The sequence below is a fragment of the Oncorhynchus kisutch genome, linkage group LG27 (assembly GCF_002021735.2).
Source record: "Oncorhynchus kisutch isolate 150728-3 linkage group LG27, Okis_V2, whole genome shotgun sequence".
NCBI lineage: Eukaryota > Metazoa > Chordata > Actinopteri > Salmoniformes > Salmonidae > Oncorhynchus > Oncorhynchus kisutch.
In genome coordinates, this window is record NC_034200.2 from 42,604,345 (window position 1) to 42,748,523 (window position 144,179).

At 45.3% G+C, this 144,179-nt stretch overlaps 5 protein-coding genes and 2 long non-coding RNA genes across 14 annotated transcripts in view; 3 read left to right on the plus strand and 4 right to left on the minus strand.

Annotated features, from left to right (window-relative positions):
* The first annotated feature begins 781 nt into the window (after positions 1–781).
* Positions 782–39,517, plus strand: LOC109879699 (zinc finger FYVE domain-containing protein 9). Its single transcript, XM_031806766.1, has 20 exons — positions 782–1,473; positions 16,628–16,729; positions 17,340–17,447; positions 19,180–20,126; positions 20,187–20,888; positions 25,666–25,765; positions 26,611–26,718; positions 27,074–27,246; positions 27,816–27,927; positions 28,928–29,050; positions 29,335–29,490; positions 32,311–32,535; positions 33,971–34,053; positions 34,656–34,760; positions 35,695–35,845; positions 35,937–36,017; positions 38,217–38,382; positions 38,537–38,642; positions 38,825–39,001; positions 39,216–39,517. The coding sequence occupies exons 3-20, from the start codon at positions 17,378–17,380 to the stop codon at positions 39,375–39,377; spliced, it is 3,747 nt and encodes a 1,248-aa protein (XP_031662626.1). The 5' UTR covers positions 782–1,473; positions 16,628–16,729; positions 17,340–17,377; the 3' UTR covers positions 39,378–39,517.
* A 1,579-nt stretch (positions 39,518–41,096) lies between these two features.
* On the minus strand, positions 41,097–43,698 carry LOC116357795 (loricrin-like). The gene is made up of 2 exons (XM_031806767.1): positions 43,682–43,698; positions 41,097–42,834 (listed from the first exon to the last, which is right to left on the minus strand). The coding sequence occupies exons 1-2, from the start codon at positions 43,696–43,698 to the stop codon at positions 41,097–41,099; spliced, it is 1,755 nt and encodes a 584-aa protein (XP_031662627.1).
* An 88-nt stretch (positions 43,699–43,786) lies between these two features.
* Positions 43,787–71,197, minus strand: cc2d1b (coiled-coil and C2 domain containing 1B). 7 transcript variants are annotated; one of them, XM_031806554.1, is made up of 26 exons: positions 71,043–71,175; positions 70,493–70,595; positions 70,233–70,371; positions 67,235–67,338; positions 67,012–67,101; positions 64,800–64,934; positions 64,132–64,462; positions 63,530–63,648; positions 60,658–60,736; positions 60,253–60,479; positions 58,798–58,870; positions 57,669–57,802; positions 57,117–57,246; positions 55,310–55,482; positions 53,963–54,088; positions 52,566–52,624; positions 52,310–52,426; positions 52,062–52,135; positions 51,403–51,461; positions 51,114–51,165; positions 50,990–51,034; positions 50,842–50,896; positions 50,550–50,640; positions 46,111–46,233; positions 45,974–46,025; positions 43,787–45,898 (listed from the first exon to the last, which is right to left on the minus strand). In XM_031806554.1, the coding sequence occupies exons 2-25, from the start codon at positions 70,553–70,555 to the stop codon at positions 46,014–46,016; spliced, it is 2,610 nt and encodes an 869-aa protein (XP_031662414.1). In that variant the 5' UTR covers positions 70,556–70,595; positions 71,043–71,175; the 3' UTR covers positions 43,787–45,898; positions 45,974–46,013. The 7 variants fall into 7 exon arrangements, with proteins under 7 accessions (XP_031662414.1, XP_031662416.1, XP_031662412.1 ...); XM_031806556.1 differs by lacking the exon at positions 50,842–50,896 and having other exon boundaries at positions 50,935–51,034; positions 63,530–63,645; positions 71,071–71,197; XM_031806552.1 differs by lacking the exon at positions 50,842–50,896 and having other exon boundaries at positions 50,935–51,034; positions 71,071–71,197.
* Positions 71,198–75,004: 3,807 nt separating this feature from the next.
* On the minus strand, positions 75,005–127,127 carry LOC109879705 (serine/threonine-protein kinase MAK). 2 transcript variants are annotated; one of them, XM_020471870.2, is made up of 14 exons: positions 126,998–127,126; positions 116,532–116,671; positions 108,758–108,812; positions 105,793–105,914; positions 105,345–105,424; positions 98,731–98,863; positions 95,811–95,982; positions 94,715–94,882; positions 94,246–94,590; positions 89,678–89,868; positions 89,292–89,362; positions 85,395–85,505; positions 77,032–77,157; positions 75,005–76,585 (listed from the first exon to the last, which is right to left on the minus strand). In XM_020471870.2, exons 1-14 carry the CDS (start codon positions 127,007–127,009, stop codon positions 76,422–76,424), a joined length of 1,890 nt encoding a protein of 629 aa, XP_020327459.1. In that variant the 5' UTR covers positions 127,010–127,126; the 3' UTR covers positions 75,005–76,421. The 2 variants fall into 2 exon arrangements, with proteins under 2 accessions (XP_020327459.1, XP_020327461.1); XM_020471872.2 differs by lacking the exons at positions 75,005–76,585; positions 77,032–77,157 and having other exon boundaries at positions 89,267–89,362; positions 126,998–127,127.
* Positions 123,328–125,420, plus strand: LOC109879706 (uncharacterized). The gene is made up of 3 exons (XR_002253582.2): positions 123,328–123,877; positions 124,588–124,708; positions 125,169–125,420. It is a non-coding gene; the product is annotated as an uncharacterized LOC109879706 (long non-coding RNA).
* A 5,425-nt stretch (positions 127,128–132,552) lies between the features above and the next one.
* LOC109886088 (guanine nucleotide-binding protein G(olf) subunit alpha) overlaps positions 132,553–144,179 on the plus strand; it is a 117,698-nt gene continuing 106,071 nt past the window's right edge. The window contains exon 1 of the mRNA XM_031806507.1: positions 132,553–133,259. Within this exon, the coding sequence (XP_031662367.1) occupies positions 132,773–133,259 (487 nt within the window). The 5' untranslated portion in view covers positions 132,553–132,772. The remainder of the gene's footprint in view (positions 133,260–144,179) is intronic.
* LOC116357782 (uncharacterized) overlaps positions 142,140–144,179 on the minus strand; it is a 27,569-nt gene continuing 25,529 nt past the window's right edge. Inside the window, exon 3 of the long non-coding RNA XR_004205733.1 lies at positions 142,140–142,349. This is a non-coding gene — a long non-coding RNA (uncharacterized LOC116357782). The remainder of the gene's footprint in view (positions 142,350–144,179) is intronic.

The window sequence follows — 144,179 nt, forward strand, 5'->3', positions numbered from 1 at the left end:
TTTACTTTGAACTGGACTGTGTTTTCGTGGTCGTGAGTAGATTAGCTTGTTTTGAGATCAAAGAGAGCTGCGTGTAGCCACGTGTGAACAGTTTGTTCATATCCTTTGCTAGTCAGCAAGTTATTAGCCTAGTTATATATATATACACGTTGTAGTCAGAAATAGGGGAGTGATTGCTTCCTTCAAGAGCACAAAACGTATACATTTCTAGACATCTTTGAAAAGCCAGTCAGGTAAAGAGCTTTTTTTCTGTCTAAAAGGGGCCATGTTGTATTTTGAGATCGGCTTGAATCAACTAAATAGCCAACAGGCAGAGGGTAGCGTAATTTGTATTTTTCTCTGTCATAATGCTATGGGAATAATAATGCTTTTTATTTGGTAAATTGTTTTCTTGCATCAAACAACACCATTTTCAGCCACCTCCTTGTCTGTTGCACAAGTGGATAAACGGGTTAATGTGAAGCCCTGCATGTTTTTTCCCCATAGGCCTATATTGAAAATCACACATTGGCTGCTACTGTAGGCTGATTGATATAACAGTTATTTCCATGTTAAAATGTTATGGGATGCATTTTCTCCATTGTGTTTAATGGTAGGCGACTTTGGTAGGCGAACGTTATGATCAAATAGCCACAGTAGCCTACTTGGCCACTGTTAAAACTGTAACTTAAAGTGGGTACAGCCTCAGTGTTCACAGTAAAACTGTAACTTAAAGCGGGTACAGCCTCAGTGTTCACAGTAAAACTGTAACTTAAAGCAGGTACAGCCTCAGTGTTCACAGTAAAACTGTAACTTAAAGCAGGTACAGCCTCAGTGTTCACAGTAAAACTGTAACTTAAAGCAGGTACAGCCTCAGTGTTCACAGTAAACGCGCACTGGAAGTTTCACAACATCCAAGTTTGCGCTCAGCAGACCTTACATTTGCTCAGTGCTGAAAAAAAGAGCGAACATTGGTTCCAGGTCAAACTTTTGGGGGTTTCAGGTAGAACCCTTTGGGGTTCCATGTAAGGAAAAGGGTTCTACCTGGAACAACAACAATGTCATCTTATGGGGACAGCCGAAGAACCCCAAATTCCTTCTTGCATTTGCTTATAAACACAAAAATCGACACGGATTAAAAATGTTTTATCTTGATTTAGTTATTCACCTTGCAACGTGTTGAAATGTGGGCTTTTATTTTAAGGTTTCTTCATTATCATTGGAAAGTGACGTCATTGTTAGTGCTGCTAGCGGAATAGTAGTGAGGCGACAGAGTGATTCCTGAGTGCTGACGTACAACTACTACTTTCCGACTTCAGCTGTTCCAAGTCTGGCGAAAAACGGAACTGTATGTGGTGTGTTTACCTACACGGGGAGACTTGTAAAATACAACTGAAAGGCGATTAATATTGGACCTGTGTGTGTGTGAGAGAGAATGACAGGTACAAACGGAAGGATTTCATGGCACTACGCGTGAAGATGGGAATTCCACCAGTGAGTATAATAGTTTCTAAATAGCTAATGCGGTCAGTTAGTTTTTCCATGTCATCTTAGCTCTGATGGTAGACCCAGGCACCACGGTCATTGCGCAGGGTTCTACTGTTCTACTGGTGTAGAATATTCATGGGGTTCTGGAACTCCTCCAGATTCTAAGACGGACATTATGATGATTGTCTACATTTAATTGCGTTCCGCTCATTGGTTGGTTGGCGAAGCCATACAAACAACATTAGCCAGCAAGCTAACTGACGGGAAATAGCGGTAACTCATTTTGTCGCTGGTGGTGGACATTAGTTTCGGGTGTCAGCTTTTAACGGTCATAACCGCACCGGGTCTTTGACGATATGCCTGCAACGACACACCGGGTAGAAGTAGCTGCTAGTAGCCTCGGCGCGACCACCCGCAACACTCTGCTGCTACTTATAGCTACAATTTATCCTTTGTCCAAAACCGCTACTTGTAAACGTTCTCACTCACCGTTGCCCCTATTTTACAATATTGTAGCCTACACATGATTGACTAACGTCTGTGCAGTCTGCCATTAAGCTAGTGGCACCGCAGAAACGAATGCTCATAGTACAGTAACCCATTTATAGATGCTAACTGCTTTATCGCCCATTGACTAAGTAGTTAACGTTAGTGTCTTCTGGTCAATGGGGATATTTGTTAAGATCCCCGAAGCTCGTTTTGAACATTTAAAACGCATGCCTGCTGTACAGTTTTGTAAATATAAATGATAGTATCTTTCATATCGTCAAAAAAAAAAGGTTGAGTTACTACACACTAGGATTTAGTGTTTGTACATGGCTATACCTCCATGTTACGGAGCGTGTTTACAGAAGACCAAGCTAACAGCCGATGAATACGCTGTGTTCCTCCTGCGGAAGAACTACACTTCCTCCCTGGTCTAGCATTCTCCAACCACCTGTGTGTACGCTACCTGGGGAGGAAGTGTAGTTCAACTGGAGGCACACCTCATATGGATCTGTGCAAAACTACAGTAAAGTGCATCTTTTATTTGTAAGATAAATTTTTTGGTTCATAGGTTGATTATGCCCCTTTTCATAATGTTTCGAAAACCAATTTGAAAGCAATGATTGACTTTTCTAAAAGTTTAAACAAAGGTTTGGAATTGTAGTTGCACATGGAGCCAACCATGGGTGAATGTAGCTTCTGAAAACCCTACTTACAGAGCAGAAGGGTTTAGAGAGCTAAGCAACCCGTACTCCCTGGCCACACATGAACCAGAAACAACCAACAAACAGGTAATGAGATGTCACTACTTTATTTAATTAGGCAAGTCGGTTAAGAACACATTTTTATTTACAATGACAGCCTAGAAACAGTGGGTTAATTGCCTTGTTCAGGGGGCAGAACAACAGATTTGTACCTTGTCAGCTCTGGGATTTGACCCAGCAACCCTTCTGTTACTGGCCCAACACTCTAACCACTAGGCTACCTGCCTCCTCTAACCACTAGGCTACCTGCCTCCTCTAACCACTAGGCTACCTGCCTCCTCTAACCACTAGGCTACCTGCCTCCTCTAACCACTAGGCTACCTGCCTCCTCTAACCACTAGGCTACCTGCCTCCTCTAACCACTAGGCTACCTGCCTCCTCTAACCACTAGGCTACCTGCCTCCTCTAACCACTAGGCTACCTGCCTCCTCTAACCACTAGGCTACCTGCCTCCTCTAACCACTAGGCTACCTGCCTCCTCTAACCACTAGGCTACCTGCCTCCTCTAACCACTAGGCTACCTGCCTCCTCTAACCACTAGGCTACCTGCCTCCTCTAACCACTAGGCTACCCTGCCTCCTCTAACCACTAGGCTACCCTGCCTCCTCTAACCACTAGGCTACCCTGCCTCCTCTAACCACTAGGCTACCCTGCCTCCTCTAACCACTAGGCTACCCTGCCTCCTCTAACCACTAGGCTACCCTGCCTCCTCTAACCACTAGGCTACCCTGCCTCCTCTAACCACTAGGCTACCCTGCCTCCTCTAACCACTAGGCTACCCTGCCTCCTCTAACCACTAGGCTACCCTGCCTCCTCTAACCACTAGGCTACCCTGCCTCCTCTAACCACTAGGCTACCCTGCCTCCTCTAACCACTAGGCTACCCTGCCTCCTCTAACCACTAGGCTACCCTGCCTCCTCTAACCACTAGGCTACCCTGCCTCCTCTAACCACTAGGCTACCCTGCCTCCTCTAACCACTAGGCTACCCTGCCTCCTCTAACCACTAGGCTACCCTGCCTCCTCTAACCACTAGGCTACCTGCCTCCTCTAACCACTAGGCTACCTGCCTCCTCTAACCACTAGGCTACCCTGCCTCCTCTAACCACTAGGCTACCCTGCCTCCTCTAACCACTAGGCTACCCTGCCTCCTCTAACCACTAGGCTACCCTGCCTCCTCTAACCACTAGGCTACCCTGCCTCCTCTAACCACTAGGCTACCCTGCCTCCTCTAACCACTAGGCTACCCTGCCTCCTCTAACCACTAGGCTACCCTGCCTCCTCTAACCACTAGGCTACCCTGCCTCCTCTAACCACTAGGCTACCCTGCCTCCTCTAACCACTAGGCTACCCTGCCTCCTCTAACCACTAGGCTACCCTGCCTCCTCTAACCACTAGGCTACCCTGCCTCCTCTAACCACTAGGCTACCCTGCCTCCTCTAACCACTAGGCTACCCTGCCTCCTCTAACCACTAGGCTACCCTGCCTCCTCTAACCACTAGGCTACCCTGCCTCCTCTAACCACTAGGCTACCCTGCCTCCTCTAACCACTAGGCTACCCTGCCTCCTCTAACCACTAGGCTACCCTGCCTCCTCTAACCACTAGGCTACCCTGCCTCCTCTAACCACTAGGCTACCTGCCTCCTCTAACCACTAGGCTACCTGCCTCCTCTAACCACTAGGCTACCCTGCCTCCTCTAACCACTAGGCTACCTGCCTCCTCTAACCACTAGGCTACCTGCCTCCTCTAACCACTAGGCTACCCTGCCTCCTCTAACCACTAGGCTACCCGCCTCCTCTAACCACTAGGCGACCTGCCTCCTCTAACCACTAGGCTACCTGCCTCCTCTAACCACTAGGCTACCTGCCTCCTCTAACCACTAGGCTACCCTGCCTCCTCTAACCACTAGGCTACCCTGCCTCCTCTAACCACTAGGCTACCTGCCTCCTCTAACCACTAGGCTACCCTGCCTCCTCTAACCACTAGGCTACCCTGCCTCCTCTAACCACTAGGCTACCCTGCCTCCTCTAACCACTAGGCTACCCTGCCTCCTCTAACCACTAGGCTACCCTGCCTCCTCTAACCACTAGGCTACCTGCCTCCTCTAACCACTAGGCTACCCTGCCTCCTCTAACCACTAGGCTACCTGCCTCCTCTAACCACTAGGCTACCCTGCCTCCTCTAACCACTAGGCTACCTGCCTCCTCTAACCACTAGGCTACCTGCCTCCTCTAACCACTAGGCTACCTGCCTCCTCTAACCACTAGGCTACCCTGCCTCCTCTAACCACTAGGCTACCTGCCTCCTCTAACCACTAGGCTACCTGCCGCCCCACTTTAATGATGGCTATGTTAATATGTATTATAACCTGAATGCTGATTCAGAAGCACGGTGGCTAGGAAGAAACCTAGAGAGGAACCAGGCTAGGAAGAAACCTAGAGAGGAACCAGGCTATGTGGGGTGGCCAGTCCTCTTCTGGCTGTGCCGGGTGGAGATTATAACAGTACATGGCCAAGATGTTCAAATGTTCATAAATGACCAGCATGGTCCAATAATAATAAGGCAGAACAGTTGAAACTGGAGCAGCAGGTTGATGTGGAGCTACTGAAACACAGCTGTTGTTGATGTGGAGCTAGGTTTATGTGTTGGTGAAAAAGCCTATTGCTAGGGGATGTATTTGATGTGTTGATTTTAGGGTGTTGATTTTAGGGTCAGTTAAGCCTTTTAGCTCACAATGTATAAGATTACATGGACGGACGGACGAAGCCTGATCCTCGATCCGGACCCCTACCCTGAGAAGATTGACACACAAAGACGCAGATATTTGTTTCCTGAAAAGGCTGACTACATGACGTATATGACGTGAGACATTCAGTTTTGATGTACAAATGAATATTGCACGCACTAATCAAAAATCCAGAAAAGCCTTCCGTAGTGTCGACGTCCAGTATGATGTCATGAAAGTAGTTTCACCTTGGCAACGTCACGTCTGATCTGATCAGCTTGGACCCGCTGCGTAATCTCTGGAGATGTACAGCGCCTTAGGAAAGTAGGCGTGGTATATTGGCCATATACAACGGCTAGGGGCTGTTCTTATGCATGACACAACGTGGTTACAGCCCTTAGTCGTGGTATATTGGCCATATACCACATTCCCACACAGGTTATCCTATATGCATGTTGTCCTATGTACAGGTAGTATATACTGGTTATCCTATGTACAGGTAGTATATACAGGTTATCCTATGTACAGGTTATCATATGTACAGGTAGTTTATACAGGTTATCCTATGTGCATGTTATCCTATATGCATGTTATCCTATGTACAGGTAGTTTATACAGGTTATCCTATATGCATGTTATCCTATATGCATGTTATCCTATGTACAGGTAGTTTATACAGGTTATCCTATGTACAGGTAGTATATACAGGTTATCCTATATGCATGTTATCCGATGTACAGGTAGTATATACAGGTTATCCTATGTACAGGTAGTTTATACAGGTTATCCTATGTACAGGTAGTATATACAGGTTATCCTATGTACAGGTAGTATATACAGGTTATCCTATATACATGTTATCCTATGTACAGGTAGTATATACAGGTTATCCTATATGCATGTTGTCCTATGTACAGGTAGTATATACTGGTTATCCTATGTACAGGTAGTATATACAGGTTATCCTATGTACAGGTTATCATATGTACAGGTAGTTTATACAGGTTATCCTATGTGCATGTTATCCTATATGCATGTTATCCTATGTACAGGTAGTTTATACAGGTTATCCTATATGCATGTTATCCTATATGCATGTTATCCTATGTACAGGTAGTTTATACAGGTTATCCTATGTACAGGTAGTATATACAGGTTATCCTATATGCATGTTATCCGATGTACAGGTAGTTTATACAGGTTATCCTATGTACAGGTAGTTTATACAGGTTATCCTATGTACAGGTAGTATATACAGGTTATCCTATGTACAGGTAGTATATACAGGTTATCCTATATACATGTTATCCTATGTACAGGTAGTATATACAGGTTATTCTATATGCATGTTATCCGATGTACAGGTAGTATTTTGGCAAACTCCAAGCGGGCTGTCATGTGCCTTTTTACTGAGGAGTGGCTTCCGTCTGGCCACTCTATCATAAAGGCCTGATTGGTGAAGTGCGGCAGATGGTTGTACTTATGGAAAGTTCTCCCATCTTCAGAGGTACTCTGGAGCTCTGTCAGAGTGAACATCGGGTTCTTGGTTACCTCCCTGACCAAGGCCTTTCTCACCCAATTGCTGAATTTGGCCGGGCAGCCAGCTCTAGGAAGAGTCTTGGTGGTTCCAAACTTCTTCCATTTAAGAATGATGGAGGCCACTGTGTTCTTGGGGACCTTCAATGCTGTAGAATATTTTTGGTACCCTTCCCCAGATCTGTGCCTCGACACAATCCTGTTTCCGAGCTCTACGGACAATTCCTTTGACCTCATGGCTTGGTTTTTGCTCTGAGATGCACTGTCAACCTTGGGACCTTTTTATATAGACGGGTGTGTGCCTTTCCAAATAATGCCCAATCAATTGAATTCACCACAGGTGGACTCCAAGTTGTAGAAACATCTCAAGGATGATCAATGGAAACAGGATGCATCTGAGCTCAATTTTGTGTCTCATAGCAAAGGGTAAGTTCAGGAGTAAAAATGTGCTTAAAAAATCACATAAGTTGCGTGGACTCACTCTGTATGCAATGTTTAACATACTATTTGTTTGTGACTGCCTGATGTCTGTACCCCACACATACAAGTATCTGTAAGGTCCCTCAGTCGAGCAGTGAATTTCAAACACCGATTAAACCACAAAGACCAGGGAGGTTTTCCTTGAAAATCTATGGCAAGACTTAAAAATGGTTGTCTAACAATGATCAACAACCAATTTGACAGAGCTTGAAGAATTTAGAAAAGAATAATGGGCAAATGTTGCACAATTTAGGTGTGGAAATCTCTTAGAGACTTACCCAGAATGACTCTCGGCTGTAATCGCTGGCGAAGGTGCTTCTTTTAAGTATTACAGGTGTGAACAGTTATGTAAATGAGATATCTATATTTAATTTCCAACACATTTGCTAAACATTTCTCCAAACGTCTTTTCACTTTGTCATTATGGGGTATTGTGTGTAGATTGGTGAGATTAAAAAATATATTGAATCCTTTTTTGAATTCTGTCTGTAACACAACAAAATGTGGAATAAGTCTCGGGGTATGAATTCTTTTTGAAGGCTCTGTCCATCTACCCAGAGATTCTAGACCCTTCAGATATACAAACATCAAATGTCTAGGGCCAAGGGGTAGAGAGTTTGGAACACAGAGACTGAAGTCATGTCATTTTAATTCTCGACCAAGCCAGAGCCAGCATGCCCCAGTATGGCGTTCTAGCTATCTTGCTTAGTTTTTTTAAGGAGCCCTCACGGTACTCTTTAAATGGAAGAATGATGACATTTAACTGACTCATATCGATGCCACAGGCTGTTTTCAAACGATAGGAGGTTGCGTAATGTATTGGGTTGGGCAATGTATTGGGTTGGGCAATGTATTGGGTTGGGTATTGTGAGAGGAGAGTAGCATAAAGATATGTGGTTTGGGTTAGATGGGTCTTACTACATACTCACCTAGGTTAGGGTTAGGGTAGATGGGTTGTAGTGTCATCCTACATTTTTATTTATTTTAATTTAATTTTACCTTTTATTTAACCAGGTAGGCAAGTTGAGAACAAGTTCTCATTTACAATTGCGACCTGGCCAAGATAAAGCAAAGCAGTTCGACAGATAAAACGACACAGAGTTACACATGGAGTAAAAACAAACATACAGTCAATAATACAGTATAAACAAGTCTATATACGATGTGAGCAAATGAGGTGAGAAGGGAGGTAAAGGCAAAAAAGGCCATGATGGCAAAGTAAATACAATATAGCAAGTAAAACACTGGAATGGTAGTTTTGCAATGGAAGAATGTGCAAAGTAGAAATAAAAATAATGGGGTGCAAAGGAGCAAAATAAATAAATAAATAAAAATTAAATACAGTTGGGAAAGAGTTGTTTGGGCTAAATTATAGGTGGGCTATGTACAGGTGCAGTAATCTGTGAGCTGCTCTGACAGTTGGTGCTTAAAGCTAGTGAGGGAGATAAGTGTTTCCAGTTTCAGAGATTTTTGTAGTTCGTTCCAGTCATTGGCAGCAGAGAACTGGAAGGAGAGGCGGCCAAAGAAAGAATTGGTTTTGGGGGTGACTAGAGAGATATACCTGCTGGAGCGTGTGCTACAGGTGGGAGATGCTATGGTGACCAGCGAGCTGAGATAAGGGGGGACTTTACCTAGCAGGGTCTTGTAGACGACATGGAGCCAGTGGGTTTGGCGACGAGTATGAAGCGAGGGCCAGCCAACGAGAGCGTACAGGTCGCAATGGTGGGTAGTATATGGGGCTTTGGTGATAAAACGAATTGCACTGTGATAGACTGCATCCAATTTGTTGAGTAGGGTATTGGAGGCTATTTTGTAAATGACATCGCCAAAGTCGAGGATTGGTAGGATGGTCAGTTTTACAAGGGTATGTTTGGCAGCATGAGTGAAGGATGCTTTGTTGCGAAATAGGAAGCCAATTCTAGATTTAACTTTGGATTGGAGATGTTTGATATGGGTCTGGAAGGAGAGTTTACAGTCTAACCAGACACCTAAGTATTTGTAGTTGTCCACGTATTCTAAGTCAGAGCCGTCCAGAGTAGTGATGTTGGACAGGCGGGTAGGTGCAGGTAGCGATCGGTTGAAGAGCATGCATTTAGTTTTACTTGTATTTAAGAGCAATTGGAGGCCACGGAAGGAGAGTTGTATGGCATTGAAGCTTGCCTGGAGGGTTGTTAACACAGTGTCCAAAGAAGGGCCGGAAGTATACAGAATGGTGTCGTCTGCGTAGAGGTGGATCAGGGACTCACCAGCAGCAAGAGCGACCTCATTGATGTATACAGAGAATGCCAGAGGTCCGGACAGCAGACCCTCCGATTTGACACACTGAACTCTATCAGAGAAGTAGTTGGTGAACCAGGCGAGGCAATCATTTGAGAAACCAAGGCTGTCGAGTCTGCCGATGAGGATGTGGTGATTGACAGAGTCGAAAGCCTTGGCCAGATCAATGAATACGGCTGCACAGTAATGTTTCTTATCGATGGCGGTTAAGATATCGTTTAGGACCTTGAGCGTGGCTGAGGTGCACCCATGACCAGCTCTGAAACCGGATTGCATAGCAGAGAAGGTATGGTGAGATTCGGAATGGTCGGTAATCTGTTTGTTGACTTGGCTTTCGAAGACCTTAGAAAGGCACGGTAGGATAGATATGGGTCTGTAGCAGTTTGGGTCAAGAGTGTCCCCCCCCTTTGAAGAGGGGGGGGATGACCGCAGCTGCTTTCCAATCTTTGGGAATCTCAGACGACACGAAAGAGAGGTTGAACAGGCTAGTAATAGGGGTGGCAACAATTTCGGCAGATAATTTTAGAAAGAAAGGGTCCAGATTGTCTAGCCCGGCTGATTTGTAGGGGTCCAGATTTTGCAGCTCTTTCAGAACATCAGCTGAATGGATTTGGGAGAAGGAGAAATGGGGAAGGCTTGGGCGAGTTGCTGTTGGGGGTGCAGTGCAGTTGTCCGGGGTAGGAGTAGCCAGGTGGAAAGCATGGCCAGCCGTAGAAAAATGCTTATTGAAATTCTCAATTATGGTGGATTTATCAGTGGTGACAGTGTTTCCTATCTTCAGTGCAGTGGGCAGCTGGGAGGAGGTGTTCTTATTCTCCATGGACTTTACAGTGTCCCTGAACTTTTTTGAGTTGGTGTTGCAGGAAGCAAATTTCTGCTTGAAAAAGCTAGCCTTGGCTTTTCTAACTGCCTGTGTATAATGGTTTCTAGCTTCCCTGAACAGCTGCATATCACGGGGGCTGTTCGATGCTAATGCAGAACGCCATAGGATGTTATTGTGTTGGTTAAGGGCAGTCAGGTCTGGGGAGAACCAAGGGCTATATCTGTTCCTGGTTCTAAATTTCTTAAATGGGGCATGTTTATTTAAGATGGTTAGGAAGGCATTTAAAAAAAATATCCAGGCATCCTCTACTGACGGGATGAGATCAATATCCTTCCAGGATACCCCGGCCAGGTCGATTAGAAAGGCCTGCTCGCAGAAGTGTTTCAGGGAGCGTTTTTACAGTGATGAGTGGAGGTCGTTTGACCGCTGACCCATTACGGATGCAGGCAATGAGGCAGTGATCGCTGAGATCATACTCACCTAGGTTAGGGTAGGTGGGTTGTAGTGTCATACTACATACTCACCAAGGTTAGGGTTAGGTTAGCTGGGTTGTAGTGTCATCCTACATACTCACCAAGGTTAGGGTTAGTTTAGATGGGTTGTAGTGTCATACTACATACTCGCCAAGGTTAGGGTTAGGTTAGATGGGTTGTAGTGTCATACTACATACTCGCCAAGGTACCAACTATGTGAACAGCCTCCTGCACATCTCTGTATAAACACATCCTGCTGTGTGAGGACAGGAGCCAGCCTGATTCAGATGTAATTACCCAGAGTCTGAATAATACATAATGCAGCTGTTGTAGACCTGTGAACTCACAGTCAAGGACAACGGCACCACTTAACATTCGGGTTGTGTGAAGGTTAGTGGCGTACTACAGTTTTGGTGCCATTTTATGATTTAATGTCTGACTGTTTTAGTGATGTTTTGTCAGACTGAGATGACTAATGCAATAAATGATGGCCAGTGATTTTCAGAGAACTACAGACGGGTTAATATAGGTTTCTGATCATGTTGAAACGTCCTGCTGTGTGTTGCTATGCGTTATGGGATATGGTAGTAGGTGCCTGGTGTTTCATCATCAACAGTTTCCCGGGTGTATCAAGAACGGCCCACCACTCAAAGGACCTCCAGTCAACTTGACACAACTGTGGGCCAGCATCCCTGTGGAATGCTTTTCATACCTTTTTGTCCATGATGAATTATGGCTCAATATTAGGATGGTGTTCCTAATGTCTGGTATACTCTGTGTATATGCAGGTGCAATTGAGCCCGGGGACAGGGAGTTGGATGAGGTCAGTTGACTGTTTACACTTGGCTCAAATGGAACCCGCTTTTACTATAAATAGTGCACTACTTTAGGGTGTCATTTGGGACGAAGCCTTGATCTGGTCAAGGATTCCTGTTCATCTAAAAACAAGCATATGTTGCCTCTTAATCAGATTTAGTCTCAGTAGTGTAAGGTTGGAGCCATGCTGTGTTGAGGCTGGGTCTGTGATAATGAGAGATTGGGTTTCCTCCCCATTTGTTCCTTAAAGGTGACATGAATTATCACACACACAGTAGTCAGGTGGAAGAGGTTACTTTACATTATCACATGAGGCTGAAAAATGGCGTCAACAGAGAGGACTGCCGGGCTTCAAGCTCTTAGAAACATCTAAAAACAAGTATGTTGCCTCTTAATATTAAATGGCCCTGGAGGAGATGGCTGCCATTTTTACGGGCTCCTAACCAATTTTGTTTTTCGCATTATTTGTAAATTATTTTGTACATAATGTTTCTGCCACAGTCTTATGACTGGAAATAGCTTCTGGATATCAGGACGGCGATGACTCCACTCGAACCGGACGAAGATCTTTGTTTTAACGAGTCGGACGCGAAAGTTTTACTGCAGACACCCCCGACAAGGGGATCCACGTCATTCGTATGAAGAAAAGACGGAGACGAAAGGGACGTAGGTCTGGGTGTAAGACGTAGGTCGGGGTGTAAGAATCCGATGGCGACTGGGTAACCTGCCTCTGCCTTCCATACTATTAGCCAACGTGCAATCACTGGAGAATAAACTGGATGAGCTGCGATCAAGACTATCCTACCAACGGGACATTTAATACTTATCTTATGTTTCAACGAGTCATGGCTGAACAACGACATGGATAACGTACAGCTGGCTGGGTTTTCCGTGCATCGGCAAGATGTTCACCCATGACTGCATGGGCAAGCACGGCTCTAACACCAAGTTTGCCGACCACACAACAGTGGTAGGCCTGATCACCGACAACGATGAGACAGCATGGAGGCCCTCAACGTGATAGACACAGGAGATGATTACAGGAAAAGGAGGACCGAGCCTCTTTCTCATCGACGGGGCTGTAGTGGAGCAGGTTGAGAGCTTCAAGTTACTTGGTGTCCACATCACCAACAAACTAACATGGTCCCAAGCCATAAGACTCCTGAACATCTAGTCAAATGGCTACATGGCGACATAACTATCTCTACCGGTACCCCTGTATATAGTCTCCACATTGACTCTGTACCGGTACCCCCTGTATATAGTCTCCACATTGACTCGCTACCGGTACCCCCTGTATATAGCCTCCACATTGACTCTGTACCGGTACCCCCTGAATATAGCCTCCACATTGACTCTGTACCGGTACCCCCTGTATATAGCCTCCACATTGACTCGCTACCGGTACCCCCTGTATATAGCCTCCACATTGACTCTGTACCGGTACCCCCTGAATATAGCCTCCACATTGACTCTGTACCGGTACCCCCTGTATACAGCCTCCACATTGACTCTGTACCGGTACCCCCTGTATATAGCCTCCACAATGACTCTGTACCGGTACCCCCTGTATATAGCCTCCACATTGACTCGCTACCGGTACCCCCTGTATATAGCCTCCACATTGACTCTGTACCGGTACCCCCTGTATACAGCCTCCACATTGACTCTGTACCGGTACCCCCTGTATATAGCCTCCACAATGACTCTGTACCGGTACCCCATGTATATAGCCTCCACAATGACTCTGTACCGGTACCCCCTGAATATAGCCTCCACATTGACTCTGTACCGGTACCCCCTGTATATAGCCTCCACATTGACTCTGTACCGGTACCCCCTGTATATAGCTTCCACATTGACTCTGTACCGGTACCCCCTGTATATAGCCTCCACATTGACTCTGTACCGGTACCCCCTGTATACAGCCTCCACATTGACTCTGTACCGGTACCCCCTGTATATAGCCTCCACAATGACTCTGTACCGGTACCCCCTGTATATAGCCTCCACATTGACTCGCTACCGGTACCCCCTGTATATAGCCTCCACATTGACTCTGTACCGGTACCCCCTGTATACAGCCTCCACATTGACTCTGTACCGGTACCCCCTGTATATAGCCTCCACAATGACTCTGTACCGGTACCCCATGTATATAGCCTCCACAATGACTCTGTACATGTACCCCCTGTATTTAGCCTCCACATTGACTCTGTACTGGTACCCCCTGTATATAGCCTCCACATTGACTCTGTACCGGTGCCCCCTGTATATAGCCTCCACATTGACTCTGTACTGGTACCCCCTGTATACAGCCTCCACATTGACTCTGTACCGGTACCCCCTGTATATAGCCTCCACATTGACTCTGTACCGGTGCCCCCTGTATATAGCCTCCACATTGACTCTGTACTGGTACCCCCTGTATACAGCCTCCACATTGACTCTGTACCGGTACCCCCTGTATATAGCCTCCACATTGACTCTGTACCGGTACCCCATGTATATATCCTTGTTATTGTTATATTATTGTTGCTCTTTAATTATTTTGTTTTGTTTATTTTATGTAAATACTTAACACTTATTTTTCTTTAAACTGCTTTGTTGGTCAAGGGCTTGTCAGTAGTGTGGTATTCAGCATTTCACTGCATAGTCTACAGCTGTTGTATTCAGCGCATGTGATTTGATTTAATCAGATTTAGTCCCAGTAGTTATGTGGAAGAGGATACTTTAGACTCCCAAGCTGGTTTTCACTTTCTCTCTTTCTGATTCCAACTTGAACTGGAACTTGTTTATTGATTAAGGACCCACCACACACCGTCAGATGAACATTCAGTGTGTTGGGGACCACCTGCCGATGACACCTGATTGCTGAAACACTGGCTAAGTCTATTTGGTTTGCTAGTTAACTAACAATGCAGAGAGATGGATGCTAACCAGATAACACATTGACTCCTCAAAAGTGATTGTGTGGAACAGCATCCTAGCCATATAAAAAATATATATTTTTAAGCAAACGTTCCATGTTCTGCTGTCATTTGGGCATTTTCTTTGCGAACGCAGATCACATCTTGATGTTTTGATGAGGTGATATGCTAGCCTAGCTACATTCAATGCTGGTTTTTTTCTGTTATCTAGGATTAGTACTTATTATGGATCCCCATTAGTTCCTGTCAAGGCAGCAGCTACTCTTCCTGGGGTTTATTATGGATCTCCATTAGTTCCTGCCAAGGCAGGAGCTACTCTTCCTGTGGTTTATTATGGATCTCCATTAGTTCCTGCCAAGGCAGCAGCTACTCTTCCTGGGGTTTATTATAGATCCCCATTAGTTCCTGCCATTTCAATTAACAGGTGTGCCTTGTTAATTTGTGGAATTTCTTCCATTACTTTAAGACATGAAGGTCAATGTGGAACATTTTCAAGAACTTTGAAAGTTTCTTTCAAGTGCGGTCGCAAAAACCATCAAGCGCTATGATGAAACTGTCTCTCATAAGGACCACCACAGGAAAGGAAGACCCAGAGTTACCTCTGCTGCAGAGGATAAGTTCATTAGAGTTACCAGCCTCAGAAATTGCAGCCCAAATAAATGCTTCACAGAGTTCAAGTAACAGACACATCTCAACATCAACTCCTCAGAGGAGACTGAATCAGGCCTTCATGGTCCAATTGCTGCAAACCACTACTAAAGGACACCAATAAGAAGAGACTTGGGCCAAGAAACACAAGAAATGGACATTAGACTGGTGGAAATCTGTCCTTTTGATCTGATGAGTCCAGATTGGAGATGTTTGGTTGCAACCGTCGTGTCTTTGTGAGACGCAGAGTAGGTGAACGGATGATGTCCGCATGTGTGGTTCCCACCGTGAAGCATGGAGGAGGAGGTGTGATGTTTTGGGGGTGCTTTTCTGGTGACACGGTTTGTGATTTGCCAGGTGGCTACCACAGCATTCTGCAGTGATATGCCATCCCATCTGCTTTGCGCTTAGTGGGACTATCGTTTGTTTTTCAACAGGACATTGACCCAACACACCTCCAGGCGGTGCAAGGTCTATTTGACCAAGAAGGAGAGTGATGGAGTGCTGCATCAGATGACCTGGCCTCCACAATCACCTGACCTGGCCTCCACAATCACCTGACCTCAACCTAATTGAGATGGTTTGGAATGAGTTGGACCGCAGAATGAAGGAAAAGCAGCCAACAAGTGCTCAGCATATGTGGGAACTCCTTCAAGACAGACCAGTGAAAGGTTTGGATCATTCAAGGGTTTTTCTTTATTTTGTACTATTTTCAACATTGGAGAATAATAGTCAAGACGTCAAACTACGAAATAACACATTATGGGACTCCAAATAACGGCCGGTTGTGATACCGCCTGGAATTGAACCAGGGTCTGTAGTGGACGCCTCTAGCACTGAGATGTCTTAGACCGCTGCACCACTTGGGAGCGTAAAGCCTGGTCCTCTCCCCTCCCTTGTACTGTCCATGACCCTGAAGTTCAAACAGTACAGTTTTGACCACTGAGGTCCTGGTCAGCAAGAAGACTGGCCAGGTGTGTGTGTGTGTGTGTGTGTGTACTGTTCTACTACGATTGGCCATTGATCTTTATCCTCTATCAGACCAAGACTGCAGTCAAGTCCTCTCTAGTCATTTCCCTGAAGTGTGCATTCATTCAGTAATAGGTGATCAGAATGCGCTCAACAGGTGTGGGATGAAACGTTAACACCAAATAAAAGCCTATATTTGATGAGCCTGAGTGTGACAGGTTCCTGTCGTTGCAGATCTGGGTGCTTGGCTCTAGCCAGACTGGATGAGGAAGTGAGGCTGAGTGAGAAGGAGATCACAGCTACCCAGGACTACTGTTGGAGAGGACCTCTGGACAGGTGAGGGAGGGAGTGAGAGAGATGATTGCCCGACGAGCGAGACATGGGGAGGGAGATGAAGAGATTGAGAGGGCGTTAACCCTGTGACGATAACCCAGATAACTACTTCCAGTGCCGGTGCTAAACCGCTGCTAACTCGCTGCTAACTCGCTGCTAAACCGCCGCTAACTCGCTGCTAACCCGGTGTTAACCTGCTGCTAACCCGGTGTTAACCTGCTGCTAACCCGGTGTTAACCCGCTGCTAACCCGGTGTTAACCCGCTGCTAACCCGGTGTTAACCCGCTGCTAACCCGCTGTTAACCCGGTGTTAACCCGCTACTAACCCGGTGTTAACCCGCTGCTAACCCGGTGTTAACCCGCTGTTAACCCGCTGCTAACCCGGTGTTAACCCGCTGCTAACCCGGTGTTAACCCGCTGTTAACAGGTTCCTGCAGCGTGTGTCAGGGTGGAGGTACCGGACTCATGGAGAACTACTTCCAGTGCTGGTGCTAACCCGGTGTTAACCCTATATTAACAGGTTCCTGCAGCGTGTGTCAGGGTGGAGGTACCGGACTCATGGAGAACTACTTCCAATGCTGGTGCTAACCCGGTGTTAACCCTATATTAACAGGTTCCTGCAGCGTGTGTCAGGGTGGAGGTACCGGACTCATGGAGAACCACTTCCAGACAGAGGCCTTCAACCTGGATAAAGTGTTGGATGACTTTGAACAGAAGCAAGGTGAGTCAATTAACACATTTAACCAATTCATCAATCAATCCATCAACCCACCAATCAGATTCGCACTTACTATGCTGTGGTCCGATTCTCTACCCTTCTCTCTATGTATGTTTAAGCAAAGCAGAGGACATTTGTTTGTTTTAGGCAGCCCAATTCTGATCTAGGGCTGTGTTTACACAGACCGCCCAATTCTGATCTAGGGATGTGTTTACACAGACCGTCCAATTCTGATCTAGGGATGTGTTTACACAGACCGTCCAATTCTGATCTAGGGATGTGTTTACACAGACCGTCCAATTCTGATCTAGGGCTGTTTTTACACAGACCGCCCAATTCTGATCTAGGGATGTGTTTACACAGACCGTCCAATTCTGATCTAGGGATGTGTTTACACAGACCGCCCAATTCTGATCTAGGGATGTGTTTACACAGACCGTCCAATTCTGATCTAGGGATGTGTTTACACAGACCGTCCAATTCTGATCTAGGGATGTGTTTACACAGACCGTCCAATTCTGATCTAGGGCTGTGTTTACACAGACCGCCCAATTCTGATCTAGGGCTGTGTTTACACAGGCAGCTCAATTATGATCTTTTTCCACTAATTGGTCTTTTGACCAATTGGACCAGCGCTTTTGCCAATAATTGGACAAAAAGATCAGAATCGGGCTGTCTGTGTAAACAACAGCCCGAGATCAGAATCGGGCTGTCTGTGTAAACACATCCTTGGTGTGTTAAGGCAGAGTATAAGAGTGTTTTGTAAGACACACCGAGAGAGAACACAGGTTATTGAATGGATAATTAGTGCCTCATGTATTTGGTTGTGTGTGTGTGTGTGACATTCACATTGTACGTTTTGAAAATGTTGTGGAGATGGACAGGACCTCCATAGTCATCGTACACTGTGTCTGTAGGACAGTTCAGTGTGTGTGTGTCTATTTAATGCTAGTGCAGAGATCAGCAGTGTAAGGTTGGAGCCATGCTGTGTTGAGGCTGGGTCTGTGATAATGAGAGATTGGGTTTCCTCCCCATTTGTTCCTTAAAGGTGACATGAATTAGCTCACACACACACACACACACACACACACAGTCGCTCGGCTGGTTGTGTGTGCCTGCCATGTCACGGTACAGAGAGCTCTGTGTGTTCAGGCTGTGAGTGATTATCTGGGAGTCCTCTGCCAGATCCAGCTTGGCAGATTAACTCTGTGTGTGTGTGTGTGTGTGGTGTGTTATGGATATAAGTGTTCAGGAATGTGGACTCCTCCCAACATTCCAGACAGTATTCAAGTGTCAGGGAGAAACAGAGAGAGGAGGAGAGGACAGGAGAGGACAGGAGAGGACAGGAGAGGACAGGAGAGGACAGGAGAGGACAGGAGAGGACAGGAGAGGACAGGAGAGGACAGGAGAGGACAGAGAGGGGAGGAGGAGCAAAATTAGTCCATTACATCCCACCACCCATTCCAGCCTCGTTACTTCATTTCGCCACACCTTTCAGTAACAGTTTGTATTTGGTGGTTTAGTATTACATCCCTCTTTCCTGTTGTCTCTGGTAATGTCCTTTCCTGTTGTCTCTGGTAATGCCCTTTCCTGTTGTCTCTGGTAATGCCCTTTCCTGTTGTCTCTGGTAATGCCCTTTCCTGTTGTCTCTGGTAATGCCCTTTCCTCTTTCCTGTTTGATTTCTCATGGACTTCTATTTCCTGTCCAGTGTTTCATTCTCCTCTCTCTCCCCAGATGAGACCGACAGTCCCAGTCTGTCTGATAAGTGGATTCAGATCCTGGCCCCTCCTGCCCACCTACTATCTCCGAACCGTGCCCTGGCTTTGACCCCAGACCTCGGCCCCCTCCCCTTAAAGACCCCCCTGCCCCCTGACCCGTCATCCAGCAACCCCCAGGGGCCCAACGCCAAATACCACCCCACCGCCGAGCCCCCACCCTGGGGAGAACTACCAGACTGCCGTGCAGACGTGCAGAGCCCTCCACTCCCCCAGCCCAACATCGGCAAGCTGGTTGGGGGTGAGGGCTCGTCGGCCTCCTCTAGCCCCCCTCCGTACCACCACCACTCCTCTATCAGCCCCTCTAGTCCAGCCAGCCCTGTCCTCAACGGGCTCAGTGAAGATCCCTGTAAGGGGAACCAGACATGGGTGACCCCTTTAGACCACCACCAGCCCCCCACACCCTCAGACCCACGTACTGATGCCCCTGTGGGGGAGAGGGGTGACGGAAGCTCCCACATTAGTCACACACACTTGACCATTGAGGAGAGGCTGGGAGGGGTTGAGGTGATAGCAGAGAAGTTTAACTCCAAGCCAGAGACCGAGAGACCTGGTGCTTTATCACCTATTCAGGACAGTGGTAGGGAGGAGGCTGGAATGGCTGGGGTACAGTCACATGAGGAAGGAATCCCTAAGAGGGAAAGTCATGGAAATACTGTTAAAAATGGATTGATGGAGGGACCGACAGAGTGGAAGGAGTGTAGGAATTCCTCTCAGAAGCAGACGAGGTTGATAGGAGAAATGGAGAAGGAGAGCAGGGGAGGTCAGGATGGAGAGATGGTTCTTACCAGCGGCATGGCTACTGAGGAGGAGGACCGAGGGAGCAGAGAGGAGGAAGAGGAGGACCGAGGGAGCAGGGAGGAGGACCGAGGGAGCAGGGAGGAGGGCCGAGGGAGCAGGGAGGAGGGCCGAGGGAGCAGGGAGGAGGGCCGAGGGAGCAGGGAGGAGGGCCGAGGGAGCAGGGAGGAGGGCCGAGGGAGCAGGGAGGAGGGCCGAGGGAGCAGGGAGGAGGACCGAGGGAGCAAGGAGGAGGAAGAGGAGGACAGAGGGAGCAGAGAGGAGGGCGAGTCTCTACCCCCTCCTCAATCCAAGGAGGACTCCGTGACAGAGGAGAAGGAGATGGAGGAGAGCAACCTAGAGAACGGAGGAGGAGATAGCCGTGTTCCCTCCATACTGAACACTCGTCTGCAGCTGGTCAGTGTTCTTCCGTTCGGTGGAGCACGTCCCAAACAACCGGTCACTCTCAAACTCCAGATCCCTTGGCCGCTATCCGGACAGGACCAGAACCAACTATCACCTACCGTTAACACCACCACCACCACCGCCGTCTGCAAGAACAAGAACCTTGAGAACCGTGCCGGTGACATAACCATGGAAACTGGAACCGTCGTTGCCGGGGGTGACCCTGGTGGTTGTGTCGCGGTTGTTAACGGGGAGTTGCTAAACGGGTCGTCATCGTTGGGCCTGGTGCTGGAGTCTGAGAGCAGCCCGGACAATGACCTCCAGGCTGGGTGTCACCACCAGGGGGCTCTGCCCAGGAAACAGCTCTCCTCCCTGGGGGATGTGGCCCCCGTGTGGGTCCCTGACTCCAAGGCACCAGTCTGTATGAAGTGTGAGGTCCGCTTCACCTTCACCAAGAGGAGGCATCACTGCAGGGCCTGTGGAAAGGTGGGTGGAGTCTATACTGCAGGGCCTGTGGAAAGGTGGGTGGAGTCTATACAGCAGGGCCTGTGGAAAGATGGGTGGAGTCTATACTGCAGGGCCTGTGGAAAGGTGGGTGGAGTCTATACTGCAGGGCCTGTGGAAAGGTGGGTGGAGTCTATACTGCAGGGCCTGTGGAAAGATGGGTGGAGTCTATACTGCAGGGCCTGTGGAAAGGTGGGTGGAGTCTATACTGCAGGGCCTGTGGAAAGGTGGGTGGAGTCTATACTGCAGGGCCTGTGGAAAGGTGGGTGGAGTCTATACTGCAGGGCCTGTGGAAAGGTGGGTGGAGTCTATACTGCAGGGCCTGTGGAAAGGTGGGTGGAGTCTATACTGCAGGGCCTGTGGAAAGATGGGTGGAGTCTATACTGCAGGGCCTGTGGAAAGGTGGGTGGAGTCTATACTGCAGGGCCTGTGGAAAGGTGGGTGGAGTCTATACTGCAGGGCCTGTGGAAAGGTGGGTGGAGTCTATACTGCAGGGCCTGTGGAAAGGTGGGTGGAGTCTATACTGCAGGGCCTGTGGAAAGGTGGGTGGAGTCTATACAGCAGGGCCTGTGGAAAGGTGGGTGGAGTCTATACTGCAGGGCCTGTGGAAAGGTGGGTGGAGTCTATACAGCAGGGCCTGTGGAAAGGTGGGTGGAGTCTATACAGCAGGGCCTGTGGAAAGGTGGGTGGAGTCTATACTGCAGGGCCTGTGGAAAGGTGGGTGGAGTCTATACAGCAGGGCCTGTGGAAAGGTGGGTGGAGTCTATACAGCAGGGCCTGTGGAAAGATGGGTGGAGTCTATACAGCAGGGCCTGTGGAAAGATGGGTGGAGTCTATACAGCAGGGCCTGTGGAAAGGTGGGTGGAGTCTATACTGCAGGGCCTGTGGAAAGGTGGGTGGAGTCTATACTGCAGGGCCTGTGGAAAGGTGGGTGGAGTCTATACTGCAGGGCCTGTGGAAAGGTGGGTGGAGTCTATACAGCAGGGCCTGTGGAAAGGTGGGTGGAGTCTATACTGCAGGGCCTGTGGAAAGGTGGGTGGAGTCTATTATTATACATTGAGCCTTTATTTTGACCAGGAGTCAATGCTGAGACCAAGATCTCTTTTCCAGGTGAGCCCTGTATAACACAACAATACACATTCAAATACATGTTGGTTTACAGGAAAAGTAGACCCCAATCATCAACAGACACATTCTTTAGTATCAAGGTCTCCTAACATTTTGTCTGAAATGCCTCCCAATTTTGGAGTGCTTGGGAGATCATTCCACACGTGAGGTGCAGAAACACTTCAAGCAGATGAACCTAACTCAGTGGGGATTAAAGGGACCTCCAGAGTTAGTCATCCCTGTGGGTCTGGTGACTCGTATGTCTATAATTTAACAATGAAGTAAAGTATGGCGGACGTTTGCACAAGGGCTTTATAAACCAACAGAGAGCAGTGCATTGATCTATGAGACTTGAGGGCCAGCCTACCTTCTGAGGGCCAGCCTACCTTCTGAGGGCCAGCCTACCTTCTGAGGGCCAGCCTACCTTCTGAGGGCCAGCCTACCTTCTGAGGGCCAGCCTACCTTCTGAGGGCCAGCCTACCTTCTGAGGGCCAGCCTACCTTCTGAGGGCCAGCCTACCTTCTGAGGGCCAGCCTACCTTCTGAGGGCCAGCCTACCTTCTGAGGGCCAGCCTACCTTCTGAGGGCCAGCCTACCTTCTGAGGGCCAGCCTACCTTCTGAGGGCCAGCCTACCTTCTGATACAGAGTGCAGTGATGTGTACTGAACCCATCTCCCGTAATAAAGTGTAGGGCACTCTGGTAAACAATACAGGGGCAGCTCCGTTCTCGTCGATTGTGGCTCCGTTCTCTCGTCGACCGTACCACTATAGTCTAAAGCCAGAAGGAATGTCGACTGAATGATTTGTTTTCTGATATTTAACTAAGTTACTTATTCCTATTAAATAAACCCATTTTAATTGTTGAAGCTGAGCTGGATTGTTCTAGGATAGCTGGGACAGGTCTGGACTGTTGTGGACAAACACTGTCTCAATTTCCCAAGGTCACACAGGCTCCCTCCCCCCTCCCTCAGTGGGAAGGGAAAGCTGTGAGATTTCATTACAAATGTGTGGATGAATTCAGTGTATGAGCTGAGTTGGGGTGGAAGCCAGGCTTGAGAGGAGGATGCTTAGCTTTTAAGGTACAGTGGAGTTGGAGACACGAGATTGTCGCACTCCGGAGCAGGGTTAGGGGGTCAAATCAGGAAGTACACTGAAATTCCATTTGCACTTCTCTTCACTATGTCTCCAGGTGTAATATAGAGTCTCCCTCTCTCTCTGTCTCTGTCTCTGTCTCTCTGTCTCTCTGTCTCTCTGTCTCTCTGTCTCTCTGTCTCTCTGTCTCTCTGTCTCTCTGTCTCTCTGTCTCTCTGTCTCTCTGTCTCTCTGTCTCTCTCTCTCTCTCTGTCTCTCTCTCTGTCTCTCTCTCTGTCTCTCTCTCTGTCTCTCTCTGTGTCTGTCTCTGTCTCTGTGTCTCTGTGTCTGTCTCTGTCTCTGTGTCTCTGTGTCTGTCTCTGTCTCTGTGTCTGTCTCTCTGTCTCTGTCTCTCTCTCTGTGTCTCTCTCTCTGTGTCTCTCTATCTGTGTCTCTCTCTCTCTCTGTGTCTCTGTCTCTGTGTCTGTCTGTCTCTCTCTCTCTCTCTGTGTCTCTGTCTCTCTCTCTGTCTCTGTCTCTGTCTCTCTCTCTCTCTCTCTCTCTCTCTGTCTCTCTCTCTCTCTCTCTCTCTCTCTCTCTCTCTGTCTCTCTCTGTCTCTGTCTCTGTCTCTGTCTCTCTCTGTCTCTCTCTGTGTGTCTCTGTCTCTGTCTCTCTCTCTCTGTCTCTCTCTGTGTGTCTCTCTCTCTCTCTCTGTGTCTCTGTCTCTCTCTCTGTCTCTCTCTCTGTCTCTCTCTCTGTCTCTGTCTCTGTCTCTGTCTCTGTCTCTGTCTCTGTCTCTGTCTCTCTCTGTCTGTCTCTGTCTCTGTCTCTGTCTCTGTCTCTCTCTCTCTCTCTGTCTCTGTCTCTCTCTCTCTGTCTCTCTCTGTGTGTCTCTGTCTCTGTCTCTCTCTCTGTCTCTGTCTCTCTCTCTCTGTCTCTCTCTGTGTGTCTCTGTCTCTCTCTCTCTCTCTGTGTCTCTGTCTCTCTCTCTGTCTCTCTCTCTGTCTCTCTCTCTGTCTCTGTCTCTGTCTCTCTCTGTCTGTCTCTGTCTCTGTCTCTGTCTCTCTCTCTCTCTCTGTCTCTGTCTCTCTCTCTGTCTCTCTCTGTGTGTCTCTGTCTCTGTCTCTCTCTGTGTGTCTCTGTCTCTCTCTCTCTCTGTCTCTGTCTCTCTCTCTCTCTCTCTGTGTCTCTGTCTCTCTCTCTCTCTCTCTGTGTCTCTGTCTCTCTCTCTCTCTCTCTGTGTCTCTGTCTCTCTCTCTCTGTGTCTCTGTGTCTCTGTCTCTGTGTCTCTCTCTCTCAAAACAGTATGGGGATGAGGTAGGTGAAAATGGGTGGGCTATTTACCAATAGACTATGTACAGCTGCAGCGATCGGTTAGCTGCTCAGATAGCTGATGTTTGAAGTTGGTGAGGGAGATAAAAGTCTCCAACTTCAGCGATTTTTGCAATTCGTTCCAGTCACAGGCAGCAGAGTACTGGAACGAAAGGCGGCCAAATGAGGTGATGGCTTTAGGGATGATCAGTGAGATACACCTGCTGGAGCGCGTGCTGCGGATGGGTGTTGCCATTGTGAACTGAGATAAGGCGGATCTTTACCTAGCATGGACTTGTAGATGACCTGGAGCCAGTGGGTCTGGCGACGAATATGTAGCGAGGGCCAGTCGACTAGAGCATACAGGTCACAGTGGTGGGTGGAGAAAGGTGCTTTAGTGACAAAACGGATGGCACTGTGATAAACTGCATCCAGTTTGCTGAGTAGAGTGTTGGAAGCAATTTTGTAGATGACATCGCCGAAGTCGAGGATCGGTAGGATAGTCAGTTTTACTAGGGTAAGTTTGGCGGCGTGAGTGAAGGAGGCTTTGTTGCGGAATAGAAAGCAGACTCTTGATTTGATTTTCGATTGGAGATGTTTGATATGAGTCTGGAAGGAGAGTTTACAGTCTAGCCAGACACCTAGGTACTTATAGACGTCCACATATTCAAGGTCGGAACCATCCAGGGTGGTGATGCTGGTCAGGCATGCATTTGGTTTTTACTAGCGTTTATGAGCAGTTGGAGGCCACAGAAGGAGTTTGTATGGCATTGAAGCTCATTTGGAGGTTAGTTAGCACAGTGTCCAAGGATGGGCCGGAAGTATATAGAATGGTGTCGTCTGCGTAGAGGTGGATCAGGGAATCGCCTGCTGCAAGAGCGACATCATTGATATATGCAGAGAAAAGAGTCGGCCCGAGGATTGAACCCTGTGGCACCCCCATAGAGACTGCCAGAGGACCGGACAGCATGCCCTCCGATTTGACACACTGAACTCTGTCTGCAAAGGAATTGGTGAACCAGGCAAGGCAGTCATCCGAAAAACCGAGGCTACTGAGTCTGCCGATAAGAATATGGTGATTGACAGAGTCGAAAGCCTTGGCCAGGTCGATGAAGACGGCTGCACAGTACTGTCTTTTACCGATGGCGGTTATGATATCGTCTCTCTCTCCAGGTGTAATAGAATTGTTTGTGTCTCTCCAGGTGTAATAGAATTGTTTCTCTCTCTCCAGGTGTAATATAATTGTTTGTCTCTCTCCCTCTCTCTCCAGGTGTTCTGTGCTGCCTGCTGCAGCCTGAGGAGCAGACTGATTTACATGGACAGGAAGGAGGCCAGAGTCTGTATCACCTGTCACTCTGCCCTACTGAGTGGTGAGTCACTAATACTACTGGTCTAGGATCAGCTTACTACATCCCATTCCTAACCTGTATCATTAACTACTGACTTAACAACAGGTCTAGGATCTGCTTACTACATCCCATTCCTAGCCTGAATCATGAGATACTGACTTAACAGGTGTAGGATCAGCTAACTCCATCCCATTCCTGACCTTAACCAATAGGATGTTAACACAATACTGATCCTAGATCTGCGTCTAGAATCCACTTCATCTCTACGTCCTACTTCAATATCTTTGCAGTCACTTTGGTTTGGTCTAATTACATTTTTAGGTAAAACTCTTGGCCCTAGTTGTAAGGTATGGGAAAACTCCTGGCCCTATAGTCTACTACTTAACTTCCAGTCAGTTAAATTCCTATACATATCCTAATCATAAATATGTCAAATCAAATTGGGGTTTAATTGAATCGTGTATTTCACTATCAATCTTCATTCAATATCTCACTATCAGTCCTATATATATATATATATATCTCTCTCTCAATATCGATATAGATCCTATATCGCCCTGTATTGATCCTACATCTCTCTATCGATATAGATCCTATATCGCCCTGTATTGATCCTACATCTCTCAATATCTCTCAATATCGATATAGATCCTATATCGCCCTGTATTGATCCTACATCTCTCAATATCGATATAGATCCTATATCGCCCTGTATTGATCCTACATCTCTCAATATCGATATAGATCCTACATCGCCCTATATTGATTTTATATATATATATATATATATATATATCTCCCTGTATTGTTCTTGGTCCTATATTGCTCTATATTGATCCTATATCGCCGTCTCCATTTTCCCTCAGGTCATTCGTGGGAGGGTATGTGTGGTGGGTCTAACCAGAGTCCTAACCCCAACAACCCAGCACAGTACTGCAGTACCATCCCACCTCTGCAGCAGATCCACTCAGAGGGTAATAACCTTCTCCGTTCCCCACCTAAACACCAGGGACCTGTTCATTAGGCACCAAAACGGGGGAAAACAACTGACTGGAACAGGGAGGGAGAACCTGACTTTACCCAATAAGAAATGTTCTGTTGCAAAAACGTTTTGCTGTGGTGTGCACTAATGAATACCTCCCTGTAGAACCTCTCCCATAGAACATCTGGCACATCTTTCTGTTTCCTTTCCTCTTAATGACCTCTTCTCCTTTTTCACATACAGGACTAGTTTTCATTCTAGATGCTTTCTTTTTCATAATAGTTGTGTTTTCTGTAACCTGTGGGTCTGTGTGTGTGTGTGTGTGGGTGTGTGGGTCTGTGTTACAGGGTCCACAGGTTTCCACCCGCGGGAGCGGAGGAGGGTGCGGTTTGCAGATGGAATCCTGCCCAATGGGGAAGCAGCGGAATCCCCCAAGCTCCCTGCTACCAGCCCCGCCCCCTCGCAAACATTGGCTGTCTCACAGTGTTCCAACAAATCCTTCACTTCTGATTTGCGAGAGGTACAGTTGGCACCAAAGGTTAAAAAACCACAGCTTACAGTTTGTTAAAGAGGAATTTTAAGCAAAAGTCTAGCATCTACTGTTTTATAATTGATATTCTGAGGTTGGTTTATAGTCCTGCTTGTCGGGTGCTGGGTGAGCAATGACTAACTGACTAGGAGGAAACACGCCTGGACAAGTTGAGCCTGGATCGACTTTAGCATTTCTAGAATGAAACGCCTTTTCTCATACAGACGGTTTCCCCATCATCATCATCATCATCATCATCTGTGAAGTGTAACCAGAAGAATGTTTTTTAGTTGTTGACATTTGTCTGGACTCGACATGCCTGGTAGAGTAGCAGCAGGTTAGGAGGTGACTCACCACTCAGCTTGTCTGTAAGACGAGCCTTTTTAATGCCTTTCTGTCTACTGATCTGACTCATCCAATGGCTGTAACTTAGAACACACACCTGTCTGATTTGTTCAACGTGAATATGAAGGGTTGTCTGCCAATTACACATTTAATCAGCCTTCTACAATTTTCCACACCTGTTTTTCTGTACTTAAACCCTCTCCTCCTCCCTCCAGGCGTTGTCCCCTGCCCCTGCGTCCACCGTGGGAAGCCCTGTAGGCAGCTCCATCAGTCTAATTCCGGAGGACGGACTTCCTCCCATCCTCATCTCAACCGGAGTTAAAGGAGGTGTGAGGGGACACAGCACAGGTGCTTAACCCCCCCCCATCCTCTCTGTCGATCGCACCTTAACCCCCCCATCCTCTCTGTCGATCGCACCTTAACCCCCCCATCCTCTCTGTCGATCGCGCCTTAACCCCCCCATCCTCTCTGTCGATGGCACCTTAACCCCCCCATCCTCTCTGTCGATCGCGCCTTAACACCCCATCCTCTCTGTCGATCGCGCCTTAAACACCCTATCCTCTCTGTCGATCGCGCCTTAAACCCCCCCTATCCTCTCTGTCGATCGCGCCTTAACCCCCCCATCCTCTCTGTCGATGGCACCTTAACCCCCCCATCCTCTCTGTCGATGGCACCTTAACACCCCATCCTCTCTGTCGATGGCGCCTTAACACCCCATCCTCTCTGTCGATCGCGCCTTAAACCCCCCCTATCCTCTCTGTCAATCGCGCCTTAAACCCCCCCTATCCTCTCTGTCGATCGCGCCTTAAACCCCCCCTATCCTCTCTGTCGATCGCGCCTTAACCCCCCCATCCTCTCTGTCGATGGCACCTTAACCCCCCCATCCTCTCTGTCGATGGCACCTTAACCCCCCCATCCTCTCTGTCGATGGCACCTTAACACCCCATCCTCTCTGTCGATCGCGCCTTAAACACCCTATCCTCTCTGTCGATCGCACCTTAAACACCCTATCCTCTCTGTCGATCGCGCCTTAAACCCCCCCTATCCTCTCTGTCGATCGCGCCTTAAACCCCCCCTATCCTCTCTGTCGATCGCGCCTTAAACCCCCCCTATCCTCTCTGTCGATCGCGCCTTAAACCCCCCCTATCCTCTCTGTCGATCGCGCCTTAACCACCCCATCCTCTCTGTCGATCGCGCCTTAAACACCCTATCCTCTCTGTCGATCGCGCCTTAACCCACATGCTCACTGTCGACCGCGCCCCCCATCCTCACTGAATGGGGAAAGGAACCTAGTGTGTTGTTTCTCCACCAGCATCACCACCCCCAGACTATGCGGTGGAGGAGCATCCCTCTGAGATGGTTCTGATACAGCAGCTGGAGGAGGGAGGTCCTGACCCCTTGGTGTTTGTGCTCAACGCTAACCTGCTGGCTATGGTCAAACTGGTCAACTGTGAGTGTCTCCATAACTCCTTCCAGCTCCAACTAGCTACACATGTATCGTTTCATATACTGTAGATGTCATAATGGCAGTTTATTCTGACATCACTGAGGATCTTGTCTGGTTTGTTTTTCCTCACACTAGTAGAGAAGGAAATATATCATTAAGAGAATCAATTTAACCCCCCCCCCCAATATAATCCCACAGTACTATCACTCATTACCTGAATCACATTCTGCGTTCTGTTGTAGAATTATTTTGTTTTCTAACCTTCTCTCGGCTCTCCCTTCCTGTAGACGTAAACAGGAAGTGTTGGTATGTGACCACTAAGGGGATGCATGCAGTGGGCCAGGCCGAGGTGGTGGTGCTGCTGCAGTGTCTACCTGACGAGAAGAGCATCCCCAAAGACCTCTTCAGCCACTTTGTACAGCTCTACCAGGAGGCCCTCACAGGTTAGTTTAACCTACCTCCACCAGGAGGCCCTCACAGGTTAGTTTAACCTACCTCCACCAGGAGGCCCTCACAGGTTAGTTTAACCTACCTAAACCAGGAGGCCCTCATCGGTTAGTTTAACCTACCTCCACCTACTCATTCAAGGGTTTTTCTTTGTTTTTACTATTTTCTACATTGTAGAATAATAGTTGAGACATCAACACTATGAAATAACACATATGGAATCATGCAGTAACCAAAAAAGTGTAAAACAAATATATTTGAGATTCTTCAAAGTAGCCACCCTTTGCCTTGATGACAGCTTTGCACACTCTTGGTATTCTCTCAACCAGCTTCACATGGAATGCTTTTCCAACTGTCTTGAAGGAGTTCCCACATATGCTGAGCACTTGTTGGCTGCTTTTCCTTCACTTGCGGCCCAACTCATCCCAAACCATCTCAAATGGGTTGAGGTTGGGTGATTGTGGAGGCCAGGTCACCTGATGCAGTACTCCATCACTCTCCTTCTTGGTAAAATAGCCCCTTACATGCTGACCAGACCGGACACGTCACGTGCGCGAGCGTTGCAAAATAAATGTAGAAATCTGTTATTTATTACACCTACATTGCTCGCGCCAACGAGCGTCTGCGTTGCCAAGGGCTAAAATAGAAATCAGTTCTATTTCTGACGCAGATCGTGCTGCAAGTCCAGCCTCTTCCATCTCCTCATTGGTTTATAGAAGCAGATACCCATGTGGGTGACTGAAAGACGAACTGTTTTGCCGGTAGTCGTGGTAATACAATGAAAGGAGGAGTGATGACTAGAAACGATTCGGCCATTTTATGTGTGGATTAATTGTTGGAGTAGAGGTCCTTGTTTATTTCAGGTAAAATAACAACTCAATGTTTATATCCCAGGATCCCAGCAAGCTAGCTTAATCGGACAAATTAATCTTAGCTAGCAAGTGCAAGCTAACTAGCTAAATTGCCATACATTTTTAATGATTTTTGACCCGTCCCCAAATGAATGTCATTGGTTCAGAGTTTGTTTTGATATTTTAACCTGCGTGTCGTGATCGCGTTTGGTGTGGGGGGGGCAAACTAAATGTATACACGTTAGCGCACGATGGTGCACACGCAGCCGGTTTGGGTTCCATGTTACACAGCCTGGAGGTGTGTTGGGTCATTGTCCCAAACAAATGATAGTCCCACTAAGCCCAAACCAGATGGGATCGTGTATCACTGCAGTGTGCCTTGAATTCTAAATAAATCACAGACAGTGTCACCAGTAAAGCACCCCAACACCACCTCCTCCATGCTTCATGGTGGGAACCACACATGTGGAGATCATCTCTTCACCTACTCTGCATCTCACAAAGACATCACACCTCCTCCTCCATGTTTCACGGTGGGAACCACACATGCTGAGATCATCCGTTCACCTACTCTGCATCTCACAAAGACATCACACCTCCTCCTCCATGCTTAACGGGGGGAACCACACATGCGGAGATCATCTCTTCACCTACTCTGCATCTCACAAAGACATGGCGGTCGGAACCAAAAATCTACAATTTGGACTCCAGACCAAAGGACAAATTTCCACCGGTCTAATGTCCATTGCTCATGTTTCTTGGCCCAAGCAAGACACTGCAGTTGGATCCAAAGAATTTCGACTCATCAGACCAAAGGACAAATTTCCACCGGTCTAATGTCCATTGCTTGTGTTTCTTGGCCCAAGCAAGTCTCTTCTTATTGGTGTCCTTTAGTAGTGGTTTCTTTGCAGCAATTCAACCATGAAGGCCTGATTCAGTCTCCTCTGAACAGTTGATGTTGAGATGTCTGTTACTTGAACTCTGAAGCATTTATTTGGGCTACTATTTCTGAGGCTGGTAACTCCTAATGAACTTATCCTCTGCAGCAGAGGTAACTCTGGGTCTTCCTTTCCTGTGGCAGTCCTCATGAGAGCCAGGTAACTCTAATGAACTTATCCTCTGCAGCAGAGGTAACTCTGGGTCTTCCTTTCCTGTGGCGGTCCTCGAGAGTCAGTTTCATCATAGTGCTTGATGGTTTTTGAAAAAACTTTCAAAGTTCTAGAAATGTTCAGGCTTGACTGACCTTCATGTCTTAAAGTAATGGACTGTCGTTTCCCTTTGCTTGCTTGAACTTTTCATCACTGAGCCAGGACATTACCTGGAGGGGAAGAGGAGAACATGGGTTAGAAGGAGGAGGAGAAGCGAAGGAGAGGTGAAGAACGAGCAATTTCGTGATATCCAATTGGAAGTTACGATCTTGTCTCAATGCTGCAACTCCCCCAACGGACTCGGGAGAGGCAAAGGTCAAGAGCCGTGACCTGCTAAGCTGCACTGCTTCTTGATACAATGCCCACTTAACCCGGAAGCCAGCCGCACCAATGTGTCGGAGGAAACATCTTCCAACAGATGACTGAAGTCAGCTTGCAGGTGCCCGGCCCACCACAAGGAGTCGCTAGTGCATGATGAGCCAAGAAAAACCCTCCCCTAACTCAGACAATGCTGCGCCAAATAAATGTGTTTAACACTTACTCTTCTAGCCCCTCCCCTCCCTCTCCTCTCCAACTGGGCCATTCGTTCTTCACCTCTCCTCCTTCTTCCCTCCCCCTCCTCTCCAACTGGGCCATTCGTTCTTCACCTCTCCTCCTTCTCCCCTCCCTCTCCTCTCCAACTGGTCCATTCGTTCTTCACCTCTCCTCCTTCTTCCCTCCCTCCCCCTCTCCAACTGGGCCATACGTTCTTCACCTCTCCTCCTCCTTCCCTCCCTTTCATCTCCTCCTCCTTCTAACCCATGTTCTCCTCCTCCAGGTAATGTCCTGACCCACCTGGGCCATTCATTCTTCACCCAGAGTTTCCTGGGCAGCAGGGAGCATGGAGGGTTCCTCTACGTCTCCCCGTCTTTCCAGTCCCTCCAGGACCTGATGCTCCCCAACCCCCCCTACCTGTTTGGGGTGTTGCTGCAGAAGTGGGAGACCCCCTGGGCCAAGATGTTCCCACTCCGACTCATGCTGCGGCTGGGCGCCGAGTACAGATGTGAGTATGGAGGGATGGGTTAGCTTTGGGATGGGTTAGCTTTGGGATGGGTTAAGCTTTGGGATGGGTTAGCTTTGGGATGGGTTAGCTTTGGGATGGGTTAGCTTTGGGATGGGTTAGCTTTGGGATGGGTTAGGTTTGGGATGGGTTGGTTTGGGATGGGTTAGCTTTGGGATGGGTTAGCTTTGGGATGGGTTGGTTTGGGATGGGTTAGCTTTGGGATGGGTTGGTTTGGGATGGGTTAGCTTTGGGATGGGTTGGTTTGGGATGGGTTAGCTTTGGGATGGGTTAGCTTTGGGATGGGTTGGTTTGGGATGGGTTAGCTTTGGGATGGGTTGGTTTGGGATGGGTTAGCTTTGGGATGGGTTAGCTTTGGGATGGGTTGGTTTGGGATGGGTTAGCTTTGGGATGGGTTGGTTTGGGATGGGTTAGCTTTGGGATGGGTTGGTTTGGGATGGGTTAGCTTTGGGATGGGTTAGCTTTGGGATGGGTTAGCTTTGGGATGGGTTGGTTTGGGATGGGTTAGCTTTGGGATGGGTTAGCTTTGGGATGGGTTGGCTTTGGGATGGGTTGGCTTTGGGATGGGTTGGCTTTGGGATGGGTTAGGTTTGGGATGGGTTAGCTTTGGGATGGGTTGGTTTGGGATGGGTTAGCTTTGGGATGGGTTGGTTTGGGATGGGTTAGCTTTGGGATGGGTTAGCTTTGGGATGGGTTGGTTTGGGATGGGTTAGCTTTGGGATGGGTTGGTTTGGGATGGGTTAGCTTTGGGATGGGTTGGTTTGGGATGGGTTAGCTTTGGGATGGGTTAGCTTTGGGATGGGTTAGCTTTGGGATGGGTTGGTTTGGGATGGGTTAGCTTTGGGATGGGTTAGCTTTGGGATGGGTTGGTTTGGGATGGGTTAGCTTTGGGATGGGTTAGCTTTGGGATGGGTTAGCTTTGGGATGGGTTGGTTTGGGATGGGTTAGCTTTGGGATGGGTTAGCTTTGGGATGGGTTGGCTTTGGGATGGGTTGGCTTTGGGATGGGTTGGCTTTGGGATGGGTTGGCTTTGGGATGGGTTGGCTTTGGGATGGGTTGGTTTGGGATGGGTTAGGTTTGGGATGGGTTGGCTTTGGGATGGGTTGGTTTGGGATGGGTTAGCTTTGGGATGGGTTAGCTTTGGGATGGGTTGGTTTGGGATGGGTTGGTTTGGGATGGGTTGGCTTTGGGATGGGTTAGCTTTGGGATGGGTTAGCTTTGGGATGGGTTAGCTTTGGGATGGGTTAGCTTTGGGATGGGTTAGCTTTGGGATGGGTTAGCTTTGGGATGGAATTTATAAAAATAAAAATATTTAGCGGCTGGGCACAATTTGATGTCCTGGCAACTCTGTAATTGTTCAGTTTCTAAAATGTTTTCTGTTTCATGCCCTACTGAACCTGCTGGTTGTGTGTTTCAGTCTACCCCTGCCCTCTGTTCAGCGTGCGGTTCAGAAAACCCCTGTTTGGAGAAGCAGGTCACACCATCATGACCCTGCTAGTGGTAAGAATCATGGCGTCACTTCTTCTGTATCACACATACAGATCTGGGACCAGGCGAACGCTATTTAAATTGTGCTATAATGTTATTACTCTGCAGGACTTCTGTAACTACCAGTACACGTTGTCCCTGGTGAAGGGTCTATATAATATAATGTATCTACAGGACTTCTGTAACTACCAGTACACGTTGTCCCTAGTGAAGGGTCTATATAATATAATGTATCTACAGGACTTCTGTAACTACCAGTACACGTTGTCCCTAGTGAAGGGTCTATATAATATAATATACCTACAGGACTTCTGTAACTACCAGTACATGTTGTCCCTGGTGAAGGGTCTATATAATATAATATATAATATATAATATAATATAATATAATATAATATACCTACAGGACTTCTGTAACTACCAGTACATGTTGTCCCTGGTGAAGCGTCTATATAATATAATGTATCTACAGGACTTCTGTAACTACCAGTACACGTTGTCCCTGGTGAAGGGTCTATATAATATAATATAATATACCTACAGGACTTCTGTAACTACCAGTACACGTTGTCCCTGGTGAAGGGTCTATATAATATAATATAATGTATCTACAGGACTTCCGTAACTACCAGTACACGTTGCCCATGGTGAAGGGTCTGGTGGTGGACATGGAGGTGAAGAAGACCTGCATCAAGATCCCCAGCAACCGATACAACGAGGTGAGGCTGTCAACCAATCATATTGCTTCCTAGTGAGGGGTTCTGCCAATCACTAGGCACCACGGTCCTAAAACCAGAGACAACCAACATTATGTATAGTCGCTTGGAATCCACACTGAATATCGTTCCTTTACCCTTTCGCTGCCTTCATTGATTTTGCTGTAGTATAGCCAAGATGTTTTAGTGTGCTACAGAAGACTTTATTCCCTGTAATGTTTGGAAATGTGTATCTGCTTGGCTACGGCCTCCATAACAGATGGGAACCCATTGATTTGACCCTTGGAACGTTTGACAACAGACTGTATGAGAGCTTAACCACCGTCAGTGACTCAAACACTCCAGATTCTGCCATGTGAACGACAGGAGAAATGGCGAAGTCAGTCACACAGACCAGGATTTCTCTATTCTTATTCTCTACAGGATTTCAATATTATTGGATTTTCCTCAATGTACCTCCTAAAAATGGAACCTATTTCATCTAAAACTGGAACTGATTTGTGGAATCTTCAACCATAAGGTTTATGTTACCACATTGGTGTACTGAACAGACAACCTGACCGCAACTAGCGGCCTCCTGACCACCACTAGCGGCCTCCTGACCACCACTAGCGGCCTCCTGACCACCACTAGCGGCCTCCTGACCACCACTAGCGGCCTCCTGACCACCACTAGCGGCCTCCTGACCACAACTAGCGGCCACCTGACCACCACTAGCGGCCTCCTGACCACAACAGGCCCCGGTTTCCCCAAAGCAACTTCAGGCTAGTTAGTTAATCGTTAGAAACTTTTGTAGTGAGCATCGTTAAATCTCCCCAGCCGTTTCCCAATCCTATAGTTGTTTACGAGCGTTTTCAAGTGACACGTTATCTAACTCCCCTCTAATCTAACTCTACCAGACTATTGCCAGACTATAAAGTCTTTATATTCCCTGCAGCTGATGAAGGCGATGAACAAGTCCAATGAACACGTCCTGGCCATGGGGGCGTGTTTTAACGAGCTGGCCGACTCCCACCTGGTGTGTATTCAGAACGACGACGGAAACTACCAGACACAGGCCATCAGTATCCACCACCAACCACGTAAAGGTACACACACACACGACATGGGGAGTCATAGTTTATCAAATGGACTAACAAAACCATGGATGGAATCAATATTTCCTGTTTTTTCTTCCAGTGACTGGCGCCTGCTTCTTTGTGTTCAGTGGTTCTCTGAAGGCATCTTCTGGATACCTGGCCAAGACCAGCATTGTGGAGGGTACAACATCCTACAATATCTCCAAGTTAGAGACTGCATTTTCAATATCCCGTCAGGGGGAATTAAGGACCTCTTATAGACTGTCAGAGCACACACAGTGTATGTGTGTTAGATTAGGTTTTTTCAAACTCGGGACGGGGCCCTGAAAATAGACAACATTTATTAAGGTGAGGCACGTGTCAAAAGATACACGTCAAATAACACAATTCTATTCTAGAATGTTGTGTGTTCTGAATTTGCACGTGCAAAACAAGCGCCACCACTACTACCAGTAGCACTGTCAGAGCTGTATGAACGCAAGTAGCCAAACGAGCACGAACCATGTGTTTACAATACCGCGTTGGTGAAAATACACCAAATTATTAGGGTGAGGCACATGGGCTACTAACAGCTTACTACACAAAACACTTGTATGCTGTAGCTAAGGAAGTAATGCTGTAGCTAAGGAAGTAATGCTGTAGCTAAGGAAGTAATGCTGTAGCTAAGGAAGTAATGCTGTAGCTAAGGAAGTAATGCTGTAGCTAAGGAAGTAATGCTGTAGCTAAGGAAGTAATGCTGTAGCTAAGGAAGTAATGCTGTAGCTAAGGAAGTAATGCTATCTCCCTGGTATATCATTTATGCAGCAGCATACAAGCCATTTTTGGACCCATTTTGTTAAGGTGGTGTAGCGGTTCTTTGTTGGCAAATTTTGTCATCCAAACTTTGATCCAGGTCTGGCATTCGCTGGATTTATGGTGGGAACTCAGAACCAAAACACACAGCAACACACTCCACTGAATAGCAGGCTAACGTTAGCGGTTGCTTTGCAACGCTTGCAGTTAGCCACTGATTCCAAACGACTCGTTGTTGAATTTGCGATTTCCAACTTGTTGTGTAATCTTTATGTACAATGAAAGTCAGTCCAATCAAAGCTACTGTAGATATGTGATGTCATTCTATCTGTGGCCAATGACCTTGAGCCTTCTTGGATGGGCACTTCTAATAGAACTCTATGGGAGAAGCCAAGGGGCAAACAATTTTGAGCTCTGACCTTAGAATTGGGGATGACGTAATGTCCCATGAGTGACATGAAGCAGAGCCAATCAGGCGCAACGCTCTATTTTCTGCTTGCTAGCCCCAACACCACAGAAAGCACTGAGCTAGGCTGAAACACCTGCATTTTGGAGCTGCCTCACTTAAGAAAACAAGAGAGACCATGTTTGTTTGTGGCTTTAACTAAATTACGACTTTATTTTTTACATTTCTTGCAAACTGATATACGTATTAATGCCAAAACCATTTTTTCACCTAAGTGTGGTGCTCAAAACAGGTGGAGTAGCCCCACATGCCCTGAATGACAGATCGCCACTGCCTATTTACATTGATCACCCTTGAGCTGTTTCTACAACTTGATTGGAGTCTACCTGTGGTAAATTCAATTGATTGGACATGATTTGGAAAGGCACACACCTGTCTATATAAGGTCCCACAGTTGACGGTGCAGGTAGAGCAAAAACCATGAGGTCCGAGAGATACTTAATGAAAACCTGCTCCATTGCACTCAGGACAACGACCCTAAGCACACAGCCAAGACAACACAGGAGTAACATCGGGACAAGTCTCTGAATGTCCTTGAGTGGTCCAGCCAGAGCCCGGACTTGAACCTGTTCGAACATCTCTGGAGAGACCTGAAAATAGCTGTGCAGTGACGCTCCCCATCCAACCTGACAGAGCTTGAGAAGGTCTGCAGAGAATAATGGAAGAAACTCCCCAAATACAGGTGTGCCAAGCTTGTAGCGTCATACCCAAGAAGACTAGAGGCTGTAATCACTGCCAAATATGGTTCAACAAATTACTGAGTAAAGGGTCTGAATACTTATGTAAATGTGATATTTCAGTGTTTAATTTGGTATAAATGAGCAAAAATGCTATGTCATTTTGGGGTATTGTGATGTCATTGTGGGGTATTGTGATGTCATTGTGGGGTATTGTGATGTCATTGTGGGGTATTGTGATGTCATTGTGGGGTATTGTGATGTTATTGTGGGGTATTGTGATGTCATTGTGGGGTATTGTGATGTTATTGTGGGGTGTTGTGTGTAAATTGAGGGGGAAAAAACAATTGAATCCATGTTAGAATAAAGCTGTAACACAACATGTATAAAAAGTCAAGGGGTCTGAATACTTTCCAAAGGCATTGTATCTGTTGTTCACCTGTAGATGGTGTGATGGTGCAGATCACAGCAGAGACCATGGATGCTCTACGGCAAGCCCTCAGGGACATGAAGGACTTTAGTATCACCTGTGGCTGGGCAGACCAGGAGTACAGCCAGGAACATGTTCACATTCAGTGGATAGATGACGATCACAACTTTTTCAATAAGGGGTGAGGAAGGGAACTGGGGAATCTCTATACTCTAGTTTCTCTTCTGTGATGTCGTGTCCTAGTGTTCCCTGCCTTAATATCTATCTAAAGATGTTTAGAAGACGTTTTTAAAGTAAGTGTCTTATCTAAAACTCACCCCCCCGTTCCCCACCAGGGTAATTAGTCCTATTGATGGGAAGTCTATGGAGTTCATCACCAGCGTGAGAATCTTCCACGGTTCAGAGTTCAAGGCTGATGGGAAGGTCATCCGCTGGACAGAGGTGATGTCACTAAGCAACGACTAGGTTCAGTAAACACAAAGCCAGACAAACATTTTGAAACAGGGAGGCACTACCTGATCTTGTTTTACGAAGGTGTGAATACGACCTCAAGTTTCCGCTCAACACAATCTGCAGCGTGTGATAAAACAATATGAATAATAAATGATATTTACTCCTTTTAGGTGTTTTTCCTACAGAGTGAGGACCAGCCCAACGGTCTGAGTGACCCTGCTGACCACAGTCGCCTGACGGAGAACGTGGCGAGGGCTTTCTGCGTGGCGCTCTGCCCACACCTCAAACTGCTGAAGGAGGAAGGCATGGCTAAGCTGGGCCTAAGGGTCACCCTCGAGTCTGACCAGGTACGGACTCGGTTCCTCACTTTCTGGCCACACCAGAAATTAATCAAAATCGCAAATCAGAAATGCGCAGGGGCAGACATCAGCGCTGGCATTTCAAACACACTAGCCCCCCCCTCCAGGCACCCCCACCGTGGGAAATAACAGGCCCTACTCCCACCGGTACCTGGTTAGATATAGGATAATAACGGCCCTTCCCTGTTCTCTTTTCTCCCAGGTGGGTTACCTAGCAGGAAGTAACGGCCAGCCTCTCCTCTCCCATTACCTGAGGGACCTGGACAGTACTCTGATACCTGTCATCCACAGAGGGGCGTGTCAACTCAGCGAGGGACCTGTCGTCATGGAGCTGGTTTTCTACATCCTGGAAATCCTCTCCTAGGAGACGGAGGCACCGCTTAGCAACGGACCAACACCCCAGACGCTGATCTCCTAGTTCTCTCTCTCTAATCCTCATCCTCTATTTTTCCCTCCCATCTTGCCTCTCCTGTTCTTCAGAGAGAGGCTGTGAGGGGCAGCTAGCTGATGTTGCCATCCCTTCAACAGACAGCGGTGGGGATGGTTACCAGCTAGCTGATGTTGCTATCCCTTCAACAGACAGCTAGGGCCTCTCCAGTCCACCTATGCATCATGTCCACGCTGATCACATGAAATTACATTTTTCCTCAAAACACAACTTTATATATTGGAGTGCCTTTGCTTTTTTCACGACCGTTAGAAACAATGTCGTGTTTCTACGTATGTGAATTTAGCTAGCCAAGTCGCCATGACAATGCCTACAAGTGTGATCGAGGATTTCTATTGGAGAAGCAGTTCCTGTCGATCGTCATACTGTACACTGTCTTTGGTCTGGGAGCTAGCCAACCTAGAGGACAAAGCAGAAGCACTGCTCTCTGGGAAACGTAGTGTCCGAAGGCCATGTTGTAGCATGGGCGCTTTGAGGACTCCATGTAGAGGTGTCCAAAGCTCTGCCTGATGAGACTACACTTTTCTCTGCTGACAGGGACTTCACACGGTCCAGTGGGCTGGGAAGATTAAGAACTCAGATGAGTGGATGGAGAGGGGGTAGAGCGAGAACAAGAGGATCTGGTGATGCTGTTTAATTTGCATCCTGGTGCTCAGTTCCAGCAGTCACAACTCTTTACAGTGGAAGGAAGGAACAACTTACCTGTCGTTTTCAGCCTGGCTTTTAGCCAATGATCACCAAATGCTTCATTTCTGACATTGATGGACTACAGTTTGTTTTGCTTGTTATTTTGTTTAGGCAGGGCTGCAATTGGCTCAATAGCTCATCCAGAGATCCAACACCAAGATTGTCAGTCTCACTAGAACTGTTAAGCAGTTGGACCACTTAGTCGAAAGCACAATGTCTAAGAGAGGTGGTGTGGGTGTTTACTGATTTTACTGTCAGACTTAATAGGTCAAAGATCCTGAACCGTGGAGATCAACCAAACTTTATATGGCTGAGCTTCATGCCACCCTTCTGATTAAAACAGGTTTCCAATGCTTTACCAGAACATTCTAACAGGAAGCATAACAAACAGTCTCTGGCCTCTCATTGGCCACCCGAGGGGATTGGTTGGAGTCTTGGGATTTGAAATGCATTGTGGTCTGATCCTTCACCAGCCCCGTCCTTCCACCGTCAACCAGCCCCGTCCTCCCACCGTCAACCAGCCCCGTCCTCCCACCGTCAACCAGCCCCGTCCTCCCACCGTCAACCAGCCCCGTCCTCCCACCGTCAACCAGCCCCGTCCTCCCACCGTCAACCAGCCCCGTCCTCCCACCGTCAACCAGCCCCGTCCTCCCACCGTCAACCAGCCCCGTCCTCCCACCGTCAACCAGCCCCGTCCTCCCACCGTCAACCAGCCCCGTCCTCCCACCGTCAACCAGCCCCGTCCTCCCACCGTCAACCAGCCCCGTCCTCCCACCGTCAACCAGCCCCGTCCTCTCTGTAAGTGATGGAGAGGATACTAGAGGGACGGAAGCAACTTCAGTAAATTGTTACCTGTGGTTGCTTCCCAAATTGCACTACATTTGACCGGAGCCATATGGGACGGAATCTATAGGTGACCCTATCCTCCTGACCTGTGAGCCAAAGCAACTATTCAACAGATTGATGCTGCTCTCCTCCTCCATCCACAGAGCCCACAGCATCCTCCTCCACCCACAGAGCCCACAGAGCCCACAGCGTCCGCCTCCGCCCACAGCGTCCGCCTCCGCCCACAGCGTCCTCCTCCGCCCACAGCGTCCTCCTCCGCCCACAGTGTCCGCCTCCGCCCACAGCCCCCGCCCCCAGTGTCCTCCTCCGCCCACAGCCCCCGCCCCCAGTGTCCTCCTCCGCCCCCAGTGTCCTCCTCCGCCCACAGCCCCCGCCCACAGTGTCCTCCTCCGCCCACAGCCCCCGCCCCCGCCCACAGTGTCCTCCGCCCCCAGTGTCCTCCTCCGCCCACAGCCCCCGCCCCCGCCCACAGTGTCCTCCTCCGCCCACAGCGTCCGCCTCCGCCCACAGCGTCCTCCTCCGCCCACAGCGTCCGCCTCCGCCCACAGCGTCCGCCTCCGCCCACAGCGTCCGCCTCCGCCCACAGCGTCCGCCTCCGCCCACAGCGTCCACCTCCGCCCACAGCGTCCGCCTCCGCCCACAGCGTCCGCCTCCGCCCACAGCGTCCTCCTCCGCCCACAGCGTCCTCCTCCGCCCACAGCGTCCTCCTCCGCCCACAGCGTCCTCCTCCGCCCACAGCGTCCTCCTCCGCCCACAGCGTCCTCCTCCGCCCACAGAGCCCACAGCGTCCGCCCACAGAGCCCACAGCGTCCGCCCACAGCGTCCTCCTCCGCCCACAGCGTCCTCCTCCGCCCACAGCGTCCTCCTCCGCCCACAGCGTCCTCCTCCGCCCACAGCGTCCTCCTCCGCCCACAGCGTCCGCCTCCGCCCACAGCGTCCGCCTCCGCCCACAGCGTCCTCCTCCGCCCACAGCGTCCTCCTCCGCCCACAGCGTCCTCCTCCGCCCACAGCGTCCTCCTCCGCCCACAGCGTCCTCCTCCGCCCACAGCGTCCTCCTCCGCCCACAGCGTCCTCCTCCGCCCACAGCGTCCTCCTCCGCCCACAGCGTCCTCCTCCGCCCACAGCGTCCGCCTCCGCCCACAGAGCCCACAGCGTCGTCCTCCGCCCACAGCGTCCGCCCCCGCCCACAGCGTCCGCCTCCGCCCACAGCGTCCGCCTCCGCCCACAGCGTCCGCCTCCGCCCACAGCGTCCGCCCCCGCCCACAGCGTCCGCCCCCGCCCACAGCGTCCGCCTCCGCCCACAGAGCCCGCGTCCGCCCCCGCCCACAGCGTCGTCCTCCGCCCACAGCGTCCGCCCCCGCCCACAGCGTCCGCCCCCGCCCACAGCCCCCGCCCACAGCGTCCGCCCCCGCCCACAGCGTCCGCCTCCGCCCACAGCCTCCGCCCACAGCCTCCGCCCACAGCCTCCGCCCACAGCCTCCGCCCACAGCCTCCGCCCACAGCCTCCGCCCACAGCCTCCGCCCACAGCCTCCGCCCACAGCCTCCGCCCACAGCCTCCGCCCACAGCCTCCGCCCACAGCCTCCGCCCACAGCCTCCGCCCACAGCCTCCGCCCACAGCCTCCGCCCACAGCCTCCGCCCACAGCCTCCGCCCACAGCCTCCGCCCACAGCCTCCGCCCACAGCCTCCGCCCACAGCCTCCGCCCACAGCCTCCGCCCACAGCCTCCGCCCACAGCCTCCGCCCACAGCCTCCGCCCACAGCCTCCGCCCACAGCCTCCGCCCACAGCCTCCGCCCACAGCCTCCGCCCACAGCGTCCTCCTCGTACAGTTCAAAAACACTGCCTAAATGATTTTGAATGTGTCATTATACAAATAACATTTTTGCAGGAACTAAAAATGAGATGCACTGGAGTCTAAGCCATTTAAACCGTTTAGCTGAGAACTTGGTCAAAGACTGGCCATACTTCAACATCCATTATGTGTAAGCTGCTCTGAGAATAGGGTGCTGTTTGGAACATAAGACTGCCCTCTACTGTGGGAAGGGACCTGAATGTTTTTGTGCAACTGTTTGTTGCTAAATTTGGCAGCAAGCCAAAATTTCTCATTCAGATTTAGCAGTTCATAAATAAGTAGGTAAACATCAGGGGGTGGCAGGTAGCCTGTAACCAAAAGGTTACCAGATCAAATCCCAGAGCTGACCAGGTGAGAATGTCGTTCTGCCCCTGAACAAGGCAGTTTAACCCACTGTTCCTAGGTCATTGTAATTAAGAATTTGTTCTTAAATCAACGACACTCAACTGTATGTGAAGAACATTGTGGGTTTCAGACAGTATTGAGGGCAAACTATGGTGATTGGAGGATCAGAACCACCTGCCCAATAAGGACACTTGTTTTGCATGAATGAATTCTGCCTAGTCAACAAGGTTATGCTCAAGAGTGACCATGCGGACGTGCCCCAATGAACAGGACTCGCATTTCTGGAGCGAAGTGTTCGTCTGCATGACAGTGGCTTCCTAAATCCTTACACTTGTGTGCAACTTCCAAGATGACATTTTAGGTTGTTTGAGCTCATTCATAGCTTTGTGTACCCTTACTGGTAACAGGGAGGGACCTACCTGAATTTGTCCAATAGAGTAGTGCACACTATCAAAGGTAGCATTTTGTTATTCAATTGAATAGACTTACCAATACCCGAAGGCCATTGCATAAAGACAAACCAACTACTCGGCTTTGACCTGTGTATCAGTCAGGCTGGACTAAGAGAAGTGTCTAACATGATCAACAACAAAACCATGAAATCATTTTCCTTTATTGCTTCGTTTATGCCACAAATACACATTACGACTTTATTTAAAAGGTACCTTTAGGTCCTATAAAAGTGTACAGTTTAAGTGTCATTATGATAAACTTGCCAATATACATACAAAAACATATTGGAGCAGAGGAAGCATTTTGTTTAATAAAATATATTTTGAATTGACGGGACCACATTGATGCACAATATTCTGATAGAAGCAGCATTGTAAAGTTCTAGTGGGATATAATTGGCTATCAGTAGAGAATGGGGGGGTATAATTGGCTATCAGTAGAGAATGGGGGGGATATAATTGGCTATCAGTAGAGAATGGGGGGGGATATAATTGGCTATCAGAGAATGGGGGGGGGCTATCAGTAGAGAATGGGGGGGGTATAATTGGCTATCAGTAGAGAATGGGGGGATATAATTGGCTATCAGTAGAGAATGGGGGGGATATAATTGGCTCAGACCGTGGGACAGTTACCCAAACAGAGTGTCCTGGACCCCCCCAAAAAATCTTTTTCAAAGATTCTCCATTGAAAAGCATCTGTGTCCGTGTAACCATAATCGCTTTGCTGTTAAGCATTTTTAAATTACCACTTCATAAAATACTACTTTGATTTACACGCAGACAAAAGAAAAAAAATGTTCTTGGCTAAAAGCTCAGCTGAACCCAACTCACAGATGTGTGTACGGAGGATCACAGCTATAAAGTGTAAACTTATGAGTCTCTTCAATTTAAAAACACAAAACGACCCCAACATAAATGACATCTTTCCCAAACAGCACCATAATCCCGATTTAGTGCACTAGTTTGGACCAGGGCCCCATAGGGAACAGAGGTTCAAGGTCAGATCTATACCATCCACCTCAAAAGTGACACGGACACAAGAGCTATGTAGCCTTATGACACCTTAAGAGTACCTATGACATGCTTATGTCAGTTGACCAATTTGCCTTTGAACATCTAGTAGCAGTGGTAGCCTAGACATCTGTAAATTCAGTCATGTCCACCTGTGGTGTGAGCGTGAACATTATCCTGTTCTGGTATTAGAGCCGGGATTCAACCCCCCCCTACGCTCTAGTCGACAATGCAGCTTTAAATACAAATTTTAAAAAGGCAATGTTACCGCGTATGTGGAGATCGCATTACCTTTCAAAACAATGTCAAGCTGCTATAAAAACAGGGGATCTAAATCAGGGTTGAATCCTGGCCTATAACTGCTCCAGTGAATCCTGGCCTATAACTGCTCCAGTGAATCCTGGCCTATAACTGCTCTAGTGAATCCTGGCCTATAACTGCTCTAGTGAATCCTGGCCTATAACTGCTCTAGTGAATCCTGGCCTATAACTGCTCTAGTGAATCCTGGCCTATAACTGCTCTAGTGAATCCTGGCCTATAACTGCTCTAGTGAATCCTGGCCTATAACTGCTCCAGTGAATCCTGGCCTATAACTGCTCCAGTGAATCCTGGCCTATAACTGCTCCAGTGAATCCTGGCCTATAACTGCTCTAGTGAATCCTGGCCTATAACTGCTCCAGTGGATAGAAACAAAACAGTCCTGGGAACAACAACCAACATTGTAGCAAAGATTTACTTTTTGAGCGATGCAAGTTCTTATCACACATTATTATTGTGATCATTAACAGTAGGGCAAATATTCAAGGCAATTGAACTATGCAGCATCGTACAGCAACAGTGATTACTTTGGTAGAATAAGTGCATAGGTGAATAATATATTAGAGAGAGACTAACTACGTCGCTGTCTTTCAAAATCAGCAGGGTATAGAACTAGGACTCAGAAATCAGCTCAGGGGGGGGGGGGGGAATAATGACCTGTAAATGTCTCCTTTTGATTGAATCCCAGCCAATGTTATCTTAAGGTTAGCTAAACATGGAGCCCATTCCCCCCACCCCAGAGTGAAGAGAAGCTCCATCACTCTGTGTGCAAAATGTTTACAAGCTAAAGACCCGTGTTGACTGTGTCGGACTGACAGAACCCTGGAAGACTAAACAGGCCAGCCACGACAACATCCTCCTCTTCATCATCATCATCATCATCCCGTCATAATCTTCATCAGAGGACAACGGGAGCGTTTATCACCTGTGAGATAGAAAGGTCATTGTGTTGATGACTTGGTTTCTATTTTAACTTGTTGTGGAGAGGAAGTTCACCTACCTTTTTAAAGTGTTCCTAGTTGTCCCCAGCTGAGCAGCAGTTAGAGAAGAACCTGGGAGGACCAACCAGAGGTTGAGTGTCTGGGACACACACTACAACTCCAGGGCCTGACAGAGGGACCCACACGTTGGCCTTACCTGTGACTGGTCCAGAACTAACCAGCGTTCTGTGGTTGTCTGAAGGTCCTGTCCACTCAGAGGCTCCCTCAGGCGAACCCTGACCTCCACACGACCTCCGGTAGGCTTACGGCCATCAATCACCTGTAGTACAAAACATAGTATCACTAAAAACACACAACCAAAACACGTTACATTTACCAAGCCGCCAGCTTTGTTCTGCCTTTCCTTTATATCTGAAGGGTATTGCTGGTAACTAAGCCTGATCTAGTCATGAATGTGTCTAATAATTCAGATAACCTCAAACTACACTGCTCAAAAAAATAAAGGGAACACTTAAACAACACAATGTAACTCCGAGTCAATCACACTTCTGTGAAATCAAACTGTCCACTTAGGAAGCAACACTGATTGACAATAAATGTCACATGCTGTTGTGCAAATGGAATAGACAACATGTGGAAATTATAGGCAATTAGCAAGACACCCCCAATAAAGGAGTGGTTCTGCAGGTGGTGACTACAGACCACTTCTCAGTTCCTATGCTTCCTGGCTGATGTTTTGGTCACTTTTGAATGCTGGCGGTGCTTTCACTCTAGTGGTAGCTTGAGACGGAGTCTACAACCCACACAAGTGGCTCAGGTAGTGCAGCTCATCCAGGATGGCACATCAATGCGAGCTGTGGCAAGAAGGTTTGCTGTGTCTGCCAGTGTAGTGTCCAGAGCATGGAGACGCTACCAGGAGACAGGCCAGTACATCAAGAGACGTGGAGGAGGCCGTAGGAGGGCAACAACCCAGCAGCAGGACCGCTACCTCCGCCTTTGTGCAAGGAGGAGCACTGCCAGAGCCCTGCAAAATGCAGGGCCACAAATGTGCATGTGTCAGAAACAGACTCCATGAGGTCAAACGGTCAGAAACAGACTCCATGAGGGTGGTATGAGGGCCCCCGACGTCCACAGGTGGGGGTTGTGCTTACAGCCCAATACCGTGCAGGACGTTTGGCATTTGCCAGAGAACACCAAGATTGGCAAATTCGCCACTGTCGTCCTGTGCTCTTCACAGATGAAAGCAGGTTCACACTGAGCACGTGACAGTCTGGCGACGCCGTGGAGAACGTTCTGCTGCCTGCAACATCCTCCAGCATGACCGGTTTGGTGGTGGGTCAGTTGTGGTGTGGGCTGGCATTTCTTTGGGGGGCCGCACTGCCCTCCATGTACTCGCCAGAGGTAGCCTGACTGCCATTAGGTACCGAGATGAGATCCTCAGACCCCTTGTGAGACCATATGCTGGTGTGGTTGGCCCTGGGTTCCTCCTAATGCAAGACAATGCTAGACCTCATGTGGCTGGAGTGTGTCAGCAGTTCCTGCAAGAGGAAGGCATTGATGCTATGGACTGGCCCGCCCGTTCCCCAGACCTGAATCCAATTGAGCACATCTGGGACATCATGTCTCGCTCCATCCACCAACGCCACGTTGCACCACAGACTGTCCAGGAGTTGGCGGATGCTTTAGTCCAGGTCTGGGAGGAGATCCCTCAGGAGACCATCCGCCACCTCATCAGGAGCACGCCCAGGCGTTGTAGGGAGGTCGTACAGGCACGTGGAGGCCACACACTACTGAGCCTCATTTTGACTTGTTTTAAGGACATTACATCAAAGTTGGATCAGCCTGTAGTGTGGTTTTCCACTTTAATTTTGAGTGCGACTCCAAATCCAGACCCTCCATGGGTTGATAAATTTGATTTCCATTGATAATTTTTGTGTGATTTTGTTGTCAGCACATTCAACTATGTAGAGAAAAAAGTATTTAATAAGAATATTTCATTCAGATCTAGGATGTGTTATTTTAGTGTTCCCTTTATTTTTTTGGAACAGTGTATATAGTTAATTCTCTGGCTGGTGGAGCCTGCGGAGGTTGTAAAATATGAACATGACTCACATTATTATTTACCTTTATTTAACCAGGCAAGTCAGTTAAGAACAAATTCTTATTTTCAATGACGGCCTAGGAACAGTGGGTTAACTGCCTGTTCAGGGGCAGAACGACAGATTTGTACCTTGTCAGCTCGGGGATTTGAACTTGCAACCTTCCGGTTACTAGTCCAACGCTCTAACCACTAGGCTACCCTGCCGCCCCTCCACTCTAACCACTAGTCTACCCTGCCGCCCCTCCACTCTAACCACTAGGCTACCCTGCCGCCCCTCCACTCTAACCACTAGGCTACCCTGCCGCCCCTCCACTCTAACCACTAGGCTACCCTGCCGCCCCTCCACTCTAACCACTAGGCTACCCTGCCGCCCCTCCACTCTAACCACTAGGCTACCCTGCCGCCCCTCCACTCTAACCACTAGGCTACCCTGCCGCCCCTCCACTCTAACCACTAGGCTACCCTGCCGCCCCTCCACTCTAACCACTAGGCTACCCTGCCGCCCCTCCACTCTAACCACTAGGCTACCCTGCCGCCCCTCCACTCTAACCACTAGGCTACCCTGCCGCCCCTCCACTCTAACCACTAGGCTACCCTGCCGCCCCTCCACTCTAACCACTAGGCTACCCTGCCGCCCCTCCACTCTAACCACTAGGCTACCCTGCCGCCCCTCCACTCTAACCACTAGGCTACCCTGCCGCCCCTCCACTCTAACCACTAGGCTACCCTGCCGCCCCTCCACTCTAACCACTAGGCTACCCTGCCTCCCCTCCACTCTAACCACTAGGCTACCCTGCCGCCCCTCCACTCTAACCACTAGGCTACCCTGCCTCCCCTCCACTCTAACCACTAGGCTACCCTGCCGCCCCTCCACTCTAACCACTAGGCTACCCTGCCGCCCCGACATACTTTTGAAAATATAGATTGCTATTATTTTCTTTCAGTATCATGATGAAGACACTCTGTTCACTCCTGTTCCAGAACCACAGAGGAAACGTGGATGAAAAAAAGGGTTTGTTCCAAAATATACAAGTTCCCATGACTCAAGTTGTGTGAAAAATATTACTTGTATTTTATAATTTTATATTCTTACTATAAATGTGTGTTGACTGATCAGGGCAGGGGAATGTGTGTTGACTGATCAGGGCAGGGGAATGTGTGTTGACTGATCAGGGCAGGGGAATGTGTGTTGACTGATCAGGGCAGGGGAATGTGTGTTGACTGATCAGGGCAGGGGAATGTGTGTTGACTGATCAGGGCAGGGGAATGTGTGTTGACTGATCAGGGCAGGGGAATGTGTGTTGACTGATCAGGGCAGGGGAATGTGTGTTGACTGATCAGGGCAGGGGAATGTAAGTGTGTGTTGTCTAAAGCGTCTGTCTGGCAAAAAATGCAAATCGATTTATAACATTTTTGACATGCGTTTCTCTGAATTTGTTTTGTTATTCTGTCTCTCACTGTTCAAACAAACCTACCATTACAATTATAGACGGATCATTTCTTTGTCAGTGGACAAACGTACAAAATCAGCAGGGGATAAAATACCCCCCTCCCTCACTGTAGTAGACATCAATCAAGTGCACAAGGCTACATGTGTGCAAAACATTCACTCAGTAAAATATGTAATAACCCCCCAGCTCTCACACACGTGCTACTGTCAAGTTCAACACAACAAAATGATCTTTGGGCTGCACTGCAGGTTATTACATCGCACACTTTCTACCATACCCCTTTTATCCACTGATCTCTTTCAGGCAGAGAGTAAATCCCGGCATACCCCTTTTATCCACTGATCTCTTTCAGGCAGAGAGTAAATCCCGGCATACCCCTTTTATCCACTGATCTCTTTCAGGCAGAGAGTAACTCCCGGCATACCCCTTTTATCTTTCAGGCAGAGTGTAACTCCTGGCATACCCCTTTTATCCACTGATCTCTTTCAGGCAGAGAGTAACTCCTGGCATACCCCTTTTATCTTTCAGGCAGAGAGTAACTCCCGGCATACCCCTTTTATCTTTCAAGCAGAGAGTAACTCCCGGCATACCCCTTTTATCTTTCAGGCAGAGTGTAACTCCTGGCATACCCCTTTTATCCACTGATCTCTTTCAGGCAGAGTGTAACTCCTTGCATACCCCTTTCTTTCAGGCAGAGAGTAACTCCCGGCATACCCCTTTTGAACGTGTGGTGTTCCTTTCACCTCTATAGTGACAACCAGCTCCATTTCATCACTGGGACGCGCTGCTGTAACTGGGAAACTGCCTTTGCACCCTACCTCCGTCTTCCCAGAGCGCACGCCGATTCTGTAACTAGCAAACTGCCTTAGCCCCCTACCTCAGTCTTCCCAGAGCGCACGCCGTTTCTGTAACTAGCAAACTGCCTTTGCACCCTACCTCCGTCTTCCCAGAGCGCACGTCGATTCTGTAACTAGCAAACTGGTTGTTTCTTGTCTCTTCAGTCGGGTGCTGCATTCTGTTGTTTTGTGAACGATTGGCGGAGGCAAATCGTACTGCCACCGTCTCTCTCCACATCATCCTTACCTCCACTATCTCTCGTACTTCACTCTCGGTCTCCAGTTTCTCCAGTTTGATGTGGGCCGTCCCGATAGGCTTGTCGCTCCGCAGGAAACCCCTGTCACATGACACACACACAAAGACCGCGCTCATCACTTACACTTGAAAAGGATCAAAACGACTTCCACTCGTCTTGGGGGTCACACGGTCGTGTTCCAGTTTGGACGTGTGTGGTGTGTGTGTGGTGTGTGTGTGTGGTGTGTGTGTGTGTGTGTGTGTGTGTGTGTGTGTGTGGTGTGTGTGTGTGTGAGAGACGTACCCTTTATGCAACAGTTCCAGTTTAAGTCCTTTCGATTGGACCACTCTCCTGAAGCCTCTGTGTGTGTGGTGTGTGTGTGTGTGAGAGACGTACCCTTTATGCAACAGTTCCAGTTTAAGTCCTTTCGATTGGACCACTCTCCTGAAGCCTCTGTGGTTCCGGTTGATGTTCAGAGTGAAGCCCTGGTTGAACTCTGGAGCACAGAGAGACGACAGGAAATGGGGTAAGCTATTTCACAGACACACCACAGACATCATGGTCCTGGGCATTACCTGGGGAGTTGGTGTTCTTGACCACAGCCGTTCTGTGTTTCTGGGGTTGTTCCTGAGATCAACACAGAGAGACAGTTCAAATAGAGACGATGACTTCTGCTACTACACAGGCCTTCTCAGACCAACCATCCATAGGCATACTATAGCTGGAGCACAGCACACCTGTGCTTGACGATTAGTGGACTATGGTGAATATGGTGTGTTCGTGTTAGATTAGAACAAATATGTGCAAATGAATTTGAGTCTCCAAGAACAGGTTGGTAAACTGAACAGTAGCCCACTAACTCACCGTACTGGGATAGGGGAAGTCAAACTTGACATAGGCATCCAGATCATTGGTAGCTATACCTGGGGAGAGACAAGGGGGCGGGGAGACATTAAGGGAGGACCGACCACTGACTCAATACCTGGGGAGAGACAAGGAGCAGAGAGACATGAAGAGAGGACCGACCACTGACTCAATACCTGGGGAGAGACGAGGAGCAGAGAGACATTGAGAGGACCGACCACTGACTCAATACCTGGGGAGAGACGAGGAGCAGAGAGACATTGAGAGGACCGACCACTGACTCAATACCTGGGGAGAGACGAGGAGCAGAGAGACATTGAGAGGACAGACCACTGACTCAATACCTGGGGAGAGACGAGGAGCAGAGAGACATTGAGAGGACCGACCACTGACTCAATACCTGGGGAGAGACGAGGAGCAGAGAGACATTGAGAGGACCGACCACTGACTCAATACCTGGGGAGAGACGAGGAGCAGAGAGACATTGAGAGGACCGACCACTGACTCAATACCTGGGGAGAGACGAGGAGCAGAGAGACATTGAGAGGACTGACCACTGACTCAATACCTGGGAGCTGATCCACCACCACAGGGAGACACAGGGGACTATAGGAAGAATACAGGAAGGATACGGGTGGATACAGAGGGGTCAATGTTACCTGAAGGAGCAGGCAGATTCATCCCTCTGACAACCACCACCACCATCTCTGTACTACTGAGCTCTGGGAAGATCCTAGCGAGAGAGCGAGAGACATGTCTTTTATATTGTGAATATCCAAAATAAGTTTTGGCAATATGTACATTGTTACGTCATGCCAATAAAGCAAATTGAATTGAGAGGATAACACAGAAGAGTGAGATGAAGAACGAGAGAGATATATACTGTTAGAGAGAAAGAGACGACAACCTGACGGTGTGGTATGTCCTCTCCTCAAAGTGATGTTTAGGAGGGTCCAGTCTCTTCGACTGAGACAGCTTCAACATCTCCAGACTCTTCTTACAACTTTCTGCCATCTTCTCAAACCTCGACACACACAACGGGCAGAACATCAGTACCACAACGCCAGAATGATGCGTGTGTATCAGTTGGTGTTGTATAATTTTCCCATTCATAGGGACAGGCTAGGCGTGTACAGGATGCTACGATGAAGACGGTCTCTTACTTGGTGGTCTCAGCGATGTTACCCAGATGAGTGAACTGCTTGGAATAAGTCATGCACTTCTACAGGAGACAGAGAGAAAAATAAAATGATTAATTGTTGGTGGCTGCAACCTGTCATGGGTATGCTTGTTATCATTAAGGACTGGGGAGTTTTTCAGGATAAAAAGAAAATGGAATGGAGCTAAGTATAGTCAAAATCCTAGAGAATGACATGGTTCAGTCTGCTTTCTACCAGACACTGGGAGATGAATTCACCCTTCAGCAGGACATAACCTAAAAAACAAGGCCAAATCTACATGAGTTTACATACCAAGAAGACAGTGAATGCTTGAGTGGCCGAGAAAGTTTAGACTACATAAAATATATAGCAACACATGAAAATCATTGAATAGCAATGATCAACAACCATGTTGACAAAGTATGAAGAATTTGTAAAAATTAATTATGGGCAAATATGGTACAATCCAGGTTTGTACAGCTCTTGGAGACTTACCCAAAAAGACTCTGTTATCGCTGCCAAAAGTGAATCTTTGTTTTATAATTGTTTTCTTTGGTACTTTTTACCCTTTTTTAGTGATATCCAAATTGGTAGTTACAGTCTTGTCCCATTGCTGCAACTTCCCTACGAACTTGGGAGACGCAAAAGGTCGAGGGACAAGCGTCCTCTGAAACACGACACACTGCTCGTTTAACCCGGAAGCCAACCACACGAATGTTTTGGAAACACCGTACAGCTGGCGACCATGTCAGCGTGCATGCGCCCGGCCCGCAACAAGGAGTCGCTGGAACGCAATGGGACAAGGACATCCCGGGCCGGACAAACCCTCCTCTAACCCGGACGACGCTGGGCCAAACCCTCCTCTAACCCGGACGACGCTGGGCCAAACCCTCCTCTAACCCGGACGACGCTGGGCCAAACCCTCCTCTAACCCGGACGACGCTGGGCCAAACCCTCCTCTAACCCGGACGACGCTGGGCCAAACCCTCCTCTAACCCGGACGACGCTGGCCAATTGTGCGCCGCTTCATTATAGTAGCAGGCCATAATAAATCCTTCATGACTCATGTCAGTATAGTAGCAGGCCATAATAAATCCTTCATTACTCATGTCAGTATAGTAGCAGGCCATAATAAATCCTTCATGACTCATGTCAGTATAGTAGCAGGCCATAATAAATCCTTCATGACTCATGTCAGTATAGTAGCAGGCCATAATAAATCCTTCATGACTCATGTCAGTATAGTAGCAGTACAGCAGCAGAAGAGGACAATAGATATAGAAGGGTTTCCTCTGGGCTCCTGAGTGTTAACATCTCTATTCGGCTAGCCTTTGAGTTTGGAGGCATGTGAAAAAAAACCCTCTCCTTTCATTATCTAACAAGCAGTTGATAATTAGTACCTCGTACTGTTCCTTGAGCATCTTGGCCAGTTGAGTGTAGACCTCATCTGCCTTCTCTGAGATCTGGACTTCACTGTGATGAACCAGGATGAAGTCCTCATCCTCATCACCAGGGGGCGATGGCACCTAGAGAACACCACAGACAGACAAGGTGTTACACCACAGAGGTAGAGGATTGTAGTGCCTTGCTACTAAAAGGTAAGTCTGGAATGACCCACCTTCCCAGCCAAACATTGTTAATATACCATTTTTTTTTTAAATACCAGAACTATGATCTGCTGCACAATGACATATTTAAATTAGTTACAAAGCCACAATCTGAATAAATCATTTCTCAAAACAGAACAGTGTCAGGCCTAGTTATGTTCTCATCTAGGCAGCAGAACATTTTTCAAATTGGTATGGCCATGTTTCTCATATCAGTTACATTAGCCTTTAAAACTACACTGAACAAAAATATAAAACAAAAGTGTTTGTTCAATGTTTCCCGAGCTGAAATAACATTTCTCAGAAATGTTCCATTATACACAAAAAGCTAAATGTCTCTAAAATGTTGTGAACAAATTTGTTTCCATCCCTGTTAGCGAGTATGTCTCCTTTGTCAAGATAATTCATCCACTTGACATATGTGGCATATCAAGAAGCTGATTAAAGAGCTTCATCATTACACAGGGGCACCTTGTGCGGGGGACAATAAAAGGCCATTGTAAAATGTGCAGTTGTGTCACACAACGCCACAGATGTCTTAAGTTGAGGGTTTGTGCAATTGGCATGTTGACTGCAGGAATGTCCACCAGAGCTGTTGTCAGGTATTTAAAATGTTAATTTCTTTACCAGAAGCTGCCTCCAACTTTGTTTTAGAGAATTTGGCAGTATGTCCAACCGGCCTCACAACCTCAGACCACAGTGCCGCCAGACTCCGGCAGCGCAGTCAAGTTCAAATATTTAAAAAAATCATTTTTGTGACATCACGATGTTGTCGCCATCGGCGCAATGGCAATCGAACATCGTTAACAGACAATGCAATCAATAAAATTCACCCAACTCTACTTCGTACACTACAGGCAAAGACCGTAGACGATATGCAGAAACTGCTTCTCCAATAGGAATCCTCGATGACACTTCTAGGTGATGTCATGGCGACGTTGGCTAGCTAAAGGTCATGCGCGGAAACACGTCATCGGGTCTAACGGTCGTGTAGCGCCGAACCGCCCACTGCTTCAATATAAAGTCGTTTTTCGACAAAAAATGTAATCGTGTCAGTTTAACTTTCACCAGGTTGGATGTAATGACCGGTCGAGCTACTTAAAAGACAAAATGGTTCCAATCCAAGACGCGAAAATTCACCTTGCTGATATCGACGTGTTTGCCTGCCTTGACGGCGTCGATGAGCGGCTCCAGACCCTTGGCGGTACGGAGCAGGGTTCTGGCTGCGTCCATGTCGTTCTTCTGTTTGGCCTGCAACGCTGCCTTCATGTACTGCTGCCTGCGTCCCTCCACAAAGTCCAACTGCTGTAGCGCTGTAGGGAGGAGAGGAACAAGGCGTTTCTGAAATGACTTCCTATTCCCTATATAGAACACCGCTTTCAACCACAGTAGTACACAATGTTGGGGTATAGGGGATAATCTGTGGTGACTTTCATAACTGTTTATGACAGTTGTCCTGTTAAAGTAGTGACAGGGACTGGGGTTGTCATCTCTTCTCTTGATTGGCCGTAGTCGGGGAGTTAACCGGTAAGTATGCTCGTCTGTTTTCCCCCCAATAGTATTTGTCACATGCTTGGTAAACAGCAGTTGTAGGCGAACAGTGAAATGCATACGGCCCATTATCCAACAATGCAGAGAGAAAAAAAAAAGGGGAAAATAGCTAGAAATGGGGCTAGAGGCTAGGGATCTAGAAATGGGTCTAGAGGCTAGAAATGGGTCTAGAAATGGGTCTAGAGGCTAGAAATGGGTCTAGAAATGGGTCTAGAGGCTAGAAATGGGTCTAGAAATGGGTCTAGAGGCTAGAAATGGTTCTAGAAATGGGTCTAGAGGCTAGAAATGGTTCTAGAGGCTAGAAATGGTTCTAGAAATGGGTCTAGAGGCTAGAAATGGGTCTAGAAATGGGTCTAGAGGCTAGAAATGGGTCTAGAAATGGGTCTAGAGGCTAGAAATGGGTCTAGAGGCTAGAAATGGGTCTAGAAATGGGTCGAGGCTAGAAATGGGTCTAAAAATGGGTCTAGAGGCTAGAAATGGGTCTAGAAATGGGTCTAGAGGCTAGAAATGGGTCTAGAAATGGGTCTAGAGGCTAGAAATGGGTCTAGAAATGGGTCTAGAGGCTAGAAGTGGGGCTAGGCATGGGGCTAGAGGCTATAGATGGGGCTAGAGGCTATAGATGGGGCTAGAGGCTAGAAATGGGGCTAGGGGTCTAGAAATGGGTCTAGAGGCTAGAAATGGGGCTAGAGGCTAGGGGTCTAGAAATGGGTCTAGAGGCTAGAAATGGGTCTAGAGGCTAGAAATGGGTCTAGAAATGGGTCTAGAAATGGGTCTAGAGGCTAGAAATGGGTCTAGAAATGGGTCTAGAGGCTAGAAATGGGTCTAGAAATGGGTCTAGAGGCTAGAAATGGGTCTAGAAATGGGTCTAGAGGCTAGAAATGGGTCTAGAAATGGGTCTAGAGGCTAGAAATGGGTCTAGAAATGGGTCTAGAGGCTAGAAATGGGTCTAGAAATGGGTCTAGAGGCTAGAAATGGGTCTAGAAATGGGTCTAGAGGCTAGAAATGGGTCTAGAAATGGGTCTAGAGGCTAGAAATGGGTCTAGAAATGGGTCTAGAGGCTAGAAATGGGTCTAGAAATGGGTCTAGAGGCTAGAAATGGGTCTAGAAATGGGTCTAGAGGCTAGAAATGGGTCTAGAAATGGGTCTAGAGGCTAGAAATGGGTCTAGAAATGGGTCTAGAGGCTAGAAATGGGTCTAGAAATGGGTCGAGGCTAGAAATGGGTCTAGAGGCTAGAAATGAGTCTAGAAATGGGTCTAGAGGCTAGAAATGGGGCTAGAAATGGTCTAGAGGCTAAAAGTGGGGCTAGGCATGGGGCTAGGCATGGGGCTAGAGGCTAGAGATGGGGCTAGAGGCTAGAGATGGGGCTAGAGGCTAGAGATGGGGCTAGGATCTGACCTGTAGCAGACAGGCTCTCTCTCTGGTGGGTCCTGTCTGCAGAGGGAGAGGTGCTCCTCTTGGGCCTCTGGGTCGTGGGCGGAACAGCCAACATGGGCTTCTTTAACTTCTCAGGAACAGGAGGCTTGCTCTGTGGATAGGAGCACAGTCAAACAACACACTAACCCTATGTCTCAAATCACACCCTATTTACTACTTTTGCCCCAACGGTTGCTGGATCGAATCCCCGAGCTGACATGGTAAATATATTTCGTTCTGCCCCTGAAAAAGGCAGTTAACCCACTGTTCCCCGGGCACTGATGACATGGAGGTCAATTAAGGCAGCCCCCCTACACCTCTCCGATTCAGAGGGGTTGGGTTAAATGTGGAAGACACACCTCTCCGATTCACAGGGGTTGGGTTAAATGTGGAAGACACATTTCAGTTGTACAACTGACTAGGTATCCTAACCCTTTCCCACACAGGGATAGGGCAGCCACACAGAGGGTTGTGCTCTATATGAGAATAAGGTGGTTTCTAGTACACAATATTGGAAGGAAAGAAATAGTTCACCTCCTCATTCTCTCCTTCCTCCTCTCCTGTCACTATGGTTTCCTCAGATGCCAGCTTATTGGCAGCCTCCAGCATGGCAGAGAATCCCTGCTCAGCTCCCACCCCCCCCTCCTGGCCGGGGATTGGATGAAACCCTGTTGGATGCAGATACATCATTCTGATTGGATCACACAAACATAACCACAAAAAAATATATATATATACATTTTTTTTTATATATATAGTTTATACACAACTAATGCTACAACTACAATAAATGATCTGTTTTTACATTCAGTATCTAACATTACTAATGGAACAAGAGCTTGTCTCCTGTTTCTGATGTACAGGACACCCCCTGGACAGGACACTAGTCTATATCCTGTTTCTAATGTACAGGACACCCCCTGGACAGGACACTAGTCTATATCCTGTTCCTGTAGTGAGACAGCTTGATGTACCAGGACACCCCCTGGACAGGACACTAGTCTATATCCTGTAGTGAGACAGCTTGATGTAGCAGGACACCCCCTGGACAGGACACTAGTCTATATCCTGTTCCTGTAGTGAGACAGCTTGATGTACCAGGACACCCCCTGGACAGGACACTAGTCTATATCCTGTTCCTGTAGTGAGACAGCTTGATGTAGCAGGACACCCCCTGGACAGGACACTAGTCTATATCCTGTAGTGAGACAGCTTGATGTAGCAGGACACCCCCTGGACAGGACACTAGTCTATATCCTGTTCCTGTAGTGAGACAGCTTGATGTACAGGACACCCCCTGGACAGGACACTAGTCTATATCCTGTTTCTGATGTACAGGACACCCCCTGGACAGGACACTAGTCTATATCCTGTTCCTGTAGTGAGACAGCTTGATGTAGCAGGACACCCCCTGGACAGGACACTAGTCTATATCCTGTAGTGAGACAGCTTGATGTAGCAGGACACCCCCTGGACAGGACACTAGTCTATATCCTGTTCCTGTAGTGAGACAGCTTGATGTACCAGTACACCCCCTGGACAGGAAACTAGGCTATATCCTGTTCCTGTAGTGAGACAGCGTGATGTACCAGTACACCCCCTGGACAGGACACTAGTCTATATCCTGTTCCTGTAGTGAGACAGCGTGATGTACAGGACTCACCTGGGGGGACAGGCAGCTCAGCATAGTTGACAGCTCGTCCTGCTTTGTGGGTGCGGATGGCACTCTGGTATTGCTGTGGGAACAGGTCCAGGGTCATATCATAGTCCTCTAATAACCAGAGGTCAAAGGTGATAAGGATTTAGGCATTAATGGAGTCCCATCGTAACGCTCCCACGTTTTGGACTTTGACCCCCATTTTTCAAAAACATTGTGTTTGAGCTACATTGGATTGGTTTATTTCTTCTGTATCTGCAGACCCCGGCCATCTGCAGACCCCGGCCATCTGCAGACCCCGGCCATCTGCAGACCCCGGCCATCTGCAGACCCCAGCCATCTGCAGACCCCAGCCATCTGCAGACCCCAGCCATCTGCAGACCCCAGCCATCTGCAGACCCCAGCCATCTGCAGACCCCAGCCATCTGCAGACCCCAGCCATCTGCAGACCCCAGCCATCTGCAGACCCCAGCCATCTGCTGCGCTAGAGATAATGGCTGATCCTGAAGGGGACCGGGATTGGGTCTTTTAAAAAAAAATTTTAACAAAAATGTCAGAATGATTTGAGCTACAAAACTATTAAAAAGTCATCTCTGAAAAGCTGAGACACGTAACATGTTTTGGTCTATGACGCTCACACAAGCTACACAAGAGTCATTAGAAGGGGGTCTTCTACATGGAAGACCATTGGAGACCCCAGGACAGTGTCACGTTTTTGATTAGGCATTTGTTGTTGTTGCCATTTGTCAATTAAAAAAACTCATGAATGAAACGGTTTATGTCAAACTGTTTTGTGTTGTACTTGTAGTCCTGGTTATCCTGAACAGAACATGGTACAACACTTTACTATGAGGATAAATATAAGGGACATGCAGACAGACAAATGAAAAGGAGATGTTTGATGGAGTCTCGGGACAAAGGGTTTTAAGTACTTTGTGATAAACATAGTTTTATTATTATTTTTTTGCCCCCTTTTTCTCCCCAATTTCGTGGTCTCCAATTGTTTTTAGTAGCTACTATCTTGTCTCATCGCTACAACTCCCGTACGGGCTCGGGAGAGACGAAGGTTGAAAGTCATGCGTCCTCCGATACACAACCCAACCAAGCCGCACTGCTTCTTAACACAGCGCGCATCCAACCCGGGAAGCCAGCCGCACCAATGTGTCGGAGGAAACACTGTACACCTGGCGACCTGGTTAGCGTGCACTGCGCCCGGCCTGCCACAGGAGTCGCTGGTGATCGATAAGACAAGGATATCCCTACCTGCCAACCCCTCCCTAACCCGGACGACGCTAGGCCAATTGTGCGTCGCCCCACGGACCTCCCGGTCGGTTACGACAGAGCCTGGGCGCGAACCCAGGGACTCTGGTGGCAAAACATCGTTTTTTCAAAGAGACAGAGTACAAATAGAAAGTTATTGGTTGTTCAACACAGTTAAGGTTAGGTCTTAGGAGGCGTTACCTTGGCGATGCGCTCGTGCATGCGGGCCTTGCGGTCGTCTCCGCTGGCTTTGGCCTGGGCGCAGGCCTCCTGATAGCGGTCTCTCCGCTGCTCCAGGGCCTCCAGGACGTCTTTAGGCTGGGCCGGGACAGCAGAGGGGGCTGGAGGTGTGGAGGCAGGGGGATTGGGGCTTGAGGTCTGTCCAGGACCGGGTTCTTTTTCTGGGCCAGATAAGGCTGAGATGACCCCTAAAGACAGAGCAAATATATATAACATCTTCGAGACGGACAACTTTGACTCCATCTTTTTCCAAAATGGCTCCATTCCCTATATAATGCAGTGGTTCTGATAGGGCTCTGGCCTAAAGTAGTGCACTATATAGGGAATAGGGTGCCATTTCAGATCAGCCCTGTGGTCACTCCTTACCCGAGGATAGTGAGGGTGGCAGGCAACTCAGGTCCACCTCCTGTCCCTTCTCCAACGCTTCGATCACCGCGTCAAACCTCTGCAACCATAAACACAGACAACAACATATCACAATGGCAGTCTTTGTTGACTTCCTACGTGTTTTGCATGCCTCAGATAACTCCAGGGCCTCAGTGAGGAACAGGACAAAGAGAAAGGAAGCAGAAGAGACACCAATACAGATGGACTCAAACAACTCCTCCAGCTGCCCTAGTGAATACACAGAGAACATCAGCTGCCCTAGTGAATACACAGGGAACATCAGCTGCCCTAGTGAATACACAGAGAACATCAGCTGCCCTAGTGAATACACAGGGAACATCAGCTGCCCTAGTGAATACACAGGGAACATCAGCTGCCCTAGTGAATACACAGGGAACATCAGCTGTCCTAGTGAATACACAGGGAACAACTCTCCTCCAGCTGCCCTAGTGAATACACAGGGAACATCAGCTGCCCTAGTGAATACACAGGGAACATCAGCTGCCCTAGTGAATACACAGGGAACATCAGCTGCCCTAGTGAATACACAGGGAACATCAGCTGCCCTAGTGAATACACAGGGAACATCAGCTGCCCTAGTGAATACACAGGGAACAACTCTCCTCCAGCTGCCCTAGTGAATACACAGGGAACATCAGCTGCCCTAGTGAATACACAGGGAACAACTCTCCTCCAGCTGCCCTAGTGAATACACAGAGAACATCAGCTGCCCTAGTGAACATCTCTCCTCCAGCTGCCCTAGTGAACATCTCTCTCCTCCAGCTGCCCTAGTGAACACGCAGAGAACATCTCTCTCCTCCAGCTGCCCTAGTGAACACGCAGAGAACATCTCTCTCCTCCAGCTGCCCTAGTGAACACGCAGAGAACACCTCTCCTCCAGCTGCCCTAGTGAACACGCAGAGAACACCTCTCCTCCAGCTGCCCTAGTGAACACCTCTCCTCCAGCTGCCCTAGTGAACACGCAGAGAACACCTCTCCTCCAGCTGCCCTAGTGAACACGCAGAGAACACCTCTCCTCCAGCTGCCCTAGTGAACACGCAGAGAACACCTCTCCTCCAGCTGCCCTAGTGAACACGCAGAGAACATCTCTCCTCCAGCTGCCCTAGTGAACACGCAGAGAACACCTCTCCTCCAGCTGCCCTAGTGAACACGCAGAGAACACCTCTCCTCCAGCTGCCCTAGTGAACACGCAGAGAACATCTCTCCTCCAGCTGCCCTAGTGAACACGCAGAGAACACCTCTCCTCCAGCTGCCCTAGTGAACACGCAGAGAACATCTCTCCTCCAGCTGCCCAAGTGAACACCTCTCTCCTCCAGCTGCCCAAGTGAACACCTCTCTCCTCCAGCTGCCCAAGTGAACACCTCTCTCCTCCAGCTGCCCTAGTGAACACCTCTCTCCTCCAGCTGCCCAAGTGAACACAGAACATCTCTCCTCCAAATTCTATAGTAGGCAACAAGGCTGCTGTTAAGACTCTCCATGCATCACTTACGTCAGATAACTGCCAGAGTTGTACATAGAGGATGGACCACAAAACCCTGACCAGGCTCATCCCCAAGAGATCATACATTACCCCCCCTAGCTTACTCCTGGAAGAGCCTAAGATCATACATTACCCCCCCTAGCTTACTCCTGGAAGAGCCTAAGATCATACATTACCCCCCCTAGCTTACTCCTGGAAGAGCCTAAGATCATACATTACCCCCCCTAGCTTACTCCTGGAAGAGCCTAAGATCATACATTACCCCCCTAGCTTACTCCTGGAAGAGCCTAAGATCATACATTACCCCCCTAGCTTACTCCTGGAAGAGCCTAAGATCATACATTACCCCCCTAGCTTACTCCTGGAAGAGCCTAAGATCATACATTACCCCCCTAGCTTATTCCTGGAAGAGCCTAAGATCATACATTACCCCCCTAGCTTACTCCTGGAAGAGCCTAAGATCATACATTACCCCCCCTAGCTTACTCCTGGAAGAGCCTAAGATCATACATTACCCCCCCTAGCTTATTCCTGGAAGAGCCTAAGATCATACATTACCCCCCCTAGCTTACTCCTGGAAGAGCCTAAGATCATACATTACCCCCCCTAGCTTACTCCTGGAAGAGCCTAAGATCATACATTACCCCCCTAGCTTACTCCTGGAAGAGCCTAAGATCATACATTACCCCCCCTAGCTTACTCCTGGAAGAGCCTAAGATCATACATTACCCCCCCTAGCTTACTCCTGGAAGAGCCTAAGATCATACATTACACCATAGCTTAGGGTAGCCTAGTGGTTAGAGCCTTGGACTAGAAACCGAAAGGTTGCAGGTTGAAATCCCCGAGCTGCCAAGGTACAAATCTGTCGTTCTGCCCCTGAACAGGCAGTTAACCCACAGTTCCTAGGCCGTCATTGAAAATAAGAATTTGTTCTTAACTGACTAAAATAAAAAATATATATACAAAAATTCCTGGAAGAGCCTAAGCTAGACCTATTCTTTAAAATTCCTGGAAGAGCCTAAGCTAGACCTATTCTTTAAAATTCCTGGAAGAGCCTAAGCTAGACCTATTCTTTAAAATTCCTGGAAGAGCCTAAGCTAGACCTATTCTTTAAAATTCCTGGAAGAGCCTAAGCTAGACCTATTCTTTAAAATTCCTGGAAGAGCCTAAGATCATACATTACCCCCCTAGCTTACTCCTGGAAGAGCCTAAGCTAGACCTATTCTTTAAAATTCCTGGAAGAGCCTAAGATCATACATTACCCCCCTAGCTTACTCCTGGAAGAGCCTAAGCTAGACCTATTCTTTAAAATGTCAACACTTTTTGATCCCAAAAACATAAAACAGTGACCTTGCTGGTCCTGAAGTAGAGTTTGACTTGTTCCATGTCTCCTTGCTGCTTGGCTTTCAGAGCCGCCACTTTATACTCCCTCTGTCTGCCTAACAGCATCGCCTTCGTGGCCTCGCCTACTGTGGGATCAGAGGAGAACACACACACAGAGAAACACAGCAATCACAACCACATCCCAGGAGGTGTAGAGAAACACAACAACCACATCCCAGGAGGTGTAGAGAAACACAACAACCACATCCCAGGAGGTGTAGAGAAACACAACAACCACATCCCAGGAGGTGTAGAGAAACACAACAACCACATCCCAGGAGGTGTAGAGAAACACAACAACCACATCCCAGGAGGTGTAGAGAAACACAACAACCACATCCCAGGAGGTGTAGAGAAACACAGCAACCACACCCCAGGAGGTGTAGTGAACCTCCTGTAGACAAACAAATGTAACATTCATTTGGTTGGAGGCAGGTGATTCTTGTTTACTGTTATCATTTATCTAATCTGTGGTAAATTTCAGGAGCCTACATGGTAAAAAATAAGTTGATCGAAATGATTGACTAAGTAACAGCAACAATCATTGAATGATTGACTTCCTGTGTGACCTGTGCTGGCGTGTCCAGTCTCTTCCTCTCCCTCAGTGCTAGGATGGCTGCTGACAGTGGCCAGGGTGGAGATGGACAGCTCCTCCTCACTGCTGGGTGATACTGCCTCAGGTGAGACAGGTACGGGTAACATTTCAGCAGGAGGAGCAGCCTCTGGCTCCCCCTGCTGTTGTGGAGGTGTCAGTTCAGGTTCAAGACCAGAGGGTGGAGGGGGAGGAGCACGTCTTGGGGGGGCGGTGGAGGTTGGGGCTCCTCCAGCTACAGGTGGGGGGATGTCAGCCTCATCCACCTTCCTCCCCTTCTTCAATGAGACCAGCATGGACTCCAGGCTCTGTGGAGAAGCACAGAGATAAGGAGACGAGACAAAAAAGGTTTTCGGACTTTAGATCCGGGGGGAGGGGGTAGTCAAATCATCCTGCTAGAACCATTAGCAAATTGTCTCAGCGTAGTAGATCGTGCTGATCTTGGATCAGGTCCTTCCTGACCATATGATCTTATGATTTTTATTTAAAAAAAGGGCAAACTGATTCTAGATCAGTGTTTACTCTGAGAAGCTTTGTGAATATAGGCTCTGGAAAGCAACAAGGAGTACATGCTTTTGCTCCAGCTCTACACTAAACACAACAGGACATGAGAGTTTATAGTGAACTACAAATTAGCATCGCCACCTGGATCCCTCTGTCGTATCTCCGTGCTTTAGACGATTCCCCTGAGGCCTTGGCGTGGGCGACAGCTGTCCGGTACATACTCAGTCTCTCCTCCAAGGTGTGCTGCAGACTGCCAGGTACCGCAGGAGGAGCTAACTGATGATAAGAACAACAACCAAGTTTGATCATTCAGTGTTCATGTGTACTGTGAAGTATTGTAAATGCAGGTTACAGTGCCGTCTTCAAGAAGTATTCATACCCCTTGACTTATTGCACATTTTTTGATTGTGTAATAGACCATTTATTTTCTCTCATCAGTCTATACAAAATAGACCATAATGAGTGAAAACTTGGGTTTCCTTCTTCTACAGCAACTGAGTTAGGAAGGACGCCTGTAGTGACTGGGTGTATTGATACACCACCCAAAGTGTAAATTAATAACTTCACCATAATCAAAGGGATATTCAATTAATGCTCTGTTTATTTTGAATTTTGAAACCCCATCGACCAGTAGGTGCCCTTCTTTGGGAGGCATTGGAAAACCTCCCTGGTCTTTGTGGTTGAATCTGTATTTAAAATGACTGTTCAACTGAGGGACCTTACAGATAATTGTATGTGTGGGGTACAGAGATGAGGTAGTCATTCAAAACTCATGTTAAACACGATTATTGCACACAGAGTCCATGCAACTTAATATGGGACTTATTTGACACATTTTTAATCATTAACTTATTTAGGCTTGACAAATAATGTTCATTAAAAAAAAATACTAAAAAAATCCCTAAACATAATTCCACGTTGACATTATGGGGTATTGTGTGCAGGCCAATAACATGTCATACATCTGCAATACTTTCTCAAGGCACTGCATGTGACCTTCCGAGTTGCCAAGACTACGTCCCAACGCAAGCCCGAGTTGCCAAGACTACGTTCCGGCCGTAAGCCAGGGTTGCCAAGACTACGTTCCGGCCGTAAGCCAGGGTTGCCAAGACTACGTTCCGGCCGTAAGCCCGAGTTGCCAAGACTACGTTCCAACAGAAGCCCGGGCTGCCAAGACTACGTTCCGGCCGTAAGCCAGGGTTGCCAAGACTACGTTCCGGCGTAAGCCCGGGTTGCCAAGACTACGTTCCAACAGAAGCCCGAGCTGCCAAGACTACGTCCCAACGCAAGCCCGAGTTGCCAAGACTACGTTCCAACAGAAGCCCGAGCTGCCAAGACTACGTTCCAACAGAAGCCCGGGCTGCCAAGACTACGTTCCGGCCGTAAGCCCGGGTTGCCAAGACTACGTTCCGGCGTAAGCCCGGGTTGCCAAGACTACGTTCCGGCCGTAAGCCCGGGTTGCCAAGACTACGTCCCAACAGAAGCCCGGGTTGCCAAGACTACATCCCAACAGAAGCCCGGGTTGCCAAGACTACGTCCCAACGTAAGCCCGGGTTGCCAAGACTACGTCCCAACGTAAGCCCGGGTTGCCAAGACTACGTCCCAACGTAAGCCCGGGTTGCCAAGACTACGTCCCAACGTAAGCCCGGGTTGCCAAGACTACGTCCCAACGTAAGCCCGGGTTGCCCAGACTACGTCCCAACGTAAGCCCGGGTTGCCAAGACTACGTCCCAACGTAAGCCCGGGTTGCCAAGACTACGTCCCAACGTAAGCCGGGGTTGCCAAGACTACGTCCCAACGTAAGCCGGGGTTGCCAAGACTACGTCCCAACAGAAGCCCGGGTTGCAAAGACTACATCCCAACAGATGCCCGGGTTGCAAAGACTACGTCCCAACAGAAGCCCGGGTTGCCAAGACTACGTCCCAACAGAAGCCCGGGTTGCCAAGACCACGTCCGAATGTTGCAGCACATTATCACAGCATAGGCATCAACATTATACCTGTACACAATCTAACACAAGCAGTCCATTTCATGTGCTACTATTAACTTGAGCCATTTCAAACGGACACAAAAACAGTAGTCGCATAAGGGAGAGAGGATTCATTTCAGTATTGTAAAAATAGTATCTCACTCCACTTGTTTGCCAGAGTCTGTTGACAACGGAAATGTAAGTGCTGTTTGCATGTAGTTGACAATGCTTTGATTAGAGACGTGAGTAACAAGCCCATTAATGCTTCAGTATTTCATACACCGTAACGGTAACCCCGTCAAAACTAAAAAGTCTCACGCTGGAATTGCAGGATACAACTCAGTGTATATGTTTGTATAGGCAGGTGATGTCATGTTAGTTTACCTGGGGTGGTGATTGCGGAGGCTCTTCCATGGAGGTGGGTGTCACATGATCCTCCGTTTCCTCGTCACCCACCACTTCCTGCAGCTCAGCCTGGTAACATAGTAACAGTCAGGCACAAACAGAACATGTTTATCATAGGTTCAACGCAACACTAACACAGCGCTGTGAGACACACTAAGTAAAAGATTAGCAAAAATAGATTGAAATAAACCCAAACAGTTACCAGTAAATCTTCATCATCTTCCAGGTTATCATCATCATCATCGTCGTATATATCCTTCATACACTCCTCTGCCATTCTGGCTATATTCTCCATAGGTAAGGGGGCTAGGACAGAGAGACATATCAATTAGTGAAACATATCAGCGGCGTAATCAGTGGGAGAAATATTATAAATTAACATGGGGGGGGGGGGTTCCATCTTGTGATTATTTTTTTTAAAGATGTGATCACAAGGATGACCTATGACCCTCAAAGAGTAATGTTTTTACCACACTGCTGGACGCTCCTCACCTCCGTTCATCAACAAAAACAAGGAAGTCAGTGGGGGCGAACAGTGGCGTTGTTCCCTAACGTGGATTTCATCGCAAATTTAAATTAAAAAAAAAAGTTGAAATTGTATCTCATTAAAGTAGAGATACAGTGCCTTCAAAAAGTATTCATACCCCTCGACTTATTACACATTCTCTTGTGTTTACAATCTGAAATCAAAATGGATTAAATAAAAAACGAATTATGTCACCCATCTACACACAATACCTCATCTCCATCAAGTACACCTGTTGCCAATTCAATTGTTTGAACATGATTTTGAAAAAAAACACAAAAAAACACTTGTCTATAAAAAAATAAAAAAAGAAGTCCCACAGGTGACAGTGTATGTCAGACACAAAACCATGAAGTCCAAAGAACTGTCCGTAGATCACAGAGATAGAACTGCGATTCGGCATACAGTATATCTGGGGAAGGGTATAAAACAGTTTCTTAAATGTTGAAAGTTTCCAAACAGCACAGCGGTCACCATTACTGGGAAAAGGGAAAAATATGGAACTACTCAGACTCTGCCTAGAGCTGGCTGTCTGTCCAAACTGAGCAACTGGGCAAGAAGGCCCTTGGTCAGGGAGGAGACCAAGAACCCAATGATCACTGACAGAACTATAGAGTTCCTTGGCTGAGATGGGAGAAACTTCCAGAAGGACAACAGTCTCTACTGCACTTCACCAATCTGGGCTTTATGGGGGGAGTGGCCAGACTGAAGACACTCCTGAGAAAAAGGCACATGACAGCATGTCAGGAGTTTGCAAAAAAGGCACGTGAAAAACTCAGCGCATAAGGCAAAATATTCTGTGGTCTGATAAGACAAAATTGAACTCTCGAGCCTGAATGAAAAGTGCTGTCTGGAGAAAACCAGACACAGCTCATCACCCATTTAACACCATCCCTACCGTGAAGCATGGTGGTGGCAGAATCATGCTATGGGGATGCTTTTCAGCAGCAGGTTCTGGGACACAAGTAAGGATAGAGGGGAACAATGAATGGAGCCAAATTCAGCCAAATGCATGATGAGAACCTGCTTTAGAGGGCAAACAATCTTACACTGGGGCAAAGATTTACATTCCAACAGAACAATGACCACAAGCATACAGCCAAAGCAACGCTGGAATTTCTACGGAACTAGAATGTATAAATCATTGAGTGGCCCAGCCACAGCCCAGACATAAATCCTATTGAAAATCTATGGAAAGACTTGAAGATTGCTATTCACCGCCTCTCCCATCTAACTTAATAACAGAGCTTGAGAAATATGCAAAGAATGGAATTAAAAAAAACTAATCCAGATGTGCAAAGCCGATAGACATACCCAAGAAGACTCAAAGCTTTAAAATCGGCACCAAAGGTGTGAATACTTAGGAGATATTTCCGTATTTATTTTCAAATAAATTTGCTACAATTTCTACAGACATGTTTTCACTGTGTCATTATGGGGTATTGTGGGTAGATAGTTCAGAGTGGTATGTGGTCAAGTGGTATGAATACTTCCTGAAAGCTGTATAGTTCTCTTATTTTTATTTATTTTACCTTTATTTAAACTGGGCAAGTCATTTAAGAACAAATTCTTATTTACAATGACGGGCTACAGAGGAACAGTGGGCTAACTGCCTTGTCCAGGGGCAGAATGTTAGATTTCTACCTTGTCAGCTCTGGGATTTGACCCAGCAACCCTTCTGTTACCTGCCGCCCCTCTAACCACTAGGCTACCTGCCGCCCCTCTAACCACTAGGCTACCTGCCGCCCCTCTAACCACTAGGCTACCTGCCGCCCCTCTAACCACTAGGCTACCTGCCGCCCCTCTAACCACTAGGCTACCTGCCGCCCCTCTAACCACTAGGCTACCTGCCGCCCCTCTAACCACTAGGCTACCTGCCGCCCCTCTAACCACTAGGCTACCTGCCGCCCCTCTAACCACTAGGCTACCTGCCGCCCCTCTAACCACTAGGCTACCTGCCGCCCCTCTAACCACTAGGCTACCTGCCGCCCCTCTAACCACTAGGCTACCTGCCGCCCCTCTAACCACTAGGCTACCTGCCGCCCCTCTAACCACTAGGCTACCTGCCGCCCCTCTAACCACTAGGCTACCTGCCGCCCCTCTAACCACTAGGCTACCTGCCGCCCCTCTAACCACTAGGCTACCTGCCGCCCCTCTAACCACTAGGCTACCTGCCGCCCCTCTAACCACTAGGCTACCTGCCGCCCCTCTAACCACTAGGCTACCTGCCGCCCCTCTAACCACTAGGCTACCTGCCGCCCTCTAACCACTAGGCTACCTGCCGCCCCTCTAACCACTAGGCTACCTGCCGCCCCTCTAACCACTAGGCTACCTGCCGCCCCTCTACTCTAACCACTAGGCTACCTGCCGCCCCTCTAACCACTAGGCTACCTGCCGCCCCTCTAACCACTAGGCTACCTGCCGCCCCTCTAACCACTAGGCTACCTGCCGCCCCTCTAACCACTAGGCTACCTGCCGCCCCTCTAACCACTAGGCTACCTGCCGCCCTCTAACCACTAGGCTACCTGCCGCCCCTCTAACCACTAGGCTACCTGCCGCCCCTCTAACCACTAGGCTACCTGCCGCCCCTCTAACCACTAGGCTACCTGCCGCCCCTCTAACCACTAGGCTACCTGCCTCAACCACGAGTACAACACAGTGTGTGAAGACTTACCTTTCTGCTTTAATCTCCCTCCAGCAGGCTTGCCCCCAGTGAGAGCCGATAACTCTGCTTCTAGATCAGCATCATCCACGGTCGGATCATCCATGTCCTGCGTCATCTCCTCTGGGTTGAAGTCCACAAACAAACCCATCTGGAACCAAGGAAGGTGAATGGTGATATAGGATAGCTATATGCGTGTGTGTGAGTTAGAGAGAGGTTAGCCAGCCAGCCTCCTCGTTGTGACACACACACAGGTGATGTGTCCCTCTCACCTGTTTGGCTGCAGCTGCGCCCTGGCCCTTTGGCAAAGGAGCCCTCTTCTTCTTCCCGAACATACCGCTAGTTTTAAAACACCCCTAACCGGAGGAAAGAGATCTGGGGGAAAACAGAAGACGAAAGACTAACGTTAGCTAGCTAGTGATGTTGCTACGCTAAACGTCAGCTAGTTAACACTACAAACCAGCGTTAGTAAGTTCAACTTAAAGTTACTAACTTAAAACAGTTGCAGGTGCAGCAGGTCATGTGAGCTAACGTAGCTAAAAAAATAAATATTGAAACGGCAGAGGCTAGTAGTGAACTAGTTATTAAAGTTAGCACTATTTTTTTTTGCTAAAATAGCTAACATTACACAGACAGTGGATTTGCTTGCTAGGGTATGAGGCAACCATTTCGTGACAAGCATAAACCGCCTCCCTTGAGGTAGCTAACGCTACTTCGGTGTTTTTAAGCCAGCCAGCAAACCATTAACATTCGCTAGTAGCAAAACTATTTGTGGGTAGTTAGTTAGCTAACGACGCTTATAGTACGACCATTGTCCTTTACCTACTCATTCACCACGAATGCAACGTACTTTCCTTCAAGGATAAACGTGAAATCTCCAGCCAGCGACCAGTTGACGGTTATTTACTCTCAGACTGACAACCAACTTCTTCTTCGTGTGAATTTCCCCGGCGGACTGAATGCTGTGTTGTATATTGCTGCCCATCGCAGGTCAGCGCGCAGATTGCACATTTTGTAAAAAAAACAACAACATAATCATTAAAAAAAAATATATATATATATATTTAAAAAATGAGGGATTTTTTTTATTGTACCTCCGTCTACCACTGCACCTTGCACCCCCCTTACCATTTATTTGGCCCTAAACGAGCCTACACGAGGCCGTCAGCATGGCAGGGTTGAACCCCTTCTCTCAACTTCCTGTAGATCTTCTGCACTGAAATCTTTCACATCCAAATATTTATCTGCTGCTGCAACTACTAACATATATCCTCTGTGATTTCTGTTCCATCAATGCAGTGCAGTTGATTACCATGTTTATAAATGCATGAAATTCAACCTTACTAAAATTCATTTTCTCTGGATCTCTCTCTTCAGGCCTCAATGGGGGGCTCCCAATCAAATCCCTCATCCTTGAGCTATCCTCTACTTTCCTTACTGCCTTAGCATATGAAACCTTCTTCCTCACTCGAACTCTGGCAATCTCAACTTGTCTCTCTCTCTAGTACAGGGCACTTCAGACCCCCAGCTGCATAGGCGATTCACAGTTTACACACAGTGCTTTCTCAACCCCAACTTCACACTCCCTCTGACTATGACCTCCTGCACACTTTCCATATTCTGGGACCTCCCTTCTACATACTGTTGCTACATGTCCAAATCCTTGGCACCTAAAGCCCCGTAGCGGGTTCGAAACAAACACCCTCACCAAATAGCTTATATACCCTAGCCTGACCTTACCAGCTAGAAACTCCATGTCGAAGCTCAACAAGACAGACAGGGTATACTCCCTTTCCCCATTTCTTCCGGGTCTGTGTCTCACCAAATGGTGGGTGTCACAAACACCAGGAATATATTTTATCATCTTATCCACCTCTACACTCAACGATACCCCAGAGGGCATGACATAACCTATTCCCCCTCAGGAGACTGAAAAGATTTGGCATGGGTCCTCAGATCCTCAAAAGGTTCTACAGCTGCACACTATCGAGAATAGACAGTACGGGACATTAAAGAGAATAGACAGTACGGGACATTAAAGAGAATAGACAGTACGGGACATTAAAGAGAATAGACAGTACGGGACATTAAAGAGAATAGACAGTACGGTGATGCCAGAAAACATAACCACATCAACAAGATATCTTCATGATATACTGCTAGAAAAATATGCAAACATAATAATTGAAGCTCTCAACCTGCTCCACTACAGCCCCCTCGATGAGAATGGGGGGCTTGCTCTGTCCCCTTTTTCCTGTAGTCCACAATCATCTCCTTTGTCTTGATCACGTTGAGGGAGAGGTTGTTGTCCTGGCACCACACGGCCAGGTTTCTGACCTCCTGCCTATAGGCCGTCTCATCGTTGTCGGTGATCAGGCCTAAGTTCATTGTTGTCGGTGATCAGGCCTAAGTTCATCGTTGTCGGTGATCAGACCTAAGTTTGCTAATGACACTATTGTGTCATCGGCAAACTTAATGATGGTGTTGGAGTCGTGCCTGGCAGTTCAGTCATGAGTGAACAGGGAGTACAGGAGGGGACTGAGTACGCACCCCTGAGGGGCCCCTGTTTTGAGGATCAGCGTGGTGGATGTGTTGTTACCTACCCTTACCACCTGGGGGCGGCCCGTCAGGAAGTCCAGGATCCAGTTGCAGAGGGAGGTGTTTAGTCCCAGGGTCCTTAGCTTAGTGATGAGCTTTGAGGGCACTATGGTGTTGAATGCTGAGCTGTAGTCAATGAACAGCATTCTCACATAGGTGTTCCTTTTGTCCAGGTGGGAAAGGGCTGTGTGGAGTGCAAGAGAGATGGCATCATCTGTGGATCTGTTGGGGCGGTATGCAAATGATTGGGTCTAACGTTCTGGAAAAATGGTGTTGATGTAAGCCACGACCAGCCTTTCAAAGCACTTCATCACTACAGACGTGAGTGCTATGAGTCGGTAGTCATTTAGGCAGATTAACTTAGTGTTTTTGGGCACAGGGACTATGGTGGTCTTTTTAAAACATGTTGGTATTACAGACTAGGTCAGGGAGAGGTTGAAAATGTCAGTGAAGACACTTGCCAGTTGGTCAGCGCATACTCGCAGTACACATCGTGGTAATTCGTCAGGCCCTGTGGCAAGCAATAGCTCGAGACTTCCTTAGATATCGTGCACCAGCTGTTATTTACAAAAATACATAGTCCGCCATCCCTGTTTAAAGGTCTTACTCACATCGGCTGCGGAGAGTGTGATCACACAGTCTTCTGGAACAGCTGGTGCTCTCATGTATGTTTCAGTGTTATTTGCCTTGAAGCGAGCATAGAAGTAGTTTAGCTCGTCTGGTAGGCTCGTGTCACTGGGCAGCTCTCGGCCGTGCTTCTTTTTGTATTCTGCAATGGTTTGCAAGCCCTGCCACATCCGACGAGCGTCAGAGCCGGTGTAGTACGATTCGATCTTAGTCCCGTATTGATGCTTTACCTGTTTGATGGTTCGTCAGGAGGGCATAGCGGGATTTTTTATCAGCTTCCCGCTCCTTGAAAGCGGCAGCTCTAGCCGTTAGCTCAGTGCGGCTTTTGCCTGTAATCCATGGCTTCTGGTTGGGGTATGTACATACGGTCACTGTGGGGACGACGTCATCGATGCACTTATTGATGAAGCCAGTGACTGAAGTGGTATACTCCTCAATGCCATTGGAGGAATCCTGGAATATATTCCAGTCTGTGCAAAACAGTCCTGTAGCTTAGCATCTGCTTCATCTGACCACTTTTTTATTGATCTAGTCACTGGTGCTTCCTGCTTTAATTTTAGCCTGTAACCAGGAATCAGGAGGATAGAATTATGGTCAGATTTGCCAAATGGAGGGTGAGGGAGGGCTTTGTACGCGTCTCTGTGTGGAGTAAAGTTGGTCTAGAATTCCTTTTCCTCTGGTTGCACATTTAACATGCTGAAAGAAATTTGGTAAAATGGATTTAAGTTTCCCTGCATTAAAGTCCCCGGCCACTAGGAGCGTTGCCTCTGGATGAACGGTTTCCTGTTTGCTTATGGCGGAATACAGCTCATTCAATGCTGTCTTAGTGCCAGCATCAGTCTGTGGTGGTATGTAAACAGCTACGAAAAATACAGCTGAAAACTCTCTAGGTAGATAGTGTGGTCTACAGCTTATCATGAGATACTCTACCTCAGGCGAGGAATAGCTCAAGACTTCCTTAGATATCGTGCACCAGCTGTTATTTACAAAAATACATAGTCCACCGCCCCTTGTCTTACCACATGCCACTGTTCTATCCTGCCGGTACAGCGGATAACCAGCCAGCTATATGTTGATAGTGTTGTCGTTCTGCCACGTCTTCGTGAAGCATAAGATATTACAGTTTTGAATGTCATGTTGGTAGTTTTATATTCTGCGTAGGTCATCTATTTTATTTTCCAAAGATTGCATGTTTCCTAGCAGAATGGAAGGAAGTGGGGGTTTATTCGATCACCTAAGAATTCTCAGAAGGCAGCCCGCCCTTTGGCCCCTTTATCTCCACCTCCTCTTCATGCAAATCACGGGGATCTGGGCCTGTTCCCGAGAAAGCAGTATGTCGTTCACGGCGGGCTCGTCAGACTCGTTTAAAGGAAAAAAAGGATTCCGCCAGTCCGTAGTGAGTAATCGCAGTCCTGATGTCCAGAAGTTATTTTTGGTCATAAGAGATGGTAGTGGCAACATTATGTACAAAATATATATATTTTTTAAATTGGTTGGGGACACATAAAACTCTGACGCGTCTTTAAGACAATTCACATAACTCATAAATGGGTACAATCTAGGAATTTCAATGTTTAATATTCGCTGTTTACGTATTTTATATACACAGTAATTTGATGCCATAATTGACATTCATGTAAAGAAACACTGACAAATGAAACCTCTCTAGACAAGCATATACATGTATGAAAATACCCATATTCATGAAAGTTTGTCTCAGAGTGTCTGTCCAGAGAATGATTCACTGTTGTTCTTTGTCAATGTACTACATTTTAATAGTTATTAATTTTGAAAATGTGTAATCTAAAAAAAAAAAATCTTTACAAAAAAATCAACAATTTATTTGACTATAAATCTAAATAAAGACATAGAAAATGCAAAACAATAGGTTCTTCTCCTCATACAATGACACGGAAAAGTATTCAGCAAGAAGAAAATACCGATAAGGACTTTTATCAAAGATTTTTTTCTCAAGAAATGTCCAGACCAAGCTTTTTTTTGGGCACTTTTTTTTTTATGAACAAAACTTATATTTGATATACAGACAAATGTTACCTTACAGAAAATAAGTATGGATAATGGATAACTTGAACTCATTGGCTGCTTCAGTAGTAAATAATACTTTTATTTTTAGTCAACTCTCACCTAAATCTAGAAAAAGAATAACGAACATGTATTGAAGGTAATGCTGAAATATTGTACAGTACACCGACTGGAACGATGCTAGCTAGCTACATGACATCACATCCTGTAGTCCCAAATGGAACCCTTCATAGTCCACGACCTATGACCAGTCCCTCTTCTCTCTAGTTGGAGTGTCCCTCCGCTCATGGTGCTCTGCAGGAAATAGTCCCTCTTCTCTCTAGTTGGAGTGTCCCTCCACTCACGGTGCTCTGCAGGAAACAGTCCCTCTTCTCTCTAGTTGGAGTGTCCCTCCGCTCACGATGCTCTGCAGGAAATAGTCCCTCTTCTCTCTAGTTGGAGTGTCCCTCCACTCACGGTGCTCTGCAGGAAATTGAAATCTTCCTCGGAGTTGATTCTGAATAGGGGGAAACGGTTCTGACTGTTCTAATGCCCACCAGGGTCGGAGCCAATTCCATTTCAATTCAGGAAGTACACCGTCAATGGGTACTCTTCTCAGTCATATAGCTATAGTGGGATCAATGGGTACTCTTCTCAGTCATATGGCTATAGTGGGGTCAATGGGTACTCTTCTCAGTCATATGGCTACAGTGGGGTCAATGGGTACTCTTCTCAGTCATATGGCTATAGTGGGGTCAATGGGTACTCTTCTCAGTCATATGGCTACAGTGGGGTCAATGGGTACTCTTCTCAGACATATGGCTACAGTGGAATCAATGGGTACTCTTCTCAGTCATATGGCTATAGTGGGGTCAATGGGTACTCTTCTCAGTCATATGGCTATAGTGGGGTCAATGGGTACTCTTCTCAGTCATATGGCTATAGTGGGCTGTGCTACCGGTGGCCTCCTCCGTACTTGGTGGCCCAGTCCACCCGTCCGTGAACAGGCTGGATAGGAGGAGGTCTGGACGAGGTGATCTTCCCTCCACTGTTGCTGTTGAGGCTAGAAGATCCAGGGATCTGAGGATTCATGGACTTGGTCTTCCATCCCTCGTACTCTGTCAGATCAAAGTGGAGAAGTTAGAGCAGGAAGCTCAACACAACCCAGGAGTCTCATTCTGTCTCCTCAACACAACCCAGGAGTCTCATTCTGTCTCCTCAACATAACCCAGGAGTCTCATTCTGTCTCCTCAACACAACCCAGGAGTCTCATTCTGTCTCCTCAACACAACCCAGGAGTCTCATTCTGTCTCCTCAACCCAGGAGTCTCATTCTGTCTCCTCAACACAACCCAGGAGTCTCATTCTGTCTCCTCAACCCAACCCCGGAGTCTCATTCAGGTCAACTAGGAAAATAGTTCAGAAAGACAGAGGAAGTTAAGGAAACAAAGACATGGAAGATAGAGTAGAGTTTTTTTTGTGTGAATAGTGTAAATAAATGGCACTTAAACCATCATGTCTGCCTGTCTGTCTGGTCTGGTCTGGTCTGGTGAGATGAGACTTACTAGCAGAGTTGCCTCCTACGGTTGCTAGGTGATGGGTCCTGTGTCCAGCTGATCCCATCTCCTTCTGAAACGATGACGTGTAACTGCTACTGCTGGCAGGGTTGTAGGTGTTACTCAGGAAGTTATCTGGAAATAAATAACACTCTTTAACATCAATAAACCAAACAGCACGAATATTACAGCTATTCCTATATGTCTCAAACTAGAGACTAACTATTCACTAAATAGTCTATGAGATTAACTATTCACTAAATAGTCTATGAGATTAACTATTCACTAAATAGTCTATGAGATTAACTATTCACTAAATAGTCTATGAGATTAACTATTCACTAAATAGTCTATGAGATTAACTATTCACTAAATAGTCTATGAGATTAACTATTCACTAAATCGTCTATGAGATTACTATTCAATAAATAGTCTATGAGATTACTATTCACTAAATAGTCTATGAGATTACTATTCACTAAATAGTCTATGAGATTACTATTCACGAAATAGTCTATGAGATTACTATTCATGAAATAGTCTATGAGATTAACCATTCACTAAATAGTCTATGAGATTAACTTTTCACTAAATAGTCTATGAGATTAACCATTCACTAAATAGTCTATGAGATTAACTTTTCACTAAATAGTCTATGAGATTAACTATTCACTAAATAGTCTATGAGATTAACTATTCACTAAATAGTCTATGAGATTACTATTCACTAAATACTCTATGAGATTAACTATTTACTAAATAGTCTATGAGATTACTATTCACTAAATAGTCTATGAGATTACTATTCACTAAATAGTCTATGAGACTAACTATTCACTAAATAGTCTATGAGATTACTATTCACTAAATAGTCTATGAGATTACTATTCACTAAATAGTCTATGAGATTACTATTCACGAAATAGTATATGAGATTACTATTTATGAAATAGTCTATGAGATTAACCATTCACTAAATAGTCTATGAGATTACTATTCACTAAATAGTCTGAGATTACTATTCACTAAATAGTCTGAGATTACTATTCACTAAATAGTCTATGAGATTACTATTCACTAAATAGTCTATGAGATTACTATTCACTAAATCATCTATGAGATTACTATTCACTAAATCATCTATGAGATTACTATTCACTAAATAGTCTGAGATTACTATTCACTAATCTAAATAGTCTGAGATTACTATTCACTAAATAGTCTATAAAATTACTATTCACTAAATAGTCTATGAGATTACTATTCACTAAATAGTCTATGAGATTACTATTCACTAAATAGTCTATGAGATTACTATTCACTAAATAGTCTATGAGATTAACTATTCACTAAATAGTCTATGAGATTACTATTCACTAAATAGTCTATGAGATTACTATTCACTAAATCGTCTATGAGATTACTATTCACTAAATCGTCTATGAGATTACTATTCACTAAATAGTCTATGAGATTACTATTCACTAAATAGTCTATGAGATTACTATTCACTAAATAGTCTATGAGATTATTATTCTTTAAATAGTCTACATGAGATTACTATTCATTAAATAGTCTACATGAGATTACTATTCACTAATCTAAATAGTCTACATGAGATTAACTATTCACTAAATAGTCTATGAGATTAACTATTCACTAAATAGTCTATGAGATTAACTATTCACTAAACGGTTTATGTGATAACTATTCATTAATCTAAATAGTCTACTTGAGATTACTATTCACTAAATAGTCTATGAGATTACTATTCACTAAATCGTCTATGAGATTACTATTCACTAAATAGTCTATGAGATTAACTATTCACTAAATAGTCTATGAGATTAACTATTCACTAAATAGTCTATGAGATTAACTATTCACTAAATAGTCTATGAGATTACTATTCACTAAATAGTCTATGAGATTAACTATTCACTAAATAGTCTATGAGATTAACTATTCACTAAATAGTCTATGAGATTACTATTCACTAAATAGTCTATGAGATTAACTATTCACTAAATAGTCTATGAGATTAACTATTCACTAAATAGTCTATGAGATTACTATTCACTAAATAGTCTGAGATTACTATTCACTAAATAGTTTGAGATTACTATTCACTAAATCGTCTATGAGATTACTATTCACTAAATCATCTATGAGATTACTATTCACTAAATAGTCTGAGATTACTATTCACTAAATAGTCTGAGATTACTATTCACTAAATAGTCTATGAGATTACTATTCACTAAATCGTCTATGAGATTACTATTCACTAAATAGTCTATAAAATTACTATTCACTAAATAGTCTATGAGATTACTATTCACTAAATAGTCTATGAGATTAACTATTCACTAAATAGTCTATGAGATTACTATTCACTAAATAGTCTATGAGATTAACTATTCACTAAATAGTCTATGAGATTACTATTCACTAAATCGTCTATGAGATTACTATTCACTAAATAGTCTATAAAATTACTATTCACTAAATAGTCTATGAGATTACTATTCACTAAATAGTCTATGAGATTAACTATTCACTAAATAGTCTATGAGATTACTATTCACTAAATAGTCTGAGATTACTATTCACTAAATAGTCTATGAGATTAACTATTCACTAAATAGTCTATGAGATTACTATTCACTAAATAGTCTATGAGATTAACTATTCACTAAATAGTCTATGAGATTAACTATTCACTAAATAGTCTATGAGATTACTATTCACTAAATAGTCTGAGATTACTATTCACTAAATAGTTTGAGATTACTATTCACTAAATCGTCTATGAGATTACTATTCACTAAATCATCTATGAGATTACTATTCACTAAATAGTCTGAGATTACTATTCACTAAATAGTCTGAGATTACTATTCACTAAATAGTCTATGAGATTACTATTCACTAAATCGTCTATGAGATTACTATTCACTAAATAGTCTATAAAATTACTATTCACTAAATAGTCTATGAGATTACTATTCACTAAATAGTCTATGAGATTACTATTCACTAAATAGTCTATGAGATTACTATTCACTAAATAGTCTATGAGATTACTATTCACTAAATAGTCTATGAGATTACTATTCACTAAATAGTCTATGAGATTACTATTCACTAAATAGTCTATGAGATTAACTATTCACTAAATAGTCTATGAGATTACTATTCACTAAATAGTCTATGAGATTACTATTCACTAAATCGTCTATGAGATTACTATTCACTAAATCGTCTATGAGATTACTATTCACTAAATAGTCTATGAGATTACTATTCACTAAATAGTCTATGAGATTACTATTCACTAAATAGTCTATGAGATTAACTATTCACTAAATAGTCTATGAGATTAACTATTCACTAAATAGTCTATGAGATTAACTATTCACTAAATAGTCTATGAGATTAACTATTCACTAATCTAAATAGTCTGAGATTACTATTCACTAAATAGTCTATGAGATTAACTATTCACTAAATAGTCTATGAGATTAACTATTCACTAAATAGTCTATGAGATTACTATTCACTAAATAGTCTGAGATTACTATTCACTAAATAGTTTGAGATTACTATTCACTAAATCGTCTATGAGATTACTATTCACTAAATCATCTATGAGATTACTATTCACTAAATAGTCTGAGATTACTATTCACTAAATAGTCTGAGATTACTATTCACTAAATAGTCTATGAGATTACTATTCACTAAATCGTCTATGAGATTACTATTCACTAAATAGTCTATGAGATTAACTATTCACTAAATAGTCTATGAGATTAACTATTCACTAAATAGTCTATGAGATTAACTATTCACTAAATAGTCTATGAGATTAACTATTCACTAAATAGTCTATGAGATTAACTATTCACTAAATAGTCTATGAGATTAACTATTCACTAAATAGTCTATGAGATTAACTATTCACTAAATAGTCTATGAGATTACTATTCACTAAATAGTCTATGAGATTACTATTCACTAAATAGTCTATGAGATTACTATTCACTAAATAGTCTATGAGATTACTATTCACTAAATAGTCTATGAGATTACTATTCACTAAATAGTCTATGAGATTACTATTCACTAAATAGTCTATGAGATTACTATTCACTAAATAGTCTATGAGATTACTATTCACTAAATAGTCTATGAGATTACTATTCACTAAATAGTCTATGAGATTAACTATTCACTAAATAGTCTATGAGATTAACTATTCACTAAATAGTCTATGAGATTACTATTCACTAAATAGTCTATGAGATTAACTATTCACTAAATAGTCTATGAGATTAACTATTCACTAAATAGTCTATGAGATTACTATTCACTAAATAGTCTGAGATTACTATTCACTAAATAGTCTATGAGATTACTATTCACTAAATAGTCTATGAGATTAACTATTCACTAAATAGTCTATGAGATTAACTATTCACTAAATAGTCTATGAGATTACTATTCACTAAATAGTCTATGAGATTAACTATTCACTAAATAGTCTATGAGATTACTATTCACTAAATAGTATATGAGATTACTATTCACTAAATAGTCTATGAGATTACTATTCACTAAATAGTATATGAGATTACTATTCACTAATCTATATAGTCTACATGAGATTACTATTCACTAATCTAAATAGTCTACATGAGATTACTATTCACTAAATAGTATATGAGATTACTATTCATTAATCTATATAGTCTATGAGATTAACTATTCACTAAATAGTCTATGAGATTAACTATTCACTAAATAGTCTATGAGATTACTATTCATTAATCTATATAGTCTATGAGATTAACTATTCACTAAATAGTCTATGAGATTAACTATTCACTAAATAGTCTATGAGATTAACTATTCACTAAATAGTCTATGAGATTACTATTCACTAAATAGTCTATGAGATTACTATTCACTAAATAGTCTATGAGATTAACTATTCACTAAATAGTCTATGAGATTAACTATTCACTAAATAGTCTATGAGATTAACTATTCACTAAATAGTATATGAGATTACTATTCACTAATCTATATAGTCTACATGAGATTACTATTCACTAATCTATATAGTCTACATTAAACTACTATTCACTAATCGACAAGCAGAACTAAAATCTCACGTAAACTATGTCTGTCCACGAAATATGAACTATTCACTAAATAGTCTATATGACAATACTAGGTTCATTAAACGGTTCTACAGCTACACCATGGAGAGCATCCTGACTCGTTCCATCACTGCCTGGTATGGCAACTGCTCGGCCTCCGACCGCAAGGCGCTACAGAGGGTAGTGCGTGTGCTCCAGTACATCACCGGGGCCAAGCTTCCTGACATCCAGGACCTCTATACCAGGCGGTGTCAGAGGAAGGCCCTAAAAATTGTCAAAGACTCCAGCCACCCTAGTCATAGACTGTTCTCTCTGCTACCACACAGCAATCGGTACCAGAGCGCCAAGTCTAGGTCCAAGTGGCTTCTAAACAGCTTCTACCACCAAGCCATAAGACTCCTGAACATCTCATCAAATGGCTACCCAGACTATTTGCATTGCCCCTCCCCCATGCCCTATTTTACACCACTGCTACTCTCTGTTATTATCTATGCATAGTCACTTATATAGTAACTCTACCAACATATACATATTACTTCAATTACCTCAACTAACCGGCACATTGACTAACCGGCACATTGACTAACCGGCACATTGACTAACCGGCACATTGACTATGTACCGGTACCCCCTGTATATATCTCCTACTGCTGTCTGATATCAGACATTTGATCTCCCTACTGCTATCTCCTACTGCTAACAGACATTTGATCTCCCTACTGCTATCTCCTACTGCTAACAGACATTTGATCTCCTACTGCTATCAGACATTTGATCTCCTACTGCTATCAGACATTTGATCTCCTACTGCTAACATACATTGATCTCCTACTGCTATCTGATGACAGACATTTGATCCCCTACTGCTATTAGACATTTGATATCCTACTGCTATCAGACATTTGATCTCCTACTGCTATCAGACATTTGATCTCCTACTGCTATCAGACATTTGATCTCCTACTGCTAACAGACATTTGATCCCCTACTGCTATCAGACATTTGATCTCCTACTGCTATCAGACATTTGATCTCCTACTGCTATCAGATGACAGACATTTGATCTCCTACTGCTAACAGACATTTGATCTCCTACTGCTATCTGATGACAGACATTTGATCCCCTACTGCTATTAGACATTTGATCTCCTACTGCTAACAGACATTTGATCTCCTACTGCTATCAGACATTTGAACCCCTACTGCTATCAGACATTTGAGCCCCTACTGCTATCAGACATTTGATCTCCTACTGCTATCTGATGACAGACATTTGATCTCCTACTGCTAACAGACATTTGATCTCCTACTGCTATCCGATGACAGACATTTGATCCCCTACTGCTATCTGATGAGACATTTGAACCCCTACTGCTATCAGACATTTGATCTCCTACTGCTATCTGATGACAGACATTTGATCTCCTACTGCTAACAGACATTTGATCTCCTACTGCTATCAGACATTTGAACCCCTACTGCTATCAGACATTTGATCCCCTACTGCTATCAGACATTTGATCTCCTACTGCTATCTGATGACAGACATTTGATCTCCTACTGCTAACAGACATTTGATCTCCTACTGCTATCCGATGACAGACATTTGATCCCCTACTGCTATCTGATGACAGACATTTGATCCCCTACTGCTATCAGACATTTGATCTCCTACTGCTATCTGATGACAGACATTTGATCTCCTACTGCTATCAGACATTTGTCTCCTACTGCTATCCGATGACAGACATTTGATCTCCTACTGCTATCAGACATTTGTCTCCTACTGCTATCCGATGACAGACATTTGATCTCCTACTGCTATCCGATGACAGACATTTGATCTCCTACTGCTATCTGATGACAGACATTTGATCTCCTACTGCTATCAGACATTTGATCTCCTACTGCTAACAGACATTTGATCTCCTACTGCTTACAGACATTTGATCTCCTACTGCTATCAGACATTTGATCTTCTACTGCTAACAGACATTTGATCTCCTACTGCTATCAGATGACAGACATTTGATCTCCTACTGCTATCTGATGACAGACATTTGATCTTCTACTGCTAACAGACATTTGATCTTCTACTGCTAACAGACATTTGATATTCTACTGCTAACAGACATTTGATCTCCTACTGCTATCAGACATTTGATCTCCTACTGCTATCTGATGACAGACATTTGATCCCCTACTGCTATCTGATGACAGACATTTGATCTCCTACTGCTATCTGATGACATACATTTGATCCCCTACTGCTAACAGACATTTGATCTCCTACTGCTATCAGACATTTGATCTCCTACTGCTATCAGACATTTGATCTCCTACTGCTAACAGACATTTGATCTCCTACTGCTATCCGATGACAGACATTTGATCTCCTACTGCTATCTTCTACTGCTATCAGACATTTGATCTCCTACTGCTATCTGATGACAGACATTTGATCTCCTACTGCTATCAGACATTTGATCTCCTACTGCTATCAGACATTTGATCTCCTACTGCTAACAGACATTTGATCTCCTACTGCTAACAGACATTTGATCCCCTACTGCTATCCGATGACAGACATTTGATCTCCTACTGCTAACAGACATTTGATCTCCTACTGCTAACAGACATTTGATCTCCTACTGCTAACAGACATTTGATCTTCTACTGCTAACAGACATTTGATCTCCTACTGCTATCAGACATTTGATCTCCTACTGCTATCTGCTAACAGACATTTGATCTCCTACTGCTATCAGACATTTGATCTCCTACTGCTATCTGCTAACAGACATTTGATCTCCTACTGCTAACAGACATTTGATCTCCCGACTGGAGTGAAGGATTTTATACTTTCTCCTGATGTCATGAATAAAGGAATGGTGTAATTTTCCTGATTTTTTACCACTTCTTCTCTCTGGCCTCCACTGATTTAGTCACCCTAATTCAGGCCATCCCACAAGGGTAAAATACCCAATCACTTTTGAATGGATTATGATAGAGACATTGGTCAGAAGAAGTGTTTTTAACACCTTGTCAAGTGTAACTATATGCTGTACACGTATAGTATATTTTGTAAACTCCTGGATGTAGAATGAATGTCCCTACTGGGACAATCAAGATGGACATGAATGGGATTTGACTGTACTATATTTGTGTAATAAAGGAATAATCAGTGATGTGAATTATTCTTACCTTTAGTAAGTGGCAGTCCTGCTCCCTGTGCCCTGGTTAAAGAGGAGTTGGCCCACACACTCCTTCCAGGCTGCTGCTGAAAGCTGCTCTTGTTGGTCTTAGGGTTCACGCCTGAAACAGACCGAGGGAGAGATGACAGAGAGAGAGAGAGAGACGACAGAGAGAGAGAGACGACAGAGAGAGAGAGACGACAGAGAGAGAGAGACGACAGAGAGACGACAGAGAGAGAGAGACGACAGAGAGAGAGACGACAGAGAGAGAGAGAGAGGACAGAGAGAGAGAGACACGACAGAGAGAGAGGAACAGAGAGGACAGAGAGAGAGAGAACAGAGAGAGGACAGAGAGAGTGAGAGGACAGAGAGAGGACAGAGAGATAGAACAGAGAGAGAGACTTGGTTGAGCACAGGACAGGTAACAAATGTATCTACAGTGCATTCAGAAAGTATTCAGACCCCTTGACTTCTTCCACATTTTGTTACATTACAGCCTTATTCTAAAATGGATTGAATTGTTTTTTTCCCGCATCAATCTACACACAATACCCCATAATGACATCACAATACCCCATAATGACATCACAATACCCCATAATGGGATCCCCAATACCGACACCAATGGTTCTATAGAACAGAGTCCTGCCTGATTTATGAGGATCCCCATTACCGACGCCAATGGTTCTATAGAACAGAGTCCTGCCATCTCTTCATTGGTTTATGAGGATCCCCATTACCGACGCCAATGGTTCTATAGAACAGAGTCCTGCCATCTCTTCATTGGTTTTTAGGAGCACAGTGCATTGAGAAAGTATTCAGACCCCTTGACTTCTTCCACATTTTGTTACATTACAGCCTTATTCTACAATGTATTACATACATACATTCTCAATCTACATACAATAACCCATAATGATGAAGTGAAAACAGGTTTTTAGACATTTTTGCAAACGTATTAAAAAAATACCTTATAAATATTCAGACCCTTTGCTATGAGACTCTAAATTGAGCTCAGGTGCTTCCTGTTTCCATTGATCACCCTTGAGCTGTTTCTACAACTTGATTGGAGTCCAGCTGTGGTAAATTCAATTGATTAGAAATTATTTGGAAAGGCACACACCTGTCTATATAAGGTCCCACAGTTGACAGTGCATGTCAGAAAAACCAAGCCATGAGGTTGAAGGAATTGTCCGTAGAGCTTCTAGACAGGATTGTGTCGAGGCACAGATTTGGGGGAGGGTACCAAAAAATATCTGCAGCATTGAAGGCCCCCAAAAACAATGGCCTCCATCATTCTTAAATGGAAGAAGTTTGGAACCACCAAGACTCTTCCTAGAGCTGGCCGCCCGGCCAAACTGACCGATCGGGGGAGAAGGCCTTGGTCGGGGAGGTGACCAAGGAACCCGATGGTCACTGACAGAGCGCCAGAGTTCCTCTGTGGATATGGGAGAACCTTCCAGAAGGACAACCATCTCTGCAACACACCACCAATCAGGCCTTTATGTTAGAGTGGCCAGATGGAAGCCACTCCTCAGTAAAAGGCACATGACAACCCACTTGGAGTTTGCCAAAAGGCACCTAAAGGTCTCTCAGAACATGAGAAACAAGATTCTCTGGTCTGATGAAACCAAGATTGAACTCTTTGGCCTGAATGCCAAGCGTCACGTCTGGAAGAAACCTGGCACCATCCCTATGGTGAAGCACGGTGGTGGCAGCATCACGCTGTGGGGATGTATTTCAGCAGCAGGGACTGGGAGACTAGTCAGGATCGAGGGAAAGATGAACGGAGCAAAGTACAGAGAGACGCTTGATGAAAACCTGCTCCAGAGCGCTCAGGACCTCAGACTGCGTCAAAGGGTTCACCTGCCAACAGGACAACGACCCTAAGCACACAGCCAAGAAAACGCAGGAACTGCTCCGGTCAACTGTAGGTGATATTATTGTGAAGTGGAAACGTCTAGGAGCAACAACAGCTCAGCCAGCAAAGTGGTAGGCCACATAAGCTCACAGAACGGGACCGCCAAGTGCTGAAGCATGTAAAAACTGTCTGTCCTCGGTTGCAACACTCACTACAGAGTTACAAACTGCCTCTAGAAGCAACGTCAGCACAAGAACTGTTCGTTGGGAGCTTCATGAAATGGGTTTCCATGGTCAAGCAGCCGCACACAAGCCTAAGATCACCATGCGCAATGCCAAGTGTCGGCTGGAGTGGTGTAAAGCTCACCGCCATTGGACTCTGGGTTTGGCGGAGGAGAAATACTGGTCTGGGGCTGTTTTTCATTGTTCGGGCTAGGCCCCTTAGTTTCAGTGAAGGGAAATCTTAACACTACAGAATACAATGACATTCTATACGATTCTGTGCTTCCAACTTTGTGGCAACAGTTTGGGAAAGGCCTTTTCCTGTTTCAGCTTGACAATGCCCCCGTGCACAAAGCAAGGTCCATACAGAAATGGTTTGTCGAGATCGGTTTGGAAGAACTTGACTGGTCTGCACAGAGCCCTGACCTCAACCCCATCGAACACCTTTGGGATGAATTGGAGCCAGGCCTAATCGCCCAACATCAATCCTCGACCTCACTAGTGTTCTTGTGGCTGAATCGAAGCAAGTCCCCGCAGCAATGTTCCAACATCTAGTGGAAAGCCTTCCCAGAAGAGTGGAGGCTGTTATAGCAGCAATGTTCCAACATCTAGTGGAAAGCCTTCCCAGAAGAGTGGAGACTGTTATAGCAGCAATGTTCCAACATCTAGTGGAAAGCCTTCCCAGAAGAGTGGAGGCTGTTATAGCAGCAATGTTCCAACATCTAGTGGAAAGCCTTCCCAGAAGAGTGGAGGCTGTTATAGCGGCAATGTTCCAACATCTAGTGGAAAGCCTTCCCAGAAGAGTGGAGGCTGTTATAGCAGCAATGTTCCAACATCTAGTGGAAAGCCTTCCCAGAAGAGTGGAGGCTGTTATAGCGGCAATGTTCCATCATCTAGTGGAAAGCCTTCCCAGAAGAGTGGAGGCTGTTATAGCAGCAATGTTCCAACATCTAGTGGAAAGCCTTCCCAGAAGAGTGGAGGCTGTTATAGCAGCAATGTTCCAACATCTAGTGGAAAGCCTTCCCAGAAGAGTGGAGGCTGTTATAGCAGCAAAGGGGGGGGACCAACTCCATATTAATGCCCATAATTTTGTAATATTTTAAATTTTAATTTGATTGAACCTTTATTTAACTAGGGACAACACAGGGAGGTATCTGGACCCTACCAGTTTCAGTACCACAGGACTTTACCAGGGAGGTATCTGGACCCTACCGGTTTCAGTACCACAGGACTTTACCAGGGAGGTATCTGGACCCTACCGGTTTCAGTACCACAGGACTTTACCAGGGAGGTATCTGGACCCTACCGGTTTCAGTACCTCAGGACTTTACCAGGGAGGTCCAGGTTTCAGTACCTCAGGACTTTACCAGGGAGGTATCTGGACCCTACCGGTTTCAGTACCACAGGACTTTACCAGGGAGGTATCTGGACCCTACCGGTTTCAGTACCACAGGACTTTACCAGGGAGGTATCTGGACCCTACCAGTTTCAGTACCACAGGACTTTACCAGGGAGGTATCTGGACCCTACCGGTTTCAGTACCTCAGGACTTTACCAGGGAGGTATCTGGACCCTACCGGTTTCAGTACCTCAGGATTTACCAGGGAGGTATCTGGACCCTACCGGTTTCAGTACCTCAGGACTTTATCAGGGAGGTATCTGGACCCTACCGGTTTCAGTCACACAGGACTTTACCAGGGAGGTCCAGGTTTCAGTACCTCAGGACTTTACCAGGGAGGTATCTGGACCCTACCGGTTTCAGTACCTCAGGACTTTACCAGGAAGGTATCTGGACCCTACCGGTTTCAGTACCACAGGACTTTACCAGGGAGGTATCTGGACTGGTGCAGATAGTGCTGCTTCACTGATGACGTGTTGGACTTGGGCTCTGCAGACCTACACACAATCAAACAACACATGAATCAATATAAAACCACATGTGGAAGTGGGTGTAATTTTCTAAGACAAGAATGTATCATGTCTAGGAACTAGGAGTTTTCCTAACCACACTAGGAAAAACAGCGTATTTAACTATTCTGTTGCTGGGAATCTTATTGAGACCAAGGTCTCGTCTGCAGCTATGTTTGTCCTGACCATGTAACCTGCCTAGAAAAAGCTAGACCTAGTCCCTAGCCAGGCATGATGAGGGGAAGAAGCAGAAGGCCCTAGTCCCTAGCCAGGCATGACGAGGGTAGAAGCAGAAGAACCTACCGGTAGTTGTCGTTGTCCTGGTGTTTGTCCCTGAGAGATGTGATGCTGGGTTTCTTGGAGAAGGAGATGCCCAGGTCAGAGTCATCCACCTCATCCCAGGTGTCTGCAGCCTTCACTGACGTCTGTCCCCACCGCCTCCTACCGTTCCGGAACCCTGACATGGTGTTCTCACACCCCGCTGGAGTGGCTTTCTGTTGGACAAGTTCCACATCAAATATTACATGATAATGATGTCATGTGTTATAGAAGACTCCAAATGAAATACTGTACCATGTTTGACTAGGACTGCTTGTAGTGTCTCATTCATCTTTGAGGGGTCTACAATGTGGTTCAAATCTGTATTTTGTATTTTCAACTATCAAATATTTTACTGATTTTACAGTTCATGTAAGGAAAATCAGACAATTGAAATAAATAAATGATGCTCTAATCTATGGATTTCACATGACTGGGAATACAGATATGCATCGGTTGTTCAGATACCTTAATAAATAAAGTAATGGTGTGGATCAGAAAACCAGTCAGTATCTGGTGTGACCATTTGCCTCATGCAGCGCGACACATCTCCTTCACATAGAGTTGATCAGGCTGTTGATTGTGGCCTGTTGAATGTTGTCCCACTCCTCTTCAATGGCTGTGCGAAGTTGCTGGATATTGACGGAAACTGGAACACACCGTCTAACACGTCGATCCAGAGCATCCCAAACATGCTCAATGGGTGACATGGCTGGTGAGTATGCAGGCCATGGAAGAACTGGGACATGTTCAGCTTCCAGGAATTGTTTACAGATCCTTGCGACATGGGGCCGTGCATTATCATGCTGACACATGAGGTGATGGCGACACGACAATGCACCTCAGGATCTCGTCACGTCTCAAATTACCATAAATTAAATGCAATTGTGTTCGTTGTCTGTAACTTATGCCTGCCCATACCGTAACCCCACCAAGGGGCACTCTGTTCACAACGTTGACATCAGCAAATCGCTCACCCACATGACGCCATACACGTGGCCTGCGGTTGTGAGGCCGGTTCGACTTACTGCCATGTTCTCTAAAACGACGTTGGAGACAGCTTATGGTACAGAAATGAACACTCAATTCTCTGGCAACAGCTCTAGTGGACATTCATGCAGTCAGCATGCACGCTCTCTCAAAACTCGATGCATCTGTGGCATTGTGTTGTGTGACAAAACTGCACATATTAGAGTGGCCTTTTAGTGTCCCCAGCACAAGGTGCACCTGTGTAATGATCATGCTGTTTAATCAGCTTCTTGATATGCCACACCTGTCAGGTGGATGGATTATCTTGGCAAAGGAGAAATGTTCACTAACAGGGATGGAAACAAATTTGTGCACAAAATATGAGAGAAATAAGCTTTTTGTGCTTATGGAAACATTCTGTGATCTTTTATTTCAGCTCATTAAACATTATTTTACCTTTATTTAACCAGGCAAGTCAGTTAAGAACAAATTCTTGTTTTCAATGACGGCCTAGGAACAGTGGGTTAACTGCCTGTTCAGGGGCAGAACGACAGATTTTTACCTTGTCAGCTCAGGGATTTGAACTAGCTCTAACCACTAGGCTACCCTTCCGCCCCATATACAGCTCGGGGATTCGAACTTGCAACCTTTCAGTTACTAGTGAAGTCATTTAACAGACTCTCCTATCCAGAGACACTACAGTAGTGAGTCATTTAACAGACTCTCCTATCCAGAGACACTACAGTAGTGAGTCATTTAACAGACTCTCCTATCCAGAGACACGACAGTAGTGAGTCATTTAACAGACTCTCCTATCCAGAGACACGACAGTAGTGAGTCATTTAACAGACTCTCCTATCCAGAGACACGACAGTAGTGAGTCATTTAACATACTCTCTTATCCAGATTTACTACAGTACTGAGTCATTTAGCAGACTCTCTTATCCAGAGACACGACAGTAGTGAGTCATTTAGCAGACTCTCTTATCCAGAGACACGACAGTAGTGAGTCATTTAACAGACTCTCCTATCCAGAGACATGACAGTAGTGAGTCATTTAGCAGACTCTCCTATCCAGAGACACGACAGTAGTGAGTCATTTAGCAGACTCTCTTATCCAGAGACACGACAGTAGTGAGTCATTTAACAGACTCTCTTATCCAGAGACACGACAGTAGTGAGTCATTTAGCAGACTCTCTTATCCAGAGACACGACAGTAGTGAGTCATTTAGCAGACTCTCTTATCCAGAGACACGACAGTAGTGAGTCATTTAGCAGACTCTCTTATCCAGAGACACGACAGTAGTGAGTCATTTAGCATACTCTCTTATCCAGAGACACGACAGTAGTGAGTCATTTAACAGACTCTCTTATCCAGAGACACGACAGTAGTGAGTCATTTAGCAGACTCTCTTATCCAGAGACACGACAGTAGTGAGTCATTTAACAGACTCTCTTATCCAGAGACACGACAGTAGTGAGTCATTTAACAGACTCTCTTATCCAGAGTTACTACAGTACTGAGTCATTTAACAGACTCTCTTATCCAGAGCCACTACAGTACTGAGTCATTTAACAGACTCTCCTATCCAGAGCCACTACAGTACTGAGTCATTTAACAGACTCTCTTATCCAGAGACACTACAGTACTGAGTCATTTAACAGACTCTCTTATCCAGAGACACGACAGTAGTGAGTCATTTAACAGACTCTCTTATCCAGAGACACGACAGTAGTGAGTCATTTAACAGACTCTCTTATCCAGAGTTACTACAGTACTGAGTCATTTAACAGACTCTCTTATCCAGAGCCACTACAGTACTGAGTCATTTAACAGACTCTCCTATCCAGAGCCACTACAGTACTGAGTCATTTAACAGACTCTCTTATCCAGAGACACTACAGTACTGAGTCATTTAACAGACTCTCTTATCCAGAGACACGACAGTAGTGAGTCATTTAACAGACTCTCTGATCCAGAGACACGACAGTAGTGAGTCATTTAACAGACTCTCTTATCCAGAGACACAACAGTAGTGAGTCATTTAACAGACTCTCTTATCCAGAGACACGACAGTAGTGAGTCATTTAACAGACTCTCTGATCCAGAGTTACTACAGTAGTGAGTCATTTAACAGACTCTCTTATCCAGAGACACGACAGTAGTGAGTCATGTAACAGACTCTCTTATCCAGAGACACGACAGTAGTGAGTCATTTAACAGACTCTCTGATCCAGAGTTACTACAGTAGTGAGTCATTTAACAGACTCTCTTATCCAGAGACACGACAGTAGTGAGTCATTTAACAGACTCTCCTATCCAGAGACACGACAGTAGTGAGTCATTTAACAGACTCTCCTATCCAGAGACACGACAGTAGTGAGTCATTTAGCAGACTCTCTTATCCAGAGACACGACAGTAGTGAGTCATTTAGCAGACTCTCTTATCCAGAGACACGACAGTAGTGAGTCATTTAGCAGACTCTCTTAACCAGAGACACGACAGTAGTGAGTCATTTAGCAGACTCTCTTATCCAGAGACACGACAGTAGTGAGTCATTTAGCAGACTCTCTTATCCAGAGACACGACAGTAGTGAGTCATTTAGCAGACTCTCCTATCCAGAGACATGACAGTAGTGAGTCATTTAGCAGACTCTCCTATCCAGAGACACGACAGTAGTGAGTCATTTAGCAGACTCTCTTATCCAGAGACACGACAGTAGTGAGCCATTTAGCAGACTCTCTTATCCAGAGACACGACAGTAGTGAGTCATTTAGCAGACTCTCTTATCCAGAGACACGACAGTAGTGAGTCATTTAACAGACTCTCCTATCCAGAGACATGACAGTAGTGAGTCATATAGCAGACTCTCCTATCCAGAGACACGACAGTAGTGAGTCATTTAACAGACTCTCTTATCCAGAGACACGACAGTAGTGAGTCATTTAACAGACTCTCTTATCCAGAGACACGACAGTAGTGAGTCATTTAACAGACTCTCTTATCCAGAGTTACTACAGTACTGAGTCATTTAACAGACTCTCTTATCCAGAGCCACTACAGTACTGAGTCATTTAATAGACTCTCTTATCCTGAGTTACTACAGTACTGAGTCATTTAACAGACTCTCTGATCCAGAGCCACTACAGTACTGAGTCATTTAACAGACTCTCTGATCCAGAGCCACTACAGTACTGAGTCATCTCCACATAATCCATAGAGATAATACTGCTATATGGCTGGCTAAACCACTGACCTGTGTCTGGGTGTTTGCCCAGGCTGAGTGGGGATGGCTGGCTAAACCACAAACCTGTGTCTGGGTGTTTGCCCAGGCTGAGTGGGGATGGCTGGCTAAACCACAAACCTGTGGCTGGGTGTTTGACCAGGCTGAGTGGGGATGGCTGGCTAAACCACGAACCTGTGGCTGGGTGTTTGACCAGGCTGAGTGGGGATGGCTGGCTAAACCACAAACCTGTGTCTGGGTGTTTGACCAGGCTGAGTGGGGATGGCTGGCAAAACCACTAACCTGTGTCTGGGTGTTTGACCAGGCTGAGTGGGGATGGCTGGCAAAACCACTAACCTGTGGCTGGGTGTGTTTGACCAGGCTGAGTGGGGATGGCTGGTACTGGTGCTGGCTGTGTCCATCCCAGTCTGTGTTGGAGTGTCTGTGATGGTCTGTGTTGTGTTGAGGCTGGTGGATCTGCTGGAGGGGCTGGTGGTTCTGAACCCTGCCCTGTCCCTGGGTTGGCTGGGGCTGGGTCTCTAAGATGGTCTGGAGGTCGGCCTTGCAGAGGGGGAGAGGTTTGGGCTCTGTAGAGGAGGCCTGCTGATCTGCTGCGGTCCTGCTCTGGGATTTGTGCTCCTCCAGGTACTGAGGTGGAGGACCCAACGCCTGGCCCACCTGGAAGTACAGGTACCTCAGAGCCTGGAACACAGTGAGAAATCAGCATATTAATCCTCATTGGCGGTGGGTCTCTTCTGGGGTTAGGGTTAACATGTATACCTGTATGGCAGTGGGTCTCTTCTGGGGTTAGGGTTAACATGTATACCTGTATGGCAGTGGGTCTCTTCTGGGGGTTCCACTGCAGCATGTCCCTCATCAGAACCAGGGCCTCATTGGAGGCGTTGGGGACCAGCAAGCGCAGGCTGGTCGGGACACACTGGGGGAAACGAAAGTTCATCGAGGCGGCTAGGTTGTAGCCCTCGGGCCAGTCCATCTGGTAATGGGAAGATGAAGAAAGAAAGTTGAGTAAGCAACAACAGCACCAAGAAAAAACAGCAACAGTAACAACAGCAACAGGGCCTCCCGATTGGCGTAGCATTTCACTACACTCGCATTAACATCTGCTAACCATGTGTATGTGACAAATAAAATTAGATTTGATTTGATTTGGTCTAAGGCACTGAGGGAAGCCAGTTGAGGCGTCACTACAGCCTCGGATTCAATCCCAGGCTTTGTCGCAGCTGGCCGTGACCTGGAGAACCATGAGGCGGCGCACAATTGGCCCAGCGTCGTTCGGGTTAGGGGAGGGTTTGGCCCAGCGTCGTCCGGGTTAGGGGAGGGTTTGTCTGGCAGGGATTTCCTTGTCTCATCGTGCCCTAGCGACTACTTGTGGTGGGCTGGGCACCTGCAAGCTGACTCTGGTCGTCAGTTGGACAGAGTTTTCTCCGACACACTAGTGCGGTTGGCTTCAGGGTCAAGAAGCAGTGCGGCTTGGCAGGGTTGTGTTTCAGAGGACGCATGGCTCTCGATGAGACAAGATCGTAACAAAAAATTTGACACCACGAAAATGGGGTAAAAAATAAATAAATCGCAGCAACAGTAACGACAGCAGCAACAGCAGCAACCGTAACAGCAACAGTAATGACAGCGGCAACAGTAGTAGCATTAACAACAGCAGCAACAGCAACAGTAACAATAGCAGAAACAGCAGTAGCATTAACAACAGCAACAGTACCAGCAGCAACAGCAACAGTACCAGCAGCAACAGTAACAGTAACAGCAGCAACAGTAACAGTAGCAACAGTAACAACAACATAAGAGTATAGAAAGCCATGATAATGAAATGGACATCGACCACTGAATCTCTTCAGCAAGTGTGTGTGTGTGTGTGTGCACATGTATGACTGAATATTCTTGCCCACCTTCTTCATGGTGCCCAGCACCTGGCAGATCTTGAATATCTCGTCCACCTCGCTGTTTCCAGGGAACAGAGGTCTGAGTGTGTAGAGCTCTGCCATGATGCAGCCCACTGCCCAGATGTCTATAGGAGAGCTATAGGACTGTGACCTCAGGAGAACCTCAGGGGCGCGGTACCTGGGGACGGGAGGAGACAGGAGGATCTGTCAGACTACAGAGCCGAGACAGGTTTGTGTCGAGGCACAGAGATCTGGGAAGAGTACCAAAATATTTCTGCAGCATTGAAGGGCCCCAAGAACACAGTGGCCTCTATCATTCTTAAATGGAAGACGTTTGGAACCACCAAGCTGGCCACCTGGCCAAACTGACCAATCAGGGGAAAAGGGCCTTGGTCAGGGAGGTGACCAAGAACCTGATGGTCACTCTGACAGAGCTCCAGAGTTCCTCTGTGGAGATGGGAGAACCTTCCAGAAGGACAACCATCTCTGCAACACTCCACCAATAAGGCCTTTATGATAGAGTGGCCAGACGGAAGCCACTCCTCAGTAAAAGGCACATGACAGCCCGCTTGGAGTTTGCCAATAGGCACCTAAAGGACTCTCAGAACATGAGAAACAAGATTCTCTGGTCTGATGAAACCAAGATTGAACTCTTTGGCCTGAATGCCAAGCATCACGTCTGGAGGAAACCTGGCACCATACCGACAGTGAAGCATGGTGGTGGCAGCATCATGCTGTGGGGATGTTTTTCCGCAGCAGGGACTGGGAGACTAGTCAGGATCGAGGGAAAGATGAACGGAGCAAATTACAGAGAGATCCTTGATGAAAACCTGCATCAGAGCGCTCAGGACCTCAGACTGGGGCGAAGGTTCACCTTACAACAAGACAACAACCCTAAGCACAGCCAAGAAAACGCAGGAGTGGCTTCGGGACTGAATGTCCTTGAGTGGCCCAGCCAGAGCCCAGACTTGCAAAAAAACAATTTTTTTAGAATAAGGTTGTAACGTAACAAAATGTGTAAAAAGTCGAGGGGTCTGAATACTCTGTATACACACACACACACACACACACACGTTATTCCTGTCCTGTGTCTTGAAGGGATTGCGATGAGTCAGAATCATTTAATCCCTGAGCTCTAAATCCCATGCCAGATGAAATGACCAAGGCATGTTACAACAGCTTTATAGACAGGCAACAGTATAGACCACGTAGGTTCAGCCCCACCTCACATGCTGCAGAGATCTGCCTTTGTCAGACAGGCTTTAAACTCACTCAGTAAACCACTTGAAGGTCAGAGGTTCACCATGTGTATCTGAACTAACAGCACAAGCTCTGAAATGATCTCTGCTGCTATTTGATGTGGTTTTGTTTCTCATGTGATCTTCTTATTGTATTTTATTTATCGTTATAATTATTATCCCAAAATATATTTTTTAAAAGAGGCGAAAAGTTCACCAGAAATATACTGGCGTAACTCAGAACCCACTGTTACAGTACGTGCTATACAGTACCAGTCAAACGTTTGGACACACCTACTTATTCCAGGGTTCTTTTTTTTTTTTTTTTACTATTTTCTACATTGTAGAATAATAGTGAAGACATCAAAACTATGAAATAACACACGTGGAATCATGTAGTAACCCAAAAAAGTGTTAAACAAATCAAATTTGAGGTTCTTCAAAGTAGCCACCCTTTGCCTTGATAACAGTTTTGCACACTCTTGGCATTCTCTCAACCAGCTTCATGAGGTAGTCACCTGGAATTCATTTAAATTAACAGGTGTGCCTTGTTAAAAGTGAATTTGTAGAATTTCTTTCCTTTGTGTTTGAGCCAATCAGTTGTGTTGTGACAAGGTAGGGGGTAAACAGAAGACAGCCCTATTTGGTAAAAGACCAAGTCCATATTATGGCAAGATCAGCTCATATAAGCAAAGAGAAACGACAGTACATTACTTTAAGACGTGAAGGTCAGTCAATCTGGAAAATTTCAAGAACGTTGAAAGTTTCTTCAAGTGCAGTCGCAAAAACCATCAAGCGCTATGATGAAACTCCTCTCATGAGGACCGCCACAGGAAAGGAAGACCCAGAGTTACTTTGATATAATTAACTTTCTACCACTACTAAAGGACACCAATAATAAGAAGAAACTTGTTTGGGCCCAGAATCACGAGCAATGAACATTAGACCAGTGTAAATCTGTCCTTTGGTCTGATGATTCCAAATGTGAGATTTTTGGTTCCAACCGCCGTGTCTTTGTGAGACGCAGAGTAGGTGAACAGATGATCTCCGCATGTGTGGTTCCCACGTGAAGCACGGAGGAGGTGTAATGGTGTGGGTGTGCTTTGCTGTTGACACTGTCTGATTTATTTAGAAATCAAGGCACACTGAACCAGCATGGCTACCACAGCAATACGCCATCCCACCTGGTTTGGGCTTAGTGGGACTATCATTTGTTTTCAACAGGACAATTATCCAAAACACACCTCCAGGCTGTGTAAGGGCTATTTGACCAAGAAGGAGAGTGATAGAGTGCTGCATCAGATGACCTGGCCTCCACAATCACCCGACCTCAACCCAGTTGAGATGGTTTGGGATGAGTTGGACAGCAGAGTGAAGGAAAAGCAGCCAAGAATTGCTCAGTATACATGGGAACTCCTTCAAGACTGTTGGAAAAGCATTCCTCATGAAACTGGTTGAGAGAATACCAAGAGTGTGCAAAGCTGTCATCAAGGCAAAGAATCTCAAATATATTTTGATTTGTTTAACACTTTTTTTGGTTACTACATGATTCCATGTGTTATTTCATAGTTTTGATGTCTTCACAATTATTCTACAATGTAGAAAATAGTTTTTTTTAAATAAAGAAAAACCCTTGAGTGAGTAGGTGTGTCCAAACTTTTGACTGGTGTGCAAATCAAACATCTTACCATCTAGTTGAGACGTATTCAGTGTAGGGAGGCTGGGAGCGTATCTCTCTGGCCAACCCAAAGTCAGCTATCTTCACCAACTCTGGACCCATACAGAGCAGGTTCTCTGGTTTAATGTCACGGTGAAAGTAACCTGGGGAGACAGAGCAGGGTCTCTGGTTTAATGTCACGGTGAAAGTAACCTGGGGAGACAGAGCAGGGTCTCTGGTTTAATGTCACGGTGAAAGTAACCTGGGGAGACAGAGCAGGGTCTCTGGTTTAATGTCACGGTGGCAGTAACCTGGGGAGACAGAGCAGGTTCTCTGGTTTAATGTCACGGTGGCAATAACCTGGGGGGACGGAGCAGGTTCTCTGGTTTAATGTCACGGTGGCAATAACCTGGGGGGACGGAGCAGGTTCTCTGGTTTAATGTCACGGTGGCAGTAACTTGGGGGGACGGAGCAGGTTCTCTGGTTTAATGTCACGGTGGCAGTAACTTGGGGGGACGGAGCAGGTTCTCTGGTTTAATGTCACGGTGGCAGTAACCTGGGGGGACGGAGCAGGTTCTCTGGTTTAATGTCACGGTGGCAGTAACTTGGGGGGACGGAGCAGGTTCTCTGGTTTAATGTCACGGTGGCAGTAACCTGGGGGGACGGAGCAGGTTCTCTGGTTTAAGGTCACAGTGGCAGTAACTTGGGGAGACAGAACGTATTGACACACTTTTATCATAAGAGCATTTGATGAGAGGGAACTGTTGAATATCAATCACAGCTTCCCAATTCAGTTAAATCCCATTCTATCCAAAGTGTGCACTTTTTCTTACACGAATCCAATGCCTTCAAATGGAGTGAACGAACAAGTGCACACTTCGGGGTAAAGGGGGATAATCAGAGGTGCTGTTCAATTATCTCAAGATCATAAAGACTCTACAACCCACCAGACACACTGAAGACAAACTTTAAAGTAACAGGAGGGAAAATGAGAGAGAAGAAGACTCTTACCATGTTTTATGTACAAACGCTAGGCCAGTCAGAACTTGGAAAATAATGTTTCTTATTTCATTCTCAGAAAACAGCCTGTCTTCTCTGACAACGGCGAGGAGGAGGAAGGAGAGAAGAGGATAGACAGATAAGGAAAAGAACGCAGAGAAAACTGTGTCCTCCCCGACGGAGAGTGATACCAACAGCCACGGCCATGACGGATTGACTGAATTAAGAGAAATAATGGAGGTGCTCTCGTGAAAACCTTGAATATAGTCTGCTGTCCCTGGCCTGGTGGACGTTATCATCAACAGTGGAGTAGTCATATTAATTTCATTTAACCTTTATTTTATCAGGGAGTCCACATTGAGTGTAAGGCTTATTTTTCAAAGTGAGCCGAGCAATTTAAGAATAATCCCAATCCTCAATACGGAGGTCTTCCATCAACTGGCCCATTACCATACCATTCCAATATTTAGCCCATACCATGCCCATATCTAGTCCATACCCATACCAAGCCCATATCTAGCTCATACCCATATCTAGCCCATACCCATACCAAGCCCATATCTAGTCCATACCCATACCAAGCCCATATCTAGCCCATACCCATACCAAGCCCATATCTAGTCCATACCCATACCAAGCCCATATCTAGTCCATACCAAGCCCATATCTAGCCCATACCAAGCCCAAACCCCATATCTAGCCCATAACATGACCCATATCCATACCAAGCCCATATCTAGGGGACACCCATATCTAGCCCATAACCATATCTATCCCATATCTTGGCCATAACCATACCAAGCCCATAACCATATCTATCCCATATCTCGCACATATCTAGCCCATACCCATATCTAGTCCATGTCTGGCACGTAACCATATCTAGCCCATGCCCATACTAAGCCCATGCCCATATTTAGCCCATACCCACATCTAGCCCATACCATGCCCACATCTATCCCATACCATGCCCATATCTGGCCCATTCCCATACCAGGCCCATACCCATACCAAGCCCATATCTAGCCCATACCCAAACCAAGCCCATATATAGCCCAAACCCAAACCAAGCCCATATATAGCCCAAACCCATACCGGGACCCATATCTAGCCCTTATCCATACCAAGCCCATATCTAGCCCATAACCATACCAAGCCCATAACCATATGTAGCCCATATATAGCCCATACCCATATCTCGCCCATATATAGCCCATACCCATACCTTGCCCATATCCATATCTATCCCATACCTCGCCCATACCAAGCCCATATCTAGCCCATACCCATATCTAGCCTATGCCCATAACAACCCATACCATACCATGCCCATATCTAACGCATACCATGCCCAAACCTAGCCCATACCAATCCCATGCCCATATCTAGCCCATACCATATCCATATGTAGCCCATACCCATATCTAGCCCACACCATGCCCATACAGTGGGGTAAAAAAGTATTTAGTCAGCCACCAATTGTGCAAGTTCTCCCACTTAAAAAAATGAGAGGCCTGTAATTTTCATCATAGGTAGGTACACTTCAACTATGACAGACAAAATGAGAAAAAAAATCCAGAATATCACATTGTAGAATTTTTCATGAATTTATTTGCAAATTATGGTGGAAAATAAGTATTTGGTCACCTACAAACAAGCAAGATTTCTGGCTCTCACAGACCTGTAACTTCTTCTTTAAGAGGCTCCGCTGTCCTCCACTCGTTACCTGTATTAATGGCACCTGTTTGAACTTGTTATCAGTATAAAAGACACCTGTCCACAACCTCAAACAGTCACACTCTAAACTCCTCTATGGCCAAGACCAAAGAGCTGTCAAAGGACACCAGAAACAAAATTGTAGACCTGCACCAGGTTGGGAAGACTGAATCTGCAATAGGTAAGCAGCTTGGTTTGAAGAAATCAACTATGGGAGCAATTATTAGGAAATGGAAGACATATACAAGACCACTGATAATCTCCCTCGATCTGGGGCTCCATGCAAGATCTCACCCCGTGGGGTCAAAATGATCACAAGAACAGTGAGTAAAAATCCCAGAACCACACGGGGGGACCTAGTGAATGACCTGCAGAGAGCTGGGACCAAAGTAACAAAGCCTACCATCAGTAACACACTACGCCGCCAGGGACTCAAATCCTGCAGTGCCAGACGTGTCCCCCTGCTTAAGCCAGTACATGTCCAGGCCCGTCTGAAGTTTGCTAGAGAGCATTTGGATGATCCAGAAGAAGATTGGGAGAATATCATATGGTCAGATGAAACCAAAATATAACTTTTTGGTAAAAACTCAACTCGTCGTGTTTGGAGGAGAAAGAATGCTGAGTTGCATCCAAAGAAAACCATACCTACTGTGAAGCATGGGGGTGGAAACATCATGCTTTGGGGCTGTTTTTCTGCAAAGGGACCAGGATGACTGATCCGTGTAAAGGAAAGTATGAATGGGGCCATGTATCGTGAGATTTAGAGTGAAAACCTCCTTCCATCAACAAGGGCATTGAAGATGAAACGTGGCTGGGTCTTTCAGCATGACAATGATCCCAAACACACCGCCCGGGCAACGAAGGAGTGGCTTCGTAAGAAGCATTTCAAGGTCCTGGAGTGGCCTAGCCAGTCTCCAGATCTCAAACCCATAGAAAATCTTTGGAGGGAGTTGAAAGTCCATGTTGCCCAGCAACAGCCCCAAAACATCACTGCTCTAGAAGAGATATGCATGGAGGAATGGGCCAAAATACCAGCAGTGTGTGAAAACCTTATGAAGACTTACAGAAAACATTTGACCTCTGTCATTGCCAAAAAAGGGTATATAACAAAGTATTGAGATAAACTTTTGTTATTGACCAAATACTTATTTTCCACCATAATTTGAAAATAAATAAATTAAAAATCCTACAATGTGATTTTCTGGATTTTTTTTCTAATTTTGTCTGTCATAGTTGAAGTGTACCTATGATGAAAATTACAGGCCTCTCTCATCTTTTTAAGTGGGAGAACTTGCACAATTGGTGGCTGACTAAATACTTTTTTGCCCCACTGTATGTAAAATGATTAATACTGCCCCCTAGTCACAAAAGGTTAAGGGAATACCAGATACAGTTGAAGTCGGAAGTTTACATACACTTAGGTTGGAGTCATTAAAACTAGTTTACATACACTTAGGTTGGAGTCGTTAAAACTAGTTTACATACACTTAGGTTGGAGTCGTTAAAACTAGTTTACATACACTTAGGTTGGAGTCATTCAAACTAGTTTACATACACTTAGGTTGGAGTCATTAAAACTAGTTTACATACCCTTAGGTTGGAGTCATTAAAACTAGTTTACATATACTTAGGTTGGAGTCATTAAAACTAGTTTACATGCACTTAGGTTGGAGTCATTAAAACTAGTTTACATACACTTGGGTTGGAGTCATTAAAACTAGTTTTTCAACCACTCCACACATTTCTTGTTAACAAACTATAGTTTTGGCAAGTCGGTTAGGACATCTACTTTGTGCATGACACAAGTCATTTTTCCAACAATTGTTTACAGACAGACTATTTCACTGTATCACAATTCCTGTGGGTCAGAAGTTAACATACGCTAAGTTGACTGTGCCTTTAAACAGCTTGGAAAATTCCAGAAAATTATATCATGGCTTTAGAAGCTTCTAATATGCTAATTGACATCATTTGAGTCATTTGGATGTGTACCTGTGGATATATTTCAAGGCCTACCTTCAAACTCAATGCCTCTTTGCTTGACATCATGGGGAAATCAAAAGAAATCAGCCAAGAACTCACAAAAAAAATTGTGGACCTCCACAAGTCTGATTCATCCTTGAGAGCAATTTCCAAACGCCTGAAGGTACCACGTTCATCTGTACAAACAATAGTACGCAAGTATAAACACCATGGGACCACGCAGCCGTCACACCGCTCAGGAAGGAGACGTGTTCTGAACGCACTTTGGTGAAAAAAGAGCAAATCAATCCCAGAACAGCAGCAAAGGACCTTGTGAAGATGCTGGAGGAAACAGGTACAACAGTATCTATATCCACAGTAAAACGAGTCCTATATCCACATTAAAAAAAAGTCCTATATCAACATAACCTGAAAGGCCACTCAGCAAGGAAGAAGCCACTGCTCCAAAACCACCATAAAAAAAAGCCAGACTATAGTTTTCAACTGCACATGGGGACAAAGATCGTACTTTTTGGAGAAATGTCCTCTGGTCTGAACAAAAATAGAACTGTTTGGCCATAATGACCATTGTTATATTTGGAGGAAAAAGGGGGAGACTTGCAAGCTGAAGAACACCATCCCAACCGTGAAGCACGGGGGTGGCAGCATCATGTTGTTGGGGTGCTTTGCTGCAGGAGGGACTGTTGCACTTCACAAAATAGATTGCATCATGAGGCAGGAAAATTATGTGGATATATTGAAGCAACATCTCAAGACATCAGGCAGGAAGTTAAAGCTTGGTCGCAAATGGGTCTTCCAAATTGACAATGACCCCAAGCATACTTCCAAAGTTGTGGCAAAATGGCTTAAGGACAACAAAGTCAAGGTATTGGAGTGGCCATCACAAAGTCCTGACCTCAATCCCATAGAAAATGTGTGGGCAGAACTGAAAAAGCATGTGTGAGCAGAGAGGCCTACAAACCTGACTCAGTTACACCAGCTCTGTCAGGAGGAACGGGCTAAAGTTCACCCAATTTATCGTGGGAAGCTTGTGGAAGGCTACCTGAAACATTTGACCCAATTTAAACAATTTTAAAAAGGCAATGCTACCCAATACTAATTGAGTGTATGTAAACTTCTGACCCACTGGGAATGTGATGAAATAAATAAAAGCTCAAATAAATCACTCTCTACTATTATTCTGACATTTCATATTCTTAAAATAAAATGGTGATCTTAACTGACCTAAGACAGGGATTTTTACTCTGATTAAATGTCAGGAATTGTGAAAAACTGAGTTTAAATGTATTTGGCTGAGGTGTATGTAAACTTCCGACTTCAACTGAACAAATATTCCCCTGTAGGTGCACTTTAAAACACACACCTTTATTTAAAAAACTGATCAGATGACTCACCTGATGGTATAGTTTAAACATGGACGTAAACACTAATGCTCAAAATCATTATTTATTTATTTATTTATTTTTTCTCCCAGAAATGATTCTTAGGATGTTAAACCCGTTGCCTTACAAAGAACACTTGTCTTCCAAAAATAGTTATTCTTCCGTAGAACCCGATTGTTCCTCAAAGAACCCTTTGTTGGAACTTTTTTTCTCTCGCTAAGAGTGTAGCCAATACATGGTCTATTGCTTGAATAGTTATGAACAGCATTCCTTTCAAAGATAATTTTGACAGGTGGATAATATTGTATGTGACTACAGCGTTGGGCAAGCGTTCAGAATCGACTACGAGTAGACTATGCATTGTGATCATATTGTAGCGAAGGGAGAGGCAGGGATGCAAGCCCAGGTCGCTGGAGTGAAAAGGAAAACACCCTACACATCGCGCCAATAGGGTTAACCCACTCGGTGGGAATTTAACATGGATTATCCTGGATCGCTACAATATTCAGTCTCAGTGTCTCTTGTACCTTCAGTGAGAGGTCTCTAGCTGGGCTGGGGAACCTACCATGTTTATGGATAAAGGAGAGTCCCTGTAATATCTGAAACAGCATGTTCCTGATCACTGACTCAGGGAACAATCTCTGTCTGGAAAGATGAACATCAATACATTCACATTTTAGTCATTTAGCAGATGCTCTTATCCAGAGCGACATACAGTCAGTGCATTCGGGCTAACCGAGCTAGGTAAGACAACCACATATCACAATCCTTGTAAGTAAAACTTTCCTCAATACATGACGACTCAATCAGATCATACATACATAGGAACGTTCACAGATAAAAGGTCTCATTTCAACAACTACTGATCAATTTACATCCATCTGAACTGTCCAATTAGTAACATACTATTAACAAACGCCTATTTCCTGAAAATAACTAGTAACAAACTACAATTAAACTGGTTATAGTTTCTCATTATTTGATTGATAATATTGATGATTGATTGATCCTACCTGTCCTTCATCAGCTGGTAGAGGTTTTCCTTCATGTACTCAAAGACAAAGTAGAGGTGGTCATTCTCTCGGATCACCTCCTTCAGCTTCACTACATTGGCATGGCTCAACTTCTTCAGAGACTGGAAACGTAAAACATACACATTGCTTTGTATGGAGTGACATTAGCTAATGTACAATATATGTCTACTCTTACGTCAAATGAGAAAGGTGGGTAAATGTCAGATACACAGAACTAAAATCTGGAGTAATTGCATCAGATGCTACATTTAGAGTATGTTATGTAAAGTTTACTAAGAGGTTGTAATGGCTTCACATTGTTTTCTGACAGGAGAGATTACTGAGAGGTTGTAATGGCTTCACATTGTTTTCTGACAGGAGAGATTACTGAGAGGTTGTAATGGCTTCACATTGTTTTCTGACAGGAGAGATTACTGAGAGGTTGTAATGGCTTCACATTGTTTTCTGACAGGAGAGATTACTGAGAGGTTGTAATGGCTTCACATTGTTTTCTGACAGGAGAGATTACTGAGAGGTTGTAATGGCTTCACATTGTTTTCTGACAGGAGAGATTACTAAGAGGTTGTAATGGCTTCACATTGTTTTCTGACAGGAGAGATTACTGAGAGGTTGTAATGGCTTCACATTGTTTTCTGACAGGAGAGATTACTGAGAGGTTGTAATGGCTTCACATTGTTTTCTGACAGGAGAGATTACTGAGAGGTTGTAATGGCTTCACATTGTTTTCTGACAGGAGAGATTACTGAGAGGTTGTAATGGCTTCACATTGTTTTCTGACAGGAGAGATTACTAAGAGGTTGTAATGGCTTCACATTGTTTTCTGACAGGAGAGATTACTGAGAGGTTGTAATGGCTTCACATTGTTTTCTGACAGGAGAGATTACTGAGAGGTTGTAATGGCTTCACATTGTTTTCTGACAGGAGAGATTACTGAGAGGTTGTAATGGCTTCACATTGTTTTCTGACAGGAGAGATTACTGAGAGGTTGTAATGGCTTCACATTGTTTTCTGAAATGAGAGATTACTGAGAGGTTGTAATGGCTTCACATTGTTTTCTGACAGGAGAGATTACTAAGAGGTTGTAATGGCTTCACATTGTTTTCTGAAATGAGAGATTACTGAGAGGTTGTAATGGCTTCACATTGTTTTCTGACAGGAGAGATTACTGAGAGGTTGTAATGGCTTCACATTGTTTTCTGACAGGAGAGATTACTGAGAGGTTGTAATGGCTTCACATTGTTTTCTGACAGGAGAGATTACTGAGAGGTTGTAATGGCTTCACATTGTTTTCTGACAGGAGAGATTACTGAGAGGTTGTAATGGCTTCACATTGTTTTCTGACAGGAGAGATTACTGAGAGGTTGTAATGGCTTCACATTGTTTTCTGACAGGAGAGATTACTGAGAGGTTGTAATGGCTTCACATTGTTTTCTGACAGGAGAGATTACTGAGAGGTTGTAATGGCTTCACATTGTTTTCTGACAGGAGAGATTACTGAGAGGTTGTAATGGCTTCACATTGTTTTCTGACAGGAGAGATTACTGAGAGGTTGTAATGGCTTCACATTGTTTTCTGACAGGAGAGATTACTGAGAGGTTGTAATGGCTTCACATTGTTTTCTGACAGGAGAGATTACTGAGAGGTTGTAATGGCTTCACATTGTTTTCTGACAGGAGAGATTACTGAGAGGTTGTAATGGCTTCACATTGTTTTCTGAAATGAGAGATTACTGAGAGGTAATGGCTTCACATTGTTTTCTGACAGGAGAGATTACTGAGAGGTTGTAATGGCTTCACATTGTTTTCTGACAGGAGAGATTACTGAGAGGTTGTAATGGCTTCACATTGTTTTCTGAAATGAGAGATTACTGAGAGGTTGTAATGGCTTCACATTGTTTTCTGACAGGAGAGATTACTGAGAGGTTGTAATGGCTTCACATTGTTTTCTGACAGGAGAGATTACTGAGAGGTTGTAATGGCTTCACATTGTTTTCTGACAGGAGAGATTACTGAGAGGTTGTAATGGCTTCACATTGTTTTCTGACAGGAGAGATTACTGAGAGGTTGTAATGGCTTCACATTGTTTTCTGAAATGAGAGATTACTGAGAGGTTGTAATGGCTTCACATTGTTTTCTGACAGGAGAGATTACTGAGAGGTTGTAACAACTCTGTAGGTGTAGGAGTGGGTCATACGGCAGTTCAGCACTCAAAGAAGGGGATTTATTAACTCAAAAACGATTCACAGGTCGCTTGGGGAACCATGTCCCAAAAGCTTGTTCTCACTCAAAAATAGTGAAAATAGTGAAAATCAACAGCTGGCCCTTATGGCAGTACCTGAACATCAGCGTAAATCACTGGGGAAGATATGATTTTATCCCAGGGCAAAGAGAGCGTCCAACTTTAGGCATTGGGGTTCTGGCTGGTCCAAATGCGACAGAGCTTAAAGTTTAAAAAATGTCATGGTGGTTTTAAATTGCCTTAGGATACATTTTAAAATGGCAGCCTATATATTGCACTGCGTCCCTGGTCAAAAGCAGTGCGCTATAGTGAGCAGGGTGCCATTTCAGATAGTGGTTCCTGTCACGTGTGTGTGTGTGTGTGTAAATGAGTATACCAAGGCACAGCGTGCATAGAGTTCCACATGTTCTTTAATAGTCAAACTTACGACAAAACAGGGACATAACAAACGTGCCGTCACGGAGCGCAACAAAGCACTAACCAAAACAATATCCCACAACCCAGGTGGGAACAATAGAGAACTTAAATATGATCCCCAATTAGAAACAACGATTATCAGCTTCCTCTAATTGGGAACCATACCAAGCACACCAACATAGAAATAGAAGAGAAAAATACTAGAACACCCCCCTAGTCACGCCCTGACCTACAATACCATAGAGAACCAAGGGCTCTCTCTGATCAGGGCGTGGTAACAGGTTCCTACCTTGACTTCTCGTAAGTTCATACACTCATCCCACGAGTAGAACTTCCTCTTCATCCTGAGAGAACAAATAAAACACATTTAATCTAAGAGCCTAAAGATCCTTGAGAAGTTCAATCTAATGATATACTTGTAACTATGGATGTTCCAGATGTTTATAGAAACATGCCCCGATCAGAAGGCCTAGAAGCCCTCTCCCACTATCTAGATAAACGCCCTTAAGGTCTGCTGCCTCATTCTGTTTTTTTTTCACATTAACCCAAAATGGCGTTATCTAGGTACTATTTTCAATATGCTGGCTCCTAAAAAAAAATAATGTAAATACCAGGGAACAGCGGTCGCAATTATAAAATGGGGATTATGCTAATTTGTGTATGGGTTTCTGGCAAGAAAAAAAATCATTTACATATGCTGTCTCTAAAGCGGTTTTTTTTTCTAATATTGTCCTGTGGTGCCGATACGTTGACGATATTCTGGTAGTCTGGAGGGGCACAGAGAAGGACTTGAGTAGATTTTTGTTCTATGACAACTCTACTAATACACATTAAGTTCAATTTAAATACCATGCCCACATACAGGTTCATCATTGAGGCATACTGGAGCATTGTGCTTCCTCTGTCAATTTCCTCAACCTCAATGTTTTTAAAAAGGTGATATGCTTGAAACTACTACTTTTCATAAACCTCTCAGTAGGAACACGCTCCTAAGCTATGACAGTAATCATCCTAAACCTCTAAAAAGTAACATTCCCAATGGTCAATTCCTTGGACTAAGGTGAAACTGCAGAAAATCAAATGACTGAGACAAAAGCTGAAATAATGAAAAAGAGGAGGCTACAGTGATAGTCCCCTCGCCGTGGACCACGGCTACAGTGATAGTCCCCTCGCCGTGGACCACGGCTACAGTGATAGTCCCCTCGCCGTGGACCACGGCTACAGTGATAGTCCCCTCGCCGTGGACCACGGCTACAGTGATAGTCCCCTCGCCGTGGACCACGGCTACAGTGATAGTCCCCTGTCATGACGTTGCCCTGTTGGTGAGGTTTATGACCTCCATAAATAGCTTTTCCCCCTTTTCTCGCTCTACTCTACAGAATGGACTCTTTGAAAGCTCTTTGTTAACAGAGAGAGAGTATGGGAACATCAAAAGGTTGGGAACGGAACCATATTTCAGTAATCCAACCAGTAGAAAGTATCCGTTGGTACTTAAAGAATATGATGTCAGATCAGTTGGCATCTGAGACGTTATATCTGATGATAGGACGACAAACTGTATCTTGGAAAGTCTACACATTCTAGTTATCAGATTCACATGGAATTGTTGTTCAATTTAAATGTTTAAATATGAAACTATTTGTGAAAAAATTTAATGTAATTTTAGTTTTTAAAATGAGAGAATTGTTTTCATAAGTAAAATATGCTCACTCAGAGGCCACACCCACGCGAATAGGCATTAGTTGTAAATGAACCAACCCCTTTTCTACATTTCTATAAGAGCCCCCCGTGACCCAATTCACGGCGAACTAAACAAACCTCAGCATGAGCTCTAGTTGTGAATGGTTGAACGACTACAACCTAACAAAATTAACACTGTGTTCCCGATGACGTGAGGATTGATGTCCATACGTATAAAAGGGGGATTTGTAGAGGTGACGATCGCCACGCTGGAAGGATGAATTTCGATTATACCAGCCAGAATATAGCATGAGCTCATAGTATGGCAACTTGGTATGAACTTTTGAACTCTTTTTCACTAAAGAAGTGATAACTCAACGTCTATGATGTATCAGCAGCAGCTGTAAAATGTGAGTGGCCTAGGGAAGGACAGACAATCTCTTCAGAACGACAGGGTGCTACAACGTATCCATTCTACCACACGACGACAGACTACAACGTTTCCACCCAGAAATATTCTTCAAAGGACAAGGGAGATCCCTGCTGGGCAACCCAGCCCTCCATCTTCGACCAATCTATCGAAGCACAGCTCAGAGTAAATATATTTCTTGCATTTTCCTTTTCCGAATGGGCGGTTATTTAGAATGCATAAGATTCTGTATTTACGATAGCACAGCTTCATAATGTCCGATAGAGACCCAATCCTTCTTTTCCTCAGTCCTCCCGCTCTTTCATTCAAACCCAACCCCCTTTCCTTGTGTAACCAGCCATCAAATCGGTTCCATCCACTAGGGACATTTTCTTAATTATGACATAATTAGTAATCAATGTATGATCCATCTTGTGTATATGTAATTCTGTGTGATTACTTAGTTATTTAGTAAATAAATAATTAAACTAAACAATTAAATAATTAAACAAAATAAATAATTAAACTAACTATTGCTGATTCAACTTGCTAGCCAGGGTTCGTGAAGATAACCAAGAATTTTACGACGTTCAGATGAGACTGAATAAGGTGACGATTAATAATTGACAGCTACTGATATAAAAGATTACCAGGTCTTTAAGAGTTTATTCTGAAGACAACAGCTCTATAAAGATTCTTCCGTGGTGCCCCAACTTCCTAGTTAATTACATTTACATGATTAGTTTAAGCAGGTAATATTAATCAGAGAATTTATTTGATAAAATAGCAAGTCATATATCACTTAATCTATAGTAAAACACATGACACCCCTCGACATGGAACACGGCTATAGTGATAGTCTCCTCGACATGGCTCATAAGCGAGCACGAGAGAATGATAAAGCCACCCTCACAGAAACAAGTGTGATCCTCAAACAGCGGCACATTCTCCAGAGTAACCCCTCGCTCCACATTCTCCAGAGTAACCCCTCGCTCCACATTCTCCAGAGTAACCCCTCGCTCCACATTCTCCAGAGTAACCCCTCGCTCCACATTCTCCAGAGTAACCCCTCGCTCCACATTCTCCAGAGTAACCCCTCGCTCCACATTCTCCAGAGTAACCCCTCGCTCCACATTCTCCAGAGTAACCCCTCGCTAAAAGGCCTTTGTGTCTAACCCTCCCCTGATATGCTTTAGGACGGGGTCGCAACATCAGACACCACGTCGTGCACAGTGTGCACGTATGGGGAGGAGTCTGGAACGTATGGAGAGGAGTCTGGAACATATGGGGAGGAGTCTGGAACATATGGGGAGGAGTCTGGAACGTATGGGGAGGAGTTTGGAACGTAATGGGGAAGGGTCTGGAACGTAATGGGGAAGGGTCTGGAATGTAATGGGGAAGGGTCTGGAACGTAATGGGGAGGAGTCTGGAACGTATGGGGAGGAGTCTGGAACGTATGGGGAGGAGTCTGCAACGTATGGGGAGGGGTCTGCAACGCATGGGGAGGGGTCTGCAACGCATGGGGAGGGGTCTGGAACGTATGGGGAGGAGTCTGGAACGTATGGGGAGGAGTCTGGAACGTATGGGGAGGAGTCTGGAACGTATTTTTTATTTATTTATTTTTATTTTACCTTTATTTAACCAGGTAGACAAGTTGAGAACAAGTTCTCATTTACAATTGCGACCTGGCCAAGATAAAGCAAAGCAGTTCGACAGATACGACACAGAGTTACACATGGAGTAAAACAAACATACAGTCAATAATACAGTATAAACAAGTCTATATACAATGTGAGCAAATGAGGTGAGAAGGGAGGTAAAGGCAAAAAAGGCCATGGTGGCAAAGTAAATACAATATAGCAAGTAAAACACTGGAATGGTAGTTTTGCAATGGAAGAATGTGCAAAGTAGAAATAAAAAATAATGGGGTGCAAAGGAGCAAAATAAATAAATTAATTAAAATTAAATACAGTTGGGAAAGAGGTAGTTGTTTGGGCTAAATTATAGGTGGGCTATGTACAGGTGCAGTAATCTGTGAGCTGCTCTGACAGTTGGTGCTTAAAGCTAGTGAGGGAGATAAGTGTTTCCAGTTTCAGAGATTTTTGTAGTTCGTTCCAGTCATTGGCAGCAGAGAACTGGAAGGAGAGGCGGCCAAAGAAAGAACTGGTTTTGGGGGTGACTAGAGAGACACCTGCTGGAGCGTGTGCTACAGGTGGGAGATGCTATGGTGACCAGCGAGTTGAGATAAGGGGGGACTTTACCTAGGAGGGTCTTGTAGATGACATGGAGCCAGTGGGTTTGGCGACGAGTATGAAGCGAGGGCCAGCCAACGAGAGCGTACAGGTCGCAATGGTGGGTAGTATATGGGGCTTTGGTGACAAAACGGATTGCACTGTGATAGACTGCATCCAATTTGTTGAGTAGGGTATTGGAGGCTATTTTGTAAATGACATCGCCAAAGTCGAGGATTGGTAGGATGGTCAGTTTTACAAGGGTATGTTTGGCAGCATGAGTGAAGGATGCTTTGTTGCGAAATAGGAAGCCAATTCTAGATTTAACTTTGGATTGGAGATGTTTGATATGGGTCTGGAAGGAGAGTTTACAGTCTAACCAGACACCTAAGTATTTGTAGTTGTCCACGTATTCTAAGTTAGAGCCGTCCAGAGTAGTGATGTTGGACAGGCGGGCAGGTAGCGATCGGTTGAAGAGCATGCATTTAGTTTTACTTGTATTTAAGAGCAATTGGAGGCCACGGAAGGAGAGTTGTATGGCATTGAAGCTTGCCTGGAGGGTTGTTAACACAGTGTCCAAAGAAGGGCCGGAAGTCTACAGAATGGTGTCGTCTGCGTAGAGGTGGATCAGGGACTCACCAGCAGCAAAAGCCACCTCATTGATGTATACAGAGAATGCCAGAGGTCCGGACAGCAGACCCTCCGATTTGACACACTGAACTCGATCAGAGAAGTAGTTGGTGAACCAGGCGAGGCAATCATTTGAGAAACCAAGGCTGTCGAGTCTGCCGATGAGGATGTGGTGATTGACAGAGTCGAAAGCCTTGGCCAGATCAATGAATACGGCTGCACAGTAATGTTTCTTATCGATGGCGGTTAAGATATCGTTTAGGACCTTGAGCGTGGCTGAGGTGCACCCATGACCAGCTCTGAAACCAGATTGCATAGCAGAGAAGGTATGGTGAGATTCGAAATGGTCGGTAATCTGTTTGTTGACTTGGCTTTCGAAGACCTTAGAAAGGCACGGTAGGATAGATATAGGTCTGTAGCAGTTTGGGTCAAGAGTGTCCCCCCCTTTGAAGAGGGGGATGACCGCAGCTGCTTTCCAATCTTTGGGAATCTCAGACGACACGAAAGAGAGGTTGAACAGGCTAGTAATAGGGGTGGCAACAATTTCGGCAGATAATTTTAGAAAGAAAGGGTCCAGATTGTCTAGCCCGGCTGATTTGTAGGGGTCCAGATTTTGCAGCTCTTTCAGAACATCAGCTGAATGGATTTGGGAGAAGGAGAAATGGGGAAGGCTTGGGCGAGTTGCTGTTGGGGGTGCAGTGCTGTTGTCCGGGGTAGGAGTAGCCAGGTGGAAAGCATGGCCAGCCGTAGAAAAATGCTTATTGAAATTCTCAATTATGGTGGATTTATCAGTGGTGACAGTGTTTCCTATCTTCAGTGCAGTGGGCAGCTGGGAGGAGGTGTTCTTATTCGCCATGGACTTTACAGTGTCCCAGAACTTTTTTGAGTTCGTGTTGCAGGAAGCAAATTTCTGCTTGAAAAAGCTAGCCTTGGCTTTTCTAACTTGCGTTCCGTCAGTAGATCAGTGGGGTTCCGTGTGGTAGAGGGGATTAATCCAAATCACACAACAAAAATAAAAACAATAGATATAGTTATAGAGGCCCAAGAAGAAAACATAATAATAAAAATAAATAAATTGTCCGATTGTCTATTCAGATAGCAGCCGGTAAGACAGCTAACGGTTAGCAGGCCGCAGATGGGCGTTCAGGTAACGTCGCGACGGAGGAGCCAGCCGGATCTCCTTCGGGTAGATAACGTCGGCAGTCCAGTTGTGAAGGCCCGGTGGGGCTCCGCGTAGGCAGTAAAACGGGTCCGGATAGGTGACTGCAGCCCAGGAGTGATTGATGGAACTCAGGAGTGATTGACGGAGCTGGCTAGCTCTGGAATAATTGATGTTTGCTCCGGAATCGACGAAGGCCGATAGTCACACGGATAGCAGCTAGCTAGCTGTGAGATCTGGGTATGAATGTCCAGAGAGCAGTCGAAATCCAGGGACATGGAGAGAAAAATTCGTCCGGTATGTTCCGTTCCCGAGCCGCGCCGTACAGAACTGGCGATAGATTTTCGAGCTAAAGGATAGCTGATGACCACAAACCGTGGTTAGCTGAATACTAACGATTTGCCAGTAAAGGAGCTAACTAGCTTCTGAACTAGCTTCTGATTAGCTTCTGGCTAGTTTCAGGCTAGCTTCTTGGAGGATTACAGATTTGAGGTAAATAATACTTTTTTATAAATATAAATTGGTGAGGCGGGTTGCAGGAGAGTGTTTTGAAGATGAGTTGATGGAAAATAAAATGTATGTGAAAAAAGATATATATATACATATACACATATATACATATACATATATACACACAGGACACGACAAGACGAGGACAAAAGACGTCTGAACTGCTATGCCACCCTGGCTGAGTCTTGAATAATCATCATACTCTTGCTTGAATAACCGGTGTAGTTGCTACTACTGACAGTATTGATATTATTGACACGTTCGATTGACATGACGAGTGGGACACTCCCCTGGAAGGGTGTATAGATGCCTTTTTCCTACTCAATGCTCTGATGAAGATAAATCAGATTTATGCAGAAACAGAGGGCTCCTTTTTCTTTCTTCTCCCAGATAGTCACCAGCTGAAGTATCCTGAGGAAAGGAATGATAGTCACCAGCTGAAGTATCCTGAGGAAAGGAATGATAGTCACCAGCTGAAGTATCCTGAGGAAAGGAATGAAAGTCACCAGCTGAAGTATCCTGAGGAAAGGAATGAAAGTCACCAGCTGAAGTATCCTGAGGAAAGGAATGATAGTCACCAGTTGTAGAGCCCGAGGAAAGGAATGATAGTCACCAGTTGAAGTATCCTGAGGAAAGGAATGATAGTCACCAGTTGAAGTATCCTGAGGAAAGGAATGATAGTCACCAGTTGAAGTATCCTGAGGTATGATCGTCACCAGCTGAAGTATCCTGAGGAATGATCGTCACCAGCTGAAGTATCCTGAGGAAAGGAATGATAGTCACCAGTTGAAGTATCCTGAGGTATGATCGTCACCAGCTGAAGTATCCTGAGGAATGATCGTCACCAGCTGAAGTATCCTGAGGAAAGGAATGATAGTCACCAGTTGAAGTATCCTGAGGAAAGGAATGATAGTCACCAGTTGAAGTATCCTGAGGAAAGGAATGAAAGTCACCAGCTGAAGTATCCTGAGGAAAGGAATGATAGTCACCAGTTGTAGAGCCCGAGGAAAGGAATGATAGTCACCAGTTGAAGTATCCTGAGGAAAGGAATGATAGTCACCAGTTGAAGTATCCTGAGGAAAGGAATGATAGTCACCAGTTGAAGTATCCTGAGGTATGATCGTCACCAGCTGAAGTATCCTGAGGAATGATCGTCACCAGCTGAAGTATCCTGAGGAAAGGAATGATAGTCACCAGTTGAAGTATCCTGAGGTATGATCGTCACCAGCTGAAGTATCCTGAGGAATGATCGTCACCAGTTGAAGTATCCTGAGGAAAGGAATGATAGTCACCAGTTGAAGTATCCTGAGGAAAGGAATGATAGTCACCACCACCGCAGCCTCCCACCACCCCCACAGCCTCCCACCACCCCCACCACCTACCACCCCCACAGCCTCCCAACACCCCCACAGCCTCCCAACACCCCCTTCACCCATGCCCTCACCTCTTGATGGCCACCAGTTCTCCAGATTCGTTGCTCTTGCCCATGAGCACGCTGCCGAAGGTCCCGTCCCCCAGCTGTCTCATGGTGGTATAGCGGTTCATCTCCCACCGCGGGGCCGCGTTCCAACCCTGCTGCTGCTCCTTCAGCGGAGAGTGGGTAGGAAAGCGTTACAACGTAGCAAATGGAGCCCTATTCTCTATATTGCACTGCTTTGATCAGGAAGAGAGCTACATAGGGAATTGGGTGTCATTTGGGATGTTGCATACTGTATACAGTGCATTTGGAAAGTATTCAAACCCCTTTGACTTTTTCCACGTTGTTACATTACAGCCTTATTCTAAAAATCGATTCAATTGTTTTTTTCACCTCCCTGACCAAGGTCCTTGTCCCCCGATTGTTCAGTTTGGCCGGGCGGCCAGCCCCTGGAGGAGTCTTGGTGGTTCCAAACTTCTTCCGTTTAAGAATGATGGAGGCCACTGTGTTCTTGAGAACCTTCAATGCTGCAGAAATGTTTACGTACCCTTCCCCAGATCTGTGCCTCGACACAATCCTGTCTCGGAGCTCTACGGACAACTCCTTCAGCCTCATGGCTTGTTTTTTTGCTCTGACATGCACTGTCAACTGTGGGACCTTTATATAGACAGGTGTGTTCCTTTCCAAATAATGTCCAATCAATTGAATTGACCACAGGTGCACTCCAATCAAATTGTAGAAACGTCTCAAGGATGATCAATGGAAACAGGATGCACCTGAGCTCAATGTTGAGTTTCATAGCAAAGGTTCTGAATACTGATGGAAATAAGGTATTTCTGTTTTTTAATTATTTTTTAAATAATAATCCCTTTGTCATTATGGGGTATTGTGTGTAGATTGACGAGGAAGAAAATGTATATAATCCATTTTTAGAATAAGGCTGAAATGTTGCAAAATGTGGAAAAAGCCAAGGGGTCTGACTATCAGCTGTTAAGGAGATTATTATTCCTTTTCCTGTTCTCATTGTCGGAGTGGACACGTTGTTTGCAGAGAGCACAACTTATGGAACACAAGGATTTGGTTTATTTCATTCCATCTACGAGTTTTTTTCACTTCAATTCAATTTAGTCATTGTCTTTAGTTTGGAGCGCTCTTGTGAATGTTGAGTAAGAACGAGCACACATAGAAGTAGACCTATAGACTACCTGATGACACATAGAAGTAGACCTATAGACTACCTGATGACACATAGAAGTAGACCTATAGACTACCTGATGACACATAGAAGTAGACCTATAGACTACCTGATGACACATAGAAGTAGACCTATAGACTACCTGATGACACATAGAAGTAGACCTATAGACTACCTGATGACACATAGAAGTAGACCTATAGACTACCTGATGACACATAGAAGTAGACCTATAGACTACCTGATGACACATAGAAGTAGACCTATAGACTACCTGATTACACATAGAAGTAGACCTATAGACTACCTGATGACACATAGAAGTCGACCTATAGACTACCTGATGACACATAGAAGTAGACCTATAGACTACCTGATGACACATAGAAGTAGACCTATAGACTACCTGATGACACATAGAAGTAGACCTATAGACTACCTGATTACATAGAAGTAGACCTATAGACTACTTGACTACCTGATTACACATAGAAGTAGACCTATAGACTACTTGACTACCTGATTACACATAGAAGTAGACCTATAGACTACCTGATGACACATAGAAGTAGACCTATAGACTACCTGATTACATAGAAGTAGACCTATAGACTACCTGATTACATAGAAGTAGACCTATAGACTACCTGACTACCTGATTACACATAGAAGTAGGCCTATAGGCTACCTGGCCTGCGTGAAAACAGAGGCATAATAATGTGCCCATTTGGGGATCTGATAGTGTTTCTGATTGGTTAACGCCCCACCACCAATGAGCTGTGGAGCTTCTCAATGTTTTCTTCACCTCAAACAGAAAGTGAACGAAGTCTGTTTTTCCATCCATTGAAAATGTCAATAGTTCCTCAATGTATTTGAAAGATGTTTCCAGCTCTCTCCCTTTCGATAACCACTCAGCGTGAAAGGGAACAATGTCATGCTCTGATCCAGTGGAAACACCATACAAATAGTCCTACCTGATTACTTCTTATCAGTGCTCTGATCCATACAAATAGTCCTACCTGATTACTTCTTATCAGTGCTCTGATCCAATAGATACACCATACAAATAGTCCTACCTGATTACTTCTTATCAGTGCTTGACTTGGACTGAAATAAGTTCTGGTAATCATTTTGGTTGCTGGTACTGTTTATATTTAGGTGTTCCACAATACTGTTGAGCTGATATTCTATAAGAGGAACAGGAGCTCAAGCAGTAGAAAATGTGAGGTGTTGATACTCAGCTCCGCTGGGCTCCTGCCCAAGTAAAGCACTGCTTCTTATCACTAGCGCAGATAGCCTACAGCAGTGTCTGTCCCGAGCTCGCTGGCGTGGGAAATTGAGGACCCCGAATATTTTATACAATGTTTCAAGTTTGTTGCATTTTTTAGATTTGGATAGAATTTTGATTATCCACATGACAATGATTTTGAGATATTATAAAATAAATTAAACTGTTCCACAAAAATGTGCAAATGAAAACCAAAACTGTCACGCAGATCAGTGGTCAGATAAATTGACATTCCACATGAGAAAAGGTTGCCGACTTCTCTTGTAGCCTATTACTGGCAACTTCAGAGAGTAATGGCAGAATCTGCTAAAGCTAGCAGGAGCGGGAGGAGAATGGTTTTGGTCAGGTTAGTATTTTTTTTAAATTCTGGTTATCTAGATCTCTGGCTCCCTCTTGAGTCATTTGTGTCTTATTTCACCAAACCGTGAGCTTAAAGCATCAGACAAGCTCAATGCATATAGTTGATTTTATATGGAAAAATACACGTTTGAAAATGTTGACCATTGGTCGAAAGAACAGATGAGTTTTTGTCAACCAATATTTTTGTTGTTGTTGCGGACAGCCCTACTGCATACACTTTCAGTAGCCTGATTGCGTCCAGACTGAGGAGAAATCTGCACACAATGCATCACTGAACACCACCTGAAGTGGCCAGACAGATCTGAACACAAATCAGACCACAAATCAACTTGTGTGCGTCTTTTCAATGCGGTCTTTGTATTCCAATAGCAGAAGTCGCATGTAAGTATCAAGTGTAGACAGAACCTCGCTGTAACCAGTGCCTGTAATCTGGTTCAGGTTATTAGTCAACCTACCAGGGTGTTTACAAACACTACAGGAACAAGATCATCCACATGTATTGATCACATTTTTCCTAATACTGTAGAACTTTGTTCTAAAGCTGTATCCGTACCCATTGGATGCAGTGATCACAATATAGTGGCTATATGCAGGAAAGACAAAGTTCCAAAAGTTGGGCCTAAAATAGTGTATAACAGATCATACAAAATATTTTGCTGTGACTCTTCTGTGGATGATGTTAAAAACATTTGTTGGTCTGATGTGATTAATGAGGAGCATCCAGATGCTGCACTTGATGAATTTATGAAATTGCTTCTTCCAATTATTAATAAACATGAACCTGTTAAGAAACTGACTGTTAGAACTGTTAAGGCTCCATGGATTGATGAGGAAGTTCAAAACTGTATGGTTGAAAGAGATGGGGCAAAAGGAGTGGCTAATAAGTCTGGCTGCACATCTGACTGGCTGACTTACTGCAAACTGAGAAGTTATGTGACTAAACAAAGAAGAAGAAGAAGAAGAAGAACCTGTATTATGAAGCCAAGATCAATGATATAAAGAATGTTGGGAGAAAAACATTGGAGCACTTTTAAATGAAATTATGGGCAGAATGACAAATTCACCTCCATCTTTCATCCACTCAGATGGCTTATCCATCACAAAACCATTTGATGTTGCCAATTATTCTAATGATTACTTCATTGGCAAAGTGGGCAAACTTAGGCAGGAAATGCCAGCAATGAACAGTGGGCAATCGCATTCATGCATAAAAAACTCATAATGATAGAAAAGCATTGCAAATTAGAATTGAGTAAAGTTAGTGTGGGAGAGGTGGAAAAATGATTATCATCGATAATTGGCATTGACAACTTAGATGGAAAGCTACTGAGGATGATAGCTGACTCTATAGCCACTCCTACTGACTCTATAGCCACTCCTACTGAGGATGATAGCTGACTCTATAGCCACTCCTACTGACTCTATAGCCACTCCTACTGAGGATGGTAGCTGACTCTATAGCCACTCCTACTGACTCTATAGCCACTCCTACTGAGGATGATAGCTGACTCTATAGCCACTCCTACTGAGGATAGTAGCTGACTCTATAGCCACTCCTACTGAGGATGGTAGCTGACTCTATAGCCACTCCTACTGACTCTATAGCCACTCCTACTGAGGATGGTATCTGACTCTATAGCCACTCCTACTGAGGATGGTAGCTGACTCTATAGCCACTCCTACTGACTCTATAGCCACTCCTACTGAGGATGGTATCTGACTCTATAGCCACTCCTACTGACTCTATAGCCACTCATATCTGTCAGATCTTTTATCTGAGTCTAGAGGAAAGTCTTTGTCCTCAGGCCTGGAGGGAAGCCAAAGTCATTCCGCTACCCAAGAATGGTAAAGCGGCCTTTACTGGTTCTAACAGCAGACCTATCAGCTTGTTGCCAGCTCAAGAGAAACTGTTAGAAAAAATTGTGTTTGACCAAATACAATGCTATTTTGCTGTTAACAAATTGACAACAAACTTTCAGCATGCTTATACAGAAAGGCACTCAACATGTACTGCACTGACACAAATGACTGATGATTGGTTGAAAACAATTGATAATAAGATTGTAGATTTCAGTGCAGCCTTTGATATTATCGACCATAACCTTTTGTTGAGAAAACGTATGTATTTTCAACCTCTGCCACATTGTGGATTTAAAGCTATCTATCTCACAGAACTCAGAGGGTTCTCTTTAATGGAAGCCTCTCTAATGTCAAACACGAAAGGTATGGTGTACCGCAGGGAAGCTCTCTAGGCCCTCTACGCTTTTCTATCACTTCTTCTTTTAATAAGAAACATTGTTTGGAAAATTCCAAATTGTTCGCATAGTCAACTTACACACAGCTCTGGCACAGAGACTTACCCCACCAGACATGCCACCAGAGGACTTTTCACAGTCCCCAAAATCCAGAACAAATTCAAGAAAGTGTACAGTATTATATAGAGCCGTTATTGCTTGGAACTCCCATCTCATATCGCTCAAATAAACAGCAAACCTGGTTTCAAAAAACAGATAAAGCAACACCTCACGCCACAACGCCTCTCCCGTATTGGACCAAGATATTTTGTGTGTATGTATTGATATGTAGGCTAGTTAGTTCTGTCCTTGATCTGTTTTTGTCTGTTAATATTCTGTATTATGTTTCATGTTTTGTGTGGACCCCAGGAAGAGTAGCTGCTGCTTTCTCAACAGCTAATAGGGATCCTCATAAAACACCAGTATCATATATTGAGTTGAAACCTTATGAATATTACATTATTGAGTTATTTGATACGAGCATTGAATATAAATCTAAAAAAAATCTGTAAAAGAAATCGAGCTAGCTAACCAGCAGATTTGCATAAATCATCAACGATCAGCTGATAGCCCATCCTCTTTTTCCGATGCCAATCATGTTTAGGAGGCACTTAACTAGCTTGCTTACAATTTGTGATGATGAGTGAGTGTGCTGTTAAATAGGACTATGCTAAAAAATGTTAACATTTTTGCAACAGTGGTTTTTGTTATGTTATGATTTTTTGTTGTTGTTAAGCACATGCCCCTGAAAGGTCTGCACACGACCCTGGACTACACACACTGCATTCTAGAATGGCATAGAATGCAGAGTGCGGAGTCTCAGGGGTAAAGAATGCAGACAGGGTGCTGTTGAGGAGTCTCTTTTCACCTTCAGCGGAGAGGTCGGGCCTGGTCCCGGTCCTGGTCCCAAACGCAGCCCCATAGTAGAGTCAGTCATCATGAGTAGCAGTCAACACACAGCAGCTACAGTAGGCTACTTTCTTCTGGGAGAACAGACACACTGACTGACGAGGATCACAATGCCACGGGGTGGGTCTCAGATCAGAATAACGACAAGCACAGGGGAGCTAGGACATCTCTTCTAGAAACACAGAAAGAAAACGACTACACTTCTTCACTTTTACCTTTCAAGTAGTGGTGGTAGAATGTCCAAGGGACTACGAATTAATGTGATCCCAGCAACCTTTCGGTTACTGGCCCAACAAACCTACCCGCCATAAGGGCATAACTTAAGCGTTTTATGGTAGTTTAAAGTAATGTAAGGCAGAAAGAATCTCTGGTTACCATGGAGTCGACCATTATTCACCGAATAAACCTCTCGCCAAAAAAGATGCCATTCATTGTGGGAGCTCGCAAAATAGAATTACTTCTACATTCAGGACAGGAGAAACAATTTGATTCAGAAGACAATAAAACACGTTTCTTATCCTATTATTTTCTAGCACGTCAAGCTAAATTACTGTCTCGTCTACTCCAGCTCCTCTCTGGCGCTCGTTATGAGTTTCAAATCGTCTTGATATGAACGCTTGTTATGGGCATTTTTTACACCCGTTCATTACACCTGTTCGGTGTGCATTCACAGGTGATTAAAACATTTGAATATTGTACATTCAGACGCATGAAACTGTGCCACTGAACACCTGTGTAGTAACAGGTACGTTTCATGCGTCTGAAAGTACCGCATTTTAGCCCTTCTCGCATCAATTTCCGCCGTGAGTTTGACTTCCGGCCTGTTGCGATGAATCGCTTGCTCAGGGAGGGAGGACATGTTTCTAAATATGGATCAAATTGTTAAAATGAGTAAAGGCGTTGGTGAGAAAAATGGAGGAAGAAATTATAACGACTTTTTCCCAAATTACATTCCAACTACAAAGCTGGCGCTGGCTAGCTAGCTTATTTTCATTACAATAGCATGGCTAGTTAGCAATAGTCTTCCGTCTAGACTATAACTAATGGTTGTTGCGTTGTTGGAACAGAGCAATAGTTCTTTGTACTTGTCATTTGGTTGAGACTAATATTCGTTTAGAAAATAATTGTTTACATTGTGAAATTGGTTGGCTTTGCTAGTTAGCAAGCTGAGATTTATTTACTCATGTTGGCTAACCTAACTATTAGCAAATTGTTTAGGAGAACAGGTTAGCTCCTTGCAGAATCTAGACAATAGAGAATGGGGAATAAGATCTGGCTGGTGCAGTGCCCAGACCAGGTGAAAGCAAACTGCTACAGAGATAAAAAGGTAAGATCTCTATTTTGAGTAGCTATATTTCAAGGTTGAACCAATGCAATAGGTATTTTTATTGGCTTGCTAAATTAGGTGATTTTCCTGAAGATGTCTAATCTGAAAGTTGTTTAGTTCTAGGAAATGTAAAGTACTCAAGCATCTGCAGACCAGCGAGGAGGAGGAGGAAAGCCTATAGAAAAAGAATTACTAGCTAGTTATATCAGAGAGACATTTTATTGGTTTGCTAAATGAGCTGCTTTTCCTGAAAATGTAAATCTGATGAAGCTACTACAGTCATAGGAAAAAAAGTGGTATCTACAACTTGAGTTATTCAGCTTGTTGGTTCCAAGTAGAACCGTGTTTTGTTCCAAGTAGAACCGTGTTTTGTTCCAGGTAGAACCGTGTTTTGTTCCAGGTAGAACCGTGTTTTGTTCCAGGTAGAACCGTGTTTTGTTCCAGGTAGAACCGTGTTTTGTTCCAGGTAGAACCGTGTTTTGTTCCAGGTAGAACCGTGTTTTGTTCCAGGTAGAACTGTGTTTTGTTCCAGGTAGAACTGTGTTTTGTTACATGTATAACCCTTTCCACAGAGGGTTCTACATGGAACCCAAAGGGGTTCTACCGGGAATCAAAAAGGGTTATACTATGGGGACAGCTGACAAACCTTTCTGGAACACTTTTTTTCTAAGAGTGAATCTAGTTGTTCTCATGCATTGTCCATGTTACAGCCACAACATGATGATCAGGAGGTCAAAGCATCTGAAGAGGAGGACAAAAGCCTGCTTTGGATGAGCAAGCTAGAACAATAACAACTAGCTATATCAGATAAACATGTCTAGGAGAAGCGGGGTGAGAGCAAGCTAGTAGTAGTAACATTATTTGAAACCTCACATGCATCTGTGTTATATTTAAGTAATAAGGCACCTCAGGGGTTTGTGGTATATGGACAATATACCAAGGCTTAGGGCTGTATATGCGTTGCGTCATGCCTGGATACAGCCCTTAGCCATGGTATATTGGCCATATACTACAAATCCAAGGTTACCAACGTAATTGCAACAGTAAACATGTAATATTGACTCATACCCGGGGTGTACAGTCTGATATACCATGTCTTATTATCTGTCTCATGTTGTACTGGTCATCAACATGAACAGGACTGAATTATGTTGGATTGTCAACTGGTCTAAATTCTTATTAGGAAGATGTTGCTGTTCAGAATGACATATTATGTTGAATTGTCAACTGGTCTAAATTCTTATTAGGAAGATGTTGCTGTTCAGAATGACATGTTTATGACTGTTCACAGGAATCACCAAATGCTAAGTTGAACAAGCACCACGGATGAAGGAGGGGGAGGAAAACAGACAGCTTCTTTCTCCCACATCTTCACCAAATCATACAATGTTTGCTTCATGAACAATTGTTACATCTGAAATGAATACAGAATTATTTTAGTTTATTCTGTTTCTGTTTTTTTTAATGCTGGATGTGAGTAATTTAGCTGGTCTATAGTATGTATTGTTTTGAAGCATTTATTAAATATCTCAGTCAAAACTAATTTTATTTTTGTACTGTTACTTTTTACATGCTGAAACAGTTTCATTAGTTTTGAGCTAGACTATGATCGGGGAAATGTCTACTACCATTTTTCATCAAACAGATGGGGTTTTGGAAAAGTTGGAACTTGTCGCAAAACAATCCCATCTGGTGGATGGAAAGAGTCATAACTGTGTGTATATATATATATACACACACACTTGATACTTTAGACAAGGAAAAATGATGGATAGCTAATTAAAATGGAAAAATACCTTTGTGAATTATGAAGTCTTTGTGCTTTAAAAAAAATTCATAAATGCTTTAAAAAAATGTGACGTTCGCTACCAAATAAGTTGTTTTTGGCAATTATCCAAAAACGCCATTCCTTCCCCAATAGACTGAACAGGTGTAATGAACGCGTGTAAAATGCCCGTAACAGGTGTTCAACCCGCCTGTAAACACACTGGACAAGTGAAAAAAATCACGTGTACAAAAAATGGCATTTGACACTTGAAGAAAGCAAGTGAAAAATGATAATTACAAGCAGTAGCGGCTTTAGGTATGCCTAGGGCGGCTGGCAGGTAGTCTTGTGGTTGCCGGATCGAATCCCCGAGCTGACGAGGTATTACATTAATTGTGTAATAAATCGGTACGACGATTTGACCCATCGTTCTCGCGCCTCATGAGACTCACCTGGACTCGATTACTTCCCATATATCTGTCACTCCCTTTGTTCTTTCCTCAGGCGTTATTGTTTCTGTTTATATGTTTCATGTCTGTACACTACTCGAGGTTCTTGTTTTGTTCCATGTTCGTTTATTAAATTAAATTGATTACATTCACTCCCTGTACTTGCTTCCTGGTTATTAGTTTATACTTTACAGCGTGCGTAGTGAATGAAACACTTAAGGGACCTCATGGGCACCGATACATTTTTCACTTAATTTAAGGGATAAATTCGCCTTAAAAAATGTTGTGCAACTGACTTTAAGGGGAAAATTAACTGAAGATGTTTTATGGAACTGGTCCCTGAGGTTACAGGGGAAACCAGCAAAGAGGCTTTAACTGATTACCCCAGGTGAAAACAGGTCCTGATTGGGCTAGCCTGTAGCGCTGGATACAGCCTACCAACAGTCATTTGGTACAACCCTGGCCAGCATGCACACAATTTGTCCATTAAAAACAGACAACTTCAAAATGAATGACTTGTCTGTGTTGAATGTTGTTGAGGAAACAAGTGAGTTCTTGTTCTTTCTCTGACATATATTGGCTGTCGTAGACATTTCTCTAATCCTATGTAGACCTCTACTCTCCATCCTACCAGATTAGAAAGTCCCTCAGACAGAGAGAAAGTAAAATAATTATTGGCACGACAGTTCAACTTCATTAGTGTGGTATGGGGTAAAGGGGCATATATAATATACCTACGTAATAAGCAACAACCCGTAACTTCTACTGTTAGCTAGCTAGCGTTAGCTAGTTAACAAGATAAACAAACACATAAATAACACACATCATTACATTGGCCTACCATAAACAACACCGTTCTCATGCAACATTCAGAAACTGTGGTATTACATTAATTAACATACCTACCAATAAAGACATTTTGTTTTTGTCCTCTTTTTAGTCCAAGAATAAAGCAAGATGAGTTTCTGTTTTGTGAAGAAAAAAAATAATGCAGCGGTGAAGACAGTACAATAACAATAACTTCCCTATTGTACAAGGAGCGGCTTCCGTTGTCCTTGGCAACGGCAGAAATATTACAGGAAGGGTGAGATGAGAAATCCCATTGGACAAAGAATGGCGGAACGTTTAAACGCCCCACCCCAGCAGACTTTTGACCAATCGCGTTCAGGTTGTCATTCCCGTCACGTGGTTGCTAAGAATATCGTCACGCAATCCCTTCTAAAAAAAATCTGCGTATGAGTCGAGAAAAGTGCCTATAGTCCTCGAAAGTACGTTATGTCACGGTGGCAAATATATATAATATTACAGATCGAAAGTTAATTATCTTACATCTTGGAAAATATGTGTAATGTTGTACTTTTTGTTTGACGATATTCATGTTGTGTTTTTTTGGAGCTGGCGCCCAATTGACTCCTATTCGCTTCTTGAAGGAGTGCTCGCCTTTTCTCAGAATCACCTAGAATGCACCGCGCGGACCATTGGTCAAAGGACACAATTGGCTTCAACAGAGTTTCCCATCTCCTCAAAAGTATCTCTGGCAACTGGGGACCATAGAGTACCACAGTATGAGTCATAATACCCATAACACCTAGCGGTCAAACAGGGAAAGGGTTCCATTCATTTTTCCCATAGGGAATTTTAGAAACCCTTAGAATTAGGGCGTTGTTTTGTGTAGGCTCACCCTGGTGTGACGTTTTGATAACTGTGTAAATCTCCCTAGAATAAAGGTGACTTTTATCAATATTTCTCACCTGTATATTCCCCACCCCAAAATGCTAATTAGCTGCTAATGTGGCTATCAGAAAGAACTAGAAATCCCATTAGGATCTGGATGAGACTGACGAATCGAGGCAACGGTAAGAATCTCTGGATGAACTATGTTAGCTAAATGTAGTAATGAATATGGCAAAATTTCTTTAAATGTAAAATTCTATGAACTGTCCTGTGCAAGTTTTAAATGTACACAATACCATTAGCAAAGGTGTCAGCTAGCGATGACGTACAGGTGTTTGCAGGGATATGTAGTTTTGCATGATGTCTATCTACTTTGATGCTAATTAGCCTTTTCAAGTCAGAGTAAATAGAGATTAATATATTGATAGGTCCCCTTGTCTGATTAACATGGTGATCAAAACGTCACACCAGGGTGAGTCTACACAAAACACAGCCCTTATTTGAAGGGTTTCTAAATTTACCTATGTGAAAAATGAACCGTGGAAAAACGATTGGAACAATTTCCCTGTTTGACCGCTAGGTTTTATGGGCATTATGAAATCTCCACTGTGGGGCTCTATAGAGGGAGACTGGAGAATGCTGTCAGAATGATAAACACAATGCTTTATGGGACTTGTAGTCCAAAGACAGGGTAAAGTCATTTTTTAAAAGAGAGAAAGCATCAGGAGGACAGTCCTTAGTTTGGGAAGAATATGTTACCATTGTTACCATCGTTAAAATAAATTTAAACAAGGCAAACATAAAGTAAATAAATGTTTCCCACCCTCATCTTTTTTTTGTAATACATTAGCGCCATCTAGTGGTACAAAACTGCCTCTCAATTTGGGTGCGTTCCAGGTGCACAGATTCTTCACAAATTGCAGGTCTGCATATATCACAAACTTTTTCTCCAACCCCAGACACTAACCCCAACCTCATTCAAGCCTTGCATGTGAGTGTTCTACTGCCTCTCTCAAGAGGCCCAGACTTTTATGGCACAGGTGATAGGCTAAAAAAGCTGAAGAACACTCTTATGGAACTGAAAAAGGACTCCAGTATCATTACTAAACCTGACAACAAAGGAGGTGCAACAGTGATACTAAACGCAGCAGACCATGAAAAGGAAATTCTGAGACAACTTAGTGATGATGCATTTTTACAAAAGACTCCCAAAGGACCCTACTAATCAATTCAAGTCTCCGATCCATGATAAATTGTCCCCAAAAAAACGATGAAGGGGAAATGACAAAAACAGAATATAAATTTATGAAAGTTGACTGCCCAAACACCTGTCATATACGCTCTACCCAAAATTCACAAGAGCATGACACCACCTATACCAGGCAGGCCCATTGTGAGTAGGTCCGGATCTCTGACAGAGAATATCTCTACTTTTGTAGACCATTTTGTGAAACCCTGGGTGATCTTCGTCCCCACTCTTGATTTTATTAATCTTTTGAAATCTGTGGACCATATACCTGAAAATTAGATTCTGTGTACTTTTGATGTCACTAGTCTATATACTAACATCCCCCATCAGGGTGGCCTAGAGGCCCTCATGTTCTACCTCAATGAACATCCACCTAATGCTCTTCCCAGCACCAATATGAATTGTGGACTTGGCTAAACTGGTACTAACCTCCAAATATTTTCTCTTCAGAGGAGACTTTTTCCTTCAGACCAAAAGGGACAGCGATGCGGAGCACTATGGCCGCTAATTATGCTAATCTATATCTAGGAATGAATGAAAAACACATGGTGCTGAATCCACACCTTAACCCCTTTCTCTCTCTAATCTTCTCCTAATTCTGAGATATTTGGATGACATTTCCGTGATCTATACAGGCACCCAGGAAGACCTTTTTGGAATTCCGTGCTAATCTAAACTCTATGAATGAACGCCTTCTCGTCACCATTAACTATGATCACAAATCAGTTTTCATGATGTGATGGTTATTAAGGACAAAACCTCCCTCTCTTACAGATCTCTATAGGAAACCTATGGACAGGAATACTCTCCTTAGAGGTGACAGCTTTCATCCACGTCCACTTATTAAAAGTCTCCCTATAAGTCAAATCAGTCTCATCAGAAGAATATGCAGATCTGATGCTTCTTATCAGGAACTGACCACGGGCCTCAACACAAAGATTTAAGGAAAGGGGGTACAAAGACAATTGGGTAAAACATGCCCAATGATCGTTTTGAAGGTGGAACACAGTTGGAAGCCTGTGCAGAACATGTCCCATCATGCATTACTCACCAACAACATGCCTTTCACAATGCCTAGGCCTATAACTATAGACAGCATCACAACTACTGGCATGCAGAAAATGGTCCACCCACACAGATAGTGTGGTGAAGAAGGACCTCAGGAGGCTGAAGAAATTTGGCTTGTCACCTAAAACCCTCACAAACATTTAGACGCACAATTGAGAGCATCACCACCTGGTATGGCAACTGCCCTGCCCACAACCGCAGGGCTCTCCAGAGGGTAGTGAGGTCTGCACAACGCATCACCAGGGGACAAACTACCTGCCCTCCAGGACACCTACACCACCCGATGTCACAGGAAGGCCAAAGAGATAATCAAGGACAACAACCACCCGAGCCACTGCCTGTTCACCCCGCTACCATCCAGAAGACTGAAAAACAGCTTCTATCTCAAGGCCATCAGACTGTTAAACAGTCATCACTAACATAGAGAGGCTGCTGCCTACATACAGACTTGAAATCATTGGCCACTTTAATTAATGGAACACTAGTCACTTTAATAATGCTACTTTAATGTTTACATATCTTGCATTACTCATCTCATACTGTATTCTATACCATCTATTGCATCTTAGCCTATGCCACTCTGTCATTGCTCATCCATAAAATTAAATGTATATATTCTCATCCATTCCTTTTCTTTTTTTGATGAGTTTAGTTCTGACTGTGCAGCAATATCTAACAATTCCACAACAAATACCTAATACACACAAATCTAAGTAATGTCCCTTTTTCAGGACCCTGTTTTTCAAAGATAATTCATAAAAATCCAAATAACTTGACAGATCTTCATTGTAAAGGGTTTAAAACACTGTTTCCCATGCTTGTTCAATGAATCATAAACAATTAATGAACATGCACCTGTGGAACGGTCGTTAAGACACTAACAGCTTACAGACGGTAGGCAATTAAGGTCAGTTATGAAAACTTAGGACACTAAAGAGGCCTTTCTACTGACCCTGGAAAGCACCAAAAGAAAGATGCATAAGGTCCCTGCTCATCTGCGTTAACGTGCTTTAGACATGCTGTAAGGAGGCATGAGGACTGCAGATGTGGCCAGGGCAATAAATTGCAATGTCCGTACTGTGAGACGCCGAAGACAGCACTACAGGGAGACAGGATGGACAGCTGATCGTCCTCGCACTGGCAGACCACGTGTAGCAACACCTGCACAGGATCGGTACATCCGAACATCACACCTGCGGGACAGGTACAGGATGGCAACAACAACTGCCCGAGTTACACCAGGAACGCACAATCCCTCCATCAGTGCTCAGACTGTCCGTAATAGGCTGAGAGAGGCTGGACTGAGGGCTTGTAGGCCTGTTGTAAGGTAGGTCCTCACCATACATCACCGGCAACAATGTCGCCTATGGGCACAAACCCACCGTCGCTGGACCAGACAGGACTGGCAAAAAGTGCTCTTCACTGACGGGTCGTGGTTTTGTCTCACCAGGGGTGATGGTCGGATTTGCGTTTATCGTTGAAGGAATGAGCATTACACCGAGGCCTGTACTCTGGAGGCGGATCGATTTGGAGGTGGAGGGTCCATCATGGTCTGGTGCGGTGTGTCACAGCATCATCGGACTGAGCTTGTTGTCATTGCAGGCAATCTCAACGCTGTGCGTTACAGGGAAGACATCCTCCTCCCTCATGTGGTACCCTTCCTGCAGGCTCATCCTGACATGACAATGCCACTAGCCATACTGCTTGTTCTGTGCGTGATTTCCTGCGTGATTCCTGCAAGACAGGAATGTCAGTGTTCTGCCATGGCCAGCGAAGAGCCCGGATCTCAATCCCATTGAGTACATCTGGAACCCATTGGATTGGAGGGTGAGGGCTAGGGCCATTCCCCCCAGAAATGTCCAGGAACTTGCAGGTGCTTTGGTGGAAGAGTGGGGTAACATCTCACAGCAAATACTGGCAAATCTGGTGCAGTCCATGAGGAGGAGATGCACTGCAGTACTTAATGCAGCTGGTGGCCACAACTGTTACTTTTGATTTTGACCCCCCCCCCCCCCTTTGTTCAGGGACATATTACTCCATTTATGTTAGTCATATGTCTGTGGAACTAAATACAAATATTTACACATGTTAAGTTTGCTGAAAATAAACGCAGTTGACAATGAGAGGATGTTTCTTTTTTTGCTGAGGTTATAGAAGCGCAATCATTTCGCGATGACATCTTGCGAACCATGTGTATGTGACCAATAACATTTGATAACTACTGGGCATCCAGACACTAGTGTGGTCTTTTTACGTATAAAATTAAAAATCCATGACCAGCATTCTTTCTCGAAATGGCCTTACTGTAGTGAATGACGTTCTGTGTCTTTCCCCTAAAAAAGCGCCCAGTAGATTTGGTGCAATCGCACAGTGGATGGCTGACTTTTTTCGCCTGCTTATGCTTTTGGTTGACTTACGGTAAGGTGGACCCGCAGTGTCCAGTATGGTATCAGGTGATCCACTAACTACGGAGCTACGGAGGCTGACTGGTGAAAAATGCTAAATGACATATAGCAAATGTTGGAGCATAATTCATTCACCTTTTCGGATCAAATATTGAATTTAATCACATCATTGGAGCTCCAATGTAACGATCTCGTGCTAGACCTGGTACGTGAAGGTGGATTTTTTTGTATATTTAAATTTATGAAATACCACATTTGCAGAGGAAAAATATTGGCCACACCAACATGGGGCTGTGCTACAGTTTGCGTCCCCGGCTCTTCGGGGACCTGAGCGGGTCTATTTCAAACGCTACCTCGGACTCGGATCAGCCGCCAGACCCAGCTGTACCTTGCCGAGCCGGGGGAACTCGTCAAGAGGACACAGGGGGTTATGGCGAGACTTCGTCGCTCCGAGACGGTAGCAGCCAAGTACGCCATGGGGACACAGTCAAGCTCCCGCCCAGGGAGCCCCGCGGTAGAGACAACACGGGCACCGATGTAGTGCTCATACAGAACGGAGGCGGAGTAGGCAAGGGAACGGGCAAGGACCGCAGTCGACGAATACAGCTGCTCCAGAAAACAACCAGCACCCAAAAACAGAAAAACTGGGACAAACTGCTGGTGGAGGAGAAGGAGGCCGAGAGGGAGGCGAAGAAAATCAGCAAGAACATTGACAGAGCGTTAAAGGAGCTCAAACGGGAGTACAAACAGACACATCGGCTGCTATTACTGGGTAGGTTGGCACATTATTTGAAGATTATTTAACCATCTCCATTTTGTCGTGAACTGCGGCATTTCAGGTCGCTAGAGAGGTCAGTGCTGCGTGTGCTTATATCACTCCCGTTTTCCACGTTAAATGGTATCCCCGGCAGTCGTCATTTGACTGAACTGAAGATGGACGTTGAATATCATAGCCTACTTCATCCTCTACGTCTGCCCAGTTTTACCCTTGTCCTGTCTATATGTTTCACGTCGCGTTCACTTACTAGTTGGAACTAGGAAACTCTAAAATGTTCGAATTTTCTAACTGGTTGTAGTGTTATACACGTGCTGCGTTCAATCATTTGGCAAGTCGCAAATGTCTTAGTTCTGACTAGCACGTGAACGCGACATCATATTTGATTGCAGTTACAGTAACACTAATGATGATCGGGTTGTTATTGTAACGCATCTTAGTTTCATACACACACACACACACACACACACACACTAGCATAAATATGAGTTGTGTAAAATATGGATGCTACAGTTGGCTGACCAGTGGCTAAAGCCCAACACTTTAAATATAGAAGATGTACACGTTTTAAATTTTTTTAAATGGGCTTTTATTCACACGAAGTTTAAAATGATTCCTTCCTCTAGTCTTAGCCATCTGCACCCATATACATATCATCAATAGAATGGGTCTCTCCATTCAAGTCAATAATGGCATAATGGTTGGACTGGCAGCCATTGTAAATGTACCCTGAGTTTACCAGTCAAATTGCCTGGGTAACTAACACAAGCCTTTTCTATAGATTCTATCTCCATGTCTGCACCACCCATTGCCTTTACACAGCGTGGCCTTCTCTATGTCAATGTGTTACCCAGTGTGTCAGTGCTGTGGGAAAATTGGCTTCATCAGATCATAGTGGGGTGCTTTCAAAGTAAATCTAAACAGTTTGCTGACAAGGTTCAGATCCATATAGGGGTTTATATTGCCTCATTCAAACAATTCCATTCTTTTGGTTTCTCTCAACCATCCACCACACTATCCTCGTCTTTATACATAGGGGTCATCCATCCACACTACCCTACTCTTTATACATAGGGGTCAACCATCCACACTACCCTAGTCTTTATACATAGGGGTCATCCATCCACACTACCCTACTCTTTATACATAGGGGTCATCCATCCACACTACCCTAATCTTTATACATAGGGGTCATCCATCCACACTACCCTAGTCTTTATACATAGGGGCCAACCATCCACACTACCCTAGTCTTTATACATAGGGGCCAACCATCCACACTACCCTAGTCTTTATACATAGGGGCCAACCATCCACACTACCCTAGTCTTTATACATAGGGGCCAACCATCCACACTACCCTAGTCTTTATACATAGGGGCCAACCATCCACACTACCCTAGTCTTTATACATAGGGGCCAACCATCCACACTACCCTAGTCTTTATACATAGGGGCCAACCATCCACACTACCCTAGTCTTTATACATAGGGGCCAACCATCCACCCTAGTCTTTATACATAGGGGCCAACTATCCACACTACCCTAGTCTTTATACATAGGGGCCATCCATCCACACTACCCTAGTCTTTATACATAGGGGACAACTATCCACACTACCCTAGTCTTTATACATAGGGGACAACTATCCACACTACCCTAGTCTTTATACATAGGGGCAAAAAAGTATTTTGTCAGCCACCAATTGTGCAAGTTCTCCCACTTAAAAAGATGAGAGAGGCCTGTAATGTTCATCATAGGTACACTTCAACTATGACAGACAAAATGAGGAAATAAAATCCAGAAAATCACATTGTAGGATTTTTAATGAATTTATTTGCAAATGATGGTGGAAAATAAGTATTTGGTCACCTACAAACAAGCAAGATTTCTGGCTCTCACAGACCTGTAACTTCTTCTTTAAGAGGCTCCTCTGTCCTCCACTCGTTACCTGTATTAATGGCACCTGTTTGAACTTGTTATCAGTATAAAAGACACCTGTCCACAACCTCAAACAGTCACACTCCAAACTCCTCTATGGCCAAGACCAAAGAGCTGTCAAAGGACACCAGAAACAAAATTGTAGACCTGCACCAGGTTGGGAAGACTGAATCTGAAATAGGTAAGCAGCTTGGTTTGAAGAAATCAACTGTGGGAGCAATTATTAGGAAATGGAAGACATACAAGACCACTGATAATCTCCCTCGATCTGGGGCTCAATGCAAGATCTCACCCCGTGGGGTCAAAATGATCACAAGAACGGTGAGCAAAAATCCCAGAACCCCACAGGGGGTCCTAGTGAATGACCTGCAGAGAGCTGGGAACAAAGTAACAAAGCCTACCATCAGTAACACACTACACCGCCAGGGACTCAAATTCTGCAGTGCCAGACGTGTCCCCCTGCTTAAGCCAGTACATGTCCAGGCCAAAACATCATGCTTTGGGGCTGTTTTTCTGCAAAGGGACCAGGACGACTGATCCGTGTAAAGGAAAGAATGAATGGGGCCATGTATCATGAGATTTTGAGTGAAAACCTCCTTCCATCAACAAGGGCATTGAATATGAAACGTGGCTGGGTCTTTCAGCATGACAATGATCCCAAACTCACCGCTCGGGCAACGAAGGAGTGGCTTCGTAAGAAGCATTTCAAGGTCCTGGAGTGGCCTAGCCAGTCTCCAGATCTCAACCCCATAGAAAATCTTTGGAGGGAGTTGAAAGTCCGTGTTGCCCAGCAACAGCCCCAAAACATCACTGCTCTAGAGGAGATCTGCATGGAGGAATGGGCCAAAATACCAGCAACAGTGTTTGAAAACCTTGTGAAGACTTACAGAAAACGTTTTACCTCTGTCATTCCCAACAAAGGGTATATAACAAAGTATTGAGCAACTTTTGTTATTGATCAAATACGTATTTTCCACCATAATTTGCAAATAAATTCATAAAAAATCCTACAATGTGATTTTCTGGTTTTTTTTCCTTCTTATTTTGTCTGTCATAGTTGAAGTGTACCTATGATGAACATTACAGGCCTCTCATCTTTTTAAGTGGGAGAACTTGCACAATTGGTGGCTGACTAAATACTTTTTTGCCCCACTGTACATAGGGGCCAACCATCCACACTACTCTTTATACATAGGGGCCAACCATCCACACTACCCTAGTCTTTATACATAGGGGCCAACCATCCACACTACCCTAGTCTTTATACATGGGGGCCAACCATCCACACTACCCTAGTCTTTATACATAGGGGCCAACCATCCACACTACCCTAGTCTTTATACATAGGGGCCAACCATCCACACTACCCTAGTCTTTATACATAGGGGCCAACCATCCACACTACTCTTTATACATAGGGGCCAACCATCCACACTACCCTAGTCTTTATACATGGGGGCCAACCATCCACACTACCCTAGTCTTTATACATAGGGGCCAACCATCCACACTACCCTAGTCTTTATACATAGGGGCCAACCATCCACACTACTCTTTATACATAGGGGCCAACCATCCACACTACCCTAGTATTTATACATAGGGGCCAACCATCCACACTACCCTAGTCTTTATACATAGGGGCCAACCATCCACACTACCCTAGTCTTTATACATGGGGGCCAACCATCCACCCTAGTCTTTATACATGGGGGCCAACCATCCACCCTAGTCTTTATACATGGGGGCCAACCATCCACCCTAGTCTTTATACATGGGGGCCAACCATCCACCCTAGTCTTTATACATAGGGGCCAACCATCCGCCCTAGTCTTTATACATGGGGGCCAACCATCCACCCTAGTCTTTATACATGGGGGCCAACCATCCACCCTAGTCTTTATACATAGGGGCCAACCATCCACCCTAGTCTTTATACATGGGGGCCAACCATCCACCCTAGTCTTTATACATGGGGGCCAACCATCCACACTACCCTAGTCTTTATACATGGGGGCCAACCATCCACCCTAGTCTTTATACATGGGGGCCAACCATCCACCCTAGTCTTTATACATAGGGGCCAACCATCCCCCCTAGTCTTTATACATGGGGGCCAACCATCCACCCTAGTCTTTATACATGGGGGCCAACCATCCACCCTAGTCTTTATACATGGGGGCCAACCATCCACCCTAGTCTTTATACATGGGGGCCAACCATCCACCCTAGTCTTTATACATGGGGGCCAACCATCCACCCTAGTCTTTATACATGGGGGCCAACCATCCACCCTAGTCTTTATACATGGGGGCCAACCATCCACCCTTGTCTTTATACATGGGGGCCAACCATCCACCCTAGTCTTTATACATAGGGGCCAACCATCCACACTACCCTAGTCCTTATACATGGGGGCCAACCATCCACCCTAGTCTTTATACATGGGGGCCAACCATCCACCCTAGTCTTTATACATAGGGGCCAACCATCCACCCTAGTCTTTATACATGGGGGCCAACCATCCACCCTAGTCTTTATACATGGGGGCCAACCATCCACCCTAGTCTTTATACATAGGGGCCAACCATCCACCCTAGTCTTTATACATAGGGGCCTTTTATATGTCCATACAGTATTTTACTAAGTGTCAGTGGTGTGGGAAAGATGGCTTCATCAGGACGTTATAAATCACTGGGTGTCCACCTTATTCCTCTTTCTATCTCTCTTTGAAACAGCTGAACTGTTCAGATGGGGGGGGGTTGGACTGTAACTGTTCAGATGGGGGGGGGGGTTGGACTGTAACTGTTCAGATGGGGGGGGGGGGGGTTGGACTGTAACTGTTCAGATGGGGGGGGGGGGGTTGGACTGTAACTGTTCAGATGGGGGGGGGGGGGTTGGACTGTAACTGTTCAGATGGGGGGGATTGGACTGTAACTGTTCAGATGGGGGGGAGGGGGGGGGGGGGCTGTGGTTTTCATTACTAGAGGGCCAAAGTTTCCACTCAGAGAAGCCAGTGGCTTCTATCAAAGACATCAACATGAAGTCGTAGAATACAAGACTTAACTGGAGACGTCTTCTTGAGTGTCTTTTCAGTTATGATAATGACTTTTCATTTCAGATCACTAGCAGAACCCTGTTTTACTCACTACACTGGTAATCTATGTGGAGAACCCTGTTTTACTCACTACACTGGTAATCTATGTGGAGAACCCTGTTTTACTCACTACACTGGTAATCTATGTGGAGAACCCTGTTTTACTCACTACACTGGTAATCTATGTGGAGAACCCTGTTTTACTCACTACACTGGTAATCTATGTGGAGAACCCTGTTTTACTCACTACACTGGTAATCTATGTGGAGAACCCTGTTTTACTCACTACACTGGTAATCTATGTGGAGAACCCTGTTTTATTCACTACACTGGTAATCTATGTGGAGAACCCTGTTTTACTCACTACACTGGTAATCTATGTGGAGAACCCTGTTTTACTCACTACACTGGTAATCTATGTGGAGAACCCTGTTTTATTCACTACACTGGTAATCTATGTGGAGAACCCTGTTTTACTCACTACACTGGTAATCTATGTGGAGAACCCTGTTTTACTCACTACACTGGTAATCTATGTGGAGAACCCTGTTTTATTCACTACACTGGTAATCTATGTGGAGAACCCTGTTTTACTCACTACACTGGTAATCTATGTGGAGAACCCTGTTTTACTCACTACACTGGTAATCTATGTGGAGAACCCTGTTTTATTCACTACACTGGTAATCTATGTGGAGAACCCTGTTTTACTCACTACACTGGTAATCTATGTGGAGAACCCTGTTTTATTCACTACACTGGTAATCTATGTGGAGAACCCTGTTTTACTCACTACACTGGTAATCTATGTGGAGAACCCTGTTTTACTCACTACACTGGTAATCTATGTGGAGAACCCTGTTTTACTCACTACACTGGTAATCTGTGGAGAACCCTGTTTTACTCACTACACTGGTAATCTGTGGAGAACCCTGTTTTACTCACTACACTGGTAATCTGTGGAGAACCCTGTTTTACTCACTACACTGGTAATCTATGTGGAGAACCCTGTTTTACTCACTACACTGGTAATCTATCTGGAGAACCCTGTTTTACTCACTACACTGGTAATCTATGTGGAGAACCCTGTTTTACTCACTACACTGGTAATCTATGTGGAGAACCCTGTTTTACTCAACACTGGTAATCTATGTGGAGAACCCTGTTTTACTCAACACTGGTAATCTATGTGGAGAACCCTGTTTTACTCAACACTGGTAATCTGTGGAGAACCCTGTTTTACTCAACACTGGTAATCTATGTGGAGAACCCTGTTTTACTCACTACACTGGTAATCTATGTGGAGAACCCTGTTTTACTCACTACACTGGTAATCTATGTGGAGAACCCTGTTTTACTCACTACACTGGTAATCTATGTGGAGAACCCTGTTTTACTCACTACACTGGTAATCTATGTGGAGAACCCTGTTTTACTCACTACACTGGTAATTTATGTGGAGAACCCTGTTTTACTCAACACTGGTAATCTATGTGGAGGCAAATAGGAAGGATCACAGGCTATTCATTACAGTACAAAAGCATGGGACAACACTCTTTTCAAGGGGGTTGTTAAGGGTTTATAACTAGTTGATAGACTTATTAACGAATAAGTTATTTATTGCCCAATCAGTTTTAACATAGTAGTGGAGGACTATGTCTCTATGTTGATAAAAATGGCAAAACTGATCGTAGACCAGCACTCCTACTCTGAGATGCTTGATACATACGGCCCTAAACTACATTTAAGCAGAGAGCCCATTTGAGTTCCTCTCCTTGATAGACTCCAGGTCTTCCATTAGGCTTGGTCGCTGTTATTCCGTATATACTGTAATCCGGGGGATTTGGGAATAGCCACGGGATGGTTTTTCTATACCATTTGAAACTATTTTATTTAAATTTCTTGATAATTTGTAGAATTGATACTTTTTTAAAGTAAATACCTACAGTCAACTTGTGCAGTACGTTAGGAGATGAATCTGTTCTTCATTTCACCTCTTACTTTTCATAATGTATCATAGTTCCCCAGGACAGCGGTTCCTGTCACGTGTTTGTTTGTAAATAGCACGACGGGAGGAAGTGGGAACAGGAGAGTCCAGCTGTGTGTTGACAGGGGTCGTGTTTAATTTGAAAGTCAGTGTTATTTTGCTTCAATACAGTGATCAGGGACGTACAACTATAGTTTTCCTTCACAGAAAACACATTAGTGCAACACATTCAACATAAAAAAGCTTCCTTTTCATCAGATAGCAGAAGTGCGATGCTATTTGGCTGGCAGCCACACAAGTAAATACAATGAAAAAGCAAGGTCTTTTTTTGCAAACTTATGTGTGGCCGTCATATTTCTAATGTCTATCATGGAAAGAATGTAGCCAGCTACATTTCCTAATGTTTTGTTTAAAGTTAATCTAGCATTTTACGCCCAGAAAAGTAGAGAGAAAAGCAGGCTGGCTACACCCAGTAAAGTAGGCTGGCTAAGAACAGAAAAGTAGGCTGGCTACGCCCAGAAAAGTAGGCTGGCTACGCCCAGAAAAGTAGGCTGGCTACGCCCAGAAAAGTAGGCTGGCTACGCCCAGAAAAGTAGGCTGGCTACGCCCAGAAAAGTAGGCTGGCTACAGCCAGAAAAGTAGAGAGAAAAGCAGGCTGGCTACACCCAGAAAAGTAGAGAGAAAAGCAGGCTGGCTACACCCAGAAAAGTAGAGAGAAAAGCAGGCTGGCTACACCCAGAAAAGTAGAGAGAAAAGCAGGCTGGCTACACCCAGAAAAGTAGGCTGGCTACGCCCAGAAAAGTAGGCTGGCTACGCCCAGAAAAGTAGGCTGGCTACACCCAGAAAAGTAGAGAGAAAAGCAGGCTGGCTACACCCAGAAAAGTAGAGAGAAAAGCAGGCTGGCTACACCCAGAAAAGTAGGCTGGCTACGCCCAGAAAAGTAGGCTGGCTACACCCAGAAAAGTAGAGAGAAAAGCAGGCTGGCTACGCCCAGAAAAGTAGGCTGGCTACGCCCAGAAAAGTAGGCTGGCTACACCCAGAAAAGTAGAGAGAAAAGCAGGCTGGCTACACCCAGAAAAGTAGAGAGAAAAGCAGGCTGGCTACACCCAGAAAAGTAGAGAGAAAAGCAGGCTGGCTACACCCAGAAAAGTAGAGAGAAAAGCAGGCTGGCTACACCCAGAAAAGTAGGCTAGCTACGCCCAGAAAAGTAGGCTGGCTAAGAACAGAAAAGTAGGCTGGCTACGCCCAGAAAAGTAGGCTGGCTGCAGAGATGTTCGATCGGGTTCAAGTCAGGGTTCTGGCTGGGCCACTCAAGGACATTCAGAGACTTGTCCCGAAGCCACACCTGCGTTGTCTTGGCTGTGTGCTTAGGCTCATTGTCCTGTTGGGATGTGAACCTTCTCCCCAGTCTGAGGTCCTGAGCGCTGGAGCAGGTTTTAATCAAGGATCTCTCTGTACTTTGTTCCGTTCATCTTTCCCTCCATCCTGACTAGTCTCCCAGTCTCTACCGCTGAAAAACATCCCCACAGCATGATGCTGCCACCACCATGCTTCACTGTAGAGACGGTGCCAGGTTTCCTCCAGACATGACACTTGGCATTCAGGCCAAAGAGTTCAATCTTGATTTCATCAGACCAGAGAATCTTGTTTCCCATGGTCTGAGAGTCCTTTAGGTGCCTATTGGCAAACTCCAAGTGGGCTGTCATGTGCCTTTTTACTGAGGAGTGGCTTCCGTCTGGCCACTCTACCATAAAGGCCTGTTTGATGGAGTGCTGCAGAGATGGTTGTCCTTATGGAAAGTTCTCCCATCTCCACAGAGGAACTCTGGAGCTCTTTCAGGGTGACCATCGGGTTCTTGGTCACTTCCCTGACCAAGGCCGTTCTCCCCCGATTGGTCAGTTTGGCCGGGTGGCCAGCTCTAGGAAGACTCTTGGTGGTTCCAAGGCTCTCTCTCTGGTGGGTCCTGTCTGCAGAGGGAGAGGCGCTCCTCTTGGGCCTCTGGGTTGTGGGCGGAACAGCCAACATGGGATTCTTTAACTTCTCAGGAACAGGAGGCTTGCTCTGTGGATAGGAGCACAGTCAAACAACACACTAACCCTATGTCTCAAATCACACCCTATTCCCCATACTGTAGTACACTACTTTTGCCCCAAAGGTTGCTGGATCGAATCCCTGAGCTGACAAGGTAAAAATCTTTCGTTCTGCCCCTGAACAAGGCAGTTAAGAATTACGGAGGCCACTGTGTTCTTGGGGACCTTCAATGCCGCAGAAATGTTTTGGTACTCCTCCCCAGATCTGTCTGACACAATCCTATCTCGGCGCTCAACGGACAACTCCTTCAACCTCATGGCTTGGTTTTTGCCCTGAAATGCACTGTCAACTGTGGGACCTTATATAGACAGGTGTGTACCTTTCCAAATCATGTCCAATCAATTGAATTTACCACAGGTGGACTCCAATCAAGTTGTAGAATCATCTCAAGGATGTTCAATGGATTTTTATTTTTTTGGGGGGGGGGGGGCTTGTGTACTAAGCCGGTGCTACCATAAATACAGTGGTGAGAGCAGTGGGACGATATGAACATCTGGATACCACACAACCATCATTTCTATGTCATTTCAGCAAGCCATGACACACACCATCTCAGATTTCTCTACAATAGTTTCTGTAGTTAAAAACAGATAAGCTAACAATTCCTGCAACATTATTTAGTTGAAAGACAATTTGGAAGTCTGACAAATTGAGCTAATTGATTGCACCCAAATTGTACATTTTGAATTTTATAGGATTCATGTAATAAAAAATAAAAAATATAGTACCCAATGTCCAAACCTCCTAACAAACAAGGATTCAGATGTGAGAAATCCAAATTAATGGTCAAAAGCCACCCACGGACCCCCCAAACCCCACACCAAGCCTACCCCAACGACCAGTTTATAGTAACAGCAGGAACACCACCATCTAGTGGTCAGAACCTGGTAATATCAGGAACCATCTAGTGGTCAGAACCTGGTAATATCAGGAACCATCTAGTGGTCAGAACCTGGTAATATCAAGAACAGCACCATCTAGTGGTCAGGGGTGGTGGTGTGGACTGATACTGTATACTGATTGTTGGGGTGGTGGTGTGGACTGATACTGTATACTGGTTGGTGGGGAAGCCCTGATACTGTATGTACACTGGGTGGTGGTGTGGACTGATACTGTATGTATACTGGTTGGTGGGGTGGACTGATACTGTATACTGGTTGTTGGGGTGGTGGGGTGGACAGATACTGTATGTATACTGGTTGTTGGGGTGGTAGGGTGGACTGATACTGTATGTATACTGGTTGTTGGGGTGGACTGATACTGTATACTGGTTGTTGGGGTGGTGGGGTGGACTGATACTGGTTGTTGGGGTGGACTGATACTGTATACTGGTTGGTGGGGTGGACTGATACTGTATACTGGTTGGTGGGGTGGACTGATACTGTATACTGGTTGGTGGGGTGGACTGATACTGTATACTGGTTGTTGGGGTGGTGGGGTGGACAGATACTGTATGTATACTGGTTGTTGGGGTGGTAGGGTGGACTGATACTGTATGTATACTGGTTGTTGGGGTGGACTGATACTGTATACTGGTTGTTGGGGTGGTGGGGTGGACTGATACTGGTTGTTGGGGTGGACTGATACTGTATACTGGTTGTTGGGGTGGACTGATACTGTATACTGGTTGGTGGGGTGGACTGATACTGTATACTGGTTGGTGAGGTGGACTGATACTGTATACTGGTTGGTGGGGTGGACTGATACTGTATACTGGTTGGTGGGATGGTGGTGTGGACTGATACTGTATACTGGTTGGTGGGGTGGACTGATACTGTATACTGGTTGGTGGGGTGGACT

Excerpts from the sequence above, each read along its gene's own strand:
- cc2d1b (XM_031806552.1), bottom strand. The coding sequence starts at position 70,555 with ATGTTCGGGAAGAAGAAGAGGGCTCCTTTGCCAAAGGGCCAGGGCGCA. Across the intron at positions 67,102-67,234 it reads AAGATGATGAAGATTTACTG|GCTGAGCTGCAGGAAGTGGT; the intron begins GTAACTGTTTGG and ends CTATGTTACCAG. Across the intron at positions 51,462-52,061 it reads GAATCTGCCTGCTCCTTCAG|GTATAGCTACCAATGATCTG; the intron begins GTAACATTGACC and ends GTCTCTCCCCAG.
- LOC109879699 (XM_031806766.1), top strand. The coding sequence starts at position 17,378 with ATGGAGAACCACTTCCAGACAGAGGCCTTCAACCTGGATAAAGTGTTG. Across the intron at positions 32,536-33,970 it reads GCTGGGCGCCGAGTACAGAT|TCTACCCCTGCCCTCTGTTC; the intron begins GTGAGTATGGAG and ends TGTGTGTTTCAG. Across the intron at positions 39,002-39,215 it reads TCACCCTCGAGTCTGACCAG|GTGGGTTACCTAGCAGGAAG; the intron begins GTACGGACTCGG and ends CTTTTCTCCCAG.
- LOC109879705 (XM_020471870.2), bottom strand. Across the intron at positions 94,883-95,810 it reads TGCTGGGCACCATGAAGAAG|ATGGACTGGCCCGAGGGCTA; the intron begins GTGGGCAAGAAT and ends TCCCATTACCAG. Across the intron at positions 77,158-85,394 it reads AGGACTGCCACTTACTAAAG|ATAACTTCCTGAGTAACACC; the intron begins GTAAGAATAATT and ends ATTTATTTCCAG.